Source organism: Nerophis ophidion, linkage group LG03 (genome assembly GCF_033978795.1).
Source record: "Nerophis ophidion isolate RoL-2023_Sa linkage group LG03, RoL_Noph_v1.0, whole genome shotgun sequence".
NCBI classification, from domain to species: domain Eukaryota; kingdom Metazoa; phylum Chordata; class Actinopteri; order Syngnathiformes; family Syngnathidae; genus Nerophis; species Nerophis ophidion.
Window position 1 is genome coordinate 43,820,615 of NC_084613.1, and position 144,179 is coordinate 43,964,793.

General features: G+C 41.2%; 4 protein-coding genes across 16 annotated transcripts; 3 read left to right on the forward strand and 1 right to left on the reverse strand.

The window, feature by feature from the left end:
• Nucleotides 1-876: 876 nt before the first annotated feature.
• vcpkmt (valosin containing protein lysine (K) methyltransferase) lies at nucleotides 877-7,373 on the reverse strand. Of its 2 annotated transcripts, XM_061895286.1 has the most exons (5): nucleotides 7,074-7,373; nucleotides 6,863-6,976; nucleotides 1,756-1,828; nucleotides 1,555-1,674; nucleotides 877-1,444 (listed from the first exon to the last, which is right to left on the reverse strand). In XM_061895286.1, exons 1-5 carry the CDS (start codon nucleotides 7,328-7,330, stop codon nucleotides 1,334-1,336), a joined length of 675 nt encoding a protein of 224 aa, XP_061751270.1. In that variant the 5' UTR covers nucleotides 7,331-7,373; the 3' UTR covers nucleotides 877-1,333. The 2 variants fall into 2 exon arrangements, with proteins under 2 accessions (XP_061751270.1, XP_061751271.1); XM_061895287.1 differs by lacking the exon at nucleotides 1,756-1,828 and having other exon boundaries at nucleotides 1,555-1,705.
• A 126-nt stretch (nucleotides 7,374-7,499) lies between these two features.
• On the forward strand, nucleotides 7,500-36,166 carry msh4 (mutS homolog 4). 2 transcript variants are annotated; one of them, XM_061895284.1, is made up of 20 exons: nucleotides 7,500-7,917; nucleotides 15,206-15,373; nucleotides 15,436-15,602; nucleotides 15,672-15,782; nucleotides 15,861-15,976; nucleotides 16,051-16,224; nucleotides 16,351-16,523; nucleotides 16,603-16,670; nucleotides 22,488-22,562; nucleotides 22,649-22,713; nucleotides 22,785-22,954; nucleotides 28,812-28,948; nucleotides 29,154-29,257; nucleotides 29,540-29,664; nucleotides 34,490-34,690; nucleotides 34,749-34,867; nucleotides 34,936-35,064; nucleotides 35,188-35,362; nucleotides 35,445-35,533; nucleotides 35,664-36,166. In XM_061895284.1, exons 1-20 carry the CDS (start codon nucleotides 7,737-7,739, stop codon nucleotides 35,835-35,837), a joined length of 2,721 nt encoding a protein of 906 aa, XP_061751268.1. In that variant the 5' UTR covers nucleotides 7,500-7,736; the 3' UTR covers nucleotides 35,838-36,166. The 2 variants fall into 2 exon arrangements, with proteins under 2 accessions (XP_061751268.1, XP_061751269.1); XM_061895285.1 differs by lacking the exon at nucleotides 34,490-34,690 and having other exon boundaries at nucleotides 7,503-7,917.
• Nucleotides 36,167-38,648: 2,482 nt separating this feature from the next.
• On the forward strand, nucleotides 38,649-89,783 carry ktn1 (kinectin 1). Of its 11 annotated transcripts, none has more exons than XM_061895291.1 (37): nucleotides 38,649-38,876; nucleotides 40,596-40,649; nucleotides 66,767-67,491; nucleotides 68,272-68,421; nucleotides 69,090-69,191; nucleotides 69,255-69,400; nucleotides 69,484-69,588; nucleotides 70,503-70,643; nucleotides 70,920-71,026; nucleotides 71,209-71,353; nucleotides 71,858-71,954; nucleotides 72,046-72,230; nucleotides 72,338-72,427; nucleotides 72,513-72,550; nucleotides 72,638-72,728; nucleotides 72,805-72,873; nucleotides 72,950-72,987; nucleotides 73,077-73,167; nucleotides 73,319-73,387; nucleotides 73,831-73,868; nucleotides 74,026-74,116; nucleotides 74,247-74,359; nucleotides 74,451-74,526; nucleotides 74,747-74,784; nucleotides 74,875-74,965; nucleotides 75,892-75,978; nucleotides 78,572-78,661; nucleotides 78,738-78,824; nucleotides 78,895-78,984; nucleotides 79,062-79,154; nucleotides 79,230-79,298; nucleotides 79,403-79,486; nucleotides 79,767-79,850; nucleotides 86,123-86,206; nucleotides 86,302-86,403; nucleotides 88,911-89,012; nucleotides 89,105-89,783. In XM_061895291.1, the coding sequence occupies exons 3-37, from the start codon at nucleotides 66,768-66,770 to the stop codon at nucleotides 89,132-89,134; spliced, it is 3,837 nt and encodes a 1,278-aa protein (XP_061751275.1). In that variant the 5' UTR covers nucleotides 38,649-38,876; nucleotides 40,596-40,649; nucleotide 66,767; the 3' UTR covers nucleotides 89,135-89,783. The 11 variants fall into 11 exon arrangements, with proteins under 11 accessions (XP_061751275.1, XP_061751274.1, XP_061751281.1 ...); XM_061895290.1 differs by lacking the exon at nucleotides 40,596-40,649 and adding an exon at nucleotides 52,654-52,684; XM_061895289.1 differs by lacking the exon at nucleotides 40,596-40,649 and having other exon boundaries at nucleotides 38,650-38,876.
• A 2,367-nt stretch (nucleotides 89,784-92,150) lies between these two features.
• peli2 (pellino E3 ubiquitin protein ligase family member 2) lies at nucleotides 92,151-119,037 on the forward strand. The gene is made up of 6 exons (XM_061895302.1): nucleotides 92,151-92,517; nucleotides 102,551-102,680; nucleotides 107,743-107,844; nucleotides 108,741-108,938; nucleotides 110,735-110,923; nucleotides 116,998-119,037. Exons 1-6 carry the CDS (start codon nucleotides 92,441-92,443, stop codon nucleotides 117,574-117,576), a joined length of 1,275 nt encoding a protein of 424 aa, XP_061751286.1. The 5' UTR covers nucleotides 92,151-92,440; the 3' UTR covers nucleotides 117,577-119,037.
• Nucleotides 119,038-144,179: the final 25,142 nt, after the last annotated feature.

The window sequence follows — 144,179 nt, forward strand, 5'->3', positions numbered from 1 at the left end:
ATATTTTTAGTTCCGGGCACACGCATGTGGTCTGGATTTCTTAAAATGTTATTAGTTAGACTCATTAAACACTTAATCAAAGCAACACAATATGAATCAAATCTTCTTAAAATCAAATTAATCAATTTATTTGATTAGGCCTAAATGCTATTAACATTTTTTTTATTCACACACATTTGTGGTATTGGATTTACAGTATCCATCCGCACATCACATTTAGACAAGTTTGGTGGGATTTGAACGTGGTTCAAAATGACCTTAAACCTTTAAGTTAAGTTAAAATCCCAAAGATAGTCACACACACACTATGTGTAGTGAAATTATCCACTGCATTAGACCCATCCAAATGTTCCCCCCTTGGGAGGTGAGGGAATCATTTTGTGATTAAAACAAACTAAAAATTTTACGGCATAAACCAGTATAGATGGCAGTGGTTTCTTAATATTTGCAACGGGGGGAAAGGGGCCAACTTTACACAGGTGGCCATGTGAGCAGGCTGTGCATACAGACCAGTATTGCCGCATTGAATTCTCTTTAGTATTAATTGTGACCACAGTTTGGGGGACATATTGGTTGTTGCGTTACAGTGCAGGATTGCACACAGTACGCTGCATGACTGACTGCAAGAGGCCCTTGCATGCCTGCGGGAGTATGTGGCGTACTTCATGGTTTACGCCTATAAAATGATTTCCCTTACGCGGAGGAAAAAAGACAGGCAGCAGCACTGGCACGAGAGTTGGCATATGCTTAAGTAAATAAATATTGGAGTACATATTTAAGTAGAAGAATGTAGTTGTTATGTGACTGTAGCTTATAATCACCGAAGCTAATCCTGGTAGTCACGTGACCGACTTCAATCATGCAAAAAATAACAAATTTCTGACTTATAAAATAGTAATTTAATGCAAGCATTCAAATAATTAAAACATACCACTTTGTATGTGTGGCCTTTAGCACCCCCATGTGTTCAAACTAGGCAATGCTTTGACTGTAATGGAAATCACTCTCGACTTCCATCCATCCATTTTTTACCGTTTGTCCGTTTCGAGGTCGCGGGGGTTGCTGGAGCCTATCTCAGCTGCATTCCGGCGGAAGGCGGTGTACACCCTGGACAAGTCGCCACCTCATCACAGGGCCAACACAGATAGACGAACAGTATTCACACTCACATTCACACAGTAGGGACAATTTTTAGTGTTGCCAATCAACCTATACCCACTTATTTATTATTATTATCTTGCAGATAATTAAAAAATATGTTAAACACAGCCCCCAAATAATTACCTATTTACTGAAATCTACTTGATTTTTCCATTCATACACAAATGTCATCTTACAATCTTTGATTTTTTTGGATGTGCAGAATGTGGATGTCTGGACTACTAAACTCTTGGTCTTGTTTGCTCAAAGGGATTTCTTCCCAATGGAAACTTTGTTGCAGCAACTATAGGACGAAAATAAAAGGACCACAGTGACCAATAGGACCAAGGGAAAAATATAAATTTTTACATTCATATATTAAGATATGCAAAACATAGTTACACTTTTCCTCACCTCAAAAAACTGCCTTTCCACTTTTGGGTTGATGCCCTCAGTGCGTTGCTCGTAGCAACAGATGATGCAGGTCTCTGGTCCAGCAAGCTGTTTCAAGGTCTCTGTCAATGGAGCAATCGACTGTGCAGAAGTTGAAGATATTGATGAGGGACTGTGGATATTGTGAAACAAGGGGAAATGTCAGTCTAAATGTCACCCTACCTGCTCGTAATAAATGCAATCTGCCAGAAGGACATAGTCAGGGAATGGCAGGAAATCAGATACATCTTCACCCCTGAAAAACAAATCTCTAACTAACACATGTGGACAGAATATACAATGTGTTGTACATGCAGTGCAGATATAAACCCTATAGACCAGTGGTGCCCAAACGTTTGCCTCCAAAAGCGAAAATGTCCCAATAGTTTGTGGGCCAAACAGCACCACCAGTGAGGAATTTAGCCTCATACCGCCATATTTAAATATAAGTTGTGCACATAATTCAGTTAACATGCAACTCTGCATCTTTTATGTGCATTTAAGACCTCAAAGGATTCAAAAAAGTCATTTTCTGCAGTTTTTCGCCAATTCCAGGTATTGTTCTGTAATCAGTTCTTCCTAAATATTTTATCTAATCGCTTTCAAAGTTTACCCGGACAGATTAGACACATGGAGGTTTTCAGTATGGTACGTGGGAAAAGTATGGCAACCAAGATTATTCTTTTCCATAGAGCGTCAGAAATCACAACTTTACTGTAGAGCAGGGGTCTCAAATTAAAATAAAAACTAGTTACCCTGTGTAGGTCCCAGCTAAGGTTATTATATTACTTGTGGTGTATTCTCTTGTGTTGACTAATTGGCTTGTCATTGGTGGGGTTGTGAGTCACGTGGAGTGTGGTACGTCAGCAGTAGTAATATTAGCTGTTGAGGAAGTGAGAGGGCGACAGGGGATGTCATACTTTGCTGACCGTATTTAGAGCACTTTGATAGAACACATTTAATTTGATAGAGCTCATTCAGTTTGATAAAATGTATTAATAGACGCATTAAGTTTGGGAAGTTATTTTCACTAATGTTTCAAGCAAAATAAATATTTAAAATGCAACAACATTGAAGCGATCCTTTTTGGACATGCCAAGCCGTCTAGCAGGTAGAAATTGTTACCCCGTTCAGCCTCTCGGCGACTATATATGTTTTTTTTGTTGATAGTCCCCTAACATCCTGTAAAAAAATCTATATATTTAACGATTTTAAAAAATGGTAGCTCAATCACCAGAATTTCAACATTATATTTACAGTGGGTTTTACACCAAATTACTGTAAACTGAAAAACGGTACCACTGTTATGTTAAATTCTGGTGATTGAGCTACCAGTTGTTTTTTTTTATCTATCCATTTTCTACCGCTTGTCCCTTTCAGGGTCACAGAGGGTGCTGAGCCTGTCTCAGGTGCATTCGGGCGGTAGGCGGGGTAAACCCAGGACAAGTCGCCATCTCATCACAAACAGACAACACTCACGCTCGTATTACTATTTAATGAAAAATAGTACCACTGTTATTTTTACCACAAACATCTGGCGACCGAGCTGCTACTGTACTATCTACAGTCCTTGTTTTTGCAGTGCATTACTGTAAATGGAAAAATTGTAACACTGATGATTTTACGGTAAATATCTGGTGACTGCGCTGCCAAGTTTTTACAGTAAAACCTACTTACTTTTTTCAGTGGAGCCTTGCGAACATGCCAACAATGACTGTGCAGCTTGAAAGGAGCCAGTATGAATATATGTATACATGCTTTTCATGTGATGTCTTTCATCCGGGTCACGAAGGGTCGCGCGCCATTTGGAAAGGCAAACAATCGTCACGCAGGTTGATTTTAAATAGCTTCTATTCACAGCCAAAAGCACACAATATGGTAGTTTCGTGTTGGGTTAATGGGTGCACTAATCGCCGACAAAGTTCAGTCAAATGTGGATTCTTTAGTATTCCTAGAATTCGTCGCCACGAAGGCGAACTTACACAGAAAATAAGCGAAGATCGGCTAAGGGCATGGTTAGCCAGCATAAATAGGAAAGACGAGCCCTCCCAGTCATCGAAGATATGTTTAGATCATTTTGTTACAGGTAAGCAAACGTTTTAGACAGGTTTATTTTTCTCATATTCAAACTAATTCTACGATATTATTTTTTTACAGGCCCAGAAAACGCAAGTTATTTCTAATATTCTGATTCAAATCCGTTTGAGGACCGTTTAAATATGTACACTAGTAGTCAGTACACAATACAGATTCGCAACTCGGAAGCTCACTGGCACTGACCTCTCGATCTGGAAATCAAATTTGAAGGGTGACATTTACCAAATTAGTTCTGTAGTACCAGAAGTATAGATTTCAAGCTCTATTTATGTGGAACTTTCCTTTTTTATTAGCATGCTCACAATTTTAACATTTGTTTTTCAAGGTAAACCAGCTGCATTGTACGACAGATCTCACCCTGACTGGGCACCTAGTATCAAACTGTCAAGCATGCCAGTACTCACCCCATCAAAGACTAAGACAAAAACAGACTCCTCATTGAAAAGGTATGAAATAAATTGTATATTTTCATTTGTAGAAGGATTTGTGCAACGGTATTTCAATTTAAAGTATTATGTTTTCTATAATAAGCCCTTAAACCTGATCACGTCATACTGCAGTGTACCCCACATTAAATAAGTAAACATTCTTTGGGTAAATGTTCAGTGTCTTTGATTGTAGTAAAATAATTTACGAAGACTTTAAATTTTAGAACGCAGACGGTAGGTCATGGTTGCTGAATTATCGAATATGTACATGTACAGTGTAATATAATCATAAACACAGCCTGCAAGATCCTGCTTTAATAACTTCATTGTGTTGACTTATATTACTTTTTTATTGAAGGTACAAGAGAACCATGGAAAGACAGAACAGCAAAGAGAAATACACTGCAACGAAAGCTTTGGTTGATTTATTTAATGGACCCAGAGCTTTGGACAGTACAGATGCAGGTGACAATATTGAATCAAGACCTGTGTGTCGCTTTTTCAAAGCGGGAAATCTGGACAAACAGTCAGAAGTTTCAACAGCTTCATCATCTTTTGACCCAATTAATGACAGTCAGGTTGATTGCGAAATTCAAAGACTTGCGACAGAAAATGTAATGCTAAAACAACAAGTTAATGTTTCAAAATTCAGTGAAGAAGGTTTTAGGGGACAAGATGAAAAGGTGAAATATTAAACTGGATTGCCAACATTCACAACCCTGATAGCCTTATTTCATTTTGTCAAGGACTTTATACCGAAACCGAGGGGTAATTCGGATCTGGGACAGTTTACTAGATTTGTCATCACATTAATGAGAATAAAGCTAAATCTAACAATTCAAGAATTGGCTTTTAGCTTTAAAACGTCCCCATCGACTGTGTCCAGAACATTTCTCATTGTCAATCATGTTCTATATAAACAACTTAGGCATACTGGCCAGAAAGAGAGGAACTCCAGAAAACAATGCCAGTGGAATTTAGGATGCATTTTGGAAAAAAGACAGCTGTGATAATTGACTGTTTTGAGGTGTTTATCCAGCGGCCCAAAAATCTCCTTGCAAGGGCTGAGACATGGTCATCTTATAAACACAATAACACAGTAAAATTTTTAATTGGAATTACTCCTCAGGGATCCATTTAATTTTATCAAAAGCCTGGGGTGGTAGAGCGAGTGACAAGTTCATAACTGAAAGATGTGGTCTCTTTGAAAAATTACTGCCAGGTGATCTTGTGCTGGCAGATCGTGGATTTGACATTGCGGAAAGTGTGGGTATGTGTTTTGCTGAAGTGAACATTCCTAGCTTCACAAAAGGGAAAGCCCAATTATCTGCTATTGATGTTGAGACAAGAAAAATAGCTCACGTTAGAATTCACGTGGAAAGGGTCATCGGATTACTTAGGAATAAGTATACTAAGTTACCAGTTGACTTTTTAATATGTGATCATGATGACAATCTTACCATTGACAAAATTGCAACAGTTGCTTGTGCTTTGACAAATATCTGTGGATCTGTTGTGCCATTTCACTGAATGTAGCAGGCCAATTCATATGTTAAAGCTACTCAGTCAACACTCAATATAGTCTTCACCATTTGTTTACTTTTTAACAAAGTTGTGTTTAGTCTTTGTTTTAGTAAGTCCCTGTTTACATTTCCAATATAAATCTCCCCATTATACGGTATTACAGTGTTAATAAATCTCGAAATTGCTAGGCTTTGTTTTGTTATTGTCTAGCTGACTCATGGGAAGCAAATATATATCCTTCTCTCATAATGGAATTTTGTGGGCGGGACTTAGCCTAGTTGTTGACCCATTCAGTACAACGGTAGTCAGGTGAGAGTCGTATTAATACTTATAAATGAAAATGTCTTGAAGTTAAACCATTGACTATCATGCGAATAGATTTTCAAGAAACTAAATTCCAGACTTGAATTTTTTGTCGTCATGCTGTACGCATCTTTCACCCAACCATTCACGAACTGGTGGTAAGCCTCGAGTGATTTGAAAGCCTTTAACTCTTCCATAGTATAAGCACTCTTGGAACAAACCAGATCATTTAGAATGTCTATGTATCTTACAGCAGGAAGGCATTTGTGGTCAGCAGTCATTTTAGTTTTACAAACTTCGTACGGATCGATACCAATGCATTCTGTCTTGCTGTCGTATCTTTGTCTCGTTTGTTTATTCAAACCATCTCTGTACCGCTTCTTTGGTGGTTTACTGGCCATTTGCGTTGGTTTTGTAAGATTACTGAACCGGTTTTGTGCAGTGGAATACAGCGAAGCGAGTAAACAATGAGGTGGCGACTTGTCCAGGGCGTACCCCGCCTTCCGCCCGATTGTAGCGGAGATAGGCGCCAGCGCCCCCGCGACCCCAAAAGGGAATAAGCGGTAGAAAAATGGATGGATGGATGGAGTAAACAATGAAAGCTTGCCTCTAAAATTGGACGCACGCAAAGCAACATGGGATGGGGTAATCGAGTGTGAGAACTATGTATTGTTGGCGGGTCAAACGAAATAACACAGGGGGGCCCCACTTTGGGGAGAGAAACAAACTCTACCATCCATCCCATCCATTTCCTACCGCTTATTCCCTTCTGGGGTCGTGGGGGGGGGGGGGGGGGGGTCGCTGGCGCCTATCTCAGCTACAATCGGGCGGAAGGCGGTGTACACCCTGGACAAGTCGCCACCTCATCGCAGGGCCAACACAAATAGACAGACAACATTCACACTCACATATTAAATATAAAATATATTAGTACAAACCATTTTAGTACCTTGGCAGTGATGGATCCATTATGGATGAGTGTGTGGTTGTCTTGGATGTTGATATTCAGGAGGCTCTGTAGATCCTCCAGATCTGTCACACTAACATGAGCGCTACAGTAATCAATTCAGAAAAACACGAAATATGTGTAAGGTGGGTAAACTAATACACAAAAGTAAGACGTATAATTGTATTATCTTATTAACTCACCCGAGCGTTGCTGCCATCAATCCCACCACCCCAGTGCCTGCCCCTAACTCTACCACTCTACGACCAGCCCACAAGTTAACTCCTAAAGATGGATCGTGAAATAGTTTCGTCTCTAAATACTTAGCAAGAACAATGGCGGCATCCCAAACCACGCAACCAACGTCTCCCATATGACACTGATTAACCTTCAAGACGGAGCCGTCGTGTTTCTCAATTTCTCTCACAAAATAGTTGTTGTGGTCGCTATACGCCGCCATGTTAGTCCAGCCGGCGAGAAATCGGAAGTTGGTGTTTGGTATTTTCAAAATAAGAGTGCGACGCGTTAAATGGGACAGAATTTGTGCGTTTGAGCCGCGTCATCGTGTTTGCTATACCGTGGCGTGTTTGGTTTTTTTTTTTTTTTTTTTTGGCGAGGGGTACTATGTAGGTCGTGATAAACTCACAAAATTGTCTAATATTTTTAATTTCATGTTTGATGAGCATGCGCAGATGCGAGCGCCAGATGTCAATTTCTGTCATGGCGCCTGTTAGCTTTTTAGCTAACAGCAGTCTCTGTTGTACGCATCTTTAATTGTATATTAACGTTTGAGAATATAATTATGCGCAGCTGAACCAATAACCCGGGAAATTTATATCATATACTGAGAAAATTTGACATTGACAATGTTTCGTAGCAGCACAGAAGAGATAGCAAGTAGTGACACTTCAGAACATGAACAGACTTGTGAAGTTACCCCAGTTGACAAAATTGCGTTGAATGAAACAACTTCTTTCAACCCAGTTTCCACTTCAAGCTCGGATGGAGGCAGTACTCGTTCGAGCAGTGGCCCATCACGACCTCCAGGTAATTTTAGTGATACCTCGGTTTTTGGTATTAACCCGTTTCAAAGGGTCTGTAGAAAACCGACTTGTTTTCCCCATAGGACATCATGTAAATTAATTTAATCTGTTCCAGACACCCACACATGTTAACACAAAATCCCTTTTATAGTGACTATTTATAGTTTTACGTGCATAAAGCCCAGTGGCCGGCCATGCTTTTCCCACCTAGGCCTTCAGTAATATCCGACTTCAATAATTACCTCTCAAAATACCAGTATTTATGTTTTTTTGATTGAAACTTTTATTAGTAGATTGCACGGTTCAGTACATATTCCGTACAATTGACCACTTAATGGTAACACCCGAATAAGTTTTTCAACTTGTTTAAAGGCGTACTGAAATGAGATTGTTGTATTTAAACGGGGATAGCAGGTCCATTCTATGTGTCATACTTGATCATTTCGCAATATTGCCATATTTTTGCTGAAAGGATCATCGACGATAAAGTTCGCAACTTTTGCTCGTTAACATAAAAGCCCTGCCTTTACCGGAAGTCGCAGACGATGACGTCATCCGTTGATGGCATCTTCACATTGTTTTTAATGGGAGCCTCCAACAAAAAGAGCTATTCGGACCGAGAAAACGACAATTTCCCCATTAATTTGAGCGAGGATGAAAGATTTGTGTTTGAGGATATTGATAACGATGGACCAGAATTAAAAAAAGTAAAAAAAAACGCGATTGCATTGGGACAGATTCAGATGTTTTTAGACACATTTACTAGGATAATTCTGGGAAATTCCTTATCTTTTTATTGTGTTGCTAGTGTTTTAGTGAGTTTAACAGTAGCTGATAGTCGGAGGTGTGTGTCCACGGGTGTCTTGACGCCAGTGTCTCAGGGAAGTCGACAGCAGCTTTATGGACCGCGCAAGCTCAGCTGATCTCCGGTAAGAAGCGACTTTTTGCCACAATTTTCTCACCGAAACTTGCTGGTTGACTTTCAATCGGGATCCATGTTCACTTGACCGCTGTGATCCATAGTAAAGTTTCACCTCCGGGAATTTTAAACAAGGAATCACTGTGTGTTTGTGTGGCTAGAGGCTAAAGCTTCCCAACTCCAGCTTTCTACTTTGACTTCTCCAATACTAATTGAACAAATTGCAAAAGATTCAGCAAAACAGATCTCCAAAATACTGTGTAATTACGCCGTTAAAGCGGATGAAATTTAGCTGTCTGTGGGTGCAGCGCTCATATTTCCTAACAGTCCGTGACGTCACGCGTACACGTCATCATTTCGCGACGCGTTCAAAAAAAACTCCCGGGAAATTTAAAATTGCAATTTAGTAAACTAAAAAGGCCGTATTGGCATGTGTTGCAATGTTAATATTTCATCATTGATATATAAACTATCAGACTGCGTGCTGGGTAGTAGTGGGTTTCAGTAGGCCTTTAAGTCGGGGTCCAGGTAAGTCAAAATGATCATGTCTCTACATCAGGGGTCACCAACCTTTTTGAAACCAAGGGCTACTTCTTGGGTACTGATTAATGCGAAGGGCTACCAGTTTGATACATTTAAATAAATTGCCAGTAATAGCCAATTTGCTCAATTTACCTTTAATAAACAAAGGTCTCTCTCTCTCTCTCTCTCTCTCTCTCTCTCTCTATCTCTCTCCCTCTCTCTCGCTATATATATATATATATATGTATTTCTGTCTGTCATTCCGTCGTACTTTTTTTTTACGGAAGGTTTTTTGTAGGGAATAAATGATGAAAAAAACACTTAATTGTCAAAGCGCTTTGAGTACTTTGAAGGTAGAAAAGCGCTATACAAGTACAACCCATTTATCATTTATTTAATTGAACGGTTTAAAAGAGGAGAAAACACGAAAAAAATGAAAGTTTAATTATGAAACATAGTTTATCTCCAATTTTGACTCTTTAAAATTCAAAATTCAACCGAAAAAAATTAAAGAGAAAACCTAGCTAATTCAAATCTTTTTGAAAAAATTAAAAACATAATTTACGGAACATCATTAGTTATTTTTCTTGATTAAGATTCATTTTACAATTTTGATGACATGTTTTAAATTGGTTCAAATCCACTTTGAAATAAGATTTAAATTGGATTCTACAGAATTTCTAGATTTGCCAGTATAATTTTTTTGAATTTTAATCATAATGAGTTTGAAGAAATATTTCACAAATATTCTTCGTCGAAAAAACAGAAGCTAGGAAGGAATTAAAAAGGTGGAAAGGTATATGTGTTTAAAAATCCTAAAATCAATTTTAAAGTTGTATTTTTTCTCTAAAATTGTCTTTCTGAAAGTTATAAAAAGTAAAGTAAAAAAATAAATTAATGTATTTAAACAAGTGAAGAGCAAGTCTTCAAAATATTTTCTTGGATTTTCAAATTCTATTTGAGTTTTATCTCTCTTAGAATTAAAAATGTCGAGCAAAGCGAAACCAGCTTGCTAGTAAATAAATAAAATTAAAAAAATAGAGGCAGCTCACTGGTAAGTGCTGCTATTTGAGCTATTTTTAGAACAGGCCAGCGGGCGACTCATCTGGTCCTTACGAGCTACCTGGTGCCCACGGGCACAGCGTTGGGGACCCCTGCTCTGCATGATCATTACTGGGGAAATACTATACAAGAACACATTTACACCCTACCATGTATTGATTTACATTAACAGTGTACTAAACGGGGTTATTTTTTTCATTTAAAAATAAACTAAAAAGCATCAGCAATTAAAACAAATACCTTAAATTTCACTGCTTGGCTTATGCAACTTCCAGTCAATAAAGTTTGATTCAAATCACACACTTCTCAAATATATATTAACTGCCCTGACCACATGATGGCGACAAATAAACCTGTAACAATGTTAATTTAAAGGCCTACTGAAACCCAGTACTACCGACCACGCTATATCAATGATGAAATCTTAACATTGCAACACATGCGAATACGGTCGGTTTAGTTTACTAAATTGCAATTTTAAATTTCCCGCAAAGTATCCTGTTGAAAACGTCGCGGAAGGATGACGCGTGCGCGTGACGTCACCGGTTGTAGCGGACATGTTCTTCCAGCACCGATCACGGCTAAAAGTTGTCTGCTTTAATCGCATAATTACACAGTATTCTGGACATCTGTGTTGCTGAATCTTTTGCAATTTGTTCAATTAATAATGGAGAAGTCAAAGAAGAAAGGTGTAGGTGGGAAGCGGTGTTTTGCAGCTGCCTTTAGCAACACAAACACAGCCGGTGATTCCTTGTTTACATTCCTGAAGGTGAAGCTTTACTATGGAACAGAGCGGTCAAGCAAACATGGTTCCCGACCACATGTCAACCGGCAGGTTTTGGTGAGAAAATTGTGGTAATAAGTCTGCTCTTACCGTAGACATGAGAGGAGCTTGTGTCGTCCTGCAGCTGCGGACTCTCTTACCTCCTCCCATTGGAGACGCTGGCCGTCACCACACCCGTGGCCACACCCCTTCGACTTTCAGGTACCTTATAATCTCACTAAAACACTAGTAAAACAATAAACAGAAAAGGGATTTTCCAGAATTATCCTAGTAAATGTGTCTAATAACATCTGAATTGTTCCCACTGCCCTCGCCTTTTTTTTTTCTAGTCCTTCACTCTCACTATCCTCATCCACGAATCTTTCATCTCCGCTCAAATTAATGGGGAAATCGTCGCTTTCTCGGTCCCAATCGCTCTCTCTGCTGGTGGCTATGATTGTAAACAATGTGAGGATGTGAGGAGCTCCACAACCCGTGACGTCACGCGCACATCGTCTGCTACTTCCGGTACAGGCAAGGGTTTTTTATTAGCGACCAAAAGTTGCAAACTTTATCGTCGATGTTCTCTACTAAATCCTTTCAGCAAAAATATGGCAATATTGCGAAATGATCAAGTATGACACATAGAATGGACCTGCTATCCGCGTTAAAATAAGAAAATCTCATTTCAGTAGGCCTTTAATGACCAGCATGACACACTTTAACAACAAGCGTTTACAACTTTTAGTTGCAACAGAACAGCTACTATCAACAACTTGTGATCTGATTGGCTATGTCAACTGTCTCTCAACTGTGTGTGTTCTCTACCATTAATTGATTAACGTGGACCCCGACTTAAACAAGTTGAAAAACTTATTCGAATATTACCATTTAGTGGTCAGTTGAACGGAATATGGACTGTACTGTGCAATCTACTAATAAAAGTTTCAATCAAATCAATCAATCAACCTCTAATTCATCGCTAACAGTCCCGATGATTATCCAATTACAGGAAGTGTAAGTGTCACTTTCAAAGTGAGGCCATCTAGAAGGCCTTACTGACAACAACTAGTGATCTGATTCGCTATTGTAACTGTCTATCACTGTTTGTCCCTTGTTCACTGACAGTGCACAAACGCCTGCATTGTTGATTCTAAAGGCGTCTGGCAGATTTCGTACAGCACGGCAACATAAGATAGCTGAATTCTGATTGGATACAAACTAAAACTAGAAACAACAGCACTGGAACAAGCATAATATGACATGAAGAGATTATGAATAATTTTAGATATTAAGGGAAGGTAAATGAATAATTGTATCTTTAATTATGATCATGATTTCTGGTTATGTTAGGCCAGCACAAAAGGCCTTGTTGGCCCTGATGGCGCACCACTAATAAAGCAATACGAAAATGCATATTAATGACAAATGAGGTAGGCGAGACAACTTTGCTCTCTACAAGGCTACTGAGGACGGGGTCACATTACCTTTGTAGCAATCAGTATGTATCCATGCACTAAATTAGTCCGATATCCCAAATTGCTGGCTTTAAATAAGCCTCCGACTGTCACGTCGGGGTTGCAATATTTTGAGGTGGTATTTTCCCCAAGATGCAGAAGGACATCTGGAAGCAGTGTGCATGTAAGAAGGATGATTTATTAAAATAACAGGGCAAAGGATGTGAAAAAAGATAAACGTGCGGATGGCACAAGAAGCTATGCCAAAGCATAGCAATAGACTAGCCAACAACGGAGCAAGAAACTAGTAATTCTAAACATACATCCTAATAAACACCAAGCGTAAATGTTGCGTGTTGTGAACAACACTGCTAGGCAGAGTATGGTGCGAGGTAGGAATAAATAACTCTTTGATGAGTGACCGAGAGCAGGTGAGCATCCTGCCCACTAATCAGAGGCAGGTGACAAAATTCAGATCTCATAGCAACTAAAAACACAACCAAGGGTGCTGAAACACCATTGACCCACAACTAAGGAAATATCAAACTAAACAAAACATGACCCGAGCAACGGATCATGACACCTACAGCTAGTGATGGTCAGATAAAGCCTCATTAGGCATTGAACCACTTAAGCCATGGGTTCGAGAATTTGTAGTCGCTTCGGCACAAGACTCCACCTGCTGGTCAAAAGTATAATTACAAACAGCTCCATGTTAACCACATAATGTGTGATACATGGAAATGTTGCATCTACTATGGCTGTTGGAAATGACAATGAATCACAATAAATGTTTGCCAAAATGGTTTTGCCAGGTAAACTAACAAAGTGTAATAAAATGTGTTTTATGTGTTATAATTGTAGTGTACTGTATATATGTTTGTATTTTGCCAACATATATAATCATATGATAGGGCAGATTGTATATTGTTTTAATGTCACCTTAATCAAATGGCATAAGGAGGAAGATGGCAATAACTCAGAAAAAGATGTATAAAACAGAGGAGATAAGTTATTTTTTTATTTTTTTTTTTAGGCAATTTTTTCTTTAAAATTTTTTGGACAAAACTTCTCCAACATTCAGCTATTGATTTCTGGTAGCTGGTTAAAATAATAAATACAGAATGTGTTACTGTAATAAATGCAATTTTTACAGTGATAAACACATTTGAGAACTGACGTTGCCGAGAATCGAACCTACGTGTGGAATAAAAGGGATAGACGCGAACCAAATGTTATGTTGACGTTACCGATAGTAGGTGTTAATTTAATATTCATTACATGGATATTGAGATTGTTGTATCGATTCAGTTCGTTGTCCTTCTTTGATTTTAATTCCATTAAAAATATATGTATATTCTCTATTCTTCAAAACCCCACGTTTTTAATGAAGCTTTGGCGGTTTATGAGTTGTCGAGTCTCCCGGCATATCTAAACCGCGTCCCGAAGCGGTCACATGGCAACGAATCTTCACACGTCATCATTTCTGGCTCCTCCTCTAAATTAAGCAAACCTCGATACGCGCTTCATGGAAACGCTCTCTCCATTACTCGATACACGCCTCGAAGCCTAGGCACATTTGGTCCAATCACCACCTACAGCCTGTTGAAACACCTTAATCCGATCGTGTTTGGATTTTGCAAAATTGGACTAACACACCTGGATTATGCGTTTATAAACCAGGTCTGTTGAAGGGGTGTGTGCGGGTCGAGAGGACCCTTCATATTGAGCATGAGCCCGTGTCATCATGTGAGATGCAACCCTGTAGCAGATATCATTCACTAAAAATGTAGAAACAATTGTAATGCAGATGATACTTTTCATTTGCTTTACAAATTAAGAGAACATACAACCATAAACGTGGATGCATAAGCAAAAGTGCAATATTTTCATCTGTACAGTAATCTATTTATTTATATCCGTACCTTATTGCTTTTTTTATCCTGCACTACCATGAGCTAATGCAATAAAATGTTGTTCCTATCTGTACTGTGAAGTTCAAAAATGTGAGTCCTCTGGATATCAGTCGGACTCACACAACCTTTTTATTTGGATTTGAAACTCCTTCCATCAATCCACAGAGCATTATGGCAGAACTTTGAGACATTCAAAAGTTTTGTTTCCGTGATTTTTGTCTGAAAGTTATTTCGAAAAAACCTCTTTTGCCAATCCTTCTTTGCACCGAACATGCATCCGCCCTGATACATTCTTGGTAGTAGTGTCATGTTCGTAGCGGAATCCAAGATCGTTACTTGATGCTGTCTGCTATTTAGCATCAACATAGCCATTACAGACGTAATATTTTTATTCTCTGCCAATATTACAGCGGAAATCACAAGTTGCAAGGATCCGCAGATGCGTAGTGTGATGAGAAAATATTTGAGAAACGCTGTTTTAGAGGGCTTTGAAGGCTACAATAGTGACTCCTATTAGCCACACCCCTCCCCCCAAAAAACCTACATATGTGTTCTCTTCTCTTATAATGATTGTGAAAAATAGGCTCTTTTCTAAAAAAAATAAATATAGAGATCCCCATTAACAGACACCCTCTTCTCCTTTTTTGACAAAGGTCAGTTCTCCAACAATGTCCAGTTAGTAAGCACCAATCCACCCCACCTTGCCTCTACATCAGACAGCTCCTCCCTCCACAGCCGTGGAGGAATGCCAAAACTCAGGAGAGCCCCAGGTTCAGCTGTGGCCGCACAACCTGCGCGGACACCACTTTGTGGTTACACTGGTACTAAAGCGCCTAAAGTTAAACAGCTGCATCCCATTGTCTCACTTGAATTTGCCTTTTAGCCCCAACCAGTTGCTCCTCTTCAACCACAACGTCTGCTGCATCAGTGATTGTGGCAGTGGTTGAAGGGCGCGGCTTGGCCAGGGGAGAGATTGGAATGGCCAGTCTTAACTTGAACTGTCCAGAGCTTGTACTGTCTCAGTTTTCAGACACTGGAACCTATGCAAAGGTAGCCTAAACAATGACAAATATCATATTAATTGTAAAAAAAATAATGCTATACTGTACACTTATTCAGGTTATAACCATGGTGCATATATTGTTGCCAATGGAGATACTGATGCCAGACACTGCTAGTGAAAAGGGAAAAGGGACAAAGCTATTCAACCTCATCACAGAGAACTTCCAGGTGCTAATGCGAAACATATCATTCAAAAAACTGTCAGTATACTGTCATTAATGCACATATTTTAAAAAATGTTGTCAGGGTGTTGCTTTTACTGCAATCCAAAGAAAATATTTTAATGAGAAAAAAGGGATGGAGTACATCCAGCAGCTGTGTGCTCCAGAATTTAGCACTGTCGTCATGGAAGTTCAAGCCAAGTATGCCACTGAAGACAATAATGTGTGAAAGAAAAGAAAACAGTTTTTTATTACAAAATGGGCATTTTGTGCAGATATTATTGCCTAGCAGCTGCAGCTGCTTTGCTGAAATACTTGGAGTTTATTCAGAACTCTGTGTACGCTGCCAAGTCGCTTAAAGTGAGCTTTAAAGGAAGCCAACAGACGGCCATGATTGACTCCATATCAGCCAGAAACATGGAGTTGGTGGTCAATAACAAAGACCACAGGTAAGAAAGCAAGTGGTGAAACGTCATCTCAGGTGTAACCCTTGCACTGTTTCAGCTCTATATTTACTGTGTGTGCGTGTGTGTGTGTGTGTGTGTGTGTGCGTGCGTGCGTGCGTGCGTGTACAGAAGCAACCATACTCTTTTAGGCGTGCTTAACCACACAAAAACTCCGGGGGGAGCCAGAAGGTTACGCTCTAATATTCTGGAGCCTTTGGTGGATGTGGACACCATCAACACGCGCTTGGACGCTATTCAGGAGATGCTGCAAAATGAAGAATTGTTCTTCGGTTTGAAGAATGGTATGGAACTAACATGTTTTCACACTGACTTATATATATACCAACATGATTTAAATATTCTTCCTTTGCCTTCCCTAAGCTGTAGCTCCTTTCCTAGATATTGACCAGCTGCTCTCTGTTTTGGTCCAGGTCCCAAAACAAGAAACGGTACGTGTAGTTCTTTTCTTTATGTAATAATGACACATTATTACACGGCGGCATGGCTCAGTTGATAGAGCGGCCGAGTCAACAACTTAAGGGTTACAGTTTTGATTCCAGCTAGCCCCATTCTAGTCACTGCGCTTGAATCCTTGGATAAGACAATTTACCCCCCTGCTCTCAATGCCACCCACACTGATTTAAATGTAGACATTGGGTTTCACTAGGTGAAGTGTTTTGATTCTCTAAAGAAAAAGCGCTATATAAATATAATTCACTTCACTACATTTTGTGTATTTGTATGACTAACATAAAACATACCTTTAATTACATAAGTATTGTGGGGTAGGGAAGGCTAATTTATGCCGTTTGTAACATTAACACAAAAATACACAAAAAGCAGTTTCCTCTGTAGAGAAGATCAAAATTGTAACCACACAATTATTATCATGATCAAATGTTGTTATAAGAAAATAAAACTTTATTTATATAGCACTTCTCATACACAGGTAAGTTGTAAAACAAAGTGCCTACTCAGTGGTTAAGAGTGTCCGCCATGAAATCGGTAGGTTGTGAGTTCAAAGTTCAAACCTTGGCCGAGTCATACCAAAGACTATAAGAATGGAACCCGTTAAACAGGGTAACACATGGCATACTGACAAAGCTTAACCTATTGTTACTATAACAATCTACAAGATTAATATAGGTTGCCTCTCTCTCTTCCCCTCCATCTTTTGGTATTCCTTTTTTTATTTTATTTTTTATATCTTTCTACTTATCATTTTGTATACGTATTGTTGCATTTGATCAACTGTATTGTTGATAATAGAGGTAAACTATTGGTATTGTTCATAATAGCGCTTTTTCTATTGGTATTTGTATTGCTCCAAAAATGCTCATTGTCATTTCTATATGATTATTTATTTCACTAACTGTTTCTTTTCTATGACTTTTACGATAATATTTGTATATATCGTATGTGCTGGTGTTGTTCTATTGTTGTTGGTTTTTTTTTGTTATTGTTATGTTTGTTGTTGTTGTTTTTGTCTCTCTATCTAATCCCCCTCTTATCCCCACAATTCCCCCCCCCCTGTCTTCTTTTTTTTCTCTGTCTATCCCCTCCTGCTCCGGCCCGGCTGCACCAAATGATAATATATATACATTTAATACAGTCAAATTCAAATAAGGCAACAAGAGAAGTATCCTACGCTTCTCTTTTGTAAAGTAAATCTGAACAGCTGATATGGGCACCTACATCAACTATATGATTTGCCTGAGAAGCTGGACACTCAGCATCAAGGGTTGGAATCAGGGGTTGAATCACCATTCTCGGGCGCGGCCTCCGCTGTTGCCCACCGCTCTCCTTACCTCCTAGGGGATGGGTCAAACGGAGGTGTTGCATATAGCAAATAACAAATCCAGACTGAGCGTGTTGAAAAACGTGAATAAATAGCTTTTTGATTAGTGCTCGGCAGCAGATGAGCGTGCCAAACACTAACAAGAGGCCAATGAACCCAATCAGTACCAATGGTAACCAAAACAAACCCAATGGTGCACAAAACATGAACTTAGGGAGTCCAAAACTAACAGAACATGACTAAACAAAACATGATCTGGTCAACGGATCATGACAGTAGCCCCCCTTTAAGGACAGATTCCATTAGTACCCAGAATACCACAAAAAAACAAGTTCAGGAGTCTTGGGATGGCCCAGGGAGGACTTTGTGGTGGGTCGCTAGGTCAAGGGTCGCTAGGTCAAGTGTCCCCGAATCCACAGAGGACAAGTCAAGTGGCGGCGGTGAGTGGAATGCCGCTGCAGCAGGCGAGGCGGGCGACCACGGAACGGCCACAGCCATGGCCGCTGAGAAGGTGGACGCGAGTGACGCTAGAACATCAGCAGCCTTTGAGTTCTACGCCCAAGTTGTGGGCATCGCTGCTGTCTGAGCCAAGGGCGTCCATTAATTGGCCACGGAGGGCACCACGTGCGGGCACCTGATAGACGCCTGTGGTGCAGGCCAGCCGGATGTCACGGTGGCGACGACGCTGGAGATAAGGGCAGCGCCATGGGAAGGCCCGCCGGAGACGAGGAAGACTGAGGCACCTCTGGAGCTTGAGCGGCAGGCGAAAAAGGCTGCCGTGGTTTCTGGCGCGGGTACCAGCCGTGGAGCAGGTGCTGGAAGAAACCGTGGTGCAGGAACTGGAAGCAGCCATGGTGCAGGAACTGGTGGTCGCCGTGGTGCAGGAACCGGTGCTAGCCGTGGTGCAGGAACCGGTGCTAGCCGTGGTGCAGGAACCGGTGATAGCCGTGAAGCAGGAGCAGGTGCTAGCCTTGAAGCAGGAACAGGATGTCAGGGATGTTTCCTATCAAATAAAATTATCAAAATGAATCTGACAAAACTGCCCAAAATAATGACTTTTCATAAAAAGTGTTCTTCTGATTCATCTTGACCCGTGTGAGAGGTGAATTGAACCAAGTCAGTGGGTAAGTTGAGCCATCTGGGGGTAAACCAACCATCTGTGTTATAAATTGTAAATCTAGCATAAAAATGTTTAAACGTCTGTCAACTAACCACCAGTTAGTGTCAAAATCATCTAACACCATTCAATATTTAAATTGTCAAGGTTGCAGGGGAATATGAACTGTTGCTCCCTCTTTGCAGTTCCTCTCCTTTTTTAGCACATCACTCAGTGGGAAACAGCCATCCATCCATTCAACCGCTTGTCCTTCTCGGGGGCATGGGGGGTTGCTGGAGCCTATCCCAGCTGCACACGGGCGGAAGGCTGTTTACACCCTGGACAAGTCTTCACCTCATCGCAGGGCCAACACAGATAAACAGACCACATTCACATACTGAGATCAATTTAGTGTTGCCAATTAGCCTATCCCCAGTTGCATGTCTTTGGAGGTGGGAGGAAGCCGGAGTACCCGAGGGAACCCACGCAGTCACAAGGGTAACATGCAAACTTCACACACAAAAAACCCAGAGCCTGTGACTCAGGACATCCTTATTGTGAGGCACCAGCACTAACCCCTCTTCCAGCGTGCTGCCCAGTGGGAACCATGCTTCATCATTTTCTTTGAATGCAAATGTGGGTTTCTCAATGCCAAACCTGATTTTTCTGAGAAATCTGGCACTAGCTTCATTGCCCGCAAGGCTGTCAACCAAGCCAATGTGATGGTGGCTCCTGCATTTGGATACAATTCTTACCATGAACACATCACTAACTTCCCGATCTAAGACATCCTATTGATTTCTTTTATCGCTGCAGCCCTCATGCTCAGAAGTGTCATAAAATGGGATGGCCAATTTACTTTCCTCAAAGCTGCTTTCCCCAGCATTTTTCTTCTGGGGTTGTTGCCTCTTCAGCTTTCCTTGATCTTGTATGTTTCTTTTGCTTTGTGTTCTGCTAGACACCGAACTCTATTTAATAATACAACTCTAACATTTGACAACCAAACAATTAAACAAGGCGACACGGTAAAGAATCTGGGTATTATCTTCGACCCAACTCTCTCCTTTGAGGCACACATTAAAAGCGTTACTAAAACGGCCTTCTTTCATCTCCGTAACATCGCTAAAATTCGCTCCATTCTGTCCACTAAAGACGCTGAGATCATTATCCATGCGTTTGTTACGTCTCGCCTCGACTACAGTAACGTATTATTTTCGGGTCTCCCCATGTCTAGCATTAAAAGATTACAGTTGGTACAAAATGCGGCTGCTAGACTTTTGACAAGAACAAGAAAGTTTGATCACATTACGCCTGTACTGGCTCACCTGCACTGGCTTCCTGTGCACTTAAGATGTGACTTTAAGGTTTTACTACTTACGTATAAAATACTACACGGTCTAGCTCCATCTTATCTTGCCGATTGTATTGTACCATATGTCCCGGCAAGAAATCTGCGTTCAAAGGACTCCGGCTTATTAGTGATTCCCAAAGCCCAAAAAAAGTCTGCGGGCTATAGAGCATTTTCCGTTCGGGCTCCAGTACTCTGGAATACCCTCCCGGTAACAGTTCGCGATGCCACCTCAGTAGAAGCATTTAAGTCTCACCTTAAAACTCATTTGTATACTCTAGCCTTTAAATAGACTCCCTTTTTAGACCAGTTGATCTGCCGTTTCTTTTCTTTTTCTTCTATGTCCCACTCTCCCGTGTGGAGGGGGTCCGGTCCGATCCGGTGGCCATGTACTGCTCGCCTGTGTATCGGCTGGGGACATCTCTGCGCTGCTGGTCCGCCTACGCTTGGGATGGTTTCCTGCTGGCTCCGCTGTGAACGGGACTCTCGCTGCTGTGTCTTGGATCCTCTTTGGACTGGACTCTCGCGACTGTGTTGTATCCATTGTGGATTGAACTTTCACAGTATCATGTTAGATCCGCTCGACATCCATTGCTTTCCTCCTCTCTAAGGTTCTCATAGTCATCATTGTCACTGACGTCCCACTGGGTCATTATTGTCACCAATGTCCCACTGGGTGTGAGTTTTCCTTGCCCTAATGTGGGCCTACCGAGGATGTCGTGGTGGTTTGTGCAGCCCTTTGAGACACTAGTGATTTAGGGCTATATAAGTAAACATTGATTGATTGATTGATTGTTTCTGTTTATTTTTCCTCTCTTCATGGTCAAGTTCGATTGCCTGCTTTTCAGTTGTATCAGCCAGGATTCTTGTCTTCAGACGCTTTTGGTTATTTAGTTTTCTGGGCTGCTTATTTTTGGGTAAGGGTATAACCTCAATTGGAGACACATATGATCCCGTATGGTTAGGGTGTGCCACTGCGTCACTTGGTGAAGCACATAAATGCTGGCCCCGGTGAATGTAGCTAAACAGACAGACAAGTTGAAACCATGGCTGCATCACTAGCACCTGCAGGCTTCTGCTTCAGGTTGTGCCTGTCTGACACCATGGATGGCTCAAATTGTGTATTGGAGAAGACACTGCTGCTGTAAGGGAAATTCCGTGGAGATATTCTGTGATGTTATTGCTGACATTAATACCTCATTTACAGTTTTTTAAATGTGTTCTGCTAGCTCTTTCTCCACCTCTTGAGAAGAATATCTTTGCTTCTGCTATTCCACCATACTCTACTTTTTTTATTTCCTTTGCCTCCCTCTTTTTCATGAACCTGTTCAATGCTGACCTGACAGTTTGTCTGTCTGTCTTTTGCCACTGATCTGATGGACTTTCCACCCTGGACATCACTTGCAGTTCTCTCCATCTCTTAAAGAGGTCATTAGCCCTGACTGTTTTTTTCTCGTATAGGCTCTTAGCATGATACCTTTTTACAACGATAACATATGACAAACACACCTAACAAGTTCAACACTCGAATGAAATACCATAATATTTGCCAAATATTACATGTCAGTGCTTTATGGATGGGTAAATTGATTCACTGACTTAATTTTTCCCCTAGTCTTTGACTCACTTTTCCCCATAGCCACCTTGTTAAAAAAAAGGGGGGTCGTGGGGGTGGGGGTAGCTTAAAAATGTAGGCTAATCTTTACTGAAGGGGTTTACTTGATTTTATACATTAGCAAATGACCATCATGTATGGTACATCATTTTAGAACTGGGTTAATTTGCTTTGGCAAAACAGTTATTTTACCCTATATACAGATTGTTTTTTGACAAGCAAAAAAAATTGTTTTGTGTAAAAAGATACTTATCTCTTCTGCCATTTTCTTCTCTGTTTTACTGCAAGTTGGAAATGTTGTGTGTGTCCTAATTTTTTGGTACTATGACCAATTACATAGAAAACAATGGGTGGGTCAACTTACTCACTTACTCATCTTACCCCACTTCCCACACTTGTGTTTTTATAGGTTCCGATAGCAGAGGCAAAGATTACACACGTTATTCAGCTGAAACATACTTTGGATCTGGTGCCACAGTTGAGGGTGTGTGGCTTCTAATGTACACATGTTTGTAATATCCAAAGATAGCTTCAAAATGGTTTTAATAAAATATTAATTTTAATAAACAGGTGACATTGAAAAACTGCAACACAGCTCTTCTCAAGGCATACAGTACATCGCTGGAAGACAACAGGTACCACGTCTGATGCGTCTGTAGCTGTCATGTTTGATGTATACTTAAACAATGGTTTTGTGCACACCTAGATTTGACATAATCTTGAAGCAAATCCACACAGTGATTAATGATGACACTACCTACCTGAAGGGGAGCCTCAATATGCGCACGCAAAAGTGCTACGCAGTGCGACCTAACATCAACGAGTTCCTGGACATTTCTCGTCGAGCATACACTGAAATAGTGGATGATATTGCAGGTGTCCATTTTATTTGTCATCTATTTGTATGTCACATCGTTATCTGCAGCTAATTGTATAACCCTTGCGTAACCTTAAAGGGGAATTTTGCCTATCATTTACAGTCCCTATGTAAGACAAGAACAATTTTTTTCTTTTTTTATGCCTTCTAATTTGTAAAATACAGCAAGTACAATGCAGCTAATGCGAGTACACTTTTACACCCATATAGACCTCTAAAAAAATGCCTACAATTTTAAATTTACATCTCGTGACCGGAATATTAACCAATTACGATTGATATTGTTATAATAAGCACTAACGCAGATTAACAAATTTTAGCGGTGCCGTGATCACAGAGAGCTACAGTAACTAGCTCATGCAGCTACTGTATTGACTCACTGAGCTGCTGCTGTTGCATTGCAGCTGAGTTGGTAAAAATGTATTCTAGATTATAAATCAATCACCTGTATAGAAGAAGGTTGTGGCCATAAACTGAGAAGTTCATCAACTTTGACATCTACCTTTGTCCCGAAGATTGTGAGAAAGACACAAAAAGACGCTTGTATGCGTCACTTTTTTGTTACCTGTATGGGGATTATTAATAATTATTCATCTTAACGGTAAGATATGAACATCCCGTCAGTCGGCAGACCTTGTACTGTAAGTGATATTTGTATTGTGTTAGAATTATGTATTTATTGTTTAGCACTTAGCAATCTTGCTGCATGATGCTTAGTATTTTGCTCAAGTTAGATCTGTTTAGCACGCAGCTTCTAAAACTTGTAGCTCATCCTACTATTCCGGTTAGAAAATATAAGGTTCTGAATCATCATTTGTTCCAAAGTATTCATTGTTGATTCTAATGAAATCTGCTATGAGTATTAGTGTTGTTATGGTTGAAGGGAAATTCAAACATTGTGATGTGTCTGTGAAATCAATACGCCTCTGTATGCTTTAAATGAGCAAAATATGTTAATATTACTTGTTAATATGAATGTGCTTGTTAATACATCATTTATATACTGACAGTGTATATATAAAATGATGATGGAGGCTTTTGGATGTTTTTTAAAGCGCTCGTAGGCGGAATAGAGCGAATCTCATTCGCTCCATTGTTAATCCAACTTTTATTTATTGACTTTTTCACATATACAGAAAAAAAAGTGCAAGTTGAAACAGTACAATTTTAAAGTCAGTGAATTCTTCACACCCTTACCCCTAAAACCACCCTCCCACCCCACTCAGGTCGAACCAACCAGGGACACATGGCACAAACAACAAGTAAGACGAAAAAGACACACACATACACCCACCCGTACAAGACCAACGACAGAAAGAGACTAAACGGAGAGAGAAAGGGAGAAAAAAACTAATAAAAATAATAATAATAATACTAAATAAAAGGGAGATTATTCCTCGTCTGCATCTGGACAAAGTCAAGAGAGTTGACATACAGTAAGAAGAGACTCCATGAACTTTCAAACACTTGAGCAGAGCCATTTAGTGAAAACCTAAGTTTTTCCAATTTTAAATTGTAAAGAACCTCTTTAATCCAACAGCCATGTGATGGGGGGTGAGTCAGCTTCCAATTGAACAAGATCAGTCGCCTGGCCAGCAAGAGCGTAAAAGCCACAGCGCGTTTTAGTGGTACAGAGCACGTGTTATCAGGGCATATGCCGAAAATGGCTGATAATGGGTTGGAGGGAAAGTCTTGACCGTATGCCTTTCCGATAGTGTCAAAAATGTCCTCCCAAAAGGAACATAATTTAGAGCAGGACCAGAACATACGGACATGATCAGCCGGAAATTGTTTGCATCTATTACAGGTATTGCTAACAGTGCGGTAGATTTTGGATAGTTTTGAATTAGTGTAGTGAATTTTATGGATTACTTTGCATTGGATGAGACCATGACGGGCACATATCGAGGAGGAGTGGACCAGTTTCAGGGTAGAGTTCCAGAGTTTATCAGATATGTTGGTGTTAAGATCGCTCTCCCACAAGGCTCTTATCACTGATAAAAGAGTTTGGAGCAATTGAGCTTAAGGATGTATATATCACAGAGATACATTTTTTATGATTTGGGCTCAGAGAGAGCAATGTATCTATAAGTTTCTGGAGGACGATTTGGGAAGTGTGGGAACTGCTTCTTTACGAAGTCCCTCACCTGAAAAAAACGAAAAAGGTGGGAGTTTGGCAAATCGTATTTGGAAGAGTTCAGCGAAGGATGAGAACACTCCGTCAGTATAGAGGTCTTCCACAGTGGTGATACCGTGATTGTGCCAGGTCATAAATGCGGGGTCGGTACGGGAAGGTATAAATAACAGTTTTTTAAGTAGCGGGATCAATATAGATGGGCCCTGAAAACCCAAATGTTTCCTTAGCTGGTTCCATATTTTCATGGAGATCGATACAATGGTGTTTGCACCTTCAAGTTTAAATGGAAAAGGGAGTGGTGAGCATAAGCAAGAATGTAATGAAAAGTGTGGGATTGCCGTTTGCGAATCTCATTAGATCCATCGTTAGCTGACTTTTGCTTGCATGTATTTAGTATTTAAAATGCATTAACAAAAAAAGACGTGTTCTTGTACCACATAAGGATTGTAAATGATGGACAAAATATTTTAAAAAGTGGTCTTGTTGCACAGACAAGGCAAGGCAATGGACATATGCGAATCCTCCATCCTATGTGTGTGTGTCAACATTTTGGACGATCTGAAATAAAAACATTTTGACTCTTGACTCATTTGACTGCAGTGACTCTGAAGGTCCAAAAAAAACGCTTACAAAAGTGTCGTAAGTCAGTAATAAGTTATGTTTTGCTTTCAAAGCTTGACATCTGCTAAAGGAAAATTATGTATATCAATCACAATACCTATGTAAGACAGTAACACATTTTTTTTAATGCATTCTAATTTGTAAATAAATGCTGGCAAAAGTCATTAAACAATGGAGTTAATAGGATTTGCTCTAAAAACCTCCATCATAAGATGTATAATGTATGTTTTTTGGTCTGTTCCTTCAACAATAACAAGAACTACGGATCATAGCAAACTTCATGGGAGCCAACAGAGACTACTTTAGGTCAAAAAAATTATCCATAACCTTATATTTTTGAGCCGAAAATAAAAGGGACGATCTACAGGTTATAGAAGCTGAGTGCTAAGCAGATCTAACATTAGTGGAACACTAATCATCATGTACTGTAGCAGTATTGCTAAGTGGTGAGTAAGAAATGTAAACAAGGAACATAATAAAACAATCACTTACTGTACAATGTATGTTCTCACTGGGATGCTGACTGGCGGGATGTTTGTATCTTTGGATGAATAATTAATCATAATCCAGATGCAGGTAAAAAAAATAATAAATCAAGGTGACGCAAACAGGGCAGTACGGTGGAAGAGGGGTTAGTGCATTTTCCTCAGAATACGAAGGTTCTGAGTAGTCCTAGGTTCAATCCCGGGCTCTGGATCTTTCTGTGTGGAGTTTGCATGTCCTGCCTGTGACTGCGTGGGTTCCCTCCCACCACCAAAGACATGCACCTGGGGATAGGTTGATTGGCAACATTAAATTGGCCCTAGTGTGTGAATGTGAGTGTGAATGTTGTCTGTCTATCTGTGTTGGCCCTGTGATGAGGTGGCGACTTGTCCAGGGTGTACCCCGCCTTCCGCCTGATTGTAGCTGAGATAGGCTCCAGCGCACCCCGTGACCTCGAAGGGAATAAGCGGTAGAAAAAGGATGGATGGGTGATGCAAACAAGTGTCTGTCCGTTGCTTTCTCGTCATCTTCGGGTCTCTGTTGAATGTAGGTTGACTAACTTCTTGGTTCATGGCCACAACCTTCTACAGGTGCTGTTCATATTATTAGAATATCATGAAAAAGTTGATTTATTTCAGTAATTATATTCAGAACATGAAACTTACATATTATATCAATTCATTACACATAGTGATATATTTGAAATGTTATTTATTTTAATTTTGATGATTAGTACGGACAATTACTGAAAATCCCAAATTCAGTATCTCAGAAAATGAGAATATTAGTTACGATTAGTACCAACAAATATTTTTAGAAATGTGGGCCAACTGAAAAGTATGAACATGGAAAGTTTCAGCATGTACGGCAATCAATACTTAGTTGCAGCTCCCTTTGCCTGAATTGCTGCAGCAATACGGCGTGGCATGGAGTCCACCAGTCTGTTGCACTTCTCAGGTGTTATGAGAGCCCAGGTTGCTTTAATAGTGGCCTTCAGCTCTTCAGCATTGTTGGGTCTGGCATCTCGCATCTTCCGCTTCAAAATACCCCATAGGTTTTCTATGGGGTTAAGGTCAGGTGAGTTTGCAGGCCAATCAAGAACAGGGATACCATGGTCCTTAAACCAAGTACTGGTAGATTTGGCACTGTGTGCAGGTGCCAAGTCATGTTGGAAAATGAAATCTTCACCTCCATAAAATTGGTCCGCGGCAGGCAGCATAATGTGTTCTAAAACTTCCTGGTAGACTGCTGCATTGACCCTAGACCCCAGGAAACACAGTGGACCAACACCAGCAGATGACATGGCACCCCAGACCATTACCGATTGTGGAAATTTGACACTGGACTTCAGGCAACGTGGATTCTGTGCCTCTCCTGTCTTCCTCCAGACTCTGGGACCTTGATTTCCAAAGGAGATACAAAATTTACTTTCATCTGAAAACATAACTTTGCACCACTCAGCAGCAATCCTGTCCTTTTTGTCTTGAGCCCAGGCGAGACGCTTTTGACGTTGTCTCTTATTCAAGAGTGGCCTTACACAAGGAATGCGACAGCTAAAGCCCATATCTTGCATACGTCGGTGCGTGGTGGTTCTTGAAGCACTGACTCCAGCTGCAGTCCACTCTTTGTGGATCTCCCCCACATTTTTTAATCGGTTTTGTTTGACAATCCTCTCCAGGGCGCGGTTATCCCTCTTGCTTGTACACTTTTTTCTACCACATCTTTGTCTTCCCTTTGCCTCTCTATTAATGTGCTTGGACACAGAGCGCTGGGAACATCCAACCTCTTTGGCAATGACCTTTTGTGTCTTGCCCTCCTTCTTTAAAGTATCAATGGTCATCTTTTGGACAGTTGTCAAGTCAGCAGTCTTCCCCATGATTGTGTGTCATACAGAATCAAAACGAGAGACCATTTAAAGGCTTTTTCCAGGTGTTTTGAGTTAGTTAGCTAATTTTAGTGTGGCACCAGGTGTCTTCAATATCTGACCTTTTCACCATATTCAAATTTTCTGAGATGTTGAATTTAGGGTTTTCATTGGTTGTCAACTATAATCATCTCCTTTTTGGCAAAAAACACTTGAAATGTATCAGTCTGTTTGGAATGAATGCATAAATTTTACAAGTTTGTCTTTCTAAATGGAATTAATGAAATAAATCAACTTTTTCATGATATTCTAATAATATGACCAGCACCTGTACTTTAGGCATTATTTAGAATCTTTCTCTCTCTCTCTCTCTCTCTCTCTCTCTCTCTGTCTCTCTCTCTCTTTCTCTCTTTATATATATATATATATATATATAAAATGTTTTCATAGAAAAAACATAGTAATATATCACGATTACAGTCCTATAACAATAAAGGGAGTTAATATGATTTAATGAGTTTAAGTATATACTTTATGTTCATATCCTATTCTAACTGTACAATCAAAAACACAATGCAATTTTATTTTAAGAAATTACAAATTTGCATTTCATTGAATATTCCCTTTCATTTACCTCACAAGAGTCCTAAAATTCTGCTTGTTCATTAATTTGGTAGGTTAAAAATAAATATTACACTTTCTGAGTGGTCTTATGTTCTTTGTGAACGTCACAACAGCTACTGTTTCTCAGGATTTGTAAACCAGATGGCAGAGAAGTCTGGCTTTCCCATGCGCACCAGCTTCAGTACAGCTCGTGGTTTCTTCATTCAGATGAAATTGGAAGGAATAATCTTGCCCCAAGGGAAACTTCCTCCAGAGTTCATCAAGGTATCTGCATACTAAGCGCTTGCACCATTTTTGTATCACATTCATGTGTGCATCATCTTTTAATGGATTTGTAAAGGTGACATAGTATATAACATTTTCCATGTGGTGTCACAGTTTGTTTTATATCTATGATTTGCCTTCATTTGCGACCTCAATGTGATTTATTGTACGAGCGTAATTGGTGGCTTTACAACCCTCCACGCAGGTCACCAGACACAAAGACAACTATAGCTTCACCACCACAGACCTGATGAAGATGAATGACCGCTGTGATGAGGCCCTGAAGGAAATCTTTCACGTCTCCTACGTGTGAGGACAGAAACACACTTTGTTCTCTTTTATGCATGACATTATTTACATTATGTAAAAACTGGTGACCTTTAAAGGATCATGATTGAAAATGAATTAATTAATAATTACTTAATCTATACGATTAGTTAAACCCTAAAATATGACAGTTTAATTGAATAAAATACAGTTTTAATTGGACTTCAATGTATTGGTTCATCTGATTCTAGTATCTGCCCCTGACTGATTTGTCCGCTCGAGTGTGCTGTTAGTAAAATAATTTGGAATTTGTGTCCTTCCAAGGGTAATATGTCAACTGCTCAGCACAATCCGTGAACACATTCACTGTCTCTACAAACTGTCTGATGCTGTATCCATGCTGGATATGCTGCTGTCCCTGGCAAACGCATGCACCAACTCAGACTATGGTGAGTGTGAACCACTGCTGAGCAAGTCTCGAAGATGGCGAGTTTGCGTCCTCAGCTGTCTGAAAGTATCTGTGCACCGACACAGACTACCGCCTTGTGCTCAAAATACTTTTGTTACATAAGCATGCACAAGAGTGCCATACTTACCTAGACATATCATGATCTCCCCTCTGGATGAGAGCTGACTGAGTGTAACGACTGCAGACAGCTACATTTCAAATGATAAAAAAACATACACATGAACTTCCCCCCACCAATATAAGCACCGTTCTACTCTTAAATATTTATATCTGTTTGACTGTAAAGACAGGGTTGTTGACAGGTTCCCCTAAGAAGGAGGCCTACAGGTCTTAAGCGCCTCCTTATGGCTGGTTACAGCAGTTCACTTGTTCCACCTTTTTTATGTTACAGCCTTATTCCAAAATGCTATATATGTATTTTTGTCAGCCGTTGCTCAATACTTTGTTGATGTACCATTGGCAGCAATTACAGCATCAAGTGTTGTTTTAAAGGGAAGGCGTGGCACAGCGGAAGAGTGGCCGTTCGCAACCCGAGGGTCCCTGGTTCAATCACCACCTAGTACCAACCTCGTCACGTTCGTTGTGTCCTGAGCAAGACACTTCACCCTTGTTCCTGATGGGTGCTGGTTAGCGCCTTGCCTGGCAGCTCCCTCCATCAGTGTGTGAATGTGTGTGTGAATCGGTAAATGTGGAAGTAGTGTCAAAGCGCTTTGAGTAACTTGAAGGTAGAAAAGCGCTATACAAGTACAACCCATTTATCATTTAAATTAATGCCACAAGCTTGACACACATATCTTTGGGCAGTTACCACCATTCCTCTTTGCAGCGCTTCTCAAGCTCCATTGGGTTCGATGGGAAGTGTTGGTTTTCATCCAAGATGTCTCTGCACATTGCTGCATTCATCTTTCCCTCTACCATGATTAGTCTTCCAGTTCCTGCTGCTGAAAAACATCCCCACAGCATGATGCTGCTACCACCATGCTTCCCTATAGGGATGGTATTGGCCTACTGATAAAGGGTGTCTGTTTTCCTCCAAACATGACGCCTGGCATTCACAATTTTTGTGTCATCAGACCAGATCTCTTTTTTTGTGCTAATTTTGGAGAGTATTTTAATTGTATTTTGGCAACATTTTTCAGAAGAAATGGCTTCTGTCATGTCACTTCACTATACAGCCCAGATTGATGGATTGCTGCAGAGATGGTTCTCCTTCTGGAAGGTTCTCCAGCTCAGTCACAATCAGGTTCTTGGTCACCTCCCTGACTAGACTAAGATGAATGCAGCAATGTACAGAGACATCCTGGATGAACACCAATGCCTCCCATCCAAACTGATGGAGCTTGAGAGGTGCTGCAAAGAGATGAGACTGGGTGAAGAGGAATGAGGGAAACTACACCAAGATAGGTGTGCCAAGCTTGTGGCATTGTATTAAAGAAAAATTGAGGCTGTACTCGCTGCCAAAGGAGCATAAACAAAGTAGTCAGCAAAGGCTGGGATTAATTATGTAAATTGAATTTTATTTTTATTTTTTTATTTTTATAAATTAGGAAAAAATAAAATAAAAAAAACTTCTCACATTGTCATTAAGGGGTATTGTGTGTAGAATATTGAGGACAAAAATGAATTTATTGCATTTTGGAATAAGACTGTAAAATAATAAAATGTGAAAAAAGTGAAGCGCTGTGAATACTTTCTGGATGCACCGTAAATGTCAAATTAATTGGACATTGAGTTGTCATGAGGGCCATGAGATGCAGGAAGACTTCCAGTATTAGCATCTTGTGTATCATTCAAACATGAATGATACACAAGTATCTAGCCAGATGGAAGAAGTATTTGAATAAATCAACGGGCCGACCAGAAAATATGAATACATACTGTATACTACATAGTCCTTAGGTTTATCGTGAATATGATAGGTACTCGCGATGCAACGGTACGGTCCATACATCGTTTAGATTCGTACCCATGAACCGCCACCTTAGCATGCTGGAGGAGTTTGAGTACCCAAATGAGGCTACATGCCGCTAGTGTGGTTTCCGAAGGCAAACTGGTCCGAGGTGATGGTTCAAACTAAAAACAGTTCCAAAGACTCTGATGAAGAAAAGAAGATCCAGGAACCGCACCTCGCCAAGGCAAGGGATACCGAGGCCCTACTTTAGAGCCAGGCCCAGGACAGCGACTCATCAGCAAGCGCCTGGTGGCCAGGACTTCCCCCACAGTGCTCTCCAGGGCGGTTTGGGCTCATGTGGTTCCGGTTTCTGGTTGGGAGGGGGCGGTCTTCCCGTTCGGGCGTGGTCTTTTGGCCCCTCGGGCGGGGCGTCCCGCTTTTCTGCCCGCATGGGTTGTGGTCTCTTGCTGGGGTTCCTGTCGCTGGCTGGCCTGGCTGTGTGGGGCCGGTGGTCCCTTGTTCCCTGGGCACCATACATACTGTTTTGGGTTGGGCTCTCTGGGTGGCTGTGGCCGGAGTTTGGCTCCCACACACACTGGGAGACAAATATATTGTACATAGAAATGCACATACAGTAAATACTCACATACACACAATTATACATACATACAGTATATACACACATACATTAATTCATTAATACATACTGTACATACGCACACACGTTGGTACTTACCCACATTCATACCTACGCTCCCACATACATACACAAATACAGTACATACTGTACATACACACCATGGTACATGCATCCACACCAGTGACGTGCTGTCAAGGGAGGCAAGTGAGGCAGTGCCTCACCTGCCATCAAGTGGCTTAGAAGAGGGAGCTGATAGTGTGTGTGTGTGTGTGTGTGTGTGTGTGTGTGCGTGCGTGCGTGCGTTGATTGTGGTATTTGGGACTGTCAAACATAAAAGTTACAAGGAGGAAGCTGCAAGAGATTAAAGAGGAACTGCAGTTTTTTACCTATTGTTCACAATTATTATTAAAGACATGACAACGGATGTATTTTTTTTAATGCTTTCCTAAATAAAAGCAAATAAAAGTCCACTTACAACGGAGCCAATGGGAGGTCCTCTATTTTGCCCATAAAACCCAATAAAAAAAACATCCAGATAGTGCCAACAATACTCTATTTACATTTTGTGACTGGAATATTAACCAAGTATTAGTGGTATTGTAATTATAAGCTCTAACGCAGACCAACTATCTACAGCGGTGCCGTGGTCAAAAACTTGAGTGCCAACATTGACTTAATTTACTGATCAGCTGCTTTCCTCGTTTCCTTGCTCATCAAACTTTATTGTATATCATAAATCATGTCTCTCACCTGGATAGTAGAAGAACGAGGACATACTCTGACCAGTTGGCAAATTTTGACAGCCATTTAAGACCCAGACATGGCGAGAAAGACACGAAAAGACGCTTGGTTCTACTCCCTTGTCTTTGCAAGGATTACAAGTCATTCTTCATCTAAATAGGAATATACGAGCATCCTAGTAGTTGGCATCCTAATGACACCAGACCCAGTGCTGTAAGTTATGTTTTATTATGTTTGTTAGCTCTCATAAAGTCTGCAGTGAGCAGTAATCAATGACTAAGTTGAAAAAAAGCGGACATCGTGATGCGTTTTTGAAATTATTGCGCCGCGTATGCCTAAAAAGAGCAAAATACGTAAATATTAAATGTTATTATAAATGTGTCTGTTACTACATTACATATATACCGGTACGTACAGCACGTATATAAAAAATATTTTTTTAGGGTGTGTTTGGCAGAATAGAGCAGCTCCCTTAGGCGCCATTGTAAACAGACTTTGGATCACAGTTTTTTCCTATTTAGAATGCATTAAAAAAATACATCTGGTGTAATGTCTTTCATAATGATTGTAAACAATAGGCAACATTCACCCAAAAAGTGCAGTTCTTCTTTAAGGGTTTTGCTATTTGTTGTGTATAAATAATTTCCCCTTTTTTTTTTTTTCATTTATCTTATAACATAAATGTCTTAAAGTGGACTGCACCTGTTTTTGTGTATTTGGTTGTCGGCATATGTACCAACAATTGGAAATCAAACCATGTAGACAAAGCGGAGATATTTATAAAACTATTTTGCTTTTCTTCGTACTTCCTCCAAATGAACCGTTTGGAATTTCTAATACATCTGACAGAAGAAACGCGATCATTTAAGCCACTATGTAATTATTGATATCTTATTTGAATACAAAAATACTTCTGACCAATAAGTTACGGCCAAAAACACACGCCAATTGAAATACAGACAGATATTTTTTTATACACAGATAAATCATAATACGGACAGACAGATATTTTTTTTACACACAGACAAATCATACTAAAGACAGACAACTTTAAACACACATTCACAGAATCGATTACAAACACAGGTTGAAACACAGACACAAACATTAGTACACACACAAATTGAATTAAATATGCACAGTTTGAGATACGTGTTTGCAAATAATTTTGCTACAATAATACTTCCATAGAAGACGCAGTCAAAGTAGAGGCATGTAAATAAGACTGGCCACAAAACGGCGCATCCTGAAGAGACGGTCAGAAAGTGGCTCAAAAATTATCTGTTAAACATAAAACCAAAGCAAAATGTTGACCAAAGCACCACCATTACATGTTATGTAGACCACAACGAAGTGTTTTAAATGGAGAAAAAAATCATAATATGATCCCTTTAAAGTCTTATGCCACTTGTGTCATTTACAATCAGACGTGTTAACAGTTGAACTCTCTAAAATCAAAATGCTGTATATTTGTTTTTACAGTACATCGCTGTTTGCATATGCTTGCTTGAAATGATATTATGTGTCTGCCAGTGCGTCCAGAGTTCACAGACACACTCGCTATAAAGCAAGGTCGCCACCCAATCCTGGAGCGAATGGCCAGACAGCAGCTTGTATCCAACAACTGCTACGTCTCTGAAGGCAGCAACTTTGTCATTATCACTGGTCCCAACATGAGTGGGAAATCGACGTATTTAAAGCAGGTGGCACTGTGCCAAATCATGGCTCAGATAGGTAGGCATTTACTACATTTGTATATTGTGAATTTTGAGCACATCAAACTTTTTTACAGGTTCTTTTGTCCCTGCCGAGTATGCTTCTTTTCGTGCCGCTGATCAAATCTTCACAAGAATTGGTGTGGATGACAATTTTGAAACCAGCTCTTCCACATTCATGTTGGAAATGAAGGAGGTATACTATTAAGTGTGTGGAAAAAAGCCACAGCTTCACCATTCACACTATTTTAACCTTCCTGAAAGATCACATATATAGTCCACAACGTTAGCGATCGGTCCCTCATCATCATCGACGAACTGGGACGTGGAACCAGTGCAGAGGAAGGAATAGGGATCTGTCACTCTGTTTGTGAGTTTCTCCTCAACTTGAAGGTAGAGAAAACTATTCTATAATTAGCTAAATGCGTCTTGTACAATTACCGGTAATTAAACATTCTACTCACTCGCATTGGTTGGAGTATTTTAGGTGTGTGTAGTTTCTGTTCTGTTTTGTAGGCTTTTACTCTGTTTGCAACACACTACCTTGAGCTGTGCCAACTGGAGTGTCTGTATCCCAACGTGGAGAACCAGCACATGCAGGTTCAGCACACCCGCACACATGACACTGGCGCCGAGAGTGTGGTGTACACCCACTTACTGAGTGGAGGATACTCCGAGGAAAGACACTACGGTAATCAATTTGTGCCATCACATTGATTAATTGTTTACCAGGAGGTTGCTAACATATCTATTGCTTACCGTTGTTTTTTTAGGTCTTAGGGCAGCAGAAATGACCTCGCTTCCTTCAAGCATAATCCAGGAAGCAAAGACATTTGCTTTTAAAGTCAGCAAGCAGCTTTTGGTGGGTTTTATTATTTTGGCCTTTTTTGTGTCATTATATTCCAATTGAATGTACATTGGTGTGTGATTAAGACTTTTACGGATGGGCTTTTCAGATGTTCATAAAATGTGTTTTTAATGTTGATCCCAAGGCCAAGCATAAGAGTAATCCAATAGCAGAGAGGCAGCGTGCGCTATACCGCTTGGCCACACGCCTCCTGCAGACTGCCAGAAACTCTAGACTTGACCCGGACAGCCTGCGCATGTACCTAAAGGGCCTGAGGATGCAGTATGAGGCAGAGCTAGAGGCTGCAGGGCAGCCATAATCCATGGACACTTAAAAGAAGAAATCAGTCTGAAAAATGAATAATAAATGGTGTTCAGTTAGCAAGTATATATGAGAAAATAAGAAGTCTGTGTCTATAATTGTTTTTATTGGCCATAAATGCATATAATGTTTAGTGTGGCATGTGCTTTAATAGAAAATGTACATATAAATATTAAGTTTCTGCTTTGTTGCCACTTTAAATGATTGAAAAATATTTTGTAATTATTTGTATTATTTGCATTACTTTTCTTTGAATCTATTGTTTAAATGTATTTATTTCAAACCCAATAAACACTGACATAATTTGTTTCATTTGAATGCTACAAATCTATGAGTGAGTTGATACGGTCAACGTTTTTTGTCCGAGGATAATGGGAAGACATGTTTCGGTAGAAAAGTCTCACATTTAGACTGATTCTGAGTCCTGTCAGAGGTTTATCACATTCAGCCCTGGGATCTGTCCACATCCAGAAGTGTCTGGCGGTCGTAAGTGATCACGGAGTGAGCACGATGTGAGCCAGCCATGAAGTTTGCAGAATTGTCCGGTATTTCTGCCAAATGTTCCATCTTTAGCAAGAGCTCCGGGCGCCGCCATCTTGGAAGCCAAGACTTTGAGCCACACATTAAAAGCGTTACTAAAACGGCCTTCTTTCATCTCCGTAATATCGCTAAAATTCGCTCCATTCTGTCCACTAAAGACGCTGAGATCATCCATGCGTTTGTTACGTCCCGCCTCAATTACTGCAACGTATTATTTTCGGGTCTCCCCGTGTCTAGCATTAAAAGATTACAGTTGGTACAAAATGCGGCTGCTAGACTTTTGACAAGAACAAGAAAGTTTGATCACATTACTCCTGTACTGGCTCACCTGCACTGGCTTCCTGTGCACTTAAGATGTGACTTTAAGGTTTTCCTACTTACGTATAAAATACTACATGGTCTAGCTCCATCCTATCTTGCCGATTATATTGTACCATATGTCCCGGCAAGAAATCTGCGTTCAAAGGACTCCGGCTTATAAGTGATTCCCAAAGCCCAAAAAAAGTCTGCGGGCTATAGAGCGTTTTCATTTCGGGCTCCAGTACTCTGGAATGCCCTCCCGGTAACAGTTCGAGATGCCACCTCAGTAGAAGCATTTAAGTCTCACCTTAAAACTCATTTGTATACTCTAGCCTTTAAATAGACTCCCTTTTTAGACCAGTTGATCTGCCGTTTCTTTTCTTTTTCCCCTATTTCCAACTCTCCCTTGTGGAGGAGGTCCGGTCCGATCCGGTGGCCATGTACTGCTTGCCTGTGTATCGGCTGGGGACATCTCTGCGCTGCTGATCCGCCTCCGCTTGGGATGGTTTCCTGCTGGCTCCGCTGTGAACGGGACTCTCGCTGCTGTGTTGGATCCGCTTTGGACTGGACTCTCGCGGCTGTGTTGGATCCATTATGGATTGAACTTTCACAGTTTCATGTTAGACCCGCTCGACATCCATTGCTTTCGTCCTCTCCAAGGTTCTCATAGTCATCATTGTCACCGACGTCCCACTGGGTCTTCATTGTCACCGACGTCCCACTGGGTGTGAGTTTTCCTTGCCTTTATGTGGGTCTACCGAGGATGTCGTAGTGGTTTGTGTTGTGGTTTGTGCAGCCCTTTGAGACACTAGTGATTTAGGGCTATATAAGTAAACATTGATTGATTGATTGATTGATTTAACATGTCATCATACTCTCCTCTTTTTGGTACTGTATTTTGCATGACTGCTTTTGATCCTAGGCATTTGAGGTCACATGCGAACTTGTTGATCTGCTGATGAGTTGTCCTTTGCCATTAACGGGTAGACAGCATTGTCCTTCAATTGAAGTCACTTTCCATAGTTGTTTTTATAAACATTTTTGAAGCTCTGTCTTATATCAAAGCTACAATCATAATGTTTAAATGACATCCAACACCTGGTGTAAGAGATATTGTAGCTCAAGGTAAAGGGGACTTATGATTATTCTATTCCACATTTGAAACACTTCCTTGTGGTCTAGATCAGTGGTTCTCAAATGGGGTATCGCGTACCCCTGGGGGTACTTGAAGGTATGCCTAGGGGTACGTGGGATTTTAAAAATAGCATCAATTAAAAAATCCTTTATAAATATATTTTATTAAATAATACTTCCACAAAATATTAATGTAAGTTCATTAACATAAAGGGACGGCGTGGTGCAGTGGGAGAATGGCCGTGCGGAACCCGAGGGTCGCTAGTTCAATCCCCACCCAGTACCAACCTCGTCACGTCCGTTGTGTCCTGAGCAAGACACTTCACCCTTGCTCCTGATGGGTGCTGGTTAGCGCCTTGCCTGGAAGCTCCCTCCATCAGTGTGTGAATGTGTGTGTTAATGGGTAAAAAGTGGAAGTAGTGTCAAAGCGCTTTGAGTACCTTGAAGGTAGAAAATCGCTATACAAGTACAACCATTTATCATTTATTTCACAACATAACTGCAGCTTATTTTCGTGCAAATGTTCCTTTGAACGTTGTCGGCTGTATAGAGGTGACATCACAGCAATAAAAAAATGTATACATTTTTTTTTTTACATTATTTTTTACCTCTATATATGGACAGCTGAATTAATGTGCCTTCTCCCTTGTAAATATATTTCGTTTGGACAAAGTTTTGTACCACAGAGGAATTCTTAGACGCTTAATCTAAAGGCCTTTGACAGCCATTTGTTTCTACTTTGACAAGAGACGTCATAAGGAAACACTGTCGAGTAATGTTACCACTCCTCTTTGCATTCGACGTTTGCGCGATTATAACTACGGGACGTTTTAAGCAAACGGCGCCCGCTGGTTCATAGTGTCTGAATACAACGCGGCTCAGTGCGGTGTGTACCGAGCCTTAAATCAAGCACTCCTTTCGGTCTGACCCGCCCAGTGAACGGAAGACAGCCGTGTGGTTAGCACAAGTGAAGCCAGGCTGTCCTGGGAAGTGTGGAGGCTGTATGAGTCCGCGGAGAACAACGCCATTTCACCGCTCAGACAACAGTCCGCTCAAACCACAGGTATGTTTGGAAGGATTCCGTCATATCAGTACACTTATTTGTTGTAGGGCAGCCGTGTGTTAGAGCCTTTCACCGAGCCGAGCCCTTCAAGTAGGCCTAGGAACGGCCTTAGGACTGAAGCGGCTGAAGGGAGCAGCAGACCGGGTCAGAGCTTTCAGGAGAGTAGTAGGCTGGGTCACAGACATAGACGACATCCGTAAGGCCTAATGTCCACGCCTCCAGCCCGGCTAATGAGGGACACTTCCTCGTTGTCGACGCCTTGTCGTTGTGGGTGACTCTTATGAACAACCACTTGCATGTTTGGTGGGTTAGTGCTCGTGTCTAGCATACTAGCCTCCACCGCCATGGTGCTGAGCTTTAACAGTGTGTGGTCACAACTGCGCCTGGGGCTTTAAAGTGTGTGTGTTTGTGTGAATGTCAAATTGCTTCTAGAAATATCACCGAGTCTCCTTTCTTTTTCACGGCTCGTCGGTAAAGTTAGCTCGTAAGAATATCAGTTCAGTGAGTCAGTTTGTCTCTCCCAGGAAGGAACAGCTGCGCACTTTTGCCAACTCTTCAGTAAGGAAAGCAGCCATAGGCTGTCCTAAAAGTCGCTAGATGACATCAACTCATAACCTGACTCTTGCCAGATCCTTGTTGTTCGCAGAGCTGCACACAAGGATCTGGACTCGAGAGCTATGCAAACTCTTTGAAAATATTAAAAAATAATGAACCAATCAGGATCGCCAAGACTGTCTGGTTCAAACAACAATGGCGGCATGCAGCGAGGAGTTGTGTGCAGATGTTGTAAGCATTTCACCAATCTTGCGCACTTTGCAAATTTGGACGCGATCTAACAGCAAAACAGTCTCCCAACACTGCGTAGATGGCATCAAGGCCTATTTATCCAAGCGTGAGGGTTGGGAAACGAAGGTGTTTGGCAAGGGAAGTGTGGATTCAGGCCAGGTGGCCAATTTCAAGTTCCAGGTAACCCTACATTATTATGTTTTATAAATAGTAAACCAAGTTGTGGTAATAGTTTAGTCAGTAGTTTAGTTGTGGATGTACACTGTATAGTGATGAATCCAATCATTTGATTTGATTTGACATGAAATTGCGTCCATTCGTATTGTGCTTACAACACTGACATTGATTCTGCTACTGCAGCTGGTTTGTCAAATCTATCAAATATAAATTCTTTAAAGGCCTACTGAAACCCACTACTACCCATCACGCATTCTGATCGTTTATATATCAATGATGAAATATTAACATTGCAACACATGCGAATACAGCCTTTTTAATTTACTAAATTACAATTTTAAATTTCCCGGGAGTTTCGTCCTGGAAACGTCGTGTAATGATGACGTGTACGGGAGACGTCACAGGTTTTTAGGAAGTATAAGCGCTGCACACACACACAGCTAAATGGCTTCTGCTTTAACGGCATAATTACACAGTATTTTGGAGATCTGTGTTGCTGAATCTTTTGCAATCGGTTCAATTAATATTGGAGAAGTCACAGTAGAAAGATGGAGTTGAGAAGCTTTAGCCTTTAGCCACACAAACACACGGTGATTCCTTGTTTAAAATTCCTGGAGGTGAATCTTAACTATGGATCAGAGCGCAGTCAAGCCAACATGAATCAAGACGGAATGTCAACCAGCAGGTTTGGGTGTGAAAATTGTGGTTAAAAAGTCGCTTCTTACCAGAGATCAGCTGAGCTTGTGTCGTCCATAGCTGCCGTCGACTCCCCTGAGACACTGCGCGTGGAGACACCCTTCCGACTATCAGGTACTATTTAACTCACTAAAACACTAGCAACACAATAGAAAGATAAGGGATTTCCCAGAATTATCCTAGTAAATGTGTCTAAAAACATAGGAATCCGTCCCAATCGCGTTTTTTTTTTAACTTTTTTTTTTTTTAACTTTTTTTTTTTTCCGAGTCCGTCGCTATCAATATCCTCAAACACGAATCTTTCATCCTCGCTCAAATTAATGGGGAAATTGTCGTTTTCTCTATTCGTTTTCCGAATAGCACTTTTTGTTGGAGGCTCCCATTATAAACAATGTGAATATGTGAGGCGCCATCAAAATGTGACGTCATCATCTGCGACTTCCGGTAGAGGCAGGGCTTTTGTCTTAGCACCGAAAGTTGCAAACTTTATCGTGGATGTTCTCTACTAAATCCTTTCAGCAAAAATGTGGCAATATCGCGAAATGATCAAGTATGACACATAGAATGGATCTGCTATCCCCTTTTTAAATAAGAAAATCTCATTTCAGTAGGCTTTTAAAAAATAATGAACCATTTAGGATTGCCAAGACTGTCTGGTTCAAACAACAATGGCGGCATGCAGCGTGGAGTTGTGTGCTGATGTAAGCATTTCACCAATCTCGCGCACTTTGCAAATTTGGACGCGATCTAACAGCAAAAAAGTCTCCCAACACTGCGTAGATGGCATCAAGGACTATTTATTCAAGCGTGAGGGTTGGGAAACGAAGGTGTTTGGCAAGGGAAGTGTGGATTCAGGCCTGGTGGCCTATTTCAAGTTCCAGGTAACCCTACATTATTATATTTTATAAATGGTAAACCAAGTTGTGGTAATAGTTTAGTCAGTAGTTTAGTTGTGGATGTACAATGTATAGTGATGAATCCAATCATTTGATTTGATTTGATTTGACTTTGATTTGACATTAACTCAAATTGCGCCCATTGGTATTGTGCTTACAACACTGACATTGATTCTGCTACTGCAGCTGGTTTGTCAAATCCATATGTCAATCCATTTTCTACCGCTTATTCCCTTTTAGGGTCGCGGGGGGCGCTGGCGCCTATCTCAGCTACAATCGGGCGGAAGGCGGGGTACACCCTGGACAAGTCGCCACCTCATCGCAGGGCCAACACAGATAGACAGACAACATTCACACTCACATTCAGACATTAGGGCCGATTTAGTGTATCTGTCAAATATAAATTCTTTAAAGGCCTACTGAAACCCACTACTACCCACCACGCAGTCTGATCGTTTATATATCAATGATGAAATATTAACATTGCAACACATGCCAATACAGCCTTTTTAGTTTACTAAATTACAATTTTAAATTTCCCGGGAGTTTCGTCCTGGAAACGTCGTGTAATGATGACATGTACGCAAGACGTCACAGGTTTTTAGGAAGTATGAGCGCTGAACACACACACAGCTAAATGTCGTCTGCTTTAACGGCATAATTACACAGTATTTTGGATATCTGTGATGCTGAATCTTTTGCAATTTGTTCAATTAGTATTTGAGAAGTCACAGTAGAAAGATGGAGTTGGGAAGCTTTAGCCTTTAGCCACACAAACACACGGTGATTCCTTGTTTAAAATTCCTGGAGGTGAAACTTAACTGGATCAGAGCGCGGTCAAACCAACATGAATCAAGACGGAATGTCAACCAACAGGTTTGGGTGTGAAAATTGTGGTTAAAAAGTTTCTTCTTACCAGAGATCAGCTGAGCTTGTGTCGTCCATAGCTGCCGTCGACGCCCCTGAGACACTGCGTGTGGAGACACCCTTCCGACTATCAGGCACTATTTAAATCACTAAAACACTAGCAACACAATAGAAAGATAAGGGATTTCCCAGAATTATCCTATTAAATGTGTCTAAAAGCATCGGAATCCGTCCCAATTGCGTTTTTTTTTATTTTTATTTACTTTATTTTTTCCTAGTCTGTCGCTATCAATATCCTCAAACACGAATCTTTCATCCTCGCTCAAATTAATGGGGAAATTGTCGTTTTCTCGGTCCAAATAGCACTTTTTGTTGGAGGCTCCCATTATAAACAATGTGAATATGTGAGGAGACCTCAACACGTGACGTCATCGTCTGCGACTTCTGGTAGAGGCAGGGCTTTTGTCTTAGCACCGAAAGTTGCGAACTTTATCGTGGATGTTCTCTACTAAATCCTTTCAGCAAAAATATGGCAATACCACAAAATGATCAAGTATGACACATAGAATGGACCTGCTATCCCAGTTTAAATAAGAAAATGTCATTGTATAGTGATGAATCCAATCAACATTTGATTTGATTTGACTTTGATTTGACATTAAATTTTCAAAGTGCGGTTGTGCGCCCATTGGTATTGTGCTTACAACACTGACATTGATTCTGCTACTGCAGCTGGTTTGTCAAATCTATCAAATATAAATTCTTTAAAAGGTGAGCATAGAACGGTTTTGAAGGCATTTATTAACTTTTCGCTCTGTCGTCATCCAATATGCAACTTGTGCTGTTCTGGGTTGGCCAGTGTCACGGGTTGATTTTGATGTGAGTGGTTGAAGTAGCACATCATTCAAGATAATGGACAAGTGGTTTATCCAATCACATACAATGATTTTTTTTTTTTTTACGAGGCCCCGCCTTCTGAAATACATTTCCTATTGAGAAGTCCCAGATCCTTGTGTGGAGCTCAGCAAACTACAAGGATCTGGCGAAAATCAGGTTAATCACCTCATGCTGTAGAAAGGAATAACGTTATGGGAAGAAAAAAAAAAGTGAGTTTAAAATATGATCATTGATACATAGCTTGTTTCCTTAAAATGCAAATCAATTTAAATATTAGAGAATCAAATTGGATCAAAAGACTAGACCTCAAGCTGTGGTAACTTCAAAGAATGTGCAAAATATTGTAAATACGTGACTCGCGCCGTTATTAATAATAAAATAATAATGGATTAGATTTATATAGCACTTTTCTAGACACTCAAAAGCCTACTGAAATGAGATTTTCCTTTTTAAACGGGGATAGCAGGTCCATTCTATGTGTCATACTTGATCATTTAGCGATATTGCCATATTTTTGCTTTAGTAGAGAACATCGACGATAAAGTTTGCAACTTTTGGTGCTGATAAAAAAGCCTTGCCTGTACCGGAAGTAGCAGACGATAGGCGCGTGACGTCACGGGTTGTGGGGCTCCTCACATCTGAACATTGTTTACAATCATGGCCACCAGCAGCGAGAGTAATTCGGACCATGGAAGAAAGTGGTCAGTCAGAAACTCTACATACTTTGCAGAGGTCATTTTCACACCCTCAGGGACCCTAAAGAGACTTACCAGCTCATTCCCCATGATTTCAGCCCTAACCATGACACCTCCGCTCCCCTGCTTCCGTCTCAGCCTTGTTGGGACATTGTGGCCATTCACCAACCATCTTGGCTTGTATGACACTCATCAGTAAACAAAAGTGTTTGAAAATTTGTCTTCATGTATTCCTGAGCCATAGAGGTCGGGTGCAATGGGAGCTGGGCGTCAGCCAAAGGCAGGGCACTTGACGGTCTGATCCTCGGCTTCATAAGCTTACTCTTGGCACGTGGAATGTCACCTCGCTGGGGGGGAAGGAGCCTGAGCTAGTGTGCGAGGTGGAGAAGTTCTGGCTAGATATAGTCAGACTCTCTTCGACGCACAGCAGGGGATCTTGAACCAGTTCTCTCGAGAGGGACTGGACTCTTTGCCACTCTGGCGTTGCCAGCAGTGAGAGGCGACGGGCTGGGGAGGCAATTCTTGTTGCCCCCCTGGCTCAGCGGTCGTGGAGGCAAAAACTCGGACATGGGTGTGAGTTTCGGGGAAGCCATGGAAAACTACTTCCAGACGTCTTTGAAGCGATCCTGGACCACCATCTGCCACTTCAAGAAGGGGAAGCAGTGCAATGTCAACACCTTGCATGGTGGGGATGATGTTCTGCTGACCTCGACTGCAGATGTTGTGGATTGGTGGAGGGAATACTTCAAAGACCTCCTCAATCTTACCAACGCGTCTTCCTATGAGGAAGCAGTGCCTGGGGAATCTATGGTGGGCTCTCCTATTTCTGGGGCTGAGGTTGCCGGGGTAGTTAAAAAGCTCCTTAAGGCTCTGGATGCTGTGGGGATGTCTTGGTTGGCAAGACTCTGCAACATCGCATGGACATCGGGGGCGGTGCGTCTGGATTGGCAGACCGGGGTGGTGGTTCCTCTTTTTAAGAAGGGGAACCAGAAGGTGTGTTCTGACTATTGTGGGATCACACTCCTTAGCTTTGCCGGTAAGGTCTATTCAGGTATATTGGAGAGGAGTCTACGCCAGATAGTCGAACCTCTGATTCAGGAGGAACAGTGTGGTTTTCGTCCTGGTCATGGAACTCTGGACCAACTCTATACTCTCAGAAGGGTCCTTGAGGCTGCATGGGAGTTTGCCCAACCAGTCTACATGTGCTTTGTGGACTTGGAGAAGGCATTCAACCGTGTACCCTGGTAAGTCCTGTGGGGAGTGCTCAGAGTATGGGGTAACGGACTGTCTGATTGTGTTGGTCCCCTCCCTGTATAATCAGTGTTAGAGCTTGGTCCGTATTGCCGGCAGTTAGTCGGACCTGTTTCCATTGAGGGTTGGACTCTGCTAAGGCTGCCCTTTTGTCACCGATTCTTTTCATAACTTTTATGTACCGGTTTGGTGGCTGCAGGATTAGGTCTCTGCTTTTTGCAGATGATGTGGTCCTGATTGCTTCATCTGGTCAAGATTTTCAGCTCTCACTGGATCGGTTCGCAGCCGACTGTGAAGCGACTGGGATGGGAATCAGCACCTCCAAGTCCGAGTCCATGGTTCTCGCCCGTAAAAGGGTGGAATGCCATCTCCGGGTTTGGGAGGAGATCTTGTTCCAAGTGGAGGAGTTCAAGTACCTTGGAGTCTTGTTCACAAGTGTGGGAAGAGTGAATTGTATTCCTGAGCTCATGGTGTGAAAATTTGTCTTAAAGGCCTACTGAAATGAGATTTTCTTATTTAAACGGTAATAGCAGGTCAATTCTATGTGTCATACTTGATCATTTCACGATTTTGCCATATTTTTGCTGAAAGGATTTAGTAGAGAACATCGACGATAAAGTTCGCAACTTTAGGTCGCTAATAAAAAAGCCTTGCCTGTACCGGAAGTAGCAGACGATGTGCGCGTGCCGTCACGGTTTGTAGGGCTCCTCACATCTTCACATTTTTTATAATCATAGCCACCAACAGCTAGAGCGATTCGGACTGAGAAAGCGTCAATTCCCCCATTAATTTGAGCGAGGATGAAAGATTCGTGGATGAGGATAATGAGAGTGAAGGACTACGAATAAAAGAAAAAAAAAGGCGAGGGCAGTGAGAGCGATTCAGATGTTATGAGACACATTTACTAGGATAATTCTGGAAAATCCCTTATCTGCCTATTGCGTTACTAGTGTTTTAGTGAGATTATATAGTACCGGAAAGTAGGAGGGGTGTGGCCACGGCTGTGGTGACCGCGAATGTGTCTCCGGTGGGAGGAGGTAAGCTACAAGAGGATACAAGCTCCGCTGATGTCTTCGGTAAGAGCAGACCTCTTACCACAATTTTCTCACCAAAACCTGCTGGTTGACATGTGGTCGATCCATGTTCGCTTGGCCGCTCTGTTCCATAGTAAAGCTTCATCTTCGGGAATTTTAAACAAGGAAACACCGGCTGTGTTTGTGATGCTAAAGGCAGCTGCAGTGCACCGCTTCCCACCTCCATCTTTCTACTTTGAGTCCTCCATTATTAATTGAACACATTGCAAAGGATTCAGCAACACAGATGTCCAGAATACTGTGTAATTATGTGATTAAAGCAGACTACTTATAGCTTTGATGGGGCTGGAAAAAAATGTCCGGTACAACCCGAGACGTCATCATTCCGCGACGTTTTCAACAGGATACCTCGCGGGAAATTTTAAAATTGCAATTTAGTAAACTAAACCGGCTGTATTGGCATGTGTTGCAATGTTAAGATTTCATCATTGATGTATAAACTATCAGACTGCGTGGTCGGTAGTAGTGGGTTTCAGTAGGCCTTTAATGTATTCTTGGCCCACTGCAACCGTTTCTGCTTGTAAACATTGTTTAGGGGTGGTTGAATATTAGCTTTTAGCACACTTGCAAACTTTTTGAGGATCCTACACCCTGAGGTTCGTGAGACTACAAAGGCACCAGCGGCTTCAAATACCTCTTTGCATAAATATTTTAGCAACTTCTCTCTTAATCGAATGAGTTTGTCTGGCAAATACTTTTTTTTTAAAAATTTGCCTTTATCTGATTGAACTTGACTGTACTCTGAATCAGCAACACATTTCTTGACAGTTTGGTGATCACACATAAGTTTTTTGGAATATCCAATGTTTTCATACCCAGAGCAAGGTAGTGTACTATCTTATGCTTTTCAGCAGCAGAATCCATGCGCTAATAAGTATGCTCAGAGCTTCTATTTTTTCAGGTCGCCATAAGACAGCGCATCAATTCAGCTAAAATCTGCTTGTGTTGGGACAGGAAGTCATGCACCAAAACGAAAAATTATTTGGTTTTCTTTCAAAATTAAATGGTCCGTCTATAAGGTGAATCGTATTTTACACTTTGAAACTTCCTACTCAAAGTTTTTCAGATGTAATTTTACTATGTTGACCCAAATGCTGATTCTGGAGGTCCAAAATTAGAGTCATATTAAGATATATCCCGGGAAGCTAGTGCACAATATGAGGTTCTGTGTCAAAGGCCAGCTGATACGCTGGCTGTGGAATAGGGGTGTGGTTTGTTGGAGTTTTGTGTCTACATTGCTTGCCACATGTTGCTTGCTACAAAAAAAAATAGTCGTCGTTCTGCAAGGCAAAAAAACTGTTGTCTTTTTCACAAGTCAAGGACATCACAGAAGCGCCCGCTTGTGGGTATTGATGGACGGCAAAGTTCGAAGTTTCTCTGTTCACCTTGTCACATGGTTATTCCCAGATCCCCAATATCTCGTAAAAATCTGCATTATTTTTCTGCACGGCAGAACCGCAGCAGGCGTTGGGGATTGCCAGACGATAGATGCCGTTCGCAGCAGTTACGTTTTGCTGGTGTTGCGCATCCTGTGGAAATCAGGGATTAAATTCCAATTATTCATTCAGTAAATTCAATGACTGTTGCTTTACATTTACAGACCAGAGTAATTTCTGTCAATAATTGCCCAACATAACCTCTTTTCCATCTTAGCACTGTTCATGCTCGTTAGGTTGGAATATCTGATAAGGCTCTGTTTGTTTGCTATTGTAACCGCTTAAAAGAACAATATCTATTGTACTATTTGTGAACAAAATGTTTCATATGTCCTGAAATTGTGTATTCGCCAGAATCTATCATTGATGTTGGGTTTTGGAAAATATAAAAGTGCTCCTTTTGTTGAGAATGTCTGGATTTAACACTGCTCAATCCGGTGTGTAACAAGCCTTATATCACGCACTTCCATTTGTCAGACCCGCCCAGTGAACGGAAGACTGTTATGTGGTTAGCACAAGTGAACCTAGGCTGTCTTGGAAAGTGAGGAGGTTGTTTGAATCCGCGGAGAACGTTTGGTTAGTGCGTCTGTAGTTTTAATGCTAATGAGCTGTGTTTGTCCATGCCTATCTCTCACAGTCTTATGTTCAATACGCGCTATTGTGTGTTGAACCTAGTCCATCCATCCATTTTCTACCGCTTGTCCAGTTCGGGGTCGTGGAGGGTCCTGGGGCTGATCTCAGCTGCATTCGGGCGGAATGCGGTGTTCACCCTGGACAAGTCGCCACCTCATCGCAGGGCCAACACAGACAGACAACATTCACACTCACATTCACAAACTATGGCCAATTTAATGTTGCCAATCAACCTATCCCCAGGTTCATGTCTTTGGAGATGGGAGGAAGCCGTAGTACCCGGAGGGAACCCACGCAGTCACGGAGAGAACATGCAAACTCCACACAGAAAGATCCCGAGCTCAGAATTGAACCCAGGACCTTTGTATTGTGAGGCAGACGCACTAACCCCTATCACACCGTGCTGCCCTGTTGAACCTAGTATAAACTGTAAATTGTCCAATGTAAGATATGCCAAATATCTGATACAACATAACAATAAGGAAGGGGACACATAAAAGGGCACTAAAATTACAGTCACATTTCAACACAAACATCATGCTAAGTTTGCCTATTACCTGGGGAAAAAACAAAATGATAAAACATACAGCTCCCATGTCGGTTGCTGAAATTGCATTTTTAGAAGTTGCTTTTTTTTACAGTTCTGTCCTTCGTGAAGTGGTCTGCATTTACATTTGAGTGCTTCTTCTGTGGGGATGATGCATCCCCACAGAAGAAGCACTCAAATGTAAATGCAGTCCGATATTACCCTAAAAAGTGAATATCGGATTTTATCGGACTGAATCTAAAATCTCCGATATAAGCGCTGCGATATAAGATGTCCATTTGCTGCTGCAGCACTTCTATAATAGGTGACTCTGGTTTGATCACACTCCAACACAGTAGGTGGTGGCAATGCCCCTTAATTAACGTTGGTGCCGGCCGCGGAATAAGAGCGTCTCTGATCCAGCATGCACAGCCCACGTGATCACAACAACGACGACGCGTGTGCTTGCGGCAAAGTATAGTGATGTCGGCTGTGTGGAAGTATTTTAACGTAAACTCGGACAAATATGTTGCTGCTAAATGCAACATTTTTCAGGCGCAAGTGTCTCGTGGAGGGTCAGAAACGGGAAGGTTCAATACAAGCAACTTCATCGCACATTTGAAAAAACGCCACATACAAGAACATGGGGATTTTCGCGAGAGCAGCAAGGCGAAGCAACAAACCTCTCGCTTCAGCAATCCACGCTGGCCGAAAGCTTTGCAAGACGTGACGAACTACTACAGTACAGCAAAAAGGCAATGGCCATAACAGAAAAGATAGTCCAGTTTATTGTGCTTTATGACCAGCCCCTGTCGGTGGTGAGTAATGTCGGGTTTAAACGCTTAATGGAGCACCTCGAACATCGCTACATTATTCCTAGCCGCCACTACATTGTGGACAAAACTTTACCCCAGATGCACGAAGAGGTTAAAATGTGTAGTTTTTGTTGTTTTTGTCCCTGCCCACAGTTGTTTCCAACATATGCTGACAGTAAAAAAATAACTGAAGTGAACTTGAATTGTTTGCACTTTAAAACGTTTTTTTTTTTTTTAAATTGGATTTATTTAGGTTATTTTTCAGGGTCTTCTAATTTATTTTTAATTTATTCTATTCAATTGTATAATTATGTTGGTATTAGTGGTTATTTTGCACTTTAAATATAACATTTTGTTTTTATTGGATTTGTTGAGGTAATACTCTTATGTTGAAGGTTAAAATTTATGTAACCAATTGGTTTATAATAAATGAGTCAGTTTCTCCTATACCTACTCTTGCTGACTATTGTTTTCTGTTATAACACTACAACATCAGTAACAGTAACATCACTTTATCAAGCCTTTTCTAACATTCCACACAACAAAATAAGGAATAAATATATGTATGATTCGTGCCGATATCATGGGTAAGGAACCTGTGGCTCTTTTGATGACTGCATCTGGCTCTCAGTTAAATCTTAGCTGACATTGCTTAACACGATAAGTAATTGATAATTCAGCTGGTAATCACAGTGTTAAAAAAACGTTCAAATTATAAAACATTCTCATGCATTTTAATCCAAACATCCGTTTTCTATTGCATCTGTCCAAGATGTCGCATTAATGGTAAGAAGTATTGTATTTATTATTGGTTAACTTTAAAATAACAATGTTATTAAAAAGAATACGAGACTTATTATACTCTAACAATGTTGGTCTTACTTAAAAATGCACACATTTAGTCGTATTCAGTGTTAAAAAATATTTTATGGCTCTCATGGAAATACATTTTGAAATATTAGGCTTTCATGGCTCTCTCAGTCAAATAGGTTCCCGACCCCTGCTATATCGTATCGTATTGATATCGGTATCAGCCAATACTCAAGGCTACAATATCGGTATCGTATCGGAAGAGAAAAAATTGTATCGGGACATCCCTAATTGCTAGCATCATTAAATCTTTGGAGTGCAGGTAGAGCTGGGGGACATTGACCAAAACTGATATCCCGGTATTTTTAGGCCTTATGGCGATACTCAATATATATCGGTATTTTAAACGAAATGTGCACAGGGTTTAGCTTAAACTCAACATCACATGACTGTTACTACCAGTCTTTTGAAAATTACTTTTGGAATGTAATTATAGTTGCTTTTTACTTAACCAAAAAGTGATTTATTACTAATTGAATTACTCTTTAATAGATGTAATAATTACTAGGGAAAGTAATGAATGTGTTACTTAAAAAAAATCAAATTTATATGCATTTGAAAGACGTTTCAGTTAAAAGGTGGTGTCTGTTGCCAAGTGATGTGTGATGTCAGCGAGGGTTTCAGCTTAGCTATATTTGTTAGCTTTAGCAGTTAGCAGCAGTAGTTTGTCGACTGACAGTTGTTCTGCTTAATCTTTTCACTGGATTGTCTTACCTCTGGTAAAAGAGATTTAATGTGCTTCGAGGGCTGTCATGTTGTTGTTTACATCCAACAAAACCTTGGATAGAGTTCCAAGATTTTTACAATAAAAAAATTAATAAAATTAATCTTTTATTCAAACTGGTGCCATACAACCATAAAAAGTGGATGAGCATTTTTTAGGAAACATTTGAACATCTCGTAGTTATCATGCATAAAAAGAAATTACCGGTAGTCATTGTAAACTGTTAACGCAACGTAGCGATAGTCAAAACTCTTTGAATGTGAGTCAATTTCTTCTATATTCTTTTCAGCGATCCTTCTTTTGAAATATGAGTTGTCATTGAGCCAAAAAATCTGTAAATTTGTACATGCATGACAGTATTTTTATTTTGTAAATACTTTTTTTTTTACATACAATATGGCTCAAATTTCACATTTTACAACTTCATGTGCATTACCTTGAATATGCTCTATGATACTTCATTAATTGTTTTCATGGTTCTGACCATTTAAAAAAAAAATGTACTCACACATCAATGAACACTTTACTTTCTGTCTACACTGCCCAATCTGGAAGGTTTTTCAGCCAAGCAATGAGATTCCAGGGATCCAACAGCCTGAGAGGACTTTGTCCTCAGGCTCATTTTTGGTGGAGGATCAGGGCTCATTATGCACAGGAAGACTCGTATACACCTTCCACTCTGAAGCATTGGGTTGAAAGAAAACTTTCACTTTAACTTTAGTTTGTTTGACCATCTACATTGTCTGTTATTGTCTCATTGAGATGTTTGAGACATTGTGGCAGTTACAGGAGAAGTGCCACTCTGAATACTACATAATCTTTTTAAATATGAGAAGCAAATTAGAAAAGGCATAACTTTTAGTACACACCTTAACCCCCAACAGACACCTGGTATTTTTCTGCAGTTTAGTAACTATACACCGACCACTAAAAGAGGAAATAGGTACTGAAGGCTATCTTCTTTCTTTTATTAAATCTAACAAACCTCTGAAAGTCTTGCAGTGGAGAGTTGTTCTTAAATGAATAATTAGCGATAATCTGTTTAATCCAAATGAGTAATGAGTCCCGGTCTGTAACACTAACTCCTGTACTTTAATACTGCCCCAAATCGTGAATGTAAAATGGGATTGAAATGTATTTTTTGTCACTCACCATTGACCCACAGTGTTTGAAAATCAAATCAAAGCTACAGTTTTGTGAAAACTATTTGCACCAAAATTGAGGTGATTTATTGTCATTGAAGCAATGCGACACTACTCGAATGTTGTTTTATTTAAAACATTTTTTTTTAAATTATTCTATACTAAATATTTGCAAGCTGAGGCCACCACGTCCGAACTGTGTGCAGTATTGAGGATGTAAAACATTGTCTTCCTTTTAATGCGCCACAAAAAAAACTCTTTCTTTCTTTCAGTGCTTGAAGTGGGCAACTGCATCAGATCAAAGTGGGTGACACTTTTATATGCTGTTGTGCTTGGCCTTTTGTAAACCCATCCTGATGCCCTTTTTGTTGAATGAAAGCTTAGTTACAATATAAGACAGAAAAAAACTAAAATATACTAAACCTAGTGTTTTTTTATCCCCCCTTCTTATCCCAAGTTTGACCTATTATTTTCAATGAACTGAATGTAGAGTAAGGGACAAGCGGTAGAAAATGGATGGGTGGATGTTTAGTTGCCTGGCAGTGACCGTGTTTGGTAGTTGGATCGTAATACTAGGGAGATCAGGGTGAAAGACATAAGTAAGCATTATTGATGTGCCAACACCTCTATCTGGGCACTTTTTTATACTTAAGCCAGTTTACATTCTACAGACCTGTGCTGCTTGTTTGCATCAGTGTGCTTGTGCCCTACATGTAGATACAGCACGATTTACTTTGATTAGATGTGCATTGATTACCATTTATGTTTTTGTTTTTGTTTTTAAAACAACGTAAGAGTGGTGATGTGCCGGCCAATTAAGAACCATTCATAAATAGGGGTGGGCACTAAAAGCTGGTCTGGTGTACATATAAATGTAACAAGGCACTAACAAATGAAAAAAGATACTATATTGCCTATGAAAAAAAATTGTATTTTAATGCTGTAAATCATGGGTGTCAAACTCATTTTAGTTCGGGGGCCACATGGAGTAAAATCTACTCCCAAGTGGGCCGGACTGGTAAAATCCCTGCATGATAACTTAAAAATAAAGACATCTTTAGATTGTTTTCTCTGTTTAAAAATAAAAGAAGCACATTCTGAAAATGTACAAGTCATAATGTTGTTTTTTTTACACTTACATGTTGCGGTTAATAGTATTCTATCTTTATTTTTCGTTATTTATATTTTCTGAGTGAATGATGTGATAATGTTTATCAGTCAACTCAATGGTGTTCATTTTCAATCAATCTAAAAAAATATCAAAATCAAATTGCAGTATGCCATGTATGTAGTTTGATCATTTTTCTCGATTGGTGTACTAACATCATGTGGTTTATTTTGTACATATGTACCATCATCTACAGCAGGGGTTGGCAGCCTTTGCCACAAAAAGAGCCATTTTGACCCGTTTCACAAAATAAAGAAAACTATGTGAGCCACAAGACTCTTTTAAATTTTAAAATGAAATAACAGCGTACAGTTTTTTTTTTTGTTTTTTTTTTGCTTTGTGCTATGTATTAACCAGGGGTCTCAGACACGCACCTTAATATGAAAATTTAATATTAGTGCGGCCTGCGAGTTTTATTTGAATGCCGCTTGACAACATCACATTTGCCAACCATCTCAATTTTTCCGGGAGACTACTGAGTTTCAGAGCAACCATTCTCTCGACTGTCTGCTGGTTTTCACCCAAACAACAATAATAAGGGCGTGCTATGATGACAATACGTTTAGCGCCCTCTACAACCGTAAAAACCGCTTACCAGCCCATTCACATGTTGTATGAGGTTTCTGCAGACACACATAAGTGACTGCAAGGCACACTTGCTCAGCAGCCATACAGGTTTCACTGAGGGTTGTGATATAAAAAACTTTAGCACTCTTAATAATATGCGCCACTCTGTGAAACCGCACCAAACAAGAATGAAAAACACATTTTGGGAGAACATCTGCACTGTAACACAACATAAACAGAACAAATACCCAGAATCCCATGTATCCCAAACTCTTCCGAGCTACATTATACATCCCTACCACCACCAAACCCCGCCCGCCCACCTCAACTGACGCACGGAGGGGGTGGGGCGTGGGGGTGTATAATGTAGCCCGGAAGAGTTGGGGATGCATGGGATTCTGGGTATTAGTTCTGTTGTGTTGTGTTACAGTGCGGATGTTCTCCCGAAATGTGTTTGTCATTGTTGTTTGGTGTGGGTTCACAGTGTGGCGCAAATTAGTGAGGGTATTAAAGTTGTTTATATCACAACCCTCAGTGTAACCTGTATGGCTGTTGAACAAGTATGTCTTGCAGTCACTTGCGCGTTGTCTGCAGCCGCACACAAGATGTGGCCGGCCGGGACTCAGATAGCATAGTATCGACATGGTCGAGAGGACGTTTAAGGCATTGCCATCACGGCACGCCCTCAATATTGTTGTCCGGGTGAAAATCTGAGAATGTTATCCTGGGGAGATTTCTGGGAGAGAGACTGAAATCCGGAAAACCTCCCGGAAAAATGGGGGGTTGGCAAGTATGCAGCTGAGCCACATCAGAGTGATCCAAGAGCCGCATGCGGCTCCGTAGCCATGGGTTGCTGACCCCTGATCTACAGAGATACAAAGAATGGCTATTGCAACATGCAGTAGACACATGTAGAAGAGCTGTTTCTTTCATTCAAAAATTTTAGGTTAATTTGTATACTTGGCAAACTCATCCCGCGGGCCGGATAAAACCGTACGTCACCCCTGCTGTAAATGCTGCTGTCTTTGTTCTCACTGCACCGACACAACATTTTTTGTTCTCCACCAATCACCTTTTAAGGCACGCTTTTACAAACACGGGAACGCTGAACATCACAATAAAACAAATATTAACACCAGCAAGTTTTTACAATATTTAGGCGTCACATTTAGCTGGTTGGCCTCTTGCCAAGTGTTAGCGTAGTCAAAACAGCCTAATGCAAGTGAATTGACTGGATTTCATAAAACGCCATAAACTGTTCTATCTTTAACAGTGTGTGTTTTATTTGCGACATGTTTTAGCTTTAGTAGTGTTTTAGTATTCAATTAAACACAGACCAACAGTGGCGACAGTAAATCTTTTAAGTATTTGATACAATGGCCAGTGTTTACCCCAGAAAATTTGTTGGAGACGTGATGGCGACGCCCACCTAAACTATCTCATCGCTGCCACCACAGCCTGGGAAGGGGGGGGGGCAATAAACTACAGACACTGATTTCATTGAACACGTTGTTTATTAAAAAATAACCAAATAACAATATCTTGTAATAGATAAAAATATTTGAGAAATAAAGAAGCCTACAATTTTGGGTTGTTTTCCGCTCCATTTGCAGAATGGTGATTACGGTATATGATATATATCTCAATTTTTCCGTAAAGTATAAACAAAACAGTCCTAGTTACCTGAGGTACTAAGTATGTCATTATTAGTAAGTCAATATTTTGACTTAGTGATTTGATGTTAGTTTGTCTAAATTGTCAGACGATCGCTTCTCTGACTCCATCATGTTCAGAAGTCTCTTCTTTATCTGGACATCTTCTACTGCATTCAGCAACTTTGTCTCCATTGGAAGTTTTTGTTTAAGTCTGTTGTGCTTGTGGGTGTTGAGTTTTGCCTAGTGAAAAAACCCCAAACATTTTTACGAGGATTTTTACAAAATTAAATTCAATAATCATGAATATATTATTTGGGATTAACCCACTTTAGCACAGGTGTAAGATAGTGACATGTTATTTACAACATGTCAAATGGCCCTCAACATCATCGGGAAACAATGTGTGTCAATAACGCACTCTGAGGTATTTTAATTTTGACAGAAAAAAAAACATTTAATGCAACTGCAGTTTTACTTAACTCAATATTATTTACTACAAGAAACCAATCAAAGCATTTTTCGTACAACCCTATTTAAATACATCCAAAACAGCTGAACTTTAATATATGCTTGCCATCTTGACTTCTGATTCCAAAGCAAGTATTTTTGTCACACTGTTGTCAAACGAAGATCATATTTAAACAAATGGCCAAACTATGATTCCACATTGTTTAAAGTGATCATCTGAGAGCATTTGTAATTGCAGTGCAGTTCATATAAAAATGTTTTGATGCCCTATGTATCTGCCTTTTAACAATATTACTTCCTAGCAATGAAGTTAGCGCCCACATACCTTAAGTATCTTTCACCACAGAAGATTGTGGATTGCTCCCATTGGAATGTTGCTGCTCTTGTACATCATCGGCATATTTTTGTCTGTGACCAGGCTGTCAAGGGTGAATGGAGAATCCAATCTCCTGTGAGAGCTTGTGTCAATATCTGATGTTTCTATTCCAAATTGAATTTATGTAGTTGATGGAGAACCGCCCGAGATCTGCTGGCATAGTACTGCAAAACAACTCTACCGTAACCACTTCTTCCACCTGCGTCGACTGCTTGTTTGTACTTTCCATGAATCACTTTCAGTTTAGTGTTGATAGATGTCCTCTTTCCGGTGAGGAATTTCCTCAGATGTCCCTCCAATTCTGTACTGTTCCTAAATAGGGTAAGAATGTCACCATACTTGGACTGGCAAGTTTCCCAGTTAACACTTTCTTGAGTTTTAACTTTAAACTCCAAAATGATGCTTAAAAGTAGCTCTACTTCTCTGTCAATCCACTTATATAATTTTTTCTTGCCGTGACTCGCTATTTTTGCTATATGCCGCCTGCGAAAATGAAGTTTTGGATGTTTCTGATTGGCTAAAATGGTCTTAAGTCCAAGGCTACAGCGCCCCCAGTATTTTGGCAAGCGTATGACACTCAGTATGGGTTTGGTTGGGGACAGAGATAGTTTTTTTAAATGCGCACGTGTGGCTGGAGATTTTGTTAAGACCTTAGTTTAGGCGGTGACTCTTTGTTGCTAAGTCAGCCGCCTTAGCAACAAAGCACTGCGGGAGACCCTGATGGCAAATCATTCTATTCTAACCCAGTCCTAGATCAGCTGGCTATTTGTAATCATTTTAGTGTTGTATGATTTTCTGTTTAAATAAAGCCCATATTAAAATAATTTTTTGTTCCATGTTATTTTAAGAAGTATTGAAAGATGTATTAATACTAGTACCAAAATGTTATCACTACTTGAAAATAAAAATAACAATTGATGGCTTAAGTGCTAAATAATTGCGAAGTCAGCCACCTGCAACAAGTGCTCAGAAGATGATATTATGCAAGTTACATCTTGTAAGTAATGTCGCAAGCGCTTTGACACGCCAACAGCAGCACACTTTCAACACTAGAGGGACCATGCGCTAAGGCGGGCGATATGGCTGAAAATTGTATCATGATTTACGTTTTTTATGTTGATTGATATTGATAATTAATTATATTTTTTATGACTCTATACATCAGACAATAAATACAGTAATGCGATTTCCAACTTACCAATGGTGCCATTTATAAGTGGAGAAGGTGTCTGTAAGCCAGGTGGTAAAGTAATAGCAGTAAACTTAAAGGTACTTGCAGTTTTAAGACACTAGATGTCAGTAGTGAATAAGCTTTTGATCATTACACAAAGTAGTTTAGGAAGCTACTTATTAAATCGGAAAATTGGAAGTGTCAGGATGTTGCTGCACCGTCTGCATTAAAACCAACAAAACTAAAGACAAGTTGCTGTTGGTTTATATACCAAGATATCACAGTTTCTCTTCTCACTCCACGCAGAGAATCCACAGTGCGACAGAAAGACGGCGCAACCAAACTTGGGAGTGCATACTGTAACCTGATTGGCTGTTAGCTTGTCACTCGCATTGCTCAGTGACACGTTCCGGTTTAGCTGGGTTTCCAGTAGGGCTGGGCGATATATCGATATATCGCGGGTTTGTCTCTTGTGTGATATAGAAAATGACTATATTGTAGGGGTGTAACGGTACACAAAAATTTCGGCTCAGTACGTACGTCGGTTTAGAGGTCACAGTTCGGTTCATTTTCTGTACAGTAAGAAAACTACAAAATATACCTTTTTTGGTTATTTAATTACCAAATCTGTAAACAATGGCTTTATCCTTTTAACATTGGGAACACTATAATAATTATGCCCACGTTAATCCATATTCAACTGCCTCAAGTTGTTGCTTTGATTAATTACAATTACAAAACCTTTCTTCTACATATAAAAAGTGCAACATTAAACAGTTTCAAGTCAACTCATCATGCTTAATTTATTACAGCATTTGGGAAGCCTGTAGTTGACTTTTATTATGAAAATGTTATATTTTTATCAACATGGACCCTGCCATTCAAAACTAGGCTGCTACATTACTAATGATTAATGTAACCATAGCTGGAAAAATAGTACAAGAGCAATAGGAGACACTATTCATCCCTGAACACCATGGAGTTCAATGAAATAACAGACAGACAGGGCTTTGCTGCCCTTAACACACACACACACGCGCACACACACACAGCAAAATGAGCTAGCGTTATGCTAAAAGCTAATTAGCCTTCACCTCAAGCCAGAACTGCGAGCGAGCTGAGCTGCAGTTTTAAGTTTCTAGAAGGTCAACGGGCTCATAGTGATGTTTAGAAAGTAGTTGACTTGGAATTGTTTAGTCTAATTTGGGGAGAGTCTGCTGCTCCCCTGCTAAAAACATATCTGCTCGACGCTGAAGCATTGACTCCCTGCGCTCTGAATATGCACTGCTGATTGGCTGTTACATTGCTCTGAATTCGCACTGCTGATTGGCTTTGTATGTAACCAATCAGATGGTTGTGCTTGCTGCTGAGACAGAGGCAGAAAGCAGAGCAGCTTTCAAACTCGTTCGGTACCCCCGCGTGCCGAACCGAAACCCCCGTACAGAAACGGTGCAATACCAATACACGTACCGTTACATCCCTATTATATCGTCATATTCGAGTATACGTTCTCACGCAGTTGCTTTTAGTTGCGGGCATTAGACTGCATGGGTTTCTCCCTCTCTCTAGTTTTTCTTTCTCACGGAGACTTAAAAGAAGTGCACCTTCATACATGCGTCACGTTTGCAACATCACATGCCCTCCCCGGACAGAGAGGTAGCTACATGGTAATATCAGCAGCGATGCTAACGGTGTGGTGTGGGTGGTAATACGAGAGAGAGAAGGTGCGAATCTGGTAACAAATGGAAGAAGAATTAATTCCTAAAAAAAAAAGTACGGGATCCATCATTTCAAGATTCAACATTGTTTATTGTCATATGCACAGTTAAACAGACAGTTTGCCGTACAATGAAATCTTACTTTGCTAGCCCACCCTTCAACAAGTCGCACGGTACTTCACTAAAAATAAAAGGTATATACAAGGCACAGTAAGTAACATAACATTATTGCACATTCTGATTGACAGTCAACAGTATAAATATGGAGGTGACCTTGGGTCACAGCAGCAGTTAGTGTCTTTAGTGATAAAATGTGAAAGGTGTCTACAGTGATGGTTCACAGTTCGGGGGTGGTCAAGGTAGCTGTCTTTTGTCCAAAAAGACAAAAGTAAAGATGGGGGTGTGGCAGCTAACATTCACAAGTTAGCGTTCACAAGCCTGATGGCCTGTGGGTAGAAACTGTTTGTCAGTCTCGTAGTCCTGGATTTCAGGCTCCTGTATCGTCTGCCTGATGGTAGGAGGCTGAAGAGACGGTGCTGGGGGTGTCTACTGTCCTTTATGATGTTGTGAGCTCTCCTGGTGGCCCTGGTATAGTACATGTCCTGTAGTGAGGGGCAGGATGCTCCTGATATGTACTGAGCAGTTTTAATCACTCGCTGGAGTGCCTTTCTGTACTTAGCAGTGCAGTTTCCATACCAGACCGTGATTGAGCTGGTAAGGACACTCTCAACCGTACTTCTATAGAAGTTGCTGAGAATTTTGGGTGGCATACCAAATTTTCTTAGCCTTCTTAGGAAGTACAGTCGCTGCTGGGCTTTCTTTATTGTTTGTTGGGTGTTGTGATCCCAGGTGAGGTCCTCGCTGATGTGGGTCCTGAGGAATTTAAAGGTTTTCACCCTGTCCACCTTTGTCCACCCTATGTACAAAGGTGTGTACTGTGCACTCCTTCTCCGTGGGTCAATAATCATCTCCTTGGTCTTGTCTGTGTTCAAGGAGAGATTATTATCCTGCCACCAGTTACGCTACCTCCCTTCTGTACGCTGCCTCAGCTCCCCCAGTGATCAGTCCGACGACCGTAGTATCATCTGCAAACTTGATGATACTGGTGTTGTTCTGGGAGGCCGTACAGTCGTGTGTGAAGAGGGTGTACAGTAGGGGGCTCAGCACGCAGCCTTGGGGGGTCCCTATGCTTAGAACCTTTGTGCCTGATGTCTGGTTGCCGATTCTAACTGACTGGGGCCGGTTTGTGAGAAAGTTCAGGACCCAGTCACAGAGAGTTGGTGTTGGACCAACAGTGAGGAGTTTAACAGTGAGTTTGTGTGGGATGACCGTGTTAAAAGCAGAGCTGTAGTCGATGAATAATAGCCTGGCATAGGTGTCCTTGCCCTCTTAAGTGGGTGAGGGTAGTGTTGTGTCGTTCGAACGAACGAATGAATCTTTTGAGTGAACGTACTAAACCGAATCACTTTATGAACTGATTCGTTCCTTTCTCAGTTCAGTTGAGCTCCGCCCTGACCATGCCGGTATGAGTGGAACTGGCGCGAATCACGTGAATCACGTTTGCAAACGTACTGACACATAGAACTGACTGTGTCGCTGCGTGATTCACGTGAATCAAGTTCGCGAACGTACTGACAGAGAACTGACTGTGTCGCGGAGGTTGACGTCACATAGAAGATCTCGTTCAGTCACTGTGTGCGTCGTTTATTGGGTGCTGAGGGCTTGTGTCGTTCGCGAACTGACACACACCGAGATGTGCCGCTGGGGAAGGTGTTACTGACTGCCTCATTTTTTTATTCAATTTTTTATATTGTGTTTATTATATACCGCTTTTAGAGTGATCGTATTTGTTTTAAAAAATATATATAACCCACATTGGATGTGATATAAAAGGAAGAGTGATTTTTATTACATTAATACGTGTATGTTTTGTTAGAAACATTACATGTTAAAATAATAAAATTTAGTGGAAGAGGGTCCAATCCCTCTCGAGAGAAGTGGTTCCAGAGCCCTTGCTGTGCGTCGAAGTGAGTCCGACTATATCCAGCCGGAATTTCTCGACTTCGCGCACTAGCTCAGGCTCTTTCCCCCCCAGTGACGTGACGTTCCACGTCCCAAGAGCTAGCTTCTGTAGCCGAGGATCGGACCGCCAAGTGCCCTGCCTTCGGCTGCCGCCCAGCTCACAGTGCACCCCACCTCTATGGCCCCTGCTATGGGTGGTGAGCCCATTGGAGGGTTGACCCACGTTGCCTCTTCGGGCTGTGCCCGGCCGGGCCCCATGGGAACAGGCCCGGCCACCAGGCGCTCGCCATCGTGCCCCACCTCCGGGCCTGGCTCCAGAGGGGGGGCCCCGGTGACCCGCGTCCGGGCGAGGGAAATCTGGGTCCATGTTTTTTCTTCTTCATAAAGGTCTTCGAGCTGCTCTTTGCCGTTGCCGGCAGTGAGAGGCGACGGGCTGGGGTGGCAATTCTTGTTTCCCCCCGGCTCAAAGCCTGTACGTTGGAGTTCAACCCGGTGGATGAAAGGGTAGCCTCCCTCCGCCTTCGGGTGGGGGGATGGGTCCTGACTGTTGTTTGCGCTTATGCACCAAGCAGCAGTTCAGAGTACCCACCCTTTTTGGGAGCATTCGAGGGAGTACTGGAAAGTGCTCCCCCGGGTGATTCCCTTGTCCTACTGGGGGACTTCAACGCTCACGTTGGCAACAACAGTGAAACCTGGAGAGGCGTGATTGGGAAGAATGGCCACCCGGATCTGAACCCGAGTGGTGTTTTTTGTTAATGGACTTTTGTGCTCGTCACAGTTTGTCCATAACAAACACCATGTTCAAACATAAGGGTGTCCATATGTGCACTTGGCACCAGGACACCCTAGGCCGCAGTTCCATGATCGACTTTGTAGTTGTGTCATCGGATTTGCGGCCTTATGTTTTGGACACTCGGGTGAAGAGAGGGGCGGAGCTTTCTACCGATCAGCACCTGGTGGTGAGTTGGCTGCGATGGTGGGGGAGGATGCCGGACAGACCTGGGAGGCCCAAACGCATTGTGAGGGTCTGCTGAGAACGTCTGGCAGAGTCTCCTGTCAGACAAAGTTTCAATTCCCACCTCCGGAAGAACTTTGAACATGTCACGAGGGAGGTGTTGGACATTGAGTCCGAGTGGACCATGTTCCGCACCTCTATTGTCGAGGCGGCAGATCGGAGCTGTGGCCGCAAGGTAGTTGGTGCCTGTCGGGGCGGCAATCCTAAAACCCCTTGGTGGACACCAGCGGTGAGGGATGCCGTCAAGCTGAAGAAGGAGTCCTATCGGGTCTTTTTGGCTCATAGGACTCCGGAGGCAGTGGACAGGTACCGACAGGCCAAGCGTTGTGCAGCTTCAGCGGTCGCGGAGGCAAAAACTCGGACATGGGAGGAGTTCGGGGAAGCCATGGAAAACGACTTCCGGACGGCTTCGAAGCGATTCTGGACCACCGTCCGCCGCCTCAGGAAGGGGCAGCAGTGCACTATCAACACCGTGTATGGTGCGGGTGGTGTTCTGCTGACCTCAACTGCGGATGTTGTGGATAGGTGGAAGGAATACTTCGAAGACCTCCTCAATCCCCCCAACACGTCTTCCTATGAGGAAGCAGTGCCTGGGGAATCTGTGGTGGACTCTCCTATTTCTGGGGCTGAGGTTGCTGAGGTAGTTAAAAAGCTCCTCGGTGGCAAGGCCCCAGGGGTGGACGAGACCCGCCCGGAGTTCCTTAAGGCTCTGGATGCTGTGGGGCTGTCTTGGTTGACAAGACTTTGCAGCATCGCGTGGACATCGGGGGCGGTACCTCTGGATTGGCAGACCGGGGTGGTGGTTCCTCTCTTTAAGAAGGGGGACCGGAGGGTGTGTTCCAACTATCGTGGGATCACACTCCTCAGCCTTCCCGGTAAGGTTTATTCAGGTGTACTGGAGAGGAGGCTACGTCGGATAATCGAACCTCGGATTCAGGAGGAACAGTGTGGTTTTCTTCCTGGTCGTGGAACTGTGGACCAGCTCTATACTCTCGGCAGGGTTCTTGAGGGTGCATGGGAGTTTGCCCAACCAGTCTACATGTGCTTTGTGGACTTGGAGAAGGCATTCGACCGTGTCCCTCGGGAAGTCCTGTGGGGAGTGCTCAGAGAGTATGGGGTATCGGACTGTCTTATTGTGGCGGTCCGTTCCCTGTACGATCAGTGCCAGAGCCTGGTCCGCATTGCCGGCAGTAAGTCGAACACATTTCCAGTGAGGGTTGGACTCCGCCAAGGCTGTCCTTTGTCACCGATTCTGTTCATAACTTTTATGGACAGAATTTCTAGGCGCAGTCAAGGCGTTGAGGGGTTCCGGTTTGGTAACCGCAGGGTTAGGACTCTGCTTTTCGCAGATGATGTGGTCCTGATGGCTTCATCTGACCAGGATCTTCAGCTCTCGCTGGATCGGTTCGGAGCCGAGTGTGAAGCGACCGGAATGAGAATCAGCACCTCCAAGTCCGAGTCCATGGTTCTCGCCCGGAAAAGGGTGGAATGCCATCTCCGGGTTGGGGAGGAGACCCTTCCCCAAGTGGAGGAGTTCAAGTACCTAGGAGTCTTGTTCACGAGTGAGTGAAGAGTGGATCGGGAGTTCGACAGGCGGATCGGTGCGGCGTCTTCAGTAATGCGGACGTTGTACCGATCCGTTGTGGTGAAGAAGGAGCTGAGCCGGAAGGCAAAGCTCTCAATTTACCGGTCGATCTACGTTCCCATCCTCACCTATGGTCATGAGCTTTGGGTCATGACCGAAAGGATAAGATCACGAGTACAAGCGGCCGAAATGAGTTTCCTCCGCCGTGTGGCGGGGCTCTCCCTTAGAGATAGGGTGAGAAGCTCTGCCATCCGGAAGGAGCTCAAAGTAAAGCCGCTGCTCTTTCACATCGAGAGGAGCCAGATGAGGTGGTTCGGGCATCTGGTCAGGATGCCACCCGAACGCCTCCCTAGGGAGGTGTTTAGGGCACGTCCAACCGGTAGGAGGCCACGGGGAAGACCCAGGACACGTTGGGAAGACTATGTCTCCCGGCTGGCCTGGGAACGCCTCGGGATCCCCCGGGAAGAGCTAGACGAAGTGGCTGGGGAGAGGGAAGTCTGGGTTTCCCTGCTTAGGCTGTTGCCCCCGCGACCCGACCTCGGATAAGCGGAAGATGATGGATGGAATAATAAAATTTAATGTGAAAAAAGAAAACTTCTAACACATTTTAGAATCGTTTTTTCTATCTTGTCAAATCCACTATGAATTGTTAAAATAAATGTAATGTGATAATGTAGAAAATAATTGCATTTCAAACACATTTAAGAATATATTTCAATTTTGTCATCTAGTCAAATGTTAAAATGTAAAAATAATACCATTTGTAAATTTGTATGTAATTTTTACCACTTAAAAAAACTTTTTTTTTTTTTATTTTGTTTTCAGATCCATTTTAAAATGTCATGGACACCTCATGGAGAGGACACAAAAAATAGAAAAAGGAAAAAAAAGAAAATATTTGTAGCAAATTTTCAAATAAATTATCTTGTCAGATTCACTTTTAAATGTTAAAAAAATCACATCTAATGTAGAAATTAAAAAAAATAAAAAACTGAATTTTCAAACTGGCGCATTGTGTGACTCACTGAACCCTCGACGCAGCCAGCTACTCATCACGGGGGCGGAGGGAGGGACTGAGCGAACGATTCGTTCACCGCGGATTAACGACATGAATCACTCAATGAACAACGCTCTCGCTAACAGGACTTGCGAACATACTGACACAGAGAACTGACTTTGTCGCGGAGGATGACGTCACATAGAGGATCTCGTTCAGTCACTGTTTGTGTGTCGTTCATTGGGTGCTGAGGGCTTGTGTCGTTCGCCAACTGACACACACCGAGATCCGCCGCTGGGGGAAGCTGTTACTGACTGATTCATGATTCACCGACCTGCACACAGAACTGCTGCTGCAGAAGTGATTCGGCGAACGGATCTTTTGAACGAATCAATTTAAGGAACTGATTCTAGTGATTCAGTACAGTCAAAAGAACTGCCGATCCCATCGCTAGGTGACGGTGGTGTGGATGACGGTGTTGACTGCATCTGGCGGTGGTTTGACTTCAAGTGGGAATATGTTGAACGTTTATGCGGCAGAAGCGTTGCTACAAAAAGTAACAGCACTGCTAATTTGTAGCATCATTTGAAAAGTCACCCGCTAAAGAATGAAGAGTGCTTCAAACTGTGCATGTCAACATCCCCGTTCGGTGCCACAGCCACAAAATGCCAAAGCAACTATTTCCACATATACACCGTAGGACATATACTATTTGATATGCAGCTAATTTTTATGTGACACTTATTGAAATATTTTGTGACATCATGCACAAAAGTGCACTTTATTTGTTTTAAACTATTGCAGTGGCGTTTTTTACAAAAAGTGCAGTTTATTTCAGTGTTGTTTTGATATGTCATCTTAGTGACACCATGCACAAAAGTGCTCTAATGGCTTCTTTTAAAATGTTTGACAATCTTGCACTTTCTGTTTTGAAATGACTTGAATGTTTGTGCCACTGCTTAATAACTGTTTAATAAATACAGTTTTGGTCAATTGACTTACTTGTGAATTCCCTCTCTGCATGAAAGTTTAAAATGAGCATATATTAAAGTATGAACAAGAATGTTTTAATGTAGACACATAGAATCATCATACTGCTGTGATTATATGTATCAAGATTTAATTCAAGGCTAAGGCAAAATATTGCGATATATATCGTGTATCGTGACATGGCCTAAAAATATTAAGATGTTAATAAAAGGCCATATCGCCCAGCCCTACTTCCCAGAACGCGAGTGGCTTCATGCAACAAATCTTGCTTCATAATTTTTTGTTTCTTCCGACTAAATAATATAAATATATAACAAAAGTTTTATCGAACGCATTTTATACTGATATTGATTGTGTCTACCGCAATATATATTGTTTAAGCAGCCAAGCCTTATCATATCCACATTTCAATGTCGTTCCCCACACCAACATACCAACTTCCTCATTATCCACCAATCGGACAAACGTGGTGCATTCACAAATTCTGAATGTCTGCGTTAAACATGAGCAAGTCGTTGCTTGTCTATGTTCTGAGTTCCGTTTTGCTGGTACTATCATGACAATTTGTTGTGGATTTTATTTTATATTGTTTAATTTACCATTTTATTATTGAAGCGTTTAAATTACCAGGCACTTCTCTCCCTTTTATGCAGAATGGCGTTGGATATCTACGACTCTCAGTACCTGCTCATCCTAATCCCTTTACTGGTGGTCGCCCTTCTTTTTATATTCTTCATGCTCTTCACTAAAGAAACATCATACGATGAAGTGCTGGCCCGGCAGAAACGCGACCTTAAGCTGCCTCCATCCAAGCCGGACACCCGCAAGAGGAACGACAAGAAAAGTAAGAGTAAGAAAAAAGAGAGTGCCAGTGTGACTGGTGGAGGGGGCGGCAGCGGTGGTGGAGAGTCAGAAGAGGACCAAGGGGACTTTGAGGTGATTGATGGTGCCCAGAGCTCCATCCTTGATATGGTTGAGGAGCCAGAGCCATTGTCTGCAGCTCCTCCTGATCCCCCAGCATCTTCTCCCAATGTGCCTGTTGCAGCTTCAACAGAGGCTTCTGTTGGTTTGAGGGAAAGAAAGAAGAAGGAGAAAAAGGCAGCAAAGGCTGCCGCCGCTGCTGCCGCTGCTGCCAATGCAGAAGCTGATGCAAACATCGTTGTGGTCGATAAAGCAACATCTCCCCCACCTGAAGAGCAAGAAGTAACCAGCACAAAGGTGGTCAGCCACAAAGCACCGGCACCTATCATTGCCAGCAAGCAACCCAGCCCACCCTCTCCAGAGCTTGAGGTCCAGATTCAGGTGGCCCAAGCTCATACTGTGGGTCAGACCCCCCCACAGGCTTCCAAGAAGAAGAAAAAGCAGAAGTTGGAAGCAGGTTGGTTGCGTATATTGTTCCATAGCGTCTTATTTTTTTTATTGAATGGAATTGGAATCAAAATATTTATGAATGACTGGGACTTGTGATTTAGCTCTTTTAAAGCATTTTTCTGACAAGAAGTACAGGTGAGGGCAATTTTTTGCTTAATGGTTAGGATCAGATTAATTGTGATCAGGGTTGCATTTCCTTTAGTAGTTGTGCAGCAGGATTCACCAGCTACATTTAAATGTATGACACATCATACTAATATTGTCAGCATTTTAAATTGCCACTTTTCGAATTTTTAAGAGAAGGCAGAAAATTTTGCTGACCAATCAGTGCACTCTAGTGTGTCTATTTCCACCCACTACAGACATATCAAAGAATATCGGTATAGCTCGGTAGGTAGAGCGGCCGTGCCAGCAACTTGAGGGTTGTGGGTTCGATCCCCGCTTCTGCCATCTTAGTCACCGCCGTTGTGTCCTTGGGCAAGACACTTTACCCACATGCTCCCAGTGCCACCCACACTGGTTTAAATGTAAAAATTAGATATTGGGTTTCACTATGTAAAGCGCTTTGAGTCACTAGAGAAAATGCGCTATATAAAATACAATTCACTAATTCATCATGTCCACTGACTTTGCAATGTAAAGTGAATCAAACCCTACTGCTTGGTGTTAACTAAGCTTTTGATTGAGCGAGACTGCCAATCATTGCTACCTAATGCTTGGTGCACACGTTAGTAATTTAGTTGAAATTCCGTATGTAATTGTTAACGCTGATTCTGTTATTTTTCAGCGAATGACCAGCTGCAAGAACTCAAAGTCAAGCAAGCTCCCACCCCAGCCAAGAAGGAAGCACCTCTTCTGGCTGAAGTTCTCGACAATGCAGCTCAAAGTTCAACGGCCGGAAAGAAAAAGAATGCCAAGAAGCAGAAAATCGAGCATGGTAGCAAAAATATACAGATAATTTGTCAAATGGTTTTGTGAATAACAAGCTTGTGCAAAATTCAGAATTTGCTGTTTAAATTCAGTTAATTTGAAGAATTTTAATTGAATCGGCACCGCACCACGGAATGTTGAATTGGAATTACAGGAGGTGGAAGGAATTTGATAACAAATCAAGAGATTTTCCTTACAGCATGTTTAACAAAGGTTTTGGCTTAAATACTAAAATTACTTTAAAAAAACTTAAATTAATCAGTAATCGGAGTATTGCAGTTCAGTGGTTTCCTAGTGTACTTCTGCGATTTATTATTTTTCCACCATTTGCTATTATAAAAAGTTATGACACCAAAAAATGTTTTTAATTGTCAATGATAAAACTTTTAGTATAGATAAAAAATATGTGCACATGAGGTTCATAGTAATATATTTCTTAAAAATATGGAAAACAGTCATGATTTACAATACAAATTATTTTTCTGCTATGCACCATAGTTATCAGTGGGTATTTAAATTCTACTTTGTTTGCAACCTCTGTTCAAATGTATGAGATTGAATTGGAATTTGGGAGACCTGGATTCAATTCAGAATTTTGCACAAGCGTGGTAGATGAGTTCTCAAGAATGCGTTCTTCTGAATCTACTAATCAATGTCTCGTCCCCTTCAATCAAGTTGAGGTTGACTCAACAGCTTCTGCCAACCACCAGGCAGCCCACAATAATGATGTACCTTCTAAGGGAAGCGGAAAGAAACCGAAGAATGAGACTGATAAAGGTTAGAGAAGAAAAAACGAAGTTCACAAATTTCTTCTCTGTGAAAACTTCATGATTGTTGAAGTCCGTTGCATTACAGAAAACACAGAGGTGAAGCTAAAGGAGCTGCTTTCAGCTCTGTCCACTATCACACTGTCAGAAGCTGAGGCGGTCAGCTTGATTGCTGTCCTCCGAGAGAAGAGCCCCATTGCTGTGGACGCCTGGCACAAAGTGAGAGACTTTGAAGTGCCAAATGTGAAAATGAACAGGAAGTTTTAAAAGATGTTTTTTTTTATCTTGCCTTTTGCAACAAGTCTGCTGCAAAATCGGATCCGGCTGCTCAGGAACGTGGGCGTCTCCTAACTACTCTTGAAGAGGAGGCCTCCATTGCTAAGGATAAAGTCAAACAACTCAGTCAGGTGCCTTATCTCCATTTTCTTACATAGACCCAGCTAATTATGTAATGTGCAGTATGTTTTTTTTTTTCAATGGGGATTTTCTACATTGTTACTAAATGTGAATCAGATCTGAATCCAACTTTTTTAATGGGGAAATTAATTCAGCCTGCATAAGAATTTTGCACAAACGTGGGCGGCATCGCGTAGTGGGTAGAGCGGCCGGCTAGAAACCTTAGGGTTGCAGGTTCGCTTCCCACCTATTGACATCCAAAAAAATCGCTGCCGTTGTGTCTTTGGGCAGGACATTTCACCCTTTGGCCCCGGTGCCGCTCACACTGGTGAATGAATAATGAATGAATGAATAATAGGTGGTGGTCGGAGGGGCCGTAGGGGCAAACTGGCAGCCACGCTTCCGTCAGTCTACCCAAGGGCAGCTGTGGCTACTGATGTAGCTTACCACCACCAGGTGTGAATGTATGTTGAGCCCCAATTCTCTGTGAGCGCTTTGAGTGTCTAGAAAAGCGCGATATAAATCTTAAGTTATTTATTTATTTATTTAAACGTGGTAGTTGAGTTCTGAAGAATGCGTTCTTTTGAATGTATATAAAGACAATATAACATACAACCATAAACGCGGATGCATGTATAAAATTGCAATATATTTATCTGTACAGTAATGTATTTACATGTGCAAATTATTGCTCTTTTATCCTGCACTACAACAAGCTAATGCAACAATTTTGTTCTTATCTGTACTGTAAAGTTCAAATTTGAATGACAGTAAAAAGAAGTCTAACTCATAAGGTTGAGCATTAATAGGAATAAAATACCTATTCCTCCTAAAAACGCACACACACAAGACAAATCTCATCAACAAACCAAACTATACTGATATAAAAATGTACTCCTTGCTGACTAATTTATTTGTGATCCAGGAGCTCCAAGCTGAGAAGAAAAAGACAGGCCGAGTGGAGGCTGTAATGAGAGAGCAGTGTGCAGCAATGGAGAAAGAATTGGGCCTCATGCAGGCCAAAGCACAAGGAAACTACCAGGAGCTCCAAACCATGCAGATCAAAGTGAGTCTGTCTAGCATTGTTTGAACAATTATGGAGGCAAGAATGCATTCGTTATAGCACCTTAATACACTTGTATAAGCATAAATGCAATCAAACTATTATGGAGTATATGGTTATCTTTCATGTGACAAACTTCTCATTACATGTAGCCATGTTATCTTAATGAAGTGATGTGCATTGTAATATATTTTTAAACTGTCATTTTGTGGCTTCATAGGGACAGTAGTTAAATTGTGGAGTATGTCAAACTGATTGTCTCTGTGTGACCATGTGCAGTTCCAGCAGCTGAGGGAGCAGTTGGAGAGTCAGATCTCTCACCTGCAGCAAGAGAACGGCATTCTGAGAGATGCAGTCAGTTCAGCTTCCAACCAGATGGAGAGCAAGTCAGTGCACCTTCTTACTACTTTCATCACTATATCCATAAATACTCTTACAGCATCATTTACACTGCAGCTTTTTAATTTATTTTACATAGTTTATGCACCATCGGTCGTGGGGGTAAATGGATGGATGGATGGATAGTTCATTGGTGCATGTGCTTTTTGTTTTTTGTGTTGCTTGGCAGGAATTCTGCCGAAATTAACAAACTCCGCTCTGAGTACGCTGCGCTTATGAAAGAGTTGTCGGACAACAACGGTAAGCTGCAGCAGGAAGAGCATCAGAGGAAGTCGTTGGAGGTCAACTACAAGCAAAATGTGTCTCAGCTGGAGGTACGTAGAACCAGATGCACTTTTGTGTTTGTTTTGAAAATGTCCAGGTCCTCTCGGTAATGTGCATAGTTCCCTATAACCTAAACATACCACCTCTTTCATCTAGGGGGGGTGCGATGGGGGGGCTGGGGTAGTTCTAGTCGAAGTCCTGCTGTAGGGTGTGGAGAGGGTTGTTGCCTTTTGTAAGCTGGGAGGCTTTTGTCTGTGTAGTAACACCACCTTCCTCTGTGACACCCAGATTAGCCTTTCCTGTGTTTTCGTTAACCGTGATCTGAATGAACTTAAGTTTTGAGTGGCCATGTTAAGGCTTTCCCAAGAAAGTACAAGTCGTAAAGCTTTTTTCTCATGAACAATCTATCAATAATGTACCACTGTAGGCAAGGATTGTTAATGAGACTAAAGCATTGTAGGATTGATCATTATTGTAAACTGAGGTACAAAAAAATACAATATTTGTACACTTGTATAAATCATGACAAAAAACAATTGTTTACCAATCCCTAGGCCCAGCTACAAGATGCTAAACGACGCTGGGAAGAAATGCAAAACTTCCTCCATAGTGTCAATACAGACCGGGAAAAACTTAAGTCCTCTAAACAAGGTGAAAAAAAATCTCACTTTTAACACTTTCAATCTGTAAAAAGGAGTCAAGACACATACAACAATCCAAGTTGCTTGTGTGTGGGTTACAGAGCTCCATAATCAGCTGATGGCAGTGGAAAGTGAGATGAACAACAAGAATAAGGAGCTTCAGACCCTCCATAGCAGCCTGACTGAAGCCATGGTGTCCAAGGAGAGGCTGGAACAAAGAGTGATAGAACTGCTGGAGGTGTCCCAACATAGTATACCTGACGACTCTTTGCAGGCTCATGCTCAGGTGAGCCACCCAAACGAAAGCTAAGGAAATATTTTTTGTATTGTCTTTGTTCCACCATGTTGATTGCATGTCTTTGAGTTATAGTGATAGTTGATTGTTATTTATAGGACCTCTTGAATGAAAACAAAAGTTTTCAGGCCCAAAACGATTCATTGCAAGCACAAAATGAGAACCTGCAGGCTCAGATCTCTACACAGGTATATGGGTCACGAGTCTACTTTTGCTCGGGTAGCTGTAATTGTGTAAGTAGGCTAATTAGATATTTGTGGTTTCCCCATTTAGGCCAGCCAAATCTCCCATATTGAGGAGCTACAGAAGCTGTGAGATTCTTACTTTATCTGCATTAAAGGTTATATTGTGAGATTTCCGTCAACAGCGGCTTGTTTATTTGTCACCCATATATGCAGATTAGCTGAAAAGGAGTTGCAGAGGAAGAGCCTGGAGGATTCTTTGAATGTTGAAAGGAGCAGTGGAGCCAGCAGAGAAACCAACATGCAGGTGAAACAATTACATTTGAACACTTTTATTAGATTAGTCAAATAATATTTAATATGGGTCTTCGGTATCTTTGCAGGCTCTGCACAACGACAACATGTCAATGAAGGCAGAGATCCAAAATCTGCGGGCACAGATTTCTGATCAGGCATGTACTTAAAATGTCTTTGTAAATCACAAATGTCTCTGTTCCTCTGTTTGATGCACTCTCTTTGCCCGTGCAGACTGCCTCTAAGCATGCTTTGGACCAGATCCAGAGAAGGTGTGTAAATAAAGAAATAGCTGTGGGGGGAAAAAGGTCTAACATCAGTTCATAAATGTTTTGTTTTTTTAAATACGGTCCTTTTTCAGTGTCCAGGAAAAGGAGGAAAACATGAAAACTGTAGAGAGCCTGCTAGAAAAGGGCCTGATTGAAGTGGCCAATAAGGAGGATGAGCTAAAGGTACGTCTTCCTGTTATTTTTTTTTCTTCTTTTCTTTAACCATAGATTCACATTTAACGGATATCAACATCTCTTAAGTGGATCTGTAATTTACTGCTGCTCTGTAATATTTCTTCCTATTTTTATTCAACTGTGTATTTTCCTTACCCAGACTATAAGAGTAGAGAATGAGGCTCTAAAGCAAGAATTGTTTACTCTTCAGGGAAAGCTGGCATATCAGGTGAGTCCTAAAACTGAGGAAATTAAGCATTTTTCTATGGTCACACAAAATGGAAAATAAATGACAAGACACATCGAAGTGTGAATAAGTTTTATTCCCACAAAAATTAAATGCTGCAGTCTGAAATTAGCAGATGCTGTGTTTCTTTAGAGACCTCCCACAAACTGTTTGTCTAAAACTGGGTAGGTTATTGGAAAAAAAACATTAATATTTTCACATGAAACTGCTTAATATTGATGATGCTGTTCATATGCTGTGATAAATTATAATTTTAACAGTCTTATGATATTCTCTTGTTTTAAAAATAATGTTATTAAAACTTCGTTCTTGTAATATTTAAGTTTTGTCCTCTGTTTGCTTTTTCTGTACTGCGTGGACCTAATGCTCTTTTTGTAATTTTCATTATTACATTCTGATTGGGTAATGTTTTAATTTTATCCCAGGTATCATCAGAGTCAATTGTGCAGGAGCTACATAGCAAGTAAGAAATAGTTTTATTAGTTTTGCCTGTACTGTCTCATGTGCAGTGCCTTGAAAACCAGTGGCACCACTGTCAACTTTTTTACATCTTTCTGCATGTTTACCAATCTACAAGATAAAATGACTTGAAATTATTTTTTTTTAATTGTGCTTTGTAGAGTCCAAAAGAGGGATTTTCAGCTAAAGTCAATGGAGGACCTTCTGCAGGCAGCACAAGACAGCTTGTCAGCCAAAGCAAGAGCTGTCGAGGTGTGAGCTTTTTTTTTCTATCTGATCTGTGAATACATTCCGCTTGTAGTAGACCAGTAACAGTCCCTTTTGCCCCCAATGCCACTTTGTCCCAGTTAGAGCTGTTGTCTGAAGCCAGTTTGTGTCACAGGGTCTAGAACAGCGGCTTGCCACCCTGCAGGCAGAGATGGAGCAGCTCAGAGTGAAGGAGCCCTCGGAAGAACTTACCAGAACGGGTACCCAGCTTCAAGAACTCCAATCTCAGTAAGCAAACTCCCCATCCCACACTACCAATTATTCTTATTGAGCTCTGCCCAATCAGACCTTTTAAACAAAATCCTCACCTGGTCTGCAGGCTTGCTGTGAAGGACCAGGAAATCCAACTGTTACAGATTGAGCTGAGAGACACGATTGAGAGGGCACAGCAACAGGTAAATGAGGAAAATGGCTCATACAAAGTGCGGCGTAACCTCCTCAGAGCCAGTGTCCTTTGTAGTGGACAGTTATGTTTGGCATAACAGGCATTTCATAAAAGTGTAACGCAGACACGAGAAAAAGACCAACATCAAATGTCCACTCCGCAGGATTCTTGTTCTTAGAAGGGTATAAAACACAAGCTTAATCTTTTTACGCTGCTCTTCTTCTCATTAGTCTGTAGCTGCAGTGCCTAGCCCAGATCTTCTTACAGCGTGAGTCCGGCTTTATGCTCAAAGACTCAATATAAACTGAATACTACTAATATTTGTTGTACATGACAGGTTGTGTTGTCTGTCTCTCAGGTTGTCTGAAAAGGAGGAGCAAGTCTCAGATCTGCAGTGTGAGCTGGGTGAGCTCAAGGAATCTCTGGACCTTCACAGAAAGAAGAACAATGTAGGTTTACATAGAGGACCTTAACTACTAAGTACAAACGCAAAGCCCTGTGAGACATCCACCTACCCTTCTTGAGGTTCTCAAAAATCCCTCCTACCCCACATTGCACACATCCATACCCTCCGCACCCGCTTCCTGCCCGCTGCCACGTAACATCATTTTCTATGCTTTTTTTTCTCAACTGCAATCCTGTGTTTTTCCTGTGCCAGTATAATGGAAAGCATCAGTGAAGATTGCTTAAGCTGAAGGTTGCGTAACAATGCTTCCAGCCTACTCCTGTTATGCTCACCTTTTATGGCTCTAGCAGGCTTGTCTGTGCTTGTGGGTGATTCAGAGCATTAGAAATGCGCCTACCTCTTTGGAGTCGTGCTTTGATATAGAAAAGCACACTTTTGGACATTTTAGAGTATGACAATTTTATACTGCGAGTGCAATAAACAATTATACAATTGCTCTTCAAACATTAAACCTGCAATATTCAGGTGATTGGGTTTTGTGCCTTTTACCTGCATAAGGTGTGTACAGTTGAGGCCTGTAATTTGGAGTACGAGTGAAATCATTAGTCACTGTTGAAATGAGAAATGCATTTGTTTTAGTCCTTCATCCATGTTGTTTGAGGCTCACTAAATGGCTTTTCCCTGAGGCTGAACAGCATTTCTTTGGGGCGGTATAGCTCAGTTGGGAGAGTTGCCGTGCAAGCAACTTGAGGGTTTCTAGGTTTGCTTCGCACTTCTGCCAGCCTAGTCACTGCCGTTGCGTCCTGAGGCAAGACACTTTACCCACCTGCTCCCGGTGCCACCCACTCTGGTTAAAAAATGTAACTTTAGCTATTGGTATCACAATGAAAAGCGCTTCGAGTCACTAGAGAAAAGCGCTATATAAATATAATTAAATTCACTTCACCTCTTTGGAACTGACCAAAACAGGAGCTCCGGGAGAAAAACTGGAGTGCAATGGACGCTCTGTCAGCCACCGAGTCCATGCTTCAAGGAAAACTCAACAAAGCTGTCAAGGTTCGATACCTGATCCCAGTCTACTTCACTCTTTGTAATCTGATGCATCCCCCGTCAAATTTGCCTTTTCTATAATGCTATATTTGATCTAGTTATATTTTTCACCATCCGTAACAAAGCTGCATACTCATTTAGCGCACTTGTCTTGTGATGCTTGGCCTCAATTTGACAATTGGCTGTGAGGAGAGCTTATTTTAGGAATGTACTGCAGTATCTTAACAAATACTTCTAGATTGGCTAGTAGACAATTTTTTTTTAACCTCGACATGAGTGTGATGAGTGTGCAGTCAAACATTGACTGAGATTCATTGTCATCCCTTTGCTTGCTCCTTTAATGTCATTCATTAGCTGCATGTGTTTCCTCCATCTGTCCTGTTAATATATTGACTGTGCTTTTCATACAGTTTTAATACCACTGTTGCTTTTGCGGTGGAACCTTAAAAGTCTAATAATTTGTTCCAAAGTGCTGATTGACCTTCAATTTGTTCAAAATAACAATTTTTCTCATAACTGTCACTATGACATACATGTTTAACACAGCTGTTTTTAAACATTGTTTCTACATTGAATGTCAAATGTATACAAAATAACTATAAAAATTATAGTCATATACTAAAACTAAATGAAACTACCGTTTGAAGTACAATAGACGGTTAGTGCAAGGAAACCTCTCTGCGTGTAACTTTAAATTGTGCACTCGCTATTAACTAAAGGGGACCTATGATAGTTTGATTTCCATTTCAAACTTTCTTGTGTTCCAGATAATACGTATTGTATATGCTTTTGTGTAAATGTTCCTTACATTTTGCTCCACGGTCACTTTTACAACTCGTTTTTTGAGTCCGTAAATTGTTCAATTCCCAGATTACAGATGAATCCATGCCTAACACACCCCAAAGGTGTCTTTTGAAAACGTCGCTGTTAAATATCTATATTGAAGTCATCATTGCAATTTTTTTACCCAGACGTGGTTAAAAAAGTAACGTCATAACCATGATAAAGATTCAACTGGTCACATTAGGTTAACCCCTCTCAATTTGTGGGGCTGGCACGGTTCGATGCTGGGGAAGTTGTGTGTGACTTCGGGGAACTTGCCTTTTTTTGCCGTACTAGTATATGATGAAGTATATGTAGCGCTTGCCTACACTCTGTCTAGGATGACGACCAAGAAAGACCAGTGTGGTGTTCTCGTTCATGTTAATAAGGATACAATGTTATGCAGAGGTGCATGTTCTACGGTCAATTTAGAGTGTGTATAAAAAAGCTGTTTATAGCAGCATTAATGTCACTTCATGTCACGTCGTTGATAATATGCACATTCCATGATTAGATTAAAACATTACTTTAATTTACCTTATTATTATTTTCCTCATGGCCTGAAGCAGAGGGTGAGTAGTTCCTGAGAGGTAAATAAGGGCTTCCACCTCGCTATGATGTCACAACATAGCCAAACTGCAAAACCCCACAAACGGGGGCATCTAAAATTGCTTGCAAACTCATGCCAAAATGCACAAACCTAATGATTTGATGCTTTGACATTGCTTAAGATGAGTGTCCAACATTATAAGACTATTTAAAAAGTCAATAAATATATTAAATTTTTCAGTTTTTTTTTCCCTTTAAAAATCACCACCTGCCTTGTGTGCGATGTCTGGCGTTTGTCATTTGAATTTTCAGGTTCCATTGTGTCTCGTATGATGTGCATTTGCTTGCATGATTTCACATGTCGAAAGATGATTCCAATATATTTGCCGTTGTGTGATTGTGCATACTTTTACTGTTGCAACGCTATGATTAGCTGGGTATATGCTGAACTACAAGCACTGCAGCTGCCCCTCTGCCACATTTTTAGTACACTTACTCAATAGACAACCTGCTCTCAGGGAAATCCTTTGCAGCTGCTCCACAATGGCATGGCTAGCAGTTACACCGTATGTTAATCTGTATGATTGTGAATGCGTCATGCATTCTCCCTTAGATTAGATAGATTAGATTAGATAGTACTTTATTCATTCCGTCAGGAGAGTTCCTTCAGGAAAATTACAATTTTCAGCACAATCCCATTCAAGATCAGACAAACATTACAGGGAGACAGAACAGGATCGCTGACGGGTCTGCCGGCTTCCAGCGCCCCTTACAAAAAAAAAAAAGGCCACTGAGTGATAGTGTACGATGCTGCTTTATTGTTGGGGTGGTTGCAGATTTTTGTATCAACGAACACTTCAAATGTACTTTTTCTTTAATGTCACTTCCAAATAAAAATGCTTTCAAATTTTTCTAGGTGTTTTAAAATCTGACACTTGGAGTAGGGCTGAGGTTTGTAACCTATTCCCTCAAGATGCCCAGTGAGTAGAGCACGGATAGCATCAGAGCCATTTGATTGGACCATTTTGAGGATATGCCATGGTACCTTTTACATTTCTGTCAAATCTGTACGCCTTTTGGTGAGTGTAGTGTTAAAACCGAGGAAAGCAATCATTTTATGCTTTTCCAAACAATATACAAATGTTTTGATCATGCCAAAAGACTTTTAATCACATCAAAATATTTCAGTTTTTTGTCTCCTTTTTCCCTTCTGTCTCGTGCCTTTTAGGAGAACCAGGCGACACTGGCATTGTCTGAGGCGGAATGTCGCAACTTTCTGCACAGGCTTTTGCCCAACGTGCCTGTGCCAAAAGAGCAGGTATGAGTACTTTCTTACACTTTTAAAAAATCAGCATTAACATACATTTCTCCATCTCTCTTCTGCTTTTCTTTAGAATCATCAGGAGTGGCTATGCAGCTTTGAGCGGAATGTCACTGAAAGTTCAGCTGCACAATCTCCTCCTGCATCAGGGGACATTGAGGTAGATGCGAAAAAAAAATCAAGTATTGTTTTAAAAAAAGACAAGTGCTACAAAGCTTGTATCCTACCAGGAACTATCTGAAAAGTTGAAAGAGGCAGAGGAAGCCCAAAGGATTCTACATGTAGACTGTGAGACGTATAAGAAGGTTTTGGCAGAGACGGTAAGTTCGGAGTTTGGTGTTATTAATATGCATGTCAACGGTGTGTGACTCAACTGCTGCTCTTGCAATATCCAAAGGAGGGTATCCTACAGCGCCTTCAGAATAGCGTAGAGCAGGAAGAGTCGAGATGGAAGGTGATGGTGGAGCTATCACAAGTTGAGCTCAGAGAGGTGAGATAGACTTTTATCATGCAGCTACAGTCTTCGCGGCATTTAGTTGCATTATTCTTTCTTTTCATACTCAAGATGAGCCAGAAAGTCACAACTCTTGAGCAGGAGCTCAAGCGACTAAATGATGGAGCAGAGTTGGAAAATGTCAGTCCTTTTTCCATTGTACCTCTACTCAATTCGTTGCTGATATATTGTGTTTGCATGGGTGCCAATGCTGTTGTCAATGTATGCTTCTCAATCTCTTTCAGCTGAGAAGAGAAAAGCAGCACTTAGAGTCTGAGCTGGAAAGGGCGGAGCGGGAGAGTGCCACATACGTGACTGAGGTCCGAGAGGTGAGAACGAAAAATCTTAAGCTTCAGACCATAGCATTCATCTCCTAGATGCACAAAGATGATTGCGTGGCTGTTATTTGAGACTACAAGTGCTTCGTGTCTGAAGTATTTTTGAACTGTAACTCCAACCGAACTAACTTTAGAGTCCACGTTTGGCTGTTTCACACTGAACATGATCCCGTGTGTCATTAGTGCACCAACAGCATTCTGGTGTAGGTGCCTCACCATTCTGTTTACTGGACCCTCCCAGTAAACACATTTTCTCAAACTTAAATTTCAGCTCAAAGATCTATTGACTGAATTGCAGACCAGACTTGATGGCTCTTATACAGAAGCTATCAAGCAGAATGAGGAGCTGAATTTGGTAAGCGTTACTCACCCTTTTACGGCGCCTTTTTAAATAAACACTTCCCTATCATGCTCAGGTTGGCTTCTTCTGCATAATTGTAGGTCATCATTCATACCCTCACATAGCTTCCTTACTCACTATGATGCTGCAGTGTTTCCCACAATAATATTAAGAAAAGTGTGTGTGTTGTCAGTACAGTGGTACTTCAGGATACGAGGAGGGATGGGCATCAAAAAACAGTTTTAGCACCGGTGCCAACGTAAACGGTAGTAACCACTTATTTCGGTGCTAAATGAATGCAGACTCATCCACCTGCAACAAGGTTTTGGCAATTATATTGTCCAAGTAACATTTTGTAAGTAGTGTAAGATCTAAGCAGAAGCCCACAAAAGTGTGACGCTTTTTCTTGATTTTTATTGTTGACATTAACACGAAAATGCAGTACAGAGCTGGCTAGTAACACAAATAGGACAAGACGGTGACGCGACTTCCTCATTATGTATCAATCACAGTAACATTATGGTGGGTGAGGTTGCTGTCACAAACTACTGAAATTATAAGTATCAAAAAGCAAGTCGATTTTTGTACATTCTCTGTTCTGTATTTCTGCATTAATCGTTTGTTATGGATTTTATTTCATAGTTTTGAATGTATTATTTAATTTAAACAACGGAAATATTTGAATTCCTAGTGGTATTATGAGTAGCCCACGTATTGAGGGAAACCAGATATGTCTTGGCTTATTACGGTATGCTGTGGGTTGCAAGCAAAATTTGGGGTTACGAGCCTCTCATCGTTAGTTGGTGTAGCGAATACACACAGCGAACCCCACTTGTGGGGGTGGGCCGTGGTCAATTGGGAATCATATAATTTGCATATCTGCAATCACGCATATATTTTCTTTTAAAAAGGTTAAAAAATGTTATACATAGGGCAGGGCGATATGGTCCAAAACTGATATTCCGGTATTTTCAGGCCAAATGGCGATATCTGATATATATCCGTATCTTAAAGGAAACGTGCAAAGGGCTGAAGGTTGCTTTTACGTTTTATGGCTAGATAATCAGTTTTGAGTACTCAGATTACTTTTTGTTTTAACTATTAACGTCTTGCTTATTTTTATACTGTTAGTTAGACGTTACTATGTCAAAGCAGTTTTTTGTTAATTTTGTTCAATATGATGAGGTGGCAACTTGTCCAGGGTGTACCCCGCCTTCCGCCCGATTGTAGCTGAGATAGGCGCTAGCGCCTCCCTCGACCCCAAAAGGGAAAAAGCGGTAGAAAATGGATGGATGGATCATTAAGTGTATAGCCTCACGCCTGTACATGGGAATAGATGGAGCTTCTACTCGCACACTACAGCGGAGGCCGCTGGCTCTTCAGTTTGAAACTACCCTTCAGTCACCGAGCTGGTGCATTAGGTTAGTCTACATGGGATCTGGGAAAGTGCACTTTCAAGCCAAGGAGTAGCTAAACATTTGACACACCTGCAGAGAGGAGCTATTGCTAGCTGCTGTGCTAAGTCACTAACAGATCTGAACAACATAAAACAGATGAGATTAGTGATAGTCACTACAAGGAGGGATATGGGTTCTTAAGCAAATTAGTATATGTGTAAATAAAGTTATAGTCACTCACCAATAGCCAAATGCAGTCGGTGACCATAGCATTGCATCACTCAGGAGTCGAGAAATTGGCACCGTAGCCGCCATATTATTTTGAAAAGTTTCTTGTGTTGCGTTGTTGTGCGTCAGAGAAGCCCACGTACACACTGAGCCAATGAGAATACCCTGTACTGTGTCCGTCAGGTGCAGAGAAAAGCAAAAAGCCACATCACAAAGACATATCAAAAGACATTGGTAATGTCTCAAATATATACCTTTTTTAAATATACATGTATTAACTGTAATACCAGTATATCGCGCAGTCTTATACATACATTTAAAAACAAATATGTTCTCATGATAATTTAGTATTATATTTTCTTATATAGTTGTGCTCTATTTTTGAATTGTTGCTGCTTATTGTACGTTGTATCACAGGCTGCACTTTGTTGAGAATTTTCTGGTGACCTTTCCAATCCTTTTAGTGGATTTTTCTGCCAACTGTCACACTCGCATGACATCACACTTGCTTAGCGCTTTCCAGCTGGACTTACCCTCCTCGAGAGAGCGCCATTGTCCTCTTAATTAGGGATGTACGATAATATTAGACTGCCGATATTATCGGCTGATAAACGTTTTATAATGTGATATCGGAAATTATCGGTATCTGTTTCAAAAAGTAAAATTTATGACTTTTTAAAAGGCCGCTGTAGGGAGTGGTACACGGACGTAGGGAGAAGTACAGAGCGCTAATAAACCTTAAAGGGGAACATTATCACCAGACCTATGTAAGCATCAATATATACCTTGATGGTGCAGAAAAAAGACCATATATTTTTTAACCGATTTCCGAACTCTAAATGGGTGAATTTTGTCCAATGAAACGCCTTTCTGTTCATTGCTCTGGTGGCGATGATGTCAGAACGTGACGTCACCGAGGTAATACAGCCGCCATTTTCATTTTCCACACATTACACACACGGGTCTCAGCTCTGTTATTTTCCGATTTTTCGACAATTTTTTGGAACACATCATGCCTCGTCGGTGTGTTGTCGGAGGGTGTAACAACACTAACAGGTAGGGATTCAAGTTGCACCGAAGATGCGAAAGTGTCTGCCGCCAGACCCCCATTGAATGTGCTGTAGTGTTTTCACATTTGACCGGTGATGACAGACATGACACACAGATGTATGTATAACCTGCAGATGCATTTGCAACGATAAAGTCAACAAAATCACAAAGGTGAGTTTTGTTGTTGACTTATGTGCTAATCAGACATATTTGGTTGCGGCGTGACTGCAAGCTAATCGATGCTAACATGCTATTTACCGGCGATGACAGACATGGCAGAGAGATGTATGGATAACCTGCAGATGCATTTGCAATGATAAAGTCAACGAAATCACTAAATCACAAAGGTGAGTTTTGTTGATGTTGACTTATGTGCGAATCAGACATATTTGGTCGCGGCGTGACTGCCAGCTAATCAATGCTAACATGCTATTTACCGGCGGTGCTAAAGCAGACATGGCACAGAGATGTATGGATAACCTGCAGATGCATTTGCATCTATATTACGTTTCCTTCCACCCACATTAAATGCAAAAAAACCACTTACCAATCGACGGATTTAAGTTGCTCCATTATCACAAAATGCGAAAGTCCTGATCGTTTGGTCCGCACATTTTACCGGCGATTCTAACGCAGCTATTCGGCCATGCTATGGCTATGAATAGCGTCAATAGCGATTTGCTCAATAGCTTCAGTTTCTTCTTCAATACTTTCATACTCCAACCATCTGTTTCAATAAATGCGTAATCTGTTGAATCGCTTAAGCCGCTGAAATCCGAGTCTGAATCCGAGCTAATGTCACTATATCGTGCTGTGGTATTCCCATTGTTTGTTTACATTGGCAGCACTGTATGACGTCACGGGAAAATGGATAGTGGTTTCGAAGGTAGCGAAAATAAGGCATTTTAAAGCTTTATTTAGGGATATTCCAGGACTGGTAAAATTTTGAAAAATACAACAAGCCACTGGGAACTGATTTTTATTGTTTTTAACCCTTTTGAAATTGTGATAATGTTCCTCTTTAAAGGCACTGCCTTAACATGCAGGCCCAATCACATAATATCTACGGCTTTTCACACACAAGTGAATGCAAGTCATATTTGGTCAACAGCCATACAGGTCACACTGAGGGTGGCCGTATAAACAGCTTTAACACTGTTACAAATATGCGCTACATTGTGAACCCACACCAAACAAGAATGACAAACACATTTTGGGAGAACATCCGCACCGTAACACAACATAAACATAACAGAACAAATACCCAGAACCCCTTGCAGCACTAACTCTTCCGGAACGCTACAATATACACCCCCCTTCCCCTCAACCCCGCCCACCTCAACCTCCTCATGCTCTATCAAAGAGAGCATGTCCCAAATTCCAAGCTGCTTTTTTGAGACATGTTAAAAAAAATTAATGCACTTTGTGACTTCAATAATAAATATGGCAATGCCATGTTGGAATTTTTTTCCATTACTTGAGTTGATTTATTTTGGAAAACTTTGTTAAATTGTTCAATTCATCCAGAGGGGCACCACAACAAAATTAGGCATGATAATGTGTTAATTCCACGACTGCATATATCTGTATCTGTTGATATCGGAATCGGTAATTAAGAGTTGGACAATATTGGATATTGGCAAAAAATTAATTATCGGACATCTCTACTCTTAATATTTGCATATTTCACAAACATTTCTGTGTGGGTATATTTTAGATTATGGTAAGTATGTCTACGACGTAGACATGCTGCCTCCGTTCCACACAATCATGTGCGTTTTGGTTACATCACAACGTCATGTTTCAGCAGTGCAGTTTCAGTGAGCAGTCTTTTTTGGGGTGACCAAATCTTTGGTGAATCAGTAGTCAATATTACGTAAAATGTCTGAACGTACCCATCCATACAATATATTACTGAAATTGGTTTTCACCTGTAAAACCTCTGATTTTTAAGGTGTGGTGGCTTTTAGTTTTCTGTGGCTAGGCACCACTATCAATTACATGTAGAGGAAACCTTGGTCTTACTCATTAGCATTAGCTTAAAGCTGGAGGTCAACATAATTTTTTTTTCCAACTATTATGACAAACGAAAGTGAGCGTGAAGGAGAGCACTAAGAAAAAACAGAGGATATTCCTTGATTTAAAAGACAGAAAACATGACCAAACTTGTAGCCAACTAGGTGAAGAAGTGGTTCGGGCATAGCATTGCTTGTCTGCCACAGGAGTTGATTACGCCAGCTAATTACGTTTAATAATGTGTAAACAGTGGACATTCATTCATGAAAATATGGAGTAGCTGCAAATGGTGTGTTTGATGGAGTTAATGTAGATGTCCATTCTAAAGTAAATGCTGTATGTTATCATTTCATTACTTCATTAAATCACTGTAGTTCGTAGTAAGTTATATTGTTTTTGCATAGTCAGAAACTGGGCGCATGCTTGCGGAGGTGTTTTGCACGCTTTTACACCTCGCTTTTTGGCAGTGGTAATGCACCTTTCCAGAGCTTGTGGATGTGCGCTGCATCTTCTGGAGCTCTTCTCCTGTGGTAATAACTTGGCCTTTGGTGATCGCTTGTATTTGAATACAGAGTCGATGCATAAGAAAGGAAAACGTCCTGTCTTTTACATTTAATGCCTATCATTGGGAATTTGGATCTTAGCTGAATGGTCCGCACGGAAAAATTTTGAATACCAATACATTTACAGTTGTCTAGGAGAGTCTAAAAATACTCGCTAAATATTGCAATGAAGTCGCCAAGTTGGCAGCGCCGATACCTCCTGCTTATTCTCTGGCATATAAGGTGCGTTACTCTGAGTACCGCCGTCTAGGTAGTACCAAATCTGTGGGTGGTGGTCAAAATGTATTTGTAGCGGGCCCAGACGAGTAAGTGAATGCATGGGAAACACTGAGCTGAGTATAGGGTCAGTGTCGCGGTTTCTATTTAGGAGCTATAAATGAGGGACAAACGGTAGAAAATGGATGGAAATATGACAAATGAGAGGCTATGAATGGTGACTCACCCTTATACACATTTACATGAATAACATAGCTATCATAGCAGTATATAATCTTCTGGTGGTGTTATCTAATAAAAAATAGCTTTGTACCGGTAAGTCAACTTTTGTTCATTTTACTTAATAGTTTAGATTTCACACTATCATTCTATCCTTGGTTCTTTTTTATCTTGCCAGCTCTGTTTTATCTTTGTCCGGAAATGTACGTAATATTTAAGAAGTGTTGATCCTGTTTGTCAAACCACCAGTTTAAAAAGTACAGAGAGCTGATAGTTGGCACATGAGTCAATAAAACCAGTTTGAACTTTAGTTTCAGTAGAGCTTGTTTGTGAATGCTATAATCATACTGTGTTCTTGTTGTGGAGACAGCGCTGTTTGCTTTTAACTGTTACTGTGTTTGAAAGCTGTCAACATCATTGTTAGTGCAGCTGATGAGACATGTGCAACATGGTAATAATGTCACACCAACAGAGCCATTGTTGTTTCTCTCAATAATTATTTTTGGAAATATTGTAATTTAAGCTCTCCTCATGCTCAGATGTGGTGTAGGGACATTTTCATCATACAACATTCGGTGACTTTGTTTTTGTATTGCAGCTGAAGACCCAGCTAACCAAGACCTTGTCCAAGCTCGAGGTCGAAGAGAATGAGAGGCAACAGGTTGCTGGTGATCTTTATAAGGTAACATTCGACTCCAAAAGGCTAATATAATTTTGGTGGCGGATGAACTTTTTGCATCTTACTGACACTTGGTCAAAATTTATTTTGTATCCCAGGCACAGCAATCTCTGGACCTGATCCATGGGGAGCTCTCGAAAGTGACTGATCATGCGGATGACATTATAGAGAACAGCAGTACGTCATCACAAAAAGTATGTGTAGGTATTATGAATTATTTTTATTACAGCATTATTATTATTATTATATTTTCTTTTAGCAGTGCCCTCACTTTAGAATTCCAATTTAATTAGAAATTTAAATGTGCATATTTTTCCGCAAAAAGATTTAAAGGAGCATCATGATCAGAAAAGCGATGTTTTAATGAAGCTCCTCCAAATTATCCCATCAAATTTCTGTCATTTCTGTATTGCGCTCTCGTCCACTAGGGGGCAAATATCCGTGACAAACATGACGTTTGTTCAAATTTCAAAAAAATAAATATTTCCATAGCAAATAATAGAAATAGTCAGGGTCAAACTGTTACTATCATAACACCTTTCATGACCAGTACAATATATTTTAAGTAGCCTTATATCATGATTACGCTAGAGTACACAAGTCCTAATAAAAAAAAAAAAAATACAACTTTGAAGTAGTGAGGTCTAACTTTGTTAGATGAATAACCATCACCCATGTCACATTTTTACTTTTGTAAAATAAATTACACGACGAAGGATGTGGCATCATGCTTGATCGTGTGTTGCATAATAGCCAAAAGAAACTAAACTTACTGACTTAATATGATGCTAAATTTGTGACTCTGGAAGCCTGGATTTTCCAACATATTTCGGCCTGAATAATGTTTTTGCGTCCAGGCACCATCTTGCGTTACACCGTTTACTCCTCCCCCTTTAAAGCTTACTGTGTGGCTTCACGCACACCACTAAAAAACTCTAACTTATTGTTGTGACTATGGATGTTTATCGACATTTTTTTCAAATCTGATCTGATCTCGATACCAGAATTGACTGATACAGATGCTGTTCAGTGTGCTTTAATATTATCATCATCACTATTGATTTAAATTAGGCTTTAAACACTCTTTACAGACAAGTGTACTTATGCCTGGATATCGCAAAAAGCAACTACAGTTAAGTAAAATGTCTGGTTGGTTAGATTTAACAGTACTTAAAATAACTAGCTGCAAACTTTGGAATGAATTCCTGAGACACAATGAAACGTGAAGGCGAGCAACATAACATTACTTGTGGAGTCATCTGGATTTTACGATTCGTACCATTACGCTGATATATGCCCCCGATACTGGATTGGATCAGCCTCAACCCTAGTCGTGACGACACAGACTGTGAAGGCTGTGATTGGTCTGCTTTTGGTTCATTATTTCCTTTTTTTTTTTTTTTTTTGTGGTTCAAAGGGCGTACAGCTTCCGTTCAAGTGGGACTAGGCGCCCAAATGGAACTTCAAACTTTTTCCGACGTTCTAAAGTATATGAAATGCTCTTCAAGATCAATACTTGTCACGATCTTCACCAGAATTGCATATTCCCTCTGCTCCTCTCTTGTGGCATTTATAGCCGTATTTACCATTGTTTCTTTATTTCACTGCTTTGCAAAGCCAGCAGGTAGAGCAGTTCCTCTTCTTTGTCGACAGTGTAGGAACCCATGCCAGAAACACGTTAAATGTGGATTGTAAAAAAAAAATGCAGTTTTATGGTAATATCACTGAAAACTACAATGGGGACAGTTGTTACTATCTATGATCAGTTGACATTATTTGTTAATTTGCTGTTATGAATTGTTACACAATGGAACTTCGAGTCACAAACTTATTGGTTTTTGAATATGGTTCCTAAATTGAAAAGTTTGTATAGTGAAGCCTCGACAGAAAGTTGAGGTTTGTACACTTCAAACACAATATAATAGTGTTGAACAGTATTGTATAGCAAACAAACATAAGTGTTGATAGATCAACATTCTATTTCAAAACAAGCAGTACTGTGCTGTATCCGCTGCTCTGCCATCACACGAACGTGCGCATACACAAGCCACTACGGTGCCCTTCCATACGATCCGAAATACTTAACTTTGGCAACCATATTGCTACAATAATAAAAAATAATGTTTTAAAGTGTTATTCACCCACATTGACATGGAGCTGGATGAAAAGAACAAACACATAAAGAGTGAGCGAAAGATGGTGGCTGAATGACTGAAGCATTCTTACACAGAGACATGCTATGCACACAGAGTCATTTTTAGGCTGATCCAAAAGTTTGTAAATCAAAAAGTTTGTAAATGGTGTTTAGATTGTATATATATTATAGGACTCACTTAGTTTCTTTGTTTGACACATTTACATGCAACAAAGTTCCTGCAGTCCTGGGTTCAAATCCAGGCTTGGGATCTTTCTGTGTGGAGTTTGCATGTTCTCCCCGTGAATGCGTGGGTTCCCTCCGGGTACTCCGGCTTCCTCCCACTTCCAAAAACATGCACCTGGGGATAGGTTGATTGGCAACACTAAACTGGCCCTAGTGTGTGAATGTGAGTGTGAATGTTGTCTGTCTATCTGTGTTGGCCCTGCGATGAGGTGGCGACTTGTCCAGGGTGTACCCCGCCTTCCGCCCGATTGTAGCTGAGATAGGCGCTAGCGCCTCCCTCGACCCCAAAAGGGAAAAAGCCTAAAACAGTAATTTTGGGTTGACTAGGAAGTCATAGACAGAAAGGAGATGACTGCAGGACTTAACCAGACAGTCTGTGAAGTGCAGCAGCTGCTACGAAGTGTCAGCCAACAGCTTACCAAGGAAGCGGTAAGACCTCTTTTCCTGCCTCTATTGTTTACCTGACACTTAAATATTTGGATAGTGCTGATTACCATTTCTCCCATTTTTCTGTCATCCAGGAGGCTGACAGAGACCTGTCAAAGGTATAGCGAGCAGAAGAGAGATGCTCTCGCAGCCATCCTGACTGCACTGCGAGGACATCACAACCACCATCACAGCACACAATGACGACGTCAAACAACGGAACAGGCTGAGGTTTACTGTTTATACCAAACACTCCAGACACTACCACCACATTCCTCTTCAGCAGCAGCATTGCAAGTTTTTTTCTGATATTATTAACTGCATCCAGCATAATCTGTTCAGTCTGTGTGGCAACCATTCTTCATGTATTTAGGTGATCTTTCTCGATACTGCGGTTGTTCACTTGTCACAACAGGGCAGTGATTTAAAAAAACAACTAGTTTTTTGTCTTTATATCTTAAATTAAAGAGTATGTATTGTTTTAATGTTTCTGCTGAGTTATGTCACGTGGATCTACTAGCCTACCCACCACTTCTAAATACATAAATGCACCTCTGTTCCATAATTTAGTCACTACGATGTACTGCAATTCCTAAAGAGAAGGGAGGCTGTCAGGTCAACCGTGTAGGTTTTAATTCAACTGTAACAACTTAAAGTAAACGTGTCCCATATCATCGGTGATCAACACTTGCTATATTGTTGCTGAGTTCATTAACACTGAATAGTTTGTTCTTTTTGTAACAGGTGGTGTTAATAAAAGGGATGCTTGATAAATCTGCCTATTTTTGTTGCTCCTCTTTCTCTCTGCTATGCCACAAGAGGGCATCACACGCCTTTAACAAAGTTCAACAGGACAAAAGTATTTGTCTTCTAGTTGTGTACTGCAGATCACTTCTGAATACATATCAATAATTGTGTTTGTTAAGTCAGCTTTTATAACAAGTTGACAGAGCAGTGCTCCCCCCTCTCCCTCAACATTGTGCTGGAAAATGTCAAAACCATACTTTTCTTTTCAGCACACTGAAAAGGTGACGAGTAAACAAGCCAAAGCCTGCAGCGGACAATTAGAGTAAATGCTGTAAGCTGTGCGTGTATTGTGGACGTCAGGACAACGCTGCTCCTTTAAGTGAATAGTGTGTTCCATTTTTTCTTTGGAATGTTTTAATTTTGTTTCACCCCTTCCAGGTCTATTTTTGTTCAGAATCGAACCACTGTTGGTGTTCCAACAACAGTGCTGTTGTGTTAGGGTGGAGGGTGTTTTACTAGGATCAGGGTGTAAGCAACATGGGATCAGCACATTCTTCACATTCTCACACACTGTCATGCTGCAGTCAGCTGATTGTAGCCCTGTCTTTTGACTTTATGGAAAACTCTAGAAGGAGAAGGAACTGGATGATACGTTATGAATGTCACATTGTTGCCTAATAGGTGTCGTGTCACTGTGAGGTCACTAAAGATGACCACATTACAATGGGACAATTCCTCCCTCAGTTCTGCTAGACTTTGCTGGCTTTCTTTGTCACACGCTTACTGATACTTACTGGTAGTCTCATGTCACCACGTCACCAGTGTTCACCCTCAATTACGCAATGTAGCTGGTTGCACTATAGGGCCTCTGGCTCTAACATTTGGCTCCTCCTCCTGCCTGCACAGATCTGCAGTCACACTACAGCCAGTGCACATTCAGCAAAGCAAGTCCCCTCCCTGCATCTGCTCTCCATCAGTGTGGTATGTGCGGGAGCTTTGATCAACACACACGTGGGAGGGCAAGTAGGCAGACAGAAAAGACTGTCGTGGTCTCTTTCACAGATAATGGCAAGTAGAAAATAGGGACAAAAGAGCTGTAAATGATCATCATTGGCAGCCCCCTTAAGGCCTAAATCATTGTACAAGATGCCGAGGCCGCATTTTTTATACCGTTAATGGACAACTACTGTATCTAACATGGAAATGGAAAAGCATGAGCAAGGGGCCATCTTGTTTTTGTAATTAAACACCTTTTAAAAGAGGAGGCAATAATTGTTGGAAGGCTGTGGGTGTAAAGGAGCAATGGCACTTCCAGCCATGCAAGCTCTTGTGAAAACAAGGTGCATGGGCCATAAAGTGCAGACAAGCCTTCCAAAGTTTTAATGGGGTTCATTCATCAGACAGGCGTGACAAGTAGTCATGTGGAATGTTACAAGGGGCACCACTAAAGTATCTCAGGTTTTGAAAGTAGCATCTGTTCATCAAATCCATAGGTTTAAAGAATGATGTTTCAAAAGCTTTTTATGTTTTTTATTTTTTATTTAATTTAAAAAAACTTGTCTCCAAAGGGCAAAAAAGGCAGAAGCAAGTAGACAATGTAAATAATGTCATTGTAACCAAGACCAGAACGCAGTCATCACAGAATTTGGACAACAATGGGTTTCAAAATTGTACATATTTCTACTTTGTAATAGGAAAATACAACGATAAAGAATATGTAATAAGTGTATAAAGAAGCAAAGAGAAACCTGTGTAACTAAAAGTATGAGTATCAAAATGTCGAGGGGTATCTAAAGTGTGGTCATTGCCAATTATGCATGTACATAAACAGCGCAATTGAGGAAAAAAGCATAAGTAAAAGATAAAAAGAGGAATAGATTAGTAGAACTGACAATATGGCTCCCCGAATACCTTGTGTTTTTAGTCCGAAGCATGCAGTATACGATGTGTAAACGTTTAAATAAGTGTGTGTGTGATACACACTTATGTATACATATATGATCTGAACAAATTTTCTAATTGTAATAAAATTCATATTTTGTGGTAAATCTATCCCTCTTTTCTCATGTGGGTCCAAGGGTCGAACAAACATGTATATGACTGAAATGTTTAACTGCTTATACAGAAATATGCTCATTATGTCCTTTCTAAAAGCACCAGATTGTACTCATTGTTTACATAACATAAACTGAGAGCCGCCGATCAAGTGAGGGGTGGTACAGGGCTACATGCAAGGTTTATAATAATATATCGTGTTTTTTTTATATACGTGTTAATAAACTGTGTGGTATAAATATTATTACGGCACACAAATACAATACGTGCTGTACTTTGGTCGAAACCAGCTCTTAAAAATAGTCGGCAATCAGCCCCCCCCCCCTGTCCAAGTGAAGAACAAGCCAATGGTACATTCCGGCCGTGCTCCTTGCTGTTTTTGTATCCGCTTCAGAGCACGTTCAACCACCAACTAAGTTACGTTTTTGCCATGTCACAGAAAACAAGCAAAGAGGTTACGTATGTTTGATGAAGAACGGATACTCGTTAGCGTCTTAAGACAGTTCGTGGGACAAGCGATATGAACTAGGAGCCTGTTGGGGGTTTTTATTCGAAGGCGGTGCGTGGCTATATATTTGTGCTACTGGAGCTTTTGCGTCCGTGAACGCCGCACTGAAGCTACAAGCCTCATGTTTTCTACCAGCCAAGAGGAGCACTGCGCCCCTTCCAAAGACCCTGTTCAATATGGCGAGCTGGTCGTGTTGGGGTGAGTTTTAATTCTGTTTCATCAACACTACGAAGGTATTGTTAACTCCACTGGCAGCGCGATGTAAAGGTTATATAGACGGAGGAAGTTTCCCCAACACTGCCATTGCGTAGCTAACTTTTCTCGGCAACTTTCCTAATATACATTTTTCTCAAAGGAAAGATGACGTGTAATTGTGGGGAATATGTGTTTATGACGTCACGCGGTCACGCTACTCGTGGAATGGGACACGCATACGTACAGGTACTGTGTACCTTCGAGGCTCTGTTCTTGTTTGATACGCCACGGGTGGAGTGGAATGGAATCGGGGCGGAACATGCTGATGACACGGGGATGGACTGGAGTTTATTCCACCAAAACAACTTTAGTTATGCCTCGCTTCCCACCTCAAAAGTAGGATGCATGGGGGTTCAGGAATTCGGAAGTGGATGGAGGTGGGAAGTGGATGGAGGTGCCCCCCCCCCTCCCCCAACTCCTGTGGTCCTTCCCCTTTTTAGTGCATGGTAACTTCTGTATAACACACATCAGAACATAAACATAAGCACTGTTTTATTTTCAAGGATGCATTTTTGTGCATGGTAACTTCTGTATAACACACATCAGAACATGAACATAAGCACTGTTGTATTTTCAAGGATGCATTTTTGTGCACGGTAACTTCTGTATAACACACATCAGAACATGAACATAAGCACTGTTGTATTTTCAAGGATGCATTCACACTCATTCTTGGTGCTGTTTATACGCACTAAGAGTGTTTGCACTGCTCGTACAGTTTGGTCAAGTGTGAACGTAGTCCTTACCAAACCTGAGTGAGAAGGGGGTGTGAAACCTGAAAAGGTACGAGTACCGACTGAATCCTGTCAGTACTACCGGTTACCGATTCACGTAATATCAAACATATTTGGATCAATCAATTAATCAATCAATGCCTATGTACAAACCCTGTTTCCATATGAGTTGGGAAATTGTGTTCGATGTAAATATTAAGGGAGTACAATGATTTGCAAATCCTTTTCGACCCATATTCAGTTGAATATGCTACAAAGACTACATATTTGATGTTCAAACTGATAATTTGTTTGGGGTGCAAATAATCATTAACTTTAGAATTTGATGCCAGCAACACGTGACCCAGAAGTTGGGAAAGGTGGCAATAAATATTGATAAAGTTGAGGAATGCTCATCAAACACTTATGTGGAACATCCCACAGGTGTGCAGGCTAATTGGGAACAGGTGTGTGCCATAATTGGGTATAAAAGCAGCTTCCATGAAATGCTAAGTTATTCACAAACAAGGATGGGGTGAGGGCCACCAATTTGTAAGCAAATTGTCGAACAGTTTTAGAACAACATTTCTCAACAAGCTATTGCAAGGAATTTAGGCATTTTACCATCTACGGTCTGTAAAATCATCAAAAGGTTCAGAGAATCTGGACAAATCAATGCACGTAATCAATGATATTACAGACCTTTGATCCCTCAGGCGGATTTGCATCAAAAACCGACACCCGTGTGTAAAGGATATCACCACATGGGGTCAGGAACACTTCATAAAACCACTGTCAGTAACTACAGTTGGTCGTTACATCTTAAAACTACTATACAAAGCAAAACCCATCTATCAACAACACCCAGAAATGCCGCCGGCTTCGCTGGGCCCAAGCTCATCTAAGATGGACTGATGCAAAGTGAAAAAGTGTTCTGTGGTCTGACAAGTCCACATTTCGAATTATATTTAGAAACTGTGGACGTGGTGTCCTCCGGAACAAAGAGGAAAATAACCATCCGGATTGTTATAGGCGCAAAGTTCAAAAGCCAGCATCTGTGATGGTATGGGGGTGCATTAGTGCCCAAGGCATGGGTAACTTACACATCTGAGAAGGCACCATTAATGCTGAATGGTCCATACAGGTTTTGGAGCAACCTATCCAAGCAACGTTATCATGGATGCCCCTGTTTATTTCAGCAAGACAATGCCAAGCCACGTGTTACAACAGCATGGCTTTGTAGTAAAAGATCGCGGGTACTTTCATGGCCCGCCTGCAGTCCAAACCTGTCTCCCATCGAAAATGTGTGGCGCGTCATGAAGCGTAAAATACGACAGCGGACACCCCGGACTATTGAACGACTGAAGCTCTACACAAAACAAGAATGGGAAATAATTCCACTTTCAGAGCTTCAACAATTAGTTTTCTCAGTTCCCAAACGTTTTTTGACTGTTGTTAAAAGAAAAGGTGACGTAACACAGTGGTGAACATGCCCTTTCCCAACTACTTTGGCACGTGTTGCAGCCATGAAATTCTAGGTTAATTATTTTCCCCCAAAAATTGTGAGTTTGAACATCAAATATCTTGTCTTTGTAGTGTATTCAATTGAATATGGGTTGAAAAGGATTTGCAAATCATTGTATTCCGTTTATATTTACATCTAACACAATTTCCCAACTCATATGGAAACAGGGTTTGTATACAGCCCTAAATCACAAGTGTCTCAAAGGGCTGCACAAGCCACAAAGACATCCTCAGTTCAGATCCTACATCAGGGTACCTTTTTGTTGCACTTGACATGTCACATCCAGTTGCAGAATCGGGACCGGCTTAAACACTTTACAGAAAACAAGCAAGTCATACACTCATAGCAGACTCAGTCGGATTGCCTCGAGGTAATGTTACCTGTTATTCATGCCGACAAAGCAAGAAGGCGGTGTTCAAAGTACAGCAAGTATCCACTTTTCAAAATGTGTTTGCTCAATGCTAGTCCACATTGGATTTGCCATATTTAGCTGGGGCATACTACCGATTGGCGTTAGCAATTTCAATTCCCCCAAAATTGTATAATAAAAAATAGAGATTGACCGATACAGATTTTTCAAGCCAATAACGATTATTAGCATTCAAGGAGGCTGGTAACCGATATTTGCAGCCCATATTCATTTGCTGTAAGTTATTTAGTAAACATGAATAGGATGTGTCAGTAAACCGCTTGACAAGGATTTAAGTAGTTTTTTGACATTGTTTTTGAGGACCAAACAACAGGGGATTTAATAAACACCTTCATTACAAGTGTCTAATTCTGCGGGTCAGAAGAGCATCAACATTTGCATGTTAAAATATGGGAAATCTCCTTTGTAAAAACGTGGGATTTCCCGACATCACTGTAACTCGCCATCTACTCAATTTCATACAATTTTATAGCAGTTTGTACATTTAATACATTGTTAGGTTTCCTTGTGAAGAGCCCTTAAATATTGCAAACATTCAAATAAAAACAACTTTGGGTGTATTTACGTAGCTCAGAGATTCTCAAACTAACTGTACACGCTAACTAGCAGTACGCCAAATAATCATTTAATATTTAAATACAGTGTTACTGTTAAAACTGTTACAATGGCAACAAGGAGTAGTTATACTTGTGAAATTAGACTTCTGCCATGTTTTTAATGAAAACTTAGCCCTACTAAGCTACTTTTTTAAAAATGTAATTCAGTATAGTAATACATGGAGAGGCAGGTTTTTTCTAATGTTTTACTTGGTAAAAAAGTTTGAGAACCAATGACGTAGGTTGTAGATGAGACATTTTTCAAGCAGGCTCACAAAATTTCTGCCTGGATGTTCCAGAAAGTATAAAAATGATGCTTCCTCTTCCTATATATTAAGTCTATTTGTCAATATATAAGCGATGTAGTGGGGAAAAAAAAAGCAACTCTTCACATGGAGGGCAAACGGTGTATCAGCAGTACTTGTGACCATCTACTTCCTTAATATTGAAAAAACAACAACTAAATACTGGTTTCATATGTTTTTTATATGTGAGTTCTGTTGTAATTGTAAAAAAAGAAAAAAAAAAGAGACGGACACAATGCACATTACAATCAGCTGTTGTGTAACAGACACAATACATAACAGTTTAAAAGACTTTGGGTGCCTAAAAAAAGGAAAGAATGTAGGCCAAGACTGCTTCCCGGCTATGGGGGGTACAAAATATTGTCATAGTAATAATTGTTTTAACAGGCACCTATTTTACACAGTCGCCTGCCTGTGTTTTTTGAAAAACATTTTTGTTTTAGTAATATAAAGTATGTTGTACTCCTCGTTTATTTAATTGAAAATTTTTTCAGTATAGTCACAATCTTTTTCTATCTTTTGTGATTTGGTTTAGAAAAGTCCCACAGATCAACAGCCATATTGTGATTCAAATGGTTTAAGTTGAATACCAAGTGTGGTTTGTTGACCTATAAAGGTCTACAAATCTGTTTGCTGTAAACTTAAGGTTTCCGGGTTTCCTGCGTGCAGTACTTTTCTTGTCAGAACAATTCTTAATACAAAGTCTCAAACGGTAGAAATGATGACTACATATAAAGGCTGTACTATTCTGTTTTGTCAATTAATCATACATCGTTTTAAATTGTATTGTTGGGGGAACACAACAGACAAAGAGATTGACGAAAACTTGCTCAAGACAATATGAGCAAGATTATTGTCTTTGAGAAGTATTTACCGGAATGGGTAAATACTAGGGGTGTAACGGTACACAAAAATTTTGGTTCGGTACGTACCTCGGTTTAGAGGTCATGGTTTGGTTCATTTTCAGTACAGTAAGAAAACAACAAAATATACATTTTTTGATTATTTATTTACCAAATTTGTAAACAATGGCTTGATCCTTTTAACATTGGGAACACTATAATAATTCTGCCCACGTTAATCCACATTAAACTGCCTCAAGTTGTTGCTTAAATGAAATAAAATGATGTTTCTTCTACATATAAAAAGTGCAACATTAGACAGTTTTAAGTCAACTCATCATGCTTAATTTATTACAGCATTGGGGAAGCCTGTAGTTGATTTTTATTATGTAAATGTTATATTTGTATCAACATGTGATAGCAGGGACCCTGCCATTCAAAACCAGGCTGCTACATTACTAATGATTAATGTAACTTTAGCTGAAAAAATAGTACAATAGCAATACTAGTGACTATTCATCCCTGAACACCATGGAGTTCATATAGGCTTTATGATGCACTTACATTATTATATACACTATCAGAGACAGAAATTCTTAATTTAATGTTTTTTTTTTGCTGCTTCAACACACCCCAATCAACACTGTCCGTAACACATACACACACGCACGCACACACACACCGCAACATGAGCTAACGTTGCGCTAAAAGCTATTTAGCCTTCACCTAAAGCCAGGACTGTGAGTGAGCTGAGCTGCAGTTTGTTTCTAGAAGGTCAACGGGCTCAAAGTGATGTTTAGGAAGTAGTTGACTTGGAAGTGTTTAGTATCATTTGGGGAGACCCCGTTGCTCCCCTGCCAAAGACCTATCTGCTTGACGCTGAAGCGCTGATGACATGCGCTCTGAGTACACCCCGCTGATTGGCTGTTACCGCTACGGTTGTAACCAATCAGATGGTTGTGTGGGAGTTACAATGCTGGGTGCTGTGTACAGACAGAGACAGAGGCAGAACGGAGCGAAACAGCTTGTTAAGACTTAAGCATAGGCGGCTACTTCATATGTTTGTGTGGAACTCGTTCGGTACTCCTCTGCACCGAACCAGAACCCCCGTACCGAAACGGTTCAATACAAATACACGTACCGTTACACCCCTAGTAAATACTGTATAATATAGTATTTAATATATTAAATATAATATAGTAAGTATAGTAATATAGTATAAGGGCAGCTTTACGATGTTGCCTGTTCGAATAACGTCAATACGACTCTGTAATAATAAACATATTAAGGATATATGGATGATTAATCATCCGTATACCTCAAGTGTACACTTTCTGCATTATTACAGGCCTGTCAGGCTAAAATGGCTACTGAAGCACAGGTTTGGGACACAAATATTTGAGTTGCTAGACCATTGATCCTGACTAAACATGCCCAATTCTTTCTGCTTGTAAAAAGGTTATATGACGGTTTTTACCACATTTAATCTGTTAGGATATGCTTCATTCACAGCTATGAGTACAAACTTTGTACCGTGTTTATCTAAACATATTGTGGATCGCTCCCCTGTTTCTTCTGTATTTGTGCAGCAGTTAAATTATGTAAGCAAACAAGTTATTTTTATAAGGCATGGAGGGCATCTGAAGAAGGTAAAAATGTGTTGTATCATCACCGAGTACCCTGACCAATAATGTGTCTTTGGTCTTGTATGATATCAAGTTTATGAATGGTGTAATATGAAGTTATGACAGAGATGTTTTGTATCTCGTTCCACCTCCCACACACCTCTGTCGGAAACTGAGTATTTAGGACAAAAAGTGCTACCCCCGGAGGACCGTCTGGCATATTTGAAGTTGATACTTTTTCATCTTTTCTGTGACACAAAGACGCACGTTTGGCGGCTGTATAATTACAACATGTGACGACACCTTCCATCCCATTGATAGCAAAACTGGAGGCAGACAAGCGTCCTGACAATGTGGAACAAAGGTTGTTTGAGCAGCAGCTCCCTCTGTGATTTGTCTCTATGACGGCAATGACTAGTTCGCTTGCCAGTCTCTTGACTTCACCGACTCAACCGGTGCTGGTCGGCGAGGGGGGCCGGCTGTGTGGGCATCCTGGAAATGAAAGGATGGATTGATCAGGGCTCAGCTTCCTCTGTCCATTGTGGCAGGGAGACTGGGCCTATTGATTGAGCTTTGTGCGTCTCTCCCATTAAGAGCTACTCTGTCAAGGAAGTGTACAAATCAACTTGGGGACATCTCTGGCGCTGATTGTGGCGATGCCCTTTTGGAGCTGGTGTCTTTTTTTTAAACTTACTGCAGTAATGTTAAGACTGTAATTGACCTAATACTGCAACTCTTGTGCAAGCTCATTTCAATCAGATGGATTCTGCACGGCTTGGCAGCTTGAGTCGGTTGACTCATTTAACTCACTGTGCCCTTAGGCTGACTCTCATTGAGCAATGTCCTGTCAGAGATTTGTTTCTCTAGTTTCGATTGAGCTGCCTTAGATGCAAATGAGGCTCTGGCCTTCTGTGTACATTGTTTGACCAAAATGCCACCTTTGTTTACCTTTCCAGATGGATAACTGTTGTAACTACACAGCACATCTCCCTGGATGCAACATCCCCACCATGTTAGCATAAGGGTTGTTTACGCAAGACGAGAAACACTGTTGTGTGGGACGATTGTTAAATGGTAAATGGGTTATACTTCTATAGCGCTTTTCTACCTTCAAGGTACTCAAAGCGCTTCGACACATTTTCCACATTCACCCATTCACACACACATTCACACACTGATGGTGGGAGCTGCCATGCAAGGCCCTAACCAAGACCCATCAGGAGCAAGGGTGAAGTGTCTTGCTCAAGGACACAACGGATGTGACTTGGTTGGTAGAAGGCGGGGAAACCTGGAACCCTCAGGTTGCTGGCACGGCCACTCTCCCAACGGCGCTACGCCGTCCCTTGTTAACAAGTTTTGGTTTGAAAAAGTGTATCAGAGTGGGTGTTTTTCCGAACTAAAGTGTTACTGTTTCCATCAAATCCAGGGATTCACTATGACATTCACTTAAGTAATTGATCCTGAAATTTTGTAAAGTGTGTAGAATTGGTTATAGCCAGCAGATGCACTTTCTTAAATCAGACCATGACCTCAGTTTTTAGGGTCTACGTTGAGCTACATCTATGCAGACCTCATTTCCTGGCAACAATTTTCGCACAATTGACCATTATTCCCCATAATCGATCAATGATATTTAGTCAAATGTACATGCTTTGTCTAAACACTTAAATGGTAGCCTGTAAAAACAGTGGTTTTATGTGTTCAGTCTGGAATGTGACTGGAGGTATGTCACAGTGAAAACATGAATGGCAGAAATCAATGCTATACAACAAGTGCTTTTCAAAGTTTTCAACTACTAGCAGCATTCACATCCAGAATATGACAATCAAAAACGTGAACTATTCCTTTACAAAATGATGTTACCGACTACTGGGTTTTAGTTTTTTTTCAAACGAAAAGCTGTCCTTTTGAATAAGTCGCTGTCTTGTAAACGTACTGCTACCTTGCTGGTGGAAGCCTGCATGGGTGATATGGCAAAGGCTCTAATCCCCGCTGCTAAGAATTGTAAGATAAAATCTGTCTGGTGCCAGAGGTTACAAAAAAAAGAAAACAATCATCACTGCAGCACAACATTGCAAAAGCTTGTCACTTAACAATGATGGAATAGTACCTTGGGGAAAATATGTGTTTTTTAATGTTAGATGTTGGGAACTAAATAATAGTGCAGAATAAATTGCACTCTATAAGGGCAGCAAACAAACATGGGTATAGCAAAGTGGAGACTGTGTAGCGCAGTGGTCACCAAACTTTTCGAGCCCAAGATTCTGGTCTCGGCCTATATATATATATATATATATATATATATATATATATATATGTATGTATGTATGTATGTATGTATGTGTATGTGTATGTGTATATGTATGTATGTGTATATATGTATGTATGTGTATATATATGTATGTATGTATATGTATATATGTGTATATATGTATATGTATATATATGTATGTATGTGTGTATATGTATATATATGTATGTATGTGTATATATATATATGTATGTGTGTGTATATATATATATATATATATATATATATATATATATATATGTATGTGTGTATATATATATATATGTATGTATGTGTATATATCAATCAATCAATGTTTACTTATATAGCCCTAAATCCCTAGTGTCTCAAAGGGCTGCACAAACCACAACGACATCCTCGGTATAATATATATATATATATATATATATATATATATATATATATAAATATATACAAAAGATTGACTGGTCAATCACAATCGACGGGTTGGCGACCCCTGATGTAGCATAATACTGCAGTCACAGCAACAGGATAGGTTATAATTAATGTGTGTTTGTTTTTGTGATGTCTAGTAGGGCTGTTGCGATCGATTATTTTAATCATCAAATAATCTCATTGATTAATTTGCTTGAGTAATTGGATAAAACACTATATGGCTTCAATAAACATTTTAGGAAAAATAGTTGAAATAAAAAAATATTTTTTGATGACCTTTTTATCCCTTTTTTCTTGTAAACGCACATCATCAACATTGCCCCCAAAAGCTGCCTTGGTGCATTTTCATAAGGCACACGTCACAAGACATACTTTTTTAGTTCTATTGCAGTCTCTCTGTACATGAAATTAAATTATTGCTTGTTGGTGTTGTCCATAGTTTTATCCAGTACCTCCATAGCTCTGTGGGTGGCTTTTCCTACAACCCAGTTTTGCGATGTAGGATGATTAGGACCATGTGTTTCCATCGCTGGTCAGCCGTGTGGGGACAGGTGGAATGCAGTAGGATTTACTTGCTGCTAAAGCTTACTTATACGTATTCACAGTTTATTCCCATAATTAGTACCACCATCTGAGTTTGTCAATGTGATGCTTTTGATTTTATGTCAAGATGTCATTCTGGTCACGTGTGACAGAGGGTGTGTGTTAGATGGGAGTAAAGCATGGGGTGTCCCAGCTGTATGAATCAGTTGGTGGATTGCGGATGACCGTTGGTGTGCACCTGGGTGGGATCAGGTCTATCAGAGCAAACAAGGCTTCCAAAAATGATGATCGTGTTAGCGGCTTAATAAGAACAGCTACAAGGGAGTGTACTCCAGTTATTTCAGTCAAACCTGATGGGCATCCCAAAAGCTGCTCCTGGAAGCGGGACACACATTAAACAGCTGCACTTTACGCCGAGCACACTAAAGCAAATCACAAAGTGCGTTATGTAATAAACAAGCGTTTCCAAGGTAATGCTTGGTTTGCTAATAGGGTGTGCTAGATTTCCGAAGCTTGGTAAAGCTTCTTTTCGAACACAGCGAACGTTTCTAATTCTCTGTTTGTTATATGATTACAAGAATTATGCCTGTTATTCCTTTTTGACAGATCCTAATGCTACTCCAAAACGATTTAATTACAGTTTGTTTAACGTGAATGTGCTGTCCTTTCCTTGACCCCCATCAATGACAGGTACAATGGCTCTCTGCCCAATGGAGATCGCGGTAGACGGAAAAGCAGATTTGCGCTATACAAGAGGACCAAAGCCAACGGTGTTAAGCCAAGCACAGTGCACATTCTCAACACACCCCAAGACAGCAAGGTGAGACACCAGTGAGATCTGCTTTGGTTTAAGTCCTTAAGTAGTCCCATGTGTATGCACTTTTGCTCACTGACTAGTATGGAATGTGTATCGTGGCTTCCATATTGTTTGCAGACCTCAATGTTGACATTTCCAGTGACTAACACTCGTTCTTTGCCAGGCCTCATAGCTTATCTTTTCTCCTAAGAGGCTGCCAGAAACCACCAGGTCCAGTAGAACACGTTGGGTCTTCTGCATTCCTGCCTTTGGTCTCTGAACAACACTGCTAAAAGCAGAGGAATTGCTTACCTATGCACCTTCTAGCTTGTTGCTAGTTAAGCTCCCTGGCCAAAGGCCCACAGGCTCATGTTACTCTTACCATGTGGAACTTGACTCTTATGGTTTTTTTCTGCTAGTTGCTTCCCTTGTTGTCTTTTTTTGAACAGTAAGAAGAATGTTAACATTCGCATTAACTCCACCTCCTCTATTGAGTCCCTGCCACACACGCTGCTACCAGCCGAATTCAAAACCATGAGGGTGAGCTGAGCAGGAAGTTGTCACAGTTGGCTGACCTTCGACTCCAAGCCCTACACAAGGGTCCAAAATAGCCCAAAAGAAAAAAGTAGCATGTTAAACTTTATTTTAAGGGAATCCTTATTAGAGAAGAACAGAAAGAAGCTGAGAGAAGTGAGCCTTATTTACTTTTCCACAGAAGTCTCCTAGCCCACTCTCGGTACATTGAAATAAGTAAAACTATTGTATAATTTGGCCTGTAGACTCTTTTTTAAAAACATGTGTAAACACCTTTGAATTAGTTTGTTTCTCACTTTTAAAAAAATAGTTTTAACATATTTTGAAGAAACTACAATATAAAACATGTTTCCAGTTATTTCACCTTTTTTTGTCAAGCACATAACTCCACGTGTTCAATCATAGTTTTGAGGCCTTCATTGACGATCTACAATGTTAATAGTCAAGAAAATAAAGAAAACGCATTGAATGAGAAGGTGTGTCCAAACTTTTGGCCGTTACTGTATATTTAAAAAAAAAACATGTTTTAACATTAACGTATGTTTTTCTTATATTGCTTTACTCTATTTTTCCAATTGATGCTGCTTATTGTGAAATGAAACACTGGCTACACCATACGTTGCCCTCCTTTATTGTTGCAATATAATTTGCCAAATATGTAAAGAGTTATTTGAATTATAGATGGGGAAAAATACTTGAGGTGGTTTATTCATATTCTCCACAATGAAGTCACTGAAAAACTAAGTACACAAAGGAATGTACATCAATTTACGCATGAAGTGCACTAACATGTAGGACTCACATTAAATGAATTATACGGTTTGGAATAAACTGAAAAAAGCAAAATAGTCATACAGGAGGAAGGCTGGCTCTAATGCTGCTAGCTTCATGCTAATGTAAACCGGACCAGCTCATTGACAGGCTAGTGAAAATTAGCAGGTCCAATCACAGGGCAAATATGGACAGTCGTTCACAGTCACATTCATAGACGTACAATTTAGAGTCCAGTTACTTTACTGTTGGTAGTAGTGTCGTAATTAGGGTTCATGGACTTGAACAAGAAATGCATTGATTAACTTGACATACCTTTCTCTTGAACTTTCTGTCTTTGTTTTATGCCGAGTGCCAACTCCATTTTAAGGTCGATCAGGTGTCCGACCAGTTGTAGCGCTAATGCAAAGAGTTGATTTGGATGTGTGTTTTTGAAAATAAAGCAGAGGAACAATTTTATGATATTTGAATAGAAGTGGGAATGTTTGGGCACCTCATAATTTGTTTATGATTCAGGAGCTACCATTCAATTAAACATATATTAATGATTCATCTTTAATTTATGTATAGTGATGCAGTTTTACTTTTGTTTCACTAAACAAGCATTTATCACTTGCACCGTTAACAAAAAAACAACTCATATGGAGGAAGAAACCTTTAAATTAATTCCCACATGTATTATATTTAAGAAAATGAGTGCAAAACTGGACCATAAGTGCCCAGTAATAATGGAACTCTCATTGAGGTGGTTAGCTGCAGTCATCCAAATTTTAGAACTGCGGGGGGAACATGCTTAATCAATCAATCAATGTTTATTTATATAGCCCTAAATCACGAGTGTCTCAAATGGCTGCACAAGCCACAACGACATCCTCGGTTCGTATCGTGCTTCAGAGCCGGCTTGGAAAAGCTGTGCACTACAAAATGTCCTCACTGAAGTCATTAATCCCGACCTCATGTTGAATAAAAATAAAATCAGCACTAATTTTTTTAGTCAATTATTGTTTTTATATATTGTGCTCCTAAGTTAATTTTGCTGATCAGTTTAAATAAAGTAATTGTTTATTGAGTTATTTACATTTTTAAGTATCAAATTGTTCAAGAAGGTTAAAGTATAAAAAAGGAATATATATTTTTTTATTTCAGGCAAAATGAGCTTTAGATCTTTTCAGTTACAGACTATTAACTTTATTTATTGTAAGGTGATCTATGTTTTATTGTTTTCTTTAATGTTAAGGATACAATGTTCTGCAGAGGTTTACTTTTAACAATTTTATAGACAAATACTATTTATAGTGGGTAGTAAGGGGAGGGGGGGGGGTCAGCATAACAGAAAATAATTGAAAAGCACTGTCTTAAGGTTACTAATACCACAATTTTCCGCCAAAACAGACCAGCGAAAAATTAAATGGTGGACAAATAAGCAGAAAGCGGTCAGTGTTGAAAAGATTGTTTTAGCAGTGGTTAAAATATACTTAGGTCAATATCCCACTGCTCTGCCTCCTCACCCACACGCTGCCTCGTATACACAAACAATTGTTTCGCTGCCACAGTAACTCCATCCATCCATCCCTTTTCTACCGCTTATTCCGTTTGGGGTTGCGGGGGGCGCTGGTACCTATCTCAGCTACAATCTGGAAGAAGGCGGCGTACACCCTGGACAAGTTGCCACCTCATCGCAGGGCCAACACAGATAGACAGACAACATTCACACTCACATTCACACACGAGGGCCAATTTAGTTTTGCCAATCAACCTATCCCCAGGTGCATGTCTTTGGAAGCCGGAGTACCCGGAGGGAACCCACGCAGTCACGGGGAGAACATGCAAATTTCACACAGAAAGATCCCCAGCCCAGGATTGAACCCATAACTACTCAGGCCCTTTGTGCCACAGAAACTATTAAGAACTAAAATTCTTGCCCTTTTCATAAAAAATGTTGACTCCAGTTGCAAAAATCCCTTGAAATTCTCACAAATGGTACACGACTGACACCAACATGAATTGGGGGGGAGGCACGTTTTGTGTGAATATGCTTCAGTTTAATGACTCATTCCATTTTATTTAGACATACAATAAAGTTGCATGATATTTTAATCTTTTTTTTGGCAATGTGAACGACTACAGTAAAAAGGTCGGATTTAACAAAAATTCCAAAATGGGCATCTTGCCCTGCGGTGTGAACGTAGCCGTGAAGTATTATAGCTCTCAATGTATTTCAGTGAGGGATAAAAATATCCTCAGTCAAGACAGTTATTCATACTTTATATGGGGACACAAAGAAGGAAATGTCCATATTAGGGCTTTAGCTTTCAATTATTTTAATGAGTAATTTATCAATAGGTTTGTTTTAATTGACTGAATAGTTGTATGAACCAAACTTTATAGCCCCAATGCCCATTTCTGGAACAAATATTTATACAAAGTTTTCTGCATGCCATAACCTGATTTTCTTTCTAAAATATGCTCACCATTTTAATTGAAAGAAAATAAGAGGTATGTGCTGTTTGCCACCAAACAAAATAAAATATCCACACACCGCCACTCTCATGTGCGCTCTATTCCAGAAACCGTGCAGTACTTAAAGTTCCCGGCACTCAACTGCAGGCCGGATTTTATCCGTTTGTTATTAGTTCCACTCACTAACTGATTATTCGAAAGGACAGAATATAAATGGAGGATTTTTTAACGTCCAGAAGCAAGGCAGACATCATTTAAACACACAATAAAATATTACCAACAATATGGGACTTGTACAGGGTATATGCAGTCTTCCGCCCGAATGGAGCTGAGATAGGCTCCAGCACCCCCCACGACCCCAAAAGGGACAAGTAGAAAATGGTTGGATGGATGTGGAAAGTTATTGTATGTTATCTGTAAGACCCTCGAGGTTTGTCGCCTCCTAATGTTTGCAAGGCTCACAAAAGGGACAAGCGGTCGAAAATGGATGGATGTAAACAAGGACTTCAACGACACGTGTGAAAATGGAAGAGACCAATTTACAAATGAAAGTCCATGTAAACGTGTGATGAAGTCACAACAAAGAGCTCTCCATGAATGATCCTATTCCAGTCTTCACCTGTAGTCTTAGTTTTGAATCTTTGCACTAATTTCTGTGCATGAATATTTTGACGGAAAAATATATCTCATGCATGCATTTTATTTGCTGTTGAACAGGTGGAACACCATTTGTTTGTGAGGGAAACCCACGTGCGATGACAGTTGTTACAACTTGAAAGTGGTGGCACGTTGACCCACTTTCTCCCTCTTCTGCTCCCGCACATGATAAAGAGGGGGTTGGTTGTTTGGGGTGAGGGGGCGGATTTGCAGATTAGAGCAGGATGATAGTTGCATGTGGTAACATGTCAGTGGGAGCCGAGTGCATCCAAGCTGCACAGAGGCAGTGCTGAGGGTCGCCGAGCTAGTGCTAACTGAGGCCAGTGGGCGGTTTATTGTCTCTATTGTTGCAGTGTTACCTTGCACACATTTCTCGCTTCCTCCTCCACATACTTCTGCTCCAGACATTTTGTCATGAAGAGAAATAGATGCCAAGAAGTGCAGCAATGTATAGTTGGGTTTGTTGTTCCCTTTAGTCGCAACTTGACGCCTGAAACAACGCTATGATTGCGTAAGAAGTTTTTGTTTGCAAACCTTAAGCACATAAACATTGAAGCTTGTTTCCTGACTTTACAATGAATGCACAACCTTGCTGTTACCATTAAGTTTGCAATGCAGTAACGTTTTTGGTGGTAAGTAGTTTTTTTCATGTTTTATGTTTTAGGCCGTGAACTCTAAAGGCCAACACAGCATCTCCTACACGCTCTCTCGGAACCACACAGTGGTGGTGGAGTACAGCTATGATAAAGACACGGACATGTTTCAGGTAAAAAAAAACATTCCTGTAAGATTTTTGCAGTTTTTTGAATAGTCTTTGACAGTGTTTTAAACAAAATTACATGTGCATTTCATAGCACATTGAGGGAATGATAAGGAACTGGAAAATGCATGTATCAATGAATTACAAAAATAGTCAAACGGATTATCAAGACCAGATAATTAGATATAGCACTTACATATTTGTATTGTGTGTGCACTGAGTTGAAAGACAAATATTTTCATTTCAAAAGAAAATATTTTAATATATATTGAATATTTTTTGACGGCAGTTAACTGCCCCCACAATGAATCCATGACCAACGTTCCTTCTAAGGCATGGGTGTCAAACTCTGGCCCACGGGCCAAATTTGGCCCGCCATGTGTTTTCATTTGGCCTTTGAGGCAATATCAAATTAATATTATAGCTGGCCCGCCGGCATTATACAGCGGCGGTGTCGCTGTAACACCGCATTCACCGCTAATACTCATACTTGACCATCCATGTTTATTGTATGTGTTTAATGAAACACATAGTCAAATAAACAATAACACAGCAGGTGTTCCAGGAAAGCGTAGAATATAAAAAAGAACAAATGAAAAATGGGCGTCAATTTCCATTGCTTATTTACCATATTTTTTTCTATGAATATTCAGTATCTGAATGTATGATTACAGAAAATACAACCGGCTTGCCCTAAGACTTGTGCTGCTGAATAAATGCTATGAAAATAGTGCATGTCCGCTTTTTTTGCTCACCACACAGCAACATGAATGTTTGTGCAATAAAATGTCACAAAATCCCCAAAATCGAGGTGAAAAGGTCACCATACATATATAAATACTACATTAGATTAGTTAATTATTTCATGTCTTGTGTTTTTTTTATTTGCTTGTTTCAAATAGATTGGCCGTTCCACTGAGAGTCCCATCGACTTTGTGGTGACAGACACCATAGCGGGAGGCCAAGAGGGCGATGAGACTCCCATCACACAGAGCACCATCTCACGTTTTGCCTGTCGGGTCGTCTGTGAGCGCAACCCTCCTTACACGGCTCGTATCTACGCAGCCGGGTTTGACTCTTCCAAGAATATCTTCCTTGGGGTAATTACTTGTTAGAATACTCTCAAAGATAAATATGTAGTGTGTACTTGTCAATTAATGTGTGCTAATGAAATGTTGTACGATTTTTTTTATAACCTTATTAATGTTCCTGTATGAGCTGTGTGCAATTCAAAACAATATGTCATGCAAAAACACGTGGATTGTATACACTGAAAACTTTATATTTTGCCTTTTACAATGACTTTTACAGCTGGAAATACATACTACGTTCATTAAACTCAACTGGAAAATCTAATCTAATAAATCAAATGTAGTTCAAATAGTAAAGTGCAAATACAATGCTTGATTTCATAAATAAAGCCAGTACAACAGTTTGCATTAGGGCTGCAAGATTAATCGTCATCGAAATGACATTGAGGTTTTAATTAGTGTGGTAACGTAACCGCAATTTATTTCTTTGCCATCACCAGCTTTTGAGTGACAGATATGTTTTGCATACAAAATTGTTGATCCTGGCATTTGTTCGCCTCTTGCTTCAGAATCAGTATCAGCTTTATTGTCATTACGCAGGGTAACGAGATTGAAGCCATTCCATAAAGCGTGTGCATGCAAGAAAACAATATGTAAATATATAAAAATACTTTAAAAAAAATATGAAAAAAAAACAGGAAAAAGTCTACATCGTTATAAGCACCTGAGCGTATTTATTCAACAGTAAAATTACCTGAACGCAGTGAGCCCTTTTTTCAGTCATCCACAATCTTTGTCTCGGTGGGCAGACAGCGAGACCACCAGCTTTACACACATGGGAAGCACAGACAGACAGCCTCCTTACTTGAGATCGCAAGTGAGGAGAAAATATGATTAAAAATCCAAATGTCCTGTCGGGGTAATATTTCAGCTTCAAATCAAAATGAGCCCATCAACACGGACGAACGAGCGAGAATGAGGGGATCACGTGATGCAACAATCAAAAAGACAACGTCCGACCTAGTTTTTCCAACTGGAAGAAAATGCATATTTTATCGTACATATTATCTTACAGAAATGAGAGTCCATTTTTTTTGTTTAATTATTTAGGATATGAAATATATTTACCTTTTAATTACAGTACAGGGGTGAAGAATCCCACAGTAATTAGAATAAATGTTTATACCCTTTTAAATAGTTGTTTGCATTATTAATATAGTAATTTATGTATTATTATTACACTGTAAACACTGTATAGTTTTTGTCGGTTATTTTTTTTCAGTTAAGGAGATGATGTAGACCAGTGGTCCCCAACCTTTTTGTAGCTGCGGACCGGTCAACGCTTGAAAATTTGTCCCACTGACCGGGGGGTGGGGAGTATTTTTATTTTTATTTTTTTTCCATAAAGAAATACAATCGTGTGCTTACGGACCGTATCCCTGCAGACTGTATTGATCTATATTGATATAATGTATATATTGTGTTTTTTTATGTTGATTTAATAATTAAAAAAAAAAATTTTTTTAATTTTTTGTGGTTGGGGACCACTGATGTAGACAAAAGCTCGGAGTCTCTCTACATGAAGTCAAATATTTTTTAAGTAAGTTATTGCATATTGTTCTAGTGTGTGGCATCTTGGAAAAAAGAATGTTGAATGACAGTCCAGAAGTAACATGTCTTCCTTCACTCTTTATTTTTGCAGTTTTAACACAGTTTTATGTATAAAATTATACAAATCTCAAATTGAATCTTGATTACAATTTTGGACAGAAAAAGCGCAATTACGTTTAGTTTTTTTTTTTCTTTTTTTTTTCTAAATCGTGCAGCTCCAGTTTACATGGGCTATGCTTCCTCCTTGCTCCCAGGAAAAAGCTGCAAAATGGAAGAACCCTGATGGTCACATGGATGGCCTGACAACCAATGGTGTGCTGGTGATGCACCCCAAAGGTGGCTTCACAGAGGAATCCAAGCCCGGCGTATGGCGAGAGATTTCAGTGTGTGGGGATGTTTACACCCTGAGAGAGACACGCTCTGCACAGACTCCAGGCAAACTGGTTAGTGGTTGCTACACATTTGACACAGAGCTTAATGGTTCTTTACAGTACTCTTAAGGGATAGTCTCAAACCTCATCAATATAGTGTTTTTACTTAAATAGCAATTTCCGCCCTGATGGACAACAAGGCTTGTGCAAAATTCCAAGTTGGAATTTCAATTGAATTGACTCCACCGTGCAGGATGTTGAATTGGAAATATAGGAAATTAAATTCATTACAAAATCAAATAAATTCCTTATAGCCAAGTAACTGGAAGAAGTTTTCATGTTTAACAAAGATTTTGGCCTCAATATTTTTAATACTTTCAAGTTAAATACATTTACCCTCCATTTTGAATACTTGTATAAAGTAAAGCATTCTGGAAAAATGAAGTATTTCCCCACCATACTCCATAATTTGAAAGTAACAATATTTAGGACTTTTATACCTATGCTATCATTCCAAAAGGTAATATGCTAATAGATCCCATTCTAAGAAGATAGCGCTTGGGAACAATATCGATGATTTTTAGTTTAATTAGGGCTGCCAACTTGTGAGAAAACTTAGGAATGAAACTTCATAGCATGCAGTTGAAATGTATGATTGGCATAGTTGTTGGTACCACCACACATCCTATATATTTATATTATGTTATGTGTCATCCTATTGAAACATACCGATAGTTGATCTGTTTCCCATAAAAAATGGGGTCCTGGTATTAAAAGTAAAAGAGTTATTCTGTACTATAGTGCCTGACGGGGATAAACACAGCAATGTTCCAAACACACACAAATTACCAAAACAAATGCAACCCTGGTCTTGGGGCGGCATAACTCGGTTGGTTGAGTGGCCGTGCCAGCAACTTGAGGGTTCCAGGTTCGATTCCCGCTTCCGCTATCCTAGTCATTGTCAGACTAGACAGAATCAGACATACTTTATTAATCCTCGAGGGGAAATTAAAGTTTTCAGCACAATCCCATTCAAGATCAGACAAACATTACAGAGAGACAGAACAGGAAAGCTGACGGGTCTGCCAACTTCCGGTGTCGTGTCCTTGGGCAAAACACTTTACCCACCTTCTCCCAGTGCCACCCACACTGGTTTAAAAATGTAACTTAGATAATGGGTTTCACAATGTAAAGCGCTTTGAGTCAGTAGAGAAAAGCGCTATATAAACATAATTCACTTCACTTAACTATACCAATGAGGGCACCCAGGTTATGTTCTCTCTCTCTCTCTCTCTCTCTCTCTCTCTCTCTATATATATTTTTTTTTTGAACGTGGCAAAAAGATGATGAAGCCTAACCCAGTTGCACTTGGGCAGAAGGCAGGGTGTTTACCCTGGACAAGTCGCCACCATATCGCAAGGCCAACACTGCGATGAGGTGGTGAAAATTCATTGTGTTGCTCAAGGTAATATTATTTATATTGTGCTGGCATACAAATCATTTAAGCCTTTTAAATCTCCTTCGTTGACCACCAATTTTTGACCTCGGTGTTTTGTCAAATTCAAAACGCACACAAACCCCCAAAACACATGGAATAGGGGGGAAATACAACTCATTAATAAGATAGCTAGTTAAAAAAAAAAAAGGAAATACAGAAAATTTACCGTTTAAATCCGCAAACTTTCGTCTGAAAAGCCCGCTTATGTATTTGAATATTCCACTCCGACCTGGGGGCCATTTAAGGGTTTACTTCCAAGTAGCATGCTAATAAGTAAGTAGGGTCAACTGGGACAAACTTTAATATATTATTAAATAACTACTTAGTTGTGTCAATTATTTAAAACAATCAAAAAATTGAATCAATAATTAATGAAATCATGAAAAATTAATAAATGATTTATCATGTTACTTTAAATGACTGGCACATTTAATAACACATGTCTGTATTTAATTAAATTGTAATTGATTGACACATTGCTTAAAGATTAATTCATTTAATTTTGTCCCGTTTGGCCCTCCACAGCTCCCTTCCGGTTTCATCTTACTTTTCCCTGTATTGCATATGTTTACGGGGTTTTTGTGTGTTGTGGAGGTGTCAGGACAGGACAAAGCATTGTTCATTTTGTGCATGTTTATTCTGTTGAGGTGCCTTCAGCATGAATGTCAGAATCATCTTCTCGCGTCCTGCAATGCCCGCTTACAAGACAATTAGCACACCCCTTTTTTAATAGGCATAGATGTTCTTTTTTTAAGTATGCCAGAAGTCATTGAGGATGACAAAAACAGTCAGTAATTTAGCTTAGAAATACGTGTGTCATTGGAACCATCTGCAATAACGGTGTAGTTATGGCCCGTCTTTGAATTGTGCCACCAACTCTTGCTTTTTTCAAACCTTGCATTGTTAGTCGTGGAATTTCCAGATGACTTGCAATAATCAATGACAATCCGATGCAAAGAATGGAGGGAGAAAGTCCTGTGATCCAGCGTTGCTCAAATAAACTGGCATCATTCAAACATTATAGCATCACAACACAGGCGTATTCCTGTCTATCAATCTTTGCAACATCCCTTCAGGAGAGACTTCCAACAGTTATTTTTTGGTCAGTTATGCTTTCTGTATGTCGTTCTGAGAATCAAGAAGGAGCATTTGTCACACACTGCTACTCATCTAGAAATGAGACTGTGTGAGGTTAAAAAAAACAACTTGTAAAACATTTCTTTGAAACGAACATTTCCCTCTTTTTGTTAAAAGTGGGTCGTACCACAAATTTGTTTAGAAAACATTATTACATAATGAGATAAGGCATGATCGGTTACGTGCTGATACTGCACCACCTGACTGGTTTCTTAGTTTTAGATGCTTTTAATTTGAGTCTGAAAGCATAGTCTTGTTCTGTGTTTGTAAGATAATGAGGCATCATCGATAGATACAGCAACAGTAGTGATAAGAAAAAGGTGCAAAATGTAGCATGATCTTTTATATACAGATACTGCACCTTATCCATTTTCTTGTGGGGAGCTCCACTTTTTTTTTTTAATGTTGCCGATTGTTCAGAATCATTATGAAAGACATGATGACTGATGTATTTTTTTAATACTTTCTAACTCGTAAATAAGTCTGCTCACAGCAAACCCAATAAGAGGTCCTTTATTCCAGATATAAAACCCAATAAATAACCATCCAAAAAGTGCATTATGTGACTTGAATATTAACCAAGCATTGGTGATATTGTTATTATAAACTCTAACGCAGACAAACTATTTATAGTAGGGACGTGATCACTACCGTGTGTCCCCATGTTTACATTGCGTGGCCTGCTGCTTCCTTGCTCCCTGTAAATTTATTGTAGATCATAAATCCTGCTTCCTACCTGGATAGTAGAAAATGTACACTTTCACAGCCAACTTAAGCCCAGAAGTGACGAGAACAACACAAAAAAACGCTTGGTCCCCACCCCCTTTTCACCGCAGGGATTATTAGTCATTCTTCATCTGAAATGGGAATATAAAAATATTCCATCAGTCGGCATTTTAATCCCAGCAGACATTGTACGATAAGTGATGTTTTATTATGTTTGTTGGCTCTCATAAAGCCTACAGTGAGCAGTCATCAGTGATGTTGTCGAAGGTAAAAGAAAACCAGATTTTTTTTGTTATATTAACGCGCCAAGTATTTCTAAAATGATCCAAATATGTAAATATTAAATGTTATTAAATATGTCTGTTACTTCATTACCTATATACTTACATCATGTACAGAAAATCATAATGGAGGTGTTTGGATGATTTTAAGGGCTTTTATAGGCAGAATAGAGCGACTGCCTTAGGCTCCATTGTAACCGGACTTTTAAACGCATTTTCTTGCTATTAAGAATGCAGTGAAACATACATTTTGTTTCATGATGATTGAACGATAGACAAAATAAATAAAAAATTGCAGTTTCCCCTTTAAAAAGTAAAACAAGGGTTCTCTTCTGCCCTTCTGCTGATCCGGCACTTACTTCATAAGGCATCCTTACACCTTATGCTCACGGCGATTGCGTGAGTGTTAGCAGTCCTGGTTTCATACTTTTGTCTAAAATGCTCAGTTACAATGCTAGCAAGATGGCGAGCCAAGTTATAATATCCATGATATTTATGCCTACAAAACTGACTAATGTGCTAACAGTTATAATGTTAGCTAGATGGCACCAAGTAATGATATCCATTACCGTTCCATAAGTTAGAGGTGAACTGAACTTTTTTGGAACTTTGCTTATAATACACAACCCTTATGAGAGACCTGAACACTGATATATCTTTTTTTAATGCATTGTAATTCGTAAATAAAAGTCTGTTTACAATGGAGCCATGACATCATTGCGTCTTTTCTGACCATAAAGCCCCATAAATAACCATCTTAAAAGTGCCAAAGATACTCCATTTCATGGACTAAATATTACCTAAGTATTAGTGATATTGTTATTATAATATCTTAATGTCAAGGACCTACATTTAGCGGCATATTGATCAAAGAGGTAACTTCCTCTTTCTGCTATATTGACATCATAAGCTGGTGAGCTGCTTTCTCGCCTCGGAGCTTGTGAAAGTTAATTGTGGATTATAAATCATACCTCTCACCTTGATAGTGAAATGATGTGGACATTAACTAAAAAGTTGGTACATTTTGACAGCTAACTTAGATCCGTAAATGTCGTAAAAGACCCAAAAAGATGCTTCGTTACCACCCTCCTCACTTTTTTTTGCGAGGATCATGAGTCATTCTCGATCCAAACGGCAATATATCAACATCCAATCAGTCAGCATCCTAATGATAATAGACAAAAGTGAATGTTGTGGTGTGTGTTTTTAATTAATGCACTGCCGTATGCTTAAAATGAGCAAAATATGTACATTTTACATGTTATGAATGTGCCCGGTACAACATTAAATATATACTTACATCATGGATATAAAACCTTGATTGACGTGTTTGGATGTTTTAAGCACTTTATAGGCAGAATAGAGCAGGCTTTTTCCTTGCATGTTTTTACTAGTTAGAATTAATAAAGAAGAAAAAAACATGTGGGCTTGTCTTACATAGGAGTTGTGAATAATGCGCAAACTTCCGAAAAAAAAAGTGCAATTCCCCTTTTTAGAATGTTGACAAGCACCAAGAAACAATATCCATGACTTTTAGTGTATACCAAGAAAAAATGCTAAAACAACTAGCAGGACAGGTGTATAGCATGCTAAATGTCCTGAATGAGTTGAGCATTTTGAATTAGGAACGGTTTGAAATGGTTGTGAAATACGCCGAAATGATCAATTGGAATTTCATGGAATTTTAAATGTACTTCAACTCGAACTGTAATTATACTTCCTGTTTCCAAACTCACTTCAAATTCACAGAATGGAATTGGAATTTGGGAGACATTCTCAATTTAATTTGGAATTTTGCACAAGTACATCATGTCCCAACAAATTGGATTGTACACTTGAATAGAAAATATAAAGCTGACAACATACTGACTAATGGCGTCTACTAAAGCCGATATCAACCATGCCAGGGTGAACATTGGCGATGGGCATAATAATTACATAATAAATTCACTGATTATAATGAATTGATTGTTAATTAATTGTGTGTTAAAGCAATTGGGTCAAATTGGAGCGCACCACTTTGCTGTTTAAAGCCGAGTTGCTGTTGATTTTCCTCCTCGCCGATCAGACAGCATCTGCACTTCAATCAATCGAGCGTCCCTATTAAATGCCATTACTTACCTGTACAGTACACATGGCATCTGTAAAGCTGGTGTTTATGGTGGAGTTTTAGGAGAATATGCTGGTGGGGTAAACAAGTGATACATTAAATAAGAAATAGAAATAAATGGTAAGAAAAAGAAAAAAGGCAAAAATCTTCCTTTTTAGTGGGTGACAAAATCCTATAATATAGAATACATACTAAACGTAGTAGTTTGCAGTAAACCGATCTAATTTTAAATTTTTACTTTTGTTTAACATCTTAAAAATTAATGTCTAAAAATAAAATGAAATAGCTGCCTGGTACTCTCTGCAGTTGAGTAGTTCCTTGCAATTGCCCACTATGTGAAGAAATGTAGATTTACGATTATATCGTTTGTAATCGTGCGATGTTTCCTCTTCAGGTGGAGATTGAGAGTAATGTCCTCCAGGACGGCTCGCTGGTGGACTTGTGCGGCGCGACCTTGCTGTGGCGCACGGCTGAAGGCCTTTTTCACACCCCCACCCAAAAGCACCTGGAGGCCCTTCGGCAGGAAATCAACGCGGCGCGGCCCCAATGCCCAGTAGGTCTCAACACCCTCGCCTTCCCCAGCATCCAACGCAGCCGCGCCCTCTCCTGCCTGGAAGACAAGCAGCCGTGGGTGTACTTGGCGTGCGGCCACGTGCACGGTTACCACAACTGGGGTCATCGGTCCGAGCAGGAGGCCAACACTCAGCGAGAGTGCCCCATGTGCAGGATGGTGGGCCCCTACGTGCCGCTCTGGCTGGGCTGCGAGCCCGCCTTCTACGTGGACACAGGCGCCCCCACGCACGCCTTCGTGCCGTGCGGACACGTGTGCTCGGAGAAGTCCGTGAAGTACTGGTCGGAGATCCCGCTGCCCCACGGCACCCACGCCTTCCACGCCGCCTGCCCCTTCTGCGCCACCCAGCTCAGCCTGGCTCAGGGCTGCTCCAAGCTCATCTTCCAAGGCCCGGTGGACTGAGCTCCTCGGGCCACTTCAACCACAACATGCTGTGAAATGGACCGTCATTTCCCTCTCGAGGGAAGGAAGCTCAGGTGGTTTTAGGATTGGACATGTGAAGCCCTTCCCTTCCAGAACCATCCACTGTTCCAGCTGTCCTGCCAAGCAACCGCTTCAAAGAAGAAAGGCCTGTTGGATTTGATTCTTTTTACTCTTTTTAAACTTGTGCAAGTGAATGTGAGGTTTTCAAGAGCCAGACAGCTGGACTGTTTGCTCGGAGGCCCTGATGCTCCTTTTTTCTTCCTTTAACCCCCAAACGGCATCTTCTAACCCTGTGGAGGTGGCTTTCATTTATTGGCGTGGGATACACAGAATTCAGTGCCTCTAATCCCATGAAGCCGTGGGAACATTGTACGATTGATGGCAAGAGGAGAGCTAGATTTGCATACGACAGCCCACAAGGATCATATTTGTATCAACAGAAGAGCTATTTTACTACACTGAGGCCCTCACACTGTTTTCTAATGCAAATGTTAATATATTTTCCTGCATAAATAATGTGTGCAGGAATGTTGTGATTGTGCGCGCGCGTGCTTCAGTTCACCTCCCTTATGATGTCTCAGCCAATGATTGTACCGGATTACAGCCTATTGATGGAACAGATAAGACATACTTGTCTTGTCTACTGTACCCACACCCCCGTCTGCACTGTTGTTGGCTTCGTCCCCGCATTGGCGGCGCTCCAGCCAAGAAACCTGGGTATCGCCTCAGCAGCGTGCAGAGATTATACCAAATATAAGGAGGAGCTACTTTCCCCGCGCCCGCTCACCACGTCTCAAAAGTGGTAAACAATCCCTCAACCCGAACCGCTGCTCCGGCGCGACGTTGACAGCTTTGGATCCCAGTAGCATGCACGGGGGGGGGGGGGGGGAATAATGATATTATCTCACATGATGCCAAATTTGTTCTTTTGTGCGTCGCGGATGAGTCAAAAACAAAACTCGCCGGACGGAGTGAAAGTGGGGGAAAGAACGGGGACAAATGTGTGTGTTGTTTGTGTGATGTTCGCCTAACAGACTGTGTCCATGTGTAGAAAACATTGGCAGCCGGCTGGAGAATATTCTGCCTTCCTTCACAAACAATACTTCCATTTAGGTTCCAGAAGGGTGGATTGCTGAGGGTCAAATCCAACTCAAAATGTTCTTCCTGTCCTGAAAGAAACTGAAAAGTTAAAGCACGAGTGGCGCAATGTTTCAAAGTTGTGTGGCGGTGCAGGGTCATAAACGCAGTAGCATTCCTCACTCACACCTTTAAGGAGAGCGTCTCCTCCTGTAGCAGCTGCTTCAAACATTCCTCCTTGGTAAACATGGGTGGGGTCCGCGCCTTCAAGAACCCCCCCTCCCCTGCAGGAAGTGTGTACACAAGCCATAGGACGCACTGATACTCCTCCCGATGCAAAGAAAAATAAACTATTTTTTTGAAGGTAGCCTCTTTTTGCTTTATTGAGGTCTGACCAAGGCTGCTCATATTACAACAGAAAGACTTGTGCGTGTGTTTCATCATTTTCCTCTTGTGTGTTTCTCTAACCGCACCTACCAAAAAGGAATGTGCTATCACAGCAGCTCGAAGATAACAGGCAGCATTTTCTTGAAGTCTCTTTTAGTAACATTCCATGTTGTATCTGCACTTTTTTAGCTCCTATCCGGCACATCTGAACAGTCACAATAAAGGATTGAATGGTGTGGCCTTTAGTGGCGTGTATTGCCAACTTGTGCCACAAGAGGGCACTGCTTCCTCAACTATGGGGAAAGTTGGCCTGCAGCAACCAAAAAAAAAAACCCAGCTAAAAAGCAAATAGGTGTTTGTATGTTTGTATTTAAATATGAGAGGAGAGCTGAGTTTGCTAAATTATATCTTGCATGTTGCTTGAGACAGGTACACATTCTCATGTCGATATTGTTGACATGTGCTGACCATCCTGGTTGGAAGGGCACACAATGACGGATTTAAATCCTCAACGTGTCAGTTTAGAGGAGCAGATTAATGCCTGACTTTTTAATTAACGTTTTGTGAGTTGAGGTTATACGTTAAAACATTCTGAATGACAGCCAGAAGGTGACAGCATGCTCCCCTGCCTGCAGGCACTGTAATGCAAATATGGTGCAACACTTCTTCCCAGATGAAGAATCAAGGTTCATGTGCTTCAGTGATGCTGCTGTGCATGATAGCAGCATCGACTTCTTGAGCCCAATTAGCCTCTTTTAGGCTGCTTAGCACTTAGACTCTCAAGGTTACCAATTCTTTTACAGGCCTGCAAAATTAAGGCCCAAAACAGTTTGCATCGTCAAAGCATGACAAATTACATATTTAGAAGTGGTATCTCTTTTTGAAAAGAGAATGCAGGGAAGTCACACCGGTTTTATTGAGGGCATCATAATCATTAACAATGCTTTGAATATCCTGCTGCATGATCAGATGAATATTAAAATTTCTTGTCAAAATCGAAGAAACAAACAGCAGGCCACTTAAATAATGTGGAGTTAACACATTTACTGGAAATGGTGGGGAGCAGAGGTTTTTCACTTTCAACCCATGGGCTTAACTTTTCCACTACAGGGGCCCACTCAATTTTAGCACTGAATTAGTAATGTTACTTTAAACTATTTGTATTATATAATTCTGTCTAACCTACTCACAATTAAGTAACACAAACTTTGGGCTTAAGTCAGGCTGATTAGAAGAATTCTGAGCAAATATACTGCATAAGAAGGGACTCCCGAATAACTGACATAAATACATTTAAAGGCAGTCTGATAGTTTATATATCAATGATGAAATATTAACATTGCAACACATGCCATTACGGCCTTTTTAGTTCAATAAATTGCAATTTTAAATTTTCCGTGAAATGTCCTGTTGAAAACGTCGCAGAATGCTGACGTATACGCGTGATGTCACGGACTGTTGAAATATTAGCGCTGCGCACACACATAGCTAAAAGTCGTCTGCTTTAATCGCATAATTACACAGTATTTTGCTGATTTTTTTGCAATGTGTTCAATTAATATTGGAGAAGTCCCAGTAGAAAGATGAAGTTGGGAAGCTTTAGCCTTTAGCCACACAAACACATGGTGATTCTTTGTTTAAAATTCCCGGAGGTGAAACTTTACTATGGATCAGAGCAGTCAAGCGAACATGGATCCCGACCACTTGTCAACCAGCAGTTTTCGGTGAGAAAATTGTGGTGAGCTTGTGCCGTCCGTACAGCTGCCGTCGACTTCCCTGAGACACTGGCGTCAACACACCCGTGGATACACCCTATCAGTTACTGCTAAATTTACTAAAACACTAGCAACACAATGGAAAGATAAGGGATTTCCCAGAATTATCCTAGTAAATGTGTCTAAAAACATCTGAATCTGCCCCAATGCAATCGCATTTTGTTTTTTTTAACCTGATTTTTTTTTTCTAGTCCGTCGCTATCAATAGCCTCAAACACAAATCTTTCATCCTCGCTCAAATTAATGGGGAAATTATTGTTTTCTCGGTCCGAATAGCTCTTTTTGTTGGAGGCTCCAATCAAAAACAATGTGAGGAGCCATCAACGGGTGACGTCATCGTCTGCGACTTCCGGTAAAAGCAGGGCTTTTCTGTTAGCTACCAAAAGTTTCGAACTTTATTGTCGATGTTCTCTACTAAATCCTTTCAGCAAAAATATGGCAATATCGCTAAATTATCAAGTATGACACAGAATGGACCTGCTATCCCCGTTTGAATAAGAAAATCTAATTTCAGTAGGCCTTTAAATACAATGTTGTTGGGCTAAAATACATAAACAAAATTATAACTGACAATAAAATCTGAGTGCAAAAAAAAAACTTAACAACTTCACCACTTTAGTCATAATTTTTGTGCTCAAGAAACTTCTCTATGACTTTAGCTCCAGACTTCTGCTTGTTGTCAATACTGCCACAAGTGGTGAAAAAGTGTATCGCAACAAGGGATGGGTACCAAATGTGTTACTTTTAGCGGGCATCGACCGAAGTCTCTCGGTACTATTGGGTATGGATTCACGTAAAATCAAAGAGTGGCACATTTGTATACCTTTGTTGCACATCACATTCGGTCGCAGATTTAACACCGGTTCACATAAACAGTCACTCGGAGCGGACTCAGCAAAACTCGTTTGAAGTAATGTTGCAATTTTCAATACCGACAAAGCAAGTATGGTTTGTAGAAACTCAAATTCACCTTGGATTTTCAATAGACAAGCTACTATGAGCATTAGCGGTTTTACATGACGATTTCAACACCTCCAAATTTGGTTAAAAAAACTCAACAACTAAAATGAAAGTTACAATTAAACAGCTGGTGTCGAATAAGCACAATACTTAGTATAAGTTTAGTTTATAGGTTGCAACATAACATTCAGCTTCATGGAAAAGCTACTTTCTAATGAGACAACATACCATAGATAGGCTGTACAGTGAGAACATTTCACTCACATTTGCGACTAGAAATAGGTCGTGCAAGTACAAAAAAAAAAAAGGAGCACGCGTGAATACAGATTTTAACACTTTATTTTGCATTTTGCTCCTAAAATCCAAAGTTGAGAAAACGACAGTACATTTTTTGTGCATCTGTATAGGATGTTTGTAATAAACTCAAACAATGACCATAACCGAATGGACAAGTGATTGAGAGCTGTGTAGCTCTCCTCCACCATGCACCGAGAGGCACGGGCCTGTAGCCCCGCTGCAAGCTCAGACACAGAGGGGGCAATGACTTAGTTGGAGGAATTGGTCAGTAAAGGACAACAGGTCTATTTTCACCACCTTAAAACTTAACACAAAGTCCACTATGAGGAGTGCGTAAGCATATTTTGGCCTGTCATTGTCATTCCCGCCAATCATATTTGTCCATGATTCACCCACACATATAAACACTTGAGTCTTTTTTTCCCCTCATTCTTGTGGAGCCCCCTAGGAAATTTCCAATTTGGCCCAGAGCTAAAATATGAAAATGTCATTCTTTAAAACATGCTTGTGTCCATGCAGGACATCTTCAGGGTAAATGAAAAACATTGTAATACACATTATATACAATGAAATACTGTATATGAATATACAAAACCCAAAACCAGTGGAGTTGACACAATGTGTAAATTATAAATAAAAACAGAATACAATGGTTTGCAAATGCTTTTTCCACTTTTATTTAATTGAATATTTAATGTTCAAACTTTTTTTTTTTTGCAAATAATCATTAACGTAGAATTTAATCGCAGCAACAAAATTGCAAAAAAAGTTGGCACGGGAGCATTTTTACCAGTGTGTTACATGGCCTTTCCTTTTAACAACACTTTTGGGAACTGAGGAGACTAATTTTTGAAGCTTTTCGGGTGGAATTATTTCCCATTGTTGCTTGATGTACAGCTTAAGTTGTTCATCAGTCTCCCTTGTGGTATTTGACAATGCATAATGCATAAGACACATTTTCAATGGGAGACAGGTCTGGACTACAAGCAGGCCAGTCCAGTACCCGCACTCTTTTACTACAAAGCCACAGAGTTGGAATACTTGCAGAATGGGGCTTGCCATTGTCTTGCTGAAATAAGCAGGGGTATCCATGAAAAAGACGCTGCTCGGTTGGCAGCATATGTTGCTCCAAAACCTGTATGTGCCTTTCAGCGTTAATGGTGTCTTCACAGATGTGTAAGTTACCCATGCCTTGGGCACTAACACACCCCCATACCATCACAGATGCTGGCTTTTGAACTTTGCGCATAGAACAATCCAGATGGTTCTTCTCCTCTTTAGGACGGAGGACACGATGTCCACAGTTTCCAAAAACAATTTGAAATGTGGACTCGTCAGACCACAGAACATTTTTCCACTTTGCATCAGTACATCCTAGATGAGCTTGGGCCCAGCAAAGCCAACAGCATTTCTGGGTGTTGTTGATAAATGGCTTTCGCTTTGCATAACTTGCACTTACAGATGTAGCGACGAACTGTAGTTACCGACAGTGGTTTTCTGAAGTGTTCTTGAGCCCATTTGGTGATATCCTTTACACACTGATGTCAGTTTTTGATGCAGTATGGCCCAAGGGATCGAAGGTCACGGGCATTCAATGTTGGTTTTCAGCCAGAAAGAAGAGCAGACATGGCGCTCAAAAACTAGAGAAAAAGAAGGTAAGTAGCTAGTATTCTATTTTGTGTCCTCTTCTACTGATGTTTGAGGAAATGCCCAAAGAGCATGAGGACACTGGCTATGGTGTCGTTGAAAGAGCAGGGAACTCAGGAAATGGCGTCACACATGACTAAAGTAACCAAGTAAAAGGACAAAATTCAGAACCCCCTTATGGGTAAAGGATGGCACATTTCAGAAGTTAAAAAAAAAAGATTTTAGAAATAAAGCAAAACACTACAATGTAAAGCTGAAGTGTTGATATTAATAACTAATAACACAAAGCTTTGTTGACATTTTTTTACCTTTTTATATGTGTGTACATTATAATTGACTATGCTATAATTTTATAGAACTAATTAAATCTTAGCTTATTGTGTATCCAAATTCTTTTTTCTCATTTTTAAGAAGTGCATGCTAGTATTCATTGTGATATTTAATTTCCGCATCATACATGCACTGTACTTAGTGAATCTATTATTATACTTCTGCATATAATATGTTCCACATTCTTTTTACACTTTGAAAATATATTTTCAAATCCCACATTATTCCTTGATTCAATGAACTCGTTTTATAAGTCACAATTAAGCATTGGCACCTCCAAAAAAACCTTCTAAAAGTCAACCTTGGACGTTCAACAAGCACTTAGCAGCTTGGATCGAGTCCACTAGGATACGTGTGCAAAATGCCACAGGTCGCTGTGGAGTCACTTACCAACCTATCAGCAGGACACTTTTCACTGGTAGTTTGATGGCTGCTATATTTACCTTCATTACTTGGTGTGCAACTGAGACAAATTATATGCAGATCTGAAAAGAGGAGATGGCTCTCTTCCCCCTCCACACACAAAGCAAGCCAGCGTGCTGCACGTTTATGTCTGTGATATTAATACAGTAAACTTGGCTCTTGTCTTCCAGCCGCGGGACGATTGGACGACAGCAGCATGCCGCATGTTTCTGTGTCACACTGAACAGTCGTTTCTAAACATTTGGGTTAAATGCAGTGCATCTGGTCCTGGATCTGCACTTAGGATATCATCTGTCGTGCAGATTCCGCAATCAGTAGCGAATGCTGTGATTACAACAAGGCAGAATGTGGTAATGACTTGGGCAGTTGCACACAGGCAGTTAAAGGCCTACTGAAACCCACTACTACCCACCACGCAGTCTGATAGTTTATATATCAATGATGAAATATTAACATTGCAACACATGCCAATGCGGAATATTTAGTTTACTAAATTGCAATTTTAAATTTCCCGGGAGTTTCTTGTTGAAAACGTCACGGAATGATGACGTGTATGCGTGACGTCACGGACTGTTAGGAAATATTAGCGCTGCACACCCACACAGCTAAAAGTCGTCTGCTTTCACCGCATAATTACACAGTATTTTGGAGATCTGTGTTGCTGAATCTTTTGCAATTTGTTCAATTAATAATGGAAAAGTCACAGTAGAAAGATGGAGTTGGGAAGCTTTAGCCTTTAGCCACACAAACACACAGTGATTTCTTCTTTAAAATTCCCGGGGGTGGAGCTTTCCTATGGATCAGAGCGGTCAAGCGAACATGGATCCCGACCGAATGTCAACCAGCAGTTTTCGGTGAGAAAATTATGGTAAAAAGTCGCCACTTACCAGACATCAGCTGAGCTTGTGCCGTCCATACAGCTGCCGTTGACTTCCCTGAGACACTGGCCTCAAGACACCCGTGGACAAACCCCTCCGACTATCAGGTACTATTTAATCTCACTAAAACACTAACAACACAATAGAAAGATAAGGGATTTCCCAGAATTATCCTAATAAATGTGTCCAAAAACATCTGAATCCGTCCCAATGCAATCGCGTTTTTTTTTAACTTGATTTTTTTTTTTTTCTCTTCCGTCGCTATCAATATCCTCAAACACGAATCTTTCACCCTCGCTCAAATTAATGGGGAAATTGTCGTTTTCTCAGTCCGAATAGCTGTTTTTGTTGGAGGCTCCCATTATAAACAATGTGAGGATGTGAGGGGCCCTCACACGGGTGACGTCATCGTCTGCGACTTCCGGTAAAGGCAGGGCTTTTCTGTTAAGCGACCTAAAGTTGCAAACTTTATCGTGGATGTTCTCTGCTAAATCCTTTCAGCAAAAATATGGAAATATCACAAAATGATCAAGTATGACACATAGAATGGACCTGCTATCCCCGTTTAAATAAGAAAATCTCATTTCAGTAGGCCTTTAATGGGCTGATGAAAACTTAACATAAGTCAACATGTACGAGCCATGAGGTGATATTACATGCTGAGGTGGAAATGATAAAGTTGCAGTTACTTGTAGGGTTGCGCGATATAGACATTATATAATTGAATGACATCAATTTGGGGACGATAGAGCTTTTAATAGTATCGTCACATTATGATAATGCATGTTGACGACATACTAGTTGTGTCCCACAAATTTAACAACAACAAACGGAAAGGCATCCTCAACGAACTGTAGCATTCTCACTACCGGCTAACATCCCTCCACAGTGTAAAACCAATTTCTTACAGTAGTTGCGCAATCCTTGCTTTCGTTGCGGCAAATAAACTATGTTTAGTAGACTTGTGTTTCTCTTCCTTTGCTGGGTGTTATAAACGTTCCAGCGCTTTTTCTTTTCATGTGTCCACTTCCTGTGTTGTCATTTCCTGCTGCTTCTTCTCTGACCTGAGCGTTGCCTCCCTTACCAGTCTCTGGTTGCCAATCAGGAGGCTGTTCCTTTGGACATGGATGGATCATTGTTTGTTGCTACCAGAACAAGTGCAGACCTTTTTTTCTTTTGCGCACTTCCTAGCTGCCTATGTTTTTGTAGCTGCACTTGCTGTCATTAAATACATTTTACCTGCACCACACCTGCTGTCTCTGTATCCTGGGGTCATGCTTCAAGTTTAGCTTGCGCCAGCCTGAATATTTCCATTAATTTTAATGGGAGACGTTGATTTGACGCACAAGTGTTTTGAGTTCATGTATATTGCCATAGTAACCTGTTGGTACTAAACGCCATTTTTCCCGAAAACATCACACGCATCGGGTCAAATCAGCTCTGTTATTTTCAGTTTTTTTGACTGTTTTCCGATACCTTGGAGACATCATGCCTCGTCAGTGTGTTGTCGGAGGGTGTAACAACACGATCAGGGACGGATTCAAGTTGATTTACGTAGAATGTGCATCGATTAGCACGGCATGCTAATCGATGCTAACATGCTATTTAGGCTAGCTGTGTGCATTATGCCTCATTTTTAGCTATATGTACATCTAGCCTTTCCCTCCATCCACATTTAATGCCAAACAAACACTTAGCAATCGACGGATTTAAGTTGCTCCAGTGTCAAGAGATGCGAAAGTCCCTCGTTTGGTTTTTACCGGCGATGCTACGACAGAGATGGCACAGAGATGGCAAAAATGTCTGGATATCCTGCGACACTCAAAGCAGATGCATTCCCAACGATAAATTCAACGAAATCACAAAGGTGAGTGTTGTTGTTGTTATTGACTTATGTGCTAATCAGACTAGGCTAGCTGTACGTACATTTGAAACTATATTTACATCCAGCGTTTCCTTCCACCCACATTTAATGCGAAAAAAACACTTACCAATCGACGGGTTTAAGTTGATCCAGTGTCAATGCGAAAGTCCTGATCGGTTGGTCTGCACATTTTACCGGCAATGCTAACAGACATGCATGGCCGAATAGCGTCAATAGCTATTCGCTCAATAAGTTCAGTTTCTTCTTCAATTTCGTTTTTGCTATCTGTCTCCATACCCCAACCATCTGTTTCAATACATGCGTAATCTGTTGAATCGCTTAAACCGCTGAAATCCGAGTCTGAATCCGAGCTAATGTCGCTATATCATGCTGTGCTATTCGCCATTGTTTGTATCGGAATCGCTATGTGACGTCACAGGAAAATGGACAGTGGCATCGCAAATAGCGAAAATCAAGCACTTTAAAGCTTTTTTTAGGGATATTCCGGTAAATGTAAAATTTGGAAAAAAACTTTGAAAAATAAAATAAGCCACTGGGAACAGATTTTTATTGGTTTTGACCCTTCTGAAATTGTGATAATGTTCCCCTTTATCCCCCAATTCCAAAGAAACAGGAGGAAATCACATGTACATAAGTATTCACAGTCTTTGCTCAATACTTTGTTGATGCACCTTTGGCAGCAATTACAGTCTCAATTATTTTGAATATGATGCCACAAGCTTGGCACACCTATCTTCGGGTAGTCTTGCCCATTCCTCTTTGCGGCACCTCTCAACCTACATTGGATTCGATGTGAAGCATTGGTTTTCATGCAGGATGACTCTGTACATTGCTGCATTCATATTTCCCTCTGTCCTGACTAGTCTTCTAGTTCCTGTGCTAAAAAAACCATCCCCACTGCATGATGCTTCAATTTAGGGATGGTATTGGCCTTGATGCCTGGCATTCACACCAATGAGTTCAATCTTTGTCTTATCATACCAGAGAATTTAGTTTCTCGTGGTCTGAGAGTCTTTCAGGTGCATTTTGAACCAGCTCAGTGGCCTTGTGGTTAGAGTGTCCACCCTGAGACTGCGAGGTCGTGAGTTCAAATCCCGGCCGAGTCATACCAAAGACTCTCTCTCTCTAGGTTGTCCATCGTATCCAATGACGACAATTCATTTCTCTGTCCTCAAGTGGCTGAATAGTTCAATCCGTGATCACATGATCTGCCGCAAACAGAGTAAGTGAAGGCACTGACTGGAAGTGCGGGTGTGGCAATGGCTTCATGCCTTCTTTGACGCTTCCTGGCTCGTTGACCACCTCAGTCCTCCTCAAGCTTATGAACTCCTTTTTGGAGGAGTTGCCGCCAGGTGGAACGTTGAGCTGCAGTGTCCTCCAGCTGGGTCGGGTTCAGGCCGCATTTCTTCATGACAGTCTTCATTTGATCTTTATAACGCTTTATTGGGCCTCCTGCCAAGCGGTGACCAAGATGAAGCTGACCATAAAGCACCTTGCGTGGTAAGCGTTTTTCTGGCATCCTGATAACGTGGCCCAGCCAGCGAAATTGGTGCTGGGTGACTGTAGCCTCCACACTGGTGCAGTTGGTCTTGCAGAGTGTTTCAGTGTGGGGGACTCTGTCCTTCCAGGATATCCCCAGGGTGCATTGGAAGCACCTGATGAGGAAGGCCTCCAGCATCCTGACGTGGCGGCTGTACAGGGTCCACACTTCAAAGCTGTAGAGGAGGGTCGTCATGACCACAGCTAAATAGACTGCTACTTTGGTATGTAGCTTAAGGTCTTTGTACTGGAAGACCCTTCTCCTGAGTCTGCCGAAAGATGCTGACGCCTGCTTGATCCGGTATTGAACCTCCCTGTCGATACTGCAATCGTCAGAGAGAAAGCTGCCAAGGTATTTGAAAGAGTCCACTACTGCAAGTGGTTTATTGTCGATGGTGAAGGTTGGTGGATGAGGTGGAGGAGTGGATGCCCACTGGCATATTACCTTCGTTTTTGCCACGTTGACAGAGAGGCCCAGTCTGCCATAAGCACTTTCAGCGGCTGAGAGGGTAGCTTGCAGCGCTTCTGGTGTGTGGGCCACAACTGCGCAGTCATCTGCGTATTGGAGTTCGAGGACTTGCATTGGTGTGACTTTTGTGACTGCTTGGAGCCTCCGGATGTTAAACAGGTTCCCATCAAGTCGGAAGTCGACGGTAACGCCACTGCCCTTCTTGATCCTCTCATGGAGCAGCAGCGTCACACACAGGAGGAAGATATTAAACCAGACAGGAGCAAGGACACATCCCTGGCGTACACCGGTGTACACCTTAAAGGGTTCTGATTCCTGGCTGCCAATAGTCACACGTGACATCATGGAATTGCCTTAGGATGTTGAAAAACTTCTGTGGGGAGCCGAACTTCAGGAGTATATTCCAGAGAAGCTCCCTGTTGACAGTGTCAAAAGCCTTCGACAGATCAATGAAGGCAACAAGGAGGTCTTGGTGCTGCTCCCTACACTTCTCCTGAAGCTGCCGTGTTGTGACGACATGTCCACAGTGCTCCTGTTCTTCCTAAAACCACATTGTGACTCCGGCAACAGGTCTTCCGTGATGTTGTTCACCAGCCTGTGTAGCATGACTTTAGCTAGGACTTTACCAGTAACAGCCAGAAGTGAAATGCCACGACTGTTGCCACAGAGTGACTTTTGCCCCGCTTGCCTTTATAGATGGTGATAATATTGGCATCTCTCCACTGCTGAGGGACAGTGTCATGCTTCCACACGTTGCTGATGACAAGGAAAAGGGCACGGATGGAAAGGTAGCCTCCATGCTTGAGGTTCTCTGCAGGGATGTTGTCAGGATCAGGGGTCTTGTTGTCTTTCAGAGACCTTAATGCACTCTTAACCCCTTTCAAAGGTTGGTTGAAGGTCAAGGTCATGGATGGTTGGGTAGTCAGGTAGTTCCTCCAGAACTGAGGGGTCTGTTGAGGCGGGCTGATTTAGCATAGTTTAAAAATGCTCTGCCCATCTTTTGGTGGTGAGCTTCTGGTCTTTTATGAGGGTTGTACCATCGTTAGACTTTAGCGGGGAGACAGTGCAGTTTCTTGGGCCGTAGATGGTTTTCACTGCATCGTGAAAGTTGTGCATATCATTTTTGTTGGCATAAGATTGTATTTCAGCTGCCTTTGATATCCACCACTCATTCTTCAGGGCACGCAATTTTGACTGCACCTCCCTTCTGGATGTTTGCCATTGCTGTTGGAGCACAGCTGAAGTGGGGTTATTGAGAAACAGCATTGTGTGCTGTGTGCTGTGTGCATTTGTTTGAGCATGGTGGTTATTGTGGCTGTGTTGTCATCAAACAGGTCCTGATGCTTCCTGCGCTTATAGCTAATGGATCAGGATGGTGCCTCATAGAGCCTGGAGCTGATAGAGGTCCATTTGTCATCAATGGAGTCATCACTCTCCAGAATATGCTCGATGTCTTCCAGGTTTTCGGCCAGAGAGAGACGGAGATTGTCCCGAGCCATAGGATCTGCTAGTACAGTCAAGCCTCTGGTTCCCTGACTTTTAAAGACGGATAGCAGGGTGTACTTGCACCCAGAGTCTGGTTATGATGAGCCGGTGGTCGGTCCAACACTCAGCTCCTCTCATTGCACGAGTTAGTGATACGTCTTTTATGTTTGAGCGTCTCACAATGGTGTAATCAATCAGGTGCCAATGTTTGGAGCGTGGGTGCATCCAGGATGTTTTGTGCTTATTTTTTAGTTGGAAGATGGTGTTTGTGATGGTCAAGGAGAGGGTAGATTGGAGGGCCAGGGTTAGACACAGGTGCAACCAATAATGCTAACAAGTACATGGGGAACACAACTAGACTAAAACATTGGAGGAATAACACAAAACAAACCCAGCCATGACCTGGGCAACAGATCATGACAGTCATAGGTGCCGATCTACATTTCTGCCAGTGTGTTTGTTAGTGTTGTACTGATACCAATACGAAGTATTTCGGTACTTTTCTAGATTAAAGAGACCACACAAAATGTTGTTATTGGCTTTATTTTAACAAAAAAATATTACAGTGCATTAAATATATGTTTCTTATTGCAATGTTGTCCTTAGATAACATAGTGAACATCCTAAACCAGTGGTTCTCAAATGGGGGTACGCGTATCCCTGGGGGTACTTGAAGGTATGCCAAGTGGTACATAATTTTTTTTTTTTAATATTCTAAAAATAGCAACAATTCAAAAATCCTTTATAAATATATTTATTGAATAATACTTCAACAAAATATGAATGTAAGTTTATAAACTTAAAAAAATAAAAATACCATCCATCATCTTCGGCTTATCCGAGGTTGGGTCGCGGGGGCAGCAGCCTAAGCAGGGAAGCCCAGACATCCCTCTCCCCAGCCACTTCGTCTAGCTCTTCCCGGGGGATCCCGAGGCGTTCCCAGGCCAGCCGGGACACATAGTCTTTCCAACGTGTCCTGGGTCTTCCCCGTGGCCTCCTACCAGTTGGACGTGCCATAAACACCTCCCTAGGGAGGCGTTCGGGTGGCATCCTGACCAGATGCCCGAGCCACCTCATCTGGTTCCTCTCAATGTGGAGGAGCAGCGGCTTTACTTTAAACTCGTTCCACGTCCCAAGAGCTAGCTTCTGTAGCCGAGGATCGGACCGCTAAGTGCCCTGCCTTCGGCTGCCGCCCAGCTTAAATTGTATAACAGTGCAAAATATTGCTCATTTGTAGTGGTCTTTCTCGAACTATTTGGAAAAAAAGATATAAAAATAACTAAAAACTTGTTGAAAAATAAACAAGTGATTCAATTATAAATAAAGATTTCTACACATAGAAGTAATCATCAATTTAAAGTGCCGTCTTTGGGGATTGTAATAGAGAGGCATCTGGATTCATAAACTTAGTTATAAACATTTCTCCACAAAAAAATTAATCTTTAACATCAATATTTATGGAACATGTCCACAAAAAAAATCAAACTGTCAACGCTGAATATTGCTTTATCTCCTCTCTGAGCTGCTAGGAGTTTGCGTGTCTCAATGATCCTAGGAGCTATGTTGTCTGGGTGCTTTCATGCCCCCTGGTAGGGTCTCCCAAGACAAACAGGTCCTAGGTGAGTGATCAGACAAAGAGCAGTTTAAAGACTTCTATGGAATTACAACAAAATGGACTCAGATTTCCCTTGCCCGGACGCGGGTCACCGGGGCCCCGCCCTGGAGCCAGGCCCGGAGTTGGGGCACGATGGCGAGCGCCTGGTGGCCGGGCCTGTCCCCATGGGGCCCGGCCGGGCACAGCCCGAAGAGGCAACGTGGGTCATCCCTCCAAAGGGCTCACCACTCATAGGAGGGGCCATAGAGGTCGGGTGCATTGTGAGCTGGGTGGCAGCCGAAGGCAGGGCCCTTGGCGGTCCGATCCCCGGCTACAGAAGCTAGCTCTTGGGACGTGGAACGTCACCTCACTGGGGGGGAAGGAGCATGAGCTAGTGCGCGAGGTAGAGAAGTTCCGGCTGGATATAGTCGGACTCACTTCGACGCACAGCAAGGGCTCTGGAACCAGTTCTCTCGAGAGGGACTGGACTCTCTTCCACTCTGGCGTTGCCGACAGTGAGAGGCGACGGGCTGGGGTGGCAATTCTCATTTCCCCCCCGGCTCAAAGCCTGCACGTTGGAGTTCAACCCAGTGGACGAGAGGGTAGCTTCCCTCCGCCTTCGGGTGGGGGTACGGGTCCTGACTGTTGTTTGTGCTTGCGCACCAAACAGCAGTTCAGAGTACCCACCCTTTTTGGGTACACTCGAGGGAGTACAGGATAGTGCTCCCCCGGGTGATTCCCTTGTCCTACTGGGGGACTTCAACGCTCATGTTGGCAACGACAGTGAAACATGGAGAGGCGTGATTGGGAAGAATGGCCGCCCGGATCTAAACATGAGTGGTGTTTTGTTATTGGACTTTTGTGCTCGTCACTGATTGTCCATAGCAAACACCATGTTCAAACATAAGGGTGTCCTTATGTGCACTTGGCACCGGGACACCCTAGGCTGCAGTTCCATGATCGACTTTGTAGTTGTGTCATCGGATTTGCGGCCTCATGTTTTGGACACTCGGGTGAAGAGAGGGGCGGAGCTTTCTACCGATCACCACCTGGTGGTGAGTTGGCTGCGATGGCGGGGGAGGATGCCGGACAGACCTGGCAGGCCCAAGCGCAATGTGAGGGTCTGCTGGGAACGTCTGGCGGAGTCTCCTGTCAGAAAGAGTTTCAATTCCCCCCTCCGGAAGAACTTTGAACATGTCACGAGGGAGGTGCTGGACATTGAGTCCGAGTGGCTACCCATTCGTCCACCGGGTTAAACTCCAACGTGCAGGCTTTGAGCCGGGGGGAAAAAAAGAATTGCCACCCCAGCCCGTCGCCTCTCACTGCCGGCAACGCCAGAGTGGAAGAGGATCCAGTCCCTCTCGAGAGAAGTGGTTCCAGAGCCCTTGCTGTGCGTCGAAGTGACGCTCTATACTCTCGGCAGGGTTCTTGAGGGTGCATGGGAGTTTGCCCAACCAGTCTACATGTGCTTTGTGGACTTGGAGAAGGCATTCGACCGTGTCCCTCGGGAAGTCCTGTGGGGAGTGCTCAGAGAGTGTGGGGTATCGGACTGTCTTATTGTGGCGGTCCGTTCCCTGTACGATCAGTGCCAGAGCTTGGTCTGCATTGCCGGCAGTAAGTCGAACACATATCCAGTGAGGGTTGGACTCCGCCAAGGCTGTCCTTTGTCACCGATTCTGTTCATAACTTTTATGGACAGAACTTCTAGGCGCAGTCAAGGCGTTGAGGGGTTCCGGTTTGGTAGCCGCAGGATTAGGTCTCTGCTTTTTGCAGATGATGTGGTCCTGATGGCTTCATCTGACCGGGATCTTCAGCTCTCGCTGGATCGGTTCGCAGCCGAGTGTGAAGCGACCGGAATGAGAATCAGCACCTCCAAGTCCGAGTCCATGGTTCTCGCCCGGAAAAGGGTGGAGTGCCATCTCCGGGTTGGGGAGGAGACCCTGCCCCAAGTGGAGGAGTTCAAGTACCTAGGAGTCTTGTTCACGAGTGAGGGAAGAGTGGATCGTGAGATCGACAGGCGGATCGGTGCGGCGTCTTCAGTAAGGCGGACGTTGTACCGATCCGTTGTGGTGAAGAAGGAGCTGAGCCGGAAGGCAAAGCTCTCAATTTACCGGTCGATCTACGTTCCCATCCTCACCTATGGTCATGAGCTTTGGGTCATGACCGAAAGGATAAGATCACGGGTACAAGCGGCCGAAATGAGTTTCCTCCGCCGTGTGGCGGGGCTCTCCCTTAGAGATAGGGTGAGAAGCTCTGCCATCCGGGAGGGACTCAAAGTAAAGCCGCTGCTCCTTCACATCGAGAGGAGCCAGATGAGGTGGTTCGGGCATCTGGTCAGGATGCCACCCGAACGCCTCCCTAGGGAGGTGTTTAGGGCACGTCCAACCGGTAGGAGGCCACGGGGAAGACCCAGGACACGTTGGGAAGACTATGTCTCCCGGCTGGCCTGGGAACTCCTCGGGATCCTCCGGGAAGAGCTAGACGAAGTGGCTGGGGAGAGGGAAGTCTGGGTTTCCCTGATTAGGCTGTTGCCCCCGCGACCCGACCTCGGATAAGCGGAAGATGATGGATGGATGGATGGATACACACTCCCCCTCAATATAGATGTCGTCTTCGACATTCATCGAATAAGGCAGTCACATAGTATACAATACAGATTCTCAACAGTTTGTGCATAGACATTCGGCCCACAAAAAGTCCCTGCGCTTAACCGGTAACGTCTATTCTAAATCGCAGCTGTTTCAACAGTCCAGGACGAGTGTGCGTGTGTATTAACACTGCTTTCGCAAAAGTCCATGAGTGTAGCAGGATGTGTGTATTTGTGTGCACTCTGCTTTCGCAAAAGTCCATAATGGGATGTGTGTATGTTAGTGTGCACCCTGCTTTCGCAAAAGTCCATGAGTGTGAATGTGCGTGTCAAAGAGTCCATGAATGTATGTGTATGTATATGGGTGTGATGTGTTCAGTTTCACAAGAGTCCATGTGAGTGGTTACCCATACAGAAGCACAGGTTGATAGGTGGGGGCCTGAACAGAATCCGGCCACCGGGTCCCTGGTTGAAAGGCTCCGTAATGTTGCATTGGGTACATGGATCTGGCTGGGACATTCATATTGTAGCAGGCTGGATTACCAAACTCATCATAGGTGAATATCTTTGGTGGTCGTCGTTCCCTCCTTGACCGCTCTTTTGCTTGTCTGTTGTCACTGTGGTTTCCAGATGCTTCATCGCAGTCCAGCAAATCAATCCTGCTGTGATCCTCCTCCGGTTGTAGCAGTCTTTCCTGTTCCTCTCCTTGTTTGTCAAGTGTCCTTGTAGGTTAAGTGCCTGCTGACTGGCCAGTATGCTCCTCTTCATTACATGCCTGCGGCCGTGCATCTTGAGGAGGCTGTAGAGGTAGGTAATAAAACCAGTCATCCTCTGAGTCATCATCACTGTCATCCTCTTGCTGAGTATCGTTCGTCCCCTCAGTTGTCTGTTTTTTTCTCTGCGGTCTGGCAACTTTTAGGGGAACTTCCAAGGGCAGGTGATCGCACGGGAGCAAGAGATTGCGGTGTAGTATTCTGTTATCTCTCCCTTTTCCTTGTTCCGGTACAACTTCGTAAACTGGAGCATCCTTATTCACCCTACGAACAACCTTGTGGATAATTTCCTCCCAATGGCTGTGTAGCTTGCCAGTTCCTCTCCTTGGGGTCAAGTTCCTGACCAGAACACGGTCTCCCGGTTCCAACTCTGAGCTCCTCACTTTTCGATCATGGTTCCTTTTTCCTCTTTCAGCTGACTTTATTGCATTATTCTTTGTAATTTCGTAGGCTTCCTGCATCCCTTTTCGCCACTTTCGCATGTACTCTCTGTGGTCAGGCGTACCAGTTGCTGGTGTCAGGCGGAAGAGTATGTCGACAGGTAGTCTTGGCGTCCTCCCAAAAAGAAGATAGAAAGGAGAAAAGCCAGTGACTTCACATCTTGTACTATTATATGCAAAAAACAACTTATTCAATGAGTCTTTCCAGCTTGATTTCTCTTTTTCGGTCAGTGTTCCTAACATCTGTATGAGTGTACGATTAAAACGTTCGACTTGTCCATTTCCTTCTGGGTGGTAGGGCGTTGTTCGCGAACCTAACACTCCAGAGGTCTTTTTCAGCTGTGCTATGAGCTGGTTTTGAAATTCACCACCTTGATCATGATGGATACGTTGAGGGAATCCAAATTTCAGTGCATAATCATTGAAAAGTTTATCTGCCACTGTTTTTGCTGACTTGTTGGTTGTAGCGTACGCTTGGGCAAATCTTGAGAAATGGTCAATAATTACCAAAATGTACTCATACCCGCCTGCACTCTGGTCAACATGTAGAAAATCAATGGAGACTAACTCAAAGGGCTGAGTTGTGACAATGTTGGTTATGGGTGCCTTAATCTCTCGGCTGGGCTTCTTCTTCTTCAAACATGAACAGCTTCTAGCCACATAGTGTTGAATGTCCTGTTGCATATAGGGCCAAAAGAAGCGTTCTCTTACCAGCGAGGTGGTTCGGTCAATCCCTTGGTGCCTCATATCATCATGCAGCTCCTTCAGAATAGTTGCTTTGTACTTTTCTGGCAAAACGAGCTGTGTTCGTGTAGCTGTTTTTCGACGCAGGATGCCGTCTTCATCTACGGTAAGTTTTTCCCATTCACTCATCAGTCTTTTAGTCTGCACACTGAATGATTTCAACAGTTTGTTTTCAGGTCTCTTATTTAACTGACGACACTCCATCACTGGGCCAATATTTTTATCTTCCTTCTGAGCATGACACTTCTTCGCTAGCGAGAGAGGCTGGTGTTCTGGCTTGTTGATGTCTTTACATTGAACAGACAGAGCCATGGACCACACTGTGTTAGGATTTGGGTCCTCAATTGATTGTACGACTGCTTGTACCAAACGAGATGACATTTCCTCAGTACAATCTTTAAACATTGTGTCAATATCCAATGGCATCCTCGAGAGTGTGTCGGCATCAACGAATGGTGAGGTGAAAATCGGCTAATTCAGCAACCCACCTGCATCCAGTTGCATTTAGTTTAGCTGTAGACAAAACATATGTGAGCGGATTATTGTCCGTGTACACAGTGCATGATGAGCTGATCAAATAGTCCCTGAATTTTTCACACACGGCCCACTTAAGGGCGAGGAACTCTAGTTTTCCAGAATGAAAATGGTAGTTCTTCTCGGATGTGGTGAGGGCTCTGGACGCATATGCTATTACACGCAGTTTTTCTTCCTGTTCCTGATACAAAACTGCACCCAGGCCCAGGTTGGAAGCGTCTGTGTGTAAAACAAAAGGTTTGTTAAAGTCAGGCAAGGCAAGGATTGGTGGTTCAACTAAATGGTCCAACAGTTCCTCAAGTAAGTGTTGATGTTTTTCTGTCCATACTATGGGCTGGTTGGATGGCGCGCCATTGTGTTTTCTTTTAAGCTGTCTTGTTCTTTTAGCACGGTCGTCAGTCTTTTGTATATCAGCAGGAGTTCTCATGAGGTCGTAGAGAGGGGCAGCAATTTGAGAAAAATCCCGAATATACTGAAATGACCCGCCCAAGATAGCGAACCTCTCGTCGAAACATCTCACATTTGGACGGCTTCAACTTTATACCGTTCTTTCTCAGTCGCCTCAGCACAGTTCTGACATTTTCAACATGGCTTTCAAATGACTGACTAAACACAAGGACATCATCAAGATATGGTACACAAATTTCATCTCGGACCCCCTCAAGACATTCTTCCATGCACCTCTGGAAGGCAGCCGGTGCATTCATTAGGCCAAAAGGGATTCGAATCCATTCATATAAACCCCAGGGGGTCACAAAAGCAGTGAGGGGGCGACTCTCTTCTGCCATGAACCCCTGGTGGTAGGCTTTCCCCCTGGTCTAAGAGTGAAAACCAGGAGTTGCCACCAAGGCCATCCATGATGTCCTGCACCCTGGGGATGGCTGACGGTCTGGTACAGTCTTACGATTTAACTCACGGTAGTCTATACACAGTCGTAAGCTCCCATCCTTTTTTCGGACACACACAACTGGGGACGCGTGGGGGGAGTTTGATTTGCGCACCCAACCTTGTGTGATGAGATCATGTAGGTAGCTTTTCATTTCCTGATACAGTGGTTTTGGTACAGAGAGGTAGGTCTTGGCAACTGGCTCTGTGTCTTTCAGTGAGATGGTGAGCTGCAGATTCTCAATACAGCCGATGTCGTCGTCAGAGGTTGAGAAGGAGCCTGACTCTTCTTTTAACATTTGTTTCACCAGTTCTTTTTCAGGTGAACTGAGATGGTCCAAATTGACTGGGGGATCCCATTCACCACCAGAAGCTTCTTCATTCCTTACTCTCACATTACTCACTGTTACTGGAGGGGTGGTGCAGGGCCGTTCAAAGATTGTCGCTGGATAAACTGCTTGAACTTGCTGTACCGTCCCAATAACAGTTCTGCCAGTGAGCATGATGTCATGATTTGTTGGGTTTTGCACGTCGACAAGTATGAATGGTTTTGCAGCCTTCCTCAACATCACAACAGTGTCAGTAAACTCAAGGCCCTCTGGCCATTGTGGATTAACACTAGGCTCAAAAATCAGTGTTGTCTCCTCTTGTAAAGGTGCAGTCAAAACTCGACACTACTTTTACAGAGGTGTGTCTGGGGATGTGCACTTGCTCTCTCGTCGTCTTAACTACATACTCATGAGGTTGCTGCTCAGCAGTAATTTGCTCTAAAAAAACTTCAGCCTGATCCATCCCAAAGCCAGGAAAAGCTGCTTGGACAGTTTTGATTAGCTGCTGTTTATCGGTGGCATTATCCTGCTGCAGTTCAGTAGCAACTATCAGTCCAATCACATTTGAGCCAATGATAGGTTGAGAAAGACCGTTACCTTTAATGATCAGGGTGGGAACAATGACCTCTGCTGTAGGGACTCCATCTGAAGCTAATTTAAATGGCACTTCAATCCATCCTGTGTACGGCATGTCTCCCCCATTAGCTGCAATGAGGTTTAAAGTTTCATCAGCTTCAAGAAGTTCAGAAATGTCCCTTAATGTTACATATGGTAAGTGCTCTGTTTTCCACTGTTCACTCACTACAGTCACTTGTGAGCCAGAGTCCCACAGAGCTCTAACCTGTTGACCTTGAATATGGCAGTCAATTAAATATCTGATTCCAACTAGAGGAGCGACTTTGACATGTTTTCTCTTTTGTGATGTAGTTTGGACTGTATTGCATGAGGTTGTTGTACATTGATTCCTGTGGACTTCCCAATGTTCATGTTGACAAGTTTTTGAACAGTATAACACACCTTTACATGTTGTACATTGTCTCAGCCTCACACTTCTTCCATGTACACCACACTTTGCACAAATTTTGGGCACGATTGATGCGGTCACTCCCTGCCCGCTGGGGTGACCCTTGCCCGTTTAAACCAATCCCTCTGAATAGACCTGATCTTCCCATTCTGCAACCAGCTGCGAAGTGTTCACTACTACCGCACTTGAAGCAGTGAATGCAGTCTTCAATGTTTGTCTGCTGGCAAGCATAACATCTTGCTCTACGGCGTGGTGCAGATGTGGGCGGAGCATATTGATTGCCAACCCTTTGGTTGAGTTGAGGATAGCAGTGTTGTGCTGCGGGGGCAGGAGTGGTCCAGTGTCTCTGGGGTGGGTGATAGTGAACTGGTGCTGACTGATGTGGAGGGCAGTCTGGTGCTGCTGATGGATCTGGGTGCTGTCTGGGGAAGTAAGAGGGCTGCTGCATAGACTCTTTAATGGAAGCAACTTCAGCTTTAAGATATTTTAAGAGGGACATGTTAGCTTTCATCTCCTGCAGTTCTGTGAGAATATCAGTTTGATTCCTATTGTGATTTGACTGGCTTTTTTTCTCCTTCTTTTCAGCTGGAGTGTGGTCAGACTGAGCAGAGTGAACAGCTACAGGTCGCTGTGGTGTTATCAATTTTTTCTTGTCTTGCCTCTCACTTTCGTAAGCACATGCAGTATTCAGTTTCTCAAACAAGAGTTCATCAGAAACACGAGCTTGCTCTAGATATGGCTGGAGATCCCGTATGATATTATCATTCTGCAAGCCAGTCATAACTGAGTGAAGGAACATGTTCTGCAATAGCACTGGGTCGTACCTTAAGCCTGACTCCGCCTCCTGTGAGGCAAACAGAATCTTCTGTCTTAGATCTACAGCACGGATGAGGAAGTTTTGAGGAGTCTCTTTTGTGCTTTGGACTTCAGATGACAGCTGCTTATATAATTCTGTGGCACTCTTTTCTTGGTAATGACAGCGGAGTATTCTTCTCAAAGTCGGTAACGTGAGGTCACTTTTCCCCTCTAAGTAGCTGCGTAACTGCATTCCTGGAACAATGGCCCTTATGACAGCATCAACAATTTCAGTCTCTGGGAAACCTTTGAGGAGGCCATGCTCAATCTGTCCTGCTAAACTGGAAAATGTGAGGCGGTCTTTCTGTCCTGGTTCTCCAATTTGTCCAGCTATTTTAAATTCTTTGTGCCAGGAGATAGGGGTTTGACCTGGAACTGGTCCTTTTGGCTCTTCCTTTGGTGCTACATTATTACGGATCTTGTCTACTTCGTCTTTGAAGGAGAGGAGCTCTGCCATTCCCATATCCTCGATTTGCTCTAACTCCTCCCTCTGCAGGTGGTTACTTATCATTGTAATTAACGATGCTCTATTTTTTCCTTCCACATGTCTAAGAGCATCTCCAGCAATAGCAAGAGAGACACATAGTTCTTTTAGATTGTCTGCTGACAGTTTACATAAAAGTCCAATTATTTCCAACCGCAATTTCTCTGTCTCAGTTGACTCCATTATTGTTGTGGCAACAACTCAGTGTACTGTTACAGTGGTAGTTTGTGTGCTAAACCTTGGCAATAACGCTCCTGGTACCTTAAATTCACCTCAGATTGCTTGTGCTGTGTTGTAGACACTCCAACCGTCACTGTTTCAGTCACTGGATGCTGCCTCCCTAGGTAAGTTGAACGGGACTGAATGAGAGCTGGGGACGTCTGTCGCTGGCAGAAGTCGAACCTCGTCTCACCCGATCCCAGCGGTGCCTCCAAAATGTTACACCCCTGTAGAGGAGTGGGATATTGAACAGAAACACGGACACGATGCTTATTCATTCAGGTCCAGTCTGTAATGGCAATTTTCCAAAAACATACAATTTTAAACAATACTTTTTACACATTGCACCTTTTTTAAACATTTACATTTCTCTATTCAAAACATGAAAGAAGTAGAAAAATAAAGCATTGTGCTGGAACTTTAATCTGTAAAAATATATAATCTGTTTATAATATTTTTATCAATAGCTAATCAGATCAGAACTGACACTCCTTTAGTGTAAACACAAATAGAAATGCATAATCATCATCACCAAATATAACTGGTAAAGCATTGACCTTTTTTAACATTTTCCTCTACTAAATAACAATAGCAGAGCAAAATCTTTCATCTCAAAATCTACTCTCATGAAAAGCGACTACACAACATAAAAAAATACATCTCTGCATCAAACTAATCTCCTCACACACGCGCACATGCACGCACACACACACACGCAGTCATTCACACGCAGGCAGCTTTAAGACATTTAGGTAAGTACCTTACAGACAGAGAGCAAAAATACATTACAAAGTGTTGAATAACCACATTTCTTTACCTGTAGAGGAGTGGGATATTGAACAGAAACACGGACACGATGCTTATTCATTCAGGTCCAGTCTGTAATGGCCGAATGAAAGAACGTGTCTCCCTCTACCAGGTAAGCCAGGCAAAAGTAGTCGAAACAACTAGACATTTTTAAAACGCAGGTACTACAGAAAAACAACATAAATCCAGGAAGTATTTTCCAAACAAACATTAGAATGTTTTTAACACAGATTACCATTTTTTTATTTCTCTTTTTAGACTCTTCTGCACCAGTCAAAAGTAATAGATGGCAGATCACCTTATCACAGCTTTTTGTCTTCATACCCTTTTTTTAAACTTTGTAAAGTAATTATTTATGATGTTCTTTCTCCCTTTTTTTCTTACTTTCACCAGATACTATAATTAATTAAAGCTTTGTTTTTCTATAATGAATTAAAGCTTTGTTTTTTCTTCCTTCCTGTTTACTGTCTGCATGTTCACATTTACAGCAATTTTATAACTACTACAATAGCAGGTCCATTCTATATGTCATACTTTATCATTTCGCGATATTGCCATATTTTTGCTGAAAGGATTTAGTAGAGAACATCCACAATAAAGTTTGCAACTTTTGGTCGCTAACAGAAAAGACCTGCCTTTACCGGAAGTAGCAGACGATGACGTCACCTCTTGAGGGCTCCTCACATCCTCACATTGTTTAAAATTTGAGCCACCAGCAGTAAGAGCAATTCGGACCGAGAAAGCGACAATTTCCCCATTAATTTGAGCGAGCATGAAAGATTTGTGGATGAGGATATTGATAGTGAAGGACTAGAAAAAAAATAAAAATAAAAATAAATAAATAAAAAGCGACGGCTCCGGGCAGCGGCAGTGTGAGCTTTTCAGAAGTAATTAGACACATTTACTAGGATAATTCTGGAAGATCCCTTATCTGCTTATTGTTTTAATAGTGTTTTAGTGAGATTGTAAAGACATACCTCAAAGTCGGATGGCTGCGGTGAACACGCCAGTGTCTCTGACAGAACCCGAGGAGCCAAGCTCACAGCTGCCTTTTGTGACAGCTACTGCAGGAGGACTCATATTCCACTCAAGTCTCCGTTAAGAGCTGACTTAATATCACAATTTTCCCATCCAAAAACATGCTCGTTGACGTAGAGAAACATGTTCTCTTTACCGCTCTGTGTTAAAGCTTCACAACAAACAAAGAAACACAGGCTGTGTCTCTGTTGCTAAAGACAGTTGCAATCCACCGCTTTCCACCAACAGCATTCTTCTTTATGGTCTCCATTATTAATTGAACAAATTGCAAAAGATTAAGCAACACAGATGTCACAACTACTGTGTAATTATGCGATGAAAAGAGACGACTTTTAGCCGTGAGTGGTGCTGCGCTAATATGTCCCCTCCAACCAATAACGTCACAAACACACGTCATCATACGCGTCATCATTCTGCGACGTTTTCTACAAGAAACTCCGCAGTAAATTTAAAATTGTAATTTAGTAAACTAAAAAGGCCGTATTGGCATGTGTTGTAATGTTAATATTTCATCATTGATGTATAAACTATCAGACTGCGTGGTGGGTAGTAGTGGGTTTTAGTAGGCCTTTAAAATGTAATAATCACTTATTCTTCTGTTGTTTGATACTTTACATTAATTTTGGGGGATACCAAAAATTTGGATATCAATCCAATACCAAGTACTTACAGGACCATATATTGGCCATATTCAAAGTCCTCAAAGTTCAGGGACATATTTCCTGAGTTTATAAACATAATATACATTTTAAAAAACGAAAGACGATTTTGTGATGTTAAAAAATATTGATGTAATCATAGTAGTATCGACTGGATACGCTACTGCACGTGGTAACATTACAGTGGATGTTAGGTGTAGATTCACCAATGGCGTTTGTTTACATTGTAGCGTCCCGGAAGAGTTGGTGCTGCAGGGAATACTGGGAATTTGTTCTGTAGTGTTTATGTTGTGTTGCGGTGCAAATGTTCTTCCAAAATGTGTTTTTCTTTGTTGTTTAGTGTGGTTTCACTATGTTGCACAGGTTTATGACAGTGTTGGCATTGTTCATACTGCCACCCTTAGTGTGGCCCTTCATTCGCTCGTGTGCATGTTGTTGATGTTGACTTATGTGCTAAT

Coding starts and splice junctions, on each gene's coding strand:
- ktn1 (XM_061895291.1), top strand. CDS start 66,768: ATGGCGTTGGATATCTACGACTCTCAGTACCTGCTCATCCTAATCCCT. Junction 78,825..78,894: donor CTGCATCAGGGGACATTGAG/GTAGATGCGAAA, acceptor GTATCCTACCAG/GAACTATCTGAAAAGTTGAA. Junction 86,207..86,301: donor TTGCTGGTGATCTTTATAAG/GTAACATTCGAC, acceptor TTTGTATCCCAG/GCACAGCAATCTCTGGACCT.
- vcpkmt (XM_061895286.1), bottom strand. CDS start 7,330: ATGGCGGCGTATAGCGACCACAACAACTATTTTGTGAGAGAAATTGAG. Junction 1,829..6,862: donor ACTGCCAAGGTACTAAAATG/GTTTGTACTAAT, acceptor TTTGTTTTTCAG/GGGTGAAGATGTATCTGATT. Junction 1,675..1,755: donor ATTGCATTTATTACGAGCAG/GTAGGGTGACAT, acceptor ACTTCTGCACAG/TCGATTGCTCCATTGACAGA.
- peli2 (XM_061895302.1), top strand. CDS start 92,441: ATGTTTTCTACCAGCCAAGAGGAGCACTGCGCCCCTTCCAAAGACCCT. Junction 92,518..102,550: donor GGCGAGCTGGTCGTGTTGGG/GTGAGTTTTAAT, acceptor CATCAATGACAG/GTACAATGGCTCTCTGCCCA. Junction 107,845..108,740: donor AAGACACGGACATGTTTCAG/GTAAAAAAAAAC, acceptor TGTTTCAAATAG/ATTGGCCGTTCCACTGAGAG.
- msh4 (XM_061895284.1), top strand. CDS start 7,737: ATGTTTCGTAGCAGCACAGAAGAGATAGCAAGTAGTGACACTTCAGAA. Junction 15,977..16,050: donor GTCATGGAAGTTCAAGCCAA/GTATGCCACTGA, acceptor CATTTTGTGCAG/ATATTATTGCCTAGCAGCTG. Junction 22,714..22,784: donor ACATCGCTGGAAGACAACAG/GTACCACGTCTG, acceptor GTGCACACCTAG/ATTTGACATAATCTTGAAGC.